This window comes from Seriola dumerili, unplaced genomic scaffold (genome assembly GCF_002260705.1).
Source record: "Seriola dumerili isolate Sdu_G_001 unplaced genomic scaffold, Sdu_1.0 BDQW01000044.1, whole genome shotgun sequence".
NCBI lineage: Eukaryota > Metazoa > Chordata > Actinopteri > Carangiformes > Carangidae > Seriola > Seriola dumerili.
Window position 1 is genome coordinate 371,603 of NW_019174299.1, and position 119,084 is coordinate 490,686.

At 41.0% G+C, this 119,084-nt stretch overlaps 5 protein-coding genes across 12 annotated transcripts in view; 1 reads left to right on the forward strand and 4 right to left on the reverse strand.

Annotated features, from left to right (window-relative positions):
• LOC111217568 (inactive phospholipase C-like protein 2) overlaps window positions 1-1,535 on the reverse strand; it is a 78,178-nt gene extending 76,643 nt beyond the window's left edge. For all 4 annotated transcript variants that reach the window (XR_002664959.1, XR_002664958.1, XR_002664960.1 and 1 more), the window contains exon 1: window positions 812-1,535. Coding sequence is in view for 1 of the 4 variants with exons in the window: in XM_022739502.1 (XP_022595223.1) it covers window positions 812-1,099 (288 nt within the window). In the remaining 3 variants the exon portion in view is untranslated. The remainder of the gene's footprint in view (window positions 1-811) is intronic.
• Window positions 1,536-7,877: 6,342 nt separating this feature from the next.
• On the reverse strand, window positions 7,878-58,637 carry LOC111217479 (signal transducer and activator of transcription 5B-like). 2 transcript variants are annotated; one of them, XM_022739367.1, is made up of 20 exons: window positions 58,500-58,637; window positions 28,454-28,517; window positions 24,206-24,343; window positions 23,766-23,922; window positions 22,262-22,351; window positions 21,073-21,247; window positions 20,110-20,240; window positions 19,773-19,924; window positions 19,292-19,447; window positions 16,392-16,571; window positions 15,273-15,360; window positions 14,400-14,522; window positions 13,916-14,008; window positions 13,437-13,643; window positions 12,622-12,716; window positions 12,155-12,297; window positions 11,157-11,312; window positions 10,992-11,043; window positions 10,405-10,515; window positions 7,878-10,266 (listed from the first exon to the last, which is right to left on the reverse strand). In XM_022739367.1, exons 3-20 carry the CDS (start codon window positions 24,331-24,333, stop codon window positions 10,143-10,145), a joined length of 2,361 nt encoding a protein of 786 aa, XP_022595088.1. In that variant the 5' UTR covers window positions 24,334-24,343; window positions 28,454-28,517; window positions 58,500-58,637; the 3' UTR covers window positions 7,878-10,142. The 2 variants fall into 2 exon arrangements, with proteins under 2 accessions (XP_022595088.1, XP_022595089.1); XM_022739368.1 differs by lacking the exon at window positions 28,454-28,517.
• A 3,300-nt stretch (window positions 58,638-61,937) lies between these two features.
• On the reverse strand, window positions 61,938-74,782 carry stat3 (signal transducer and activator of transcription 3). 2 transcript variants are annotated; one of them, XM_022739369.1, is made up of 24 exons: window positions 74,578-74,782; window positions 71,440-71,589; window positions 70,732-70,975; window positions 70,518-70,610; window positions 70,304-70,385; window positions 70,038-70,138; window positions 69,722-69,873; window positions 69,306-69,464; window positions 68,837-68,929; window positions 68,658-68,717; window positions 68,512-68,541; window positions 68,324-68,417; window positions 68,183-68,230; window positions 67,937-68,020; window positions 66,900-66,998; window positions 66,629-66,764; window positions 66,486-66,538; window positions 66,302-66,396; window positions 65,990-66,129; window positions 65,679-65,897; window positions 65,514-65,556; window positions 64,475-64,534; window positions 63,299-63,396; window positions 61,938-63,110 (listed from the first exon to the last, which is right to left on the reverse strand). In XM_022739369.1, exons 2-24 carry the CDS (start codon window positions 71,565-71,567, stop codon window positions 63,070-63,072), a joined length of 2,352 nt encoding a protein of 783 aa, XP_022595090.1. In that variant the 5' UTR covers window positions 71,568-71,589; window positions 74,578-74,782; the 3' UTR covers window positions 61,938-63,069. The 2 variants fall into 2 exon arrangements, with proteins under 2 accessions (XP_022595090.1, XP_022595091.1); XM_022739370.1 differs by lacking the exon at window positions 64,475-64,534.
• Window positions 74,783-75,307: 525 nt separating this feature from the next.
• cavin1 (caveolae associated protein 1) lies at window positions 75,308-96,061 on the reverse strand. Its single transcript, XM_022739760.1, has 3 exons — window positions 95,973-96,061; window positions 94,258-94,773; window positions 75,308-78,403 (listed from the first exon to the last, which is right to left on the reverse strand). Exons 2-3 carry the CDS (start codon window positions 94,762-94,764, stop codon window positions 77,645-77,647), a joined length of 1,266 nt encoding a protein of 421 aa, XP_022595481.1. The 5' UTR covers window positions 94,765-94,773; window positions 95,973-96,061; the 3' UTR covers window positions 75,308-77,644.
• An 872-nt stretch (window positions 96,062-96,933) lies between these two features.
• On the forward strand, window positions 96,934-111,421 carry atp6v0a1 (ATPase H+ transporting V0 subunit a1). 3 transcript variants are annotated; one of them, XM_022739466.1, is made up of 22 exons: window positions 96,934-97,141; window positions 98,335-98,499; window positions 99,167-99,245; window positions 99,451-99,548; window positions 99,689-99,817; window positions 100,629-100,711; window positions 101,319-101,445; window positions 101,546-101,628; window positions 101,713-101,806; window positions 103,287-103,499; window positions 104,923-105,073; window positions 105,358-105,497; window positions 105,664-105,830; window positions 105,935-106,025; window positions 106,171-106,289; window positions 106,395-106,611; window positions 106,719-106,826; window positions 106,943-107,050; window positions 107,718-107,762; window positions 108,286-108,403; window positions 108,570-108,741; window positions 110,250-111,421. In XM_022739466.1, the coding sequence occupies exons 2-22, from the start codon at window positions 98,383-98,385 to the stop codon at window positions 110,341-110,343; spliced, it is 2,553 nt and encodes an 850-aa protein (XP_022595187.1). In that variant the 5' UTR covers window positions 96,934-97,141; window positions 98,335-98,382; the 3' UTR covers window positions 110,344-111,421. The 3 variants fall into 3 exon arrangements, with proteins under 3 accessions (XP_022595187.1, XP_022595188.1, XP_022595189.1); XM_022739467.1 differs by having other exon boundaries at window positions 107,745-107,762; XM_022739468.1 differs by lacking the exon at window positions 107,718-107,762 and having other exon boundaries at window positions 96,935-97,141.
• Window positions 111,422-119,084: the final 7,663 nt, after the last annotated feature.

Consider the following 119,084-nt stretch of genomic DNA (forward strand, 5'->3'; position numbering starts at 1 on the left):
TACATTAAGTGTTAAAAATTTAACTCTAGCTGCACTGCAGCTCATCCCATGAAAACTTTATTATCTTTGCAATAAAGACTCAACACATAACGCAGCAGATGATGAGCAATGTGATGTTAAATCTAGAACTAAAAATACCACAACTCATGACATGGTCACTGTAAACTCCCACACAGAACAAACAACTACTCTCTGGTGTGTTACTCTGCTGTTCTATTATATGGTATGCTGTGTTGGAGGAGTAATAGGATAAGTGCAGTAATAGCAACTGACTCCAAAGAATGCAAACTGTAAAGCTCCTGTTAACCATGCTGCTGTTAAAACTGGCATCAAAGGTGCTAACCGCATGTCTGCACAGTTTAGGAACTTTAATAATATCAATAGTTTTCAAGATGATAACTGCGGCACAGTGTGTCTGTTTGACACACATATGTTGGGTTTGTCAAAGACACAAGGACGTCCAGATGCGAAGCCAAAATACAGAAGATGCACTGGGGAACCCTGAAATTAACACTTCTGTTTAAGTTGTCGCTACAAATGAAGGTATTAAGTCTAACTCAGGGTTATTCCTTTATAACTTCTATGGAGAGTTGCTAGAATAAAAGCGGCTTAATTCTCATGTCTACCCAGTGGAACTCTGAGGACCCCTCAAAGTCTCTGGACCACGGTTTAGGTAACTGGGCTTACCACGCATTTTATAGTTTATTCCTGCTTTGTTGGGTTATACAGTGGCACAGTCATTTCATAAATTCCCCCTTGTGTCACCTTGAGAATCGTTGACAAGGAGAATTAAGTGTTTCAGTCAACCAACCTTCATAATGCCGCAAGGCGTGTTTCCAGCTCCCTGACATCTCTCGGCGGAATTATCACGGCTGACACTCCCGATCCTTGGACTGCCGTGCTCCCTGTACCGTCCATTGGTGTAAACTCCCTCGGCCCCGTAGCCCTGGGCAGCGGCCGACACCTCCAAGTACGCCCGGGTACCGGCCGCATCGCCGGTGATTCCCGCTGCGTTGGTCGCGCCCTGGGCTGTCGGGGCGCCGACTGCAGGATCCAGAAATTGTCCCGACACAGCATCTGAAGTGTGTACCCCTGCCATGATCCACCGGTGTTACAGCAAAGCCCACCCCTCCACAATGTAAAAACAGCCCATTTTTCTCACGGCACAGTGGACTTGTTGACGTCCAGGTCGGCTGGTCTTTCAACCGATCACCACTGCCTGTCCATCACTTGGGGCGCACGGAAACGTATGAAGCCGGATGGTCACACTGAACCGTCCTGGTGAATTAATGAGCAGACGCCGTACCCCGCACGCGACCTTCTCCGAACAGCTTTCTGGAGGCGTGTGCTCCAAAAACACTGGAAATGCTGACTTATGTTGAGGGTTTGCCGCTACACGTTGTGTTTACAGCTTGCTCTGGCGTCTCCTTGTCCTCAGAAAATCTGTTTCGCTCACCACGTCCGCTTCTGAACACACTCTCCGCCGTGCGCATTGCCTCGCGTCTTCTACACTTTTGCAGTGCTTGCAAACGGGATAGCTTCCACCCTCTCAAATGCATCCGCGGGACAATTTCAAGACTTGAGAGGGCGCAATCGCAATAAGCCCGCAAACGCGTGCACACACCGGCGCGTGCACGTACAATAAAATCCAGGGTCCAGCGCGCGCAATCACAGTTCAATTCTTCTGGCGTGCGCGCGCACCATCTCCCCAGCAAACCGGCTACACTGGAAGTTTCAGAGAGTTTAAGCCAAACATTTCACATTTCACACACTGCCATTCAGCAGGCCGCAGGCTCTCCACAAGAGGGCGCTCAAGAGAGGATGTTTAAAAATAAGTAAAAATTTAAATTTAAAAACATAATTTTGTGTGAAAATCTGATTCTAAAAATTATGATAACATTTAAAAAATCTGTTGTTTTATTCATTTTAAACTAATTTTACTGTTAAGATGGGATATAGTATAGTGCCCTGTTGGAAAGAAAACAAGCATTTTTGGTCAAAATTCTGGTAAAAATCTGTTTAAATAACACAAACTATTGGCAAAAAATTAAATCAGTGAATTCAGTATTAAAAAAAAGTAATAACAGCAGCAGTAGTTTAGTCCTGCAGCCACCTACAGGCAAGTAAAGTGATTGCTGCTGTAATTTTAATGCGCTGCTTGCAGATAGGCTAATGTGTGTTACAGATAAAGATGTGTAAATTAATCTAGCTTTAATTTCACTTTCTAAACATCTGTGACACAACACTAAGCATTTCACTCATACAGGGAAGCTTAAGAGGTAATAGTAGTCTTGACAGAAGGTCCCATGTCCAGACTGAACAAGAAACCGATAAACAACAGATGTGTAGGCCTATATGTTTTCAGTAACATACAAGTTTGTATTGTATTCAGTTGTAACATTATCTATGTCTGACCTAGAAGAGCACAGAAGAAGACAAATAATAATAACGGTTATAATTTAGCATACATGAAACACCCTTTCAGAAGAGTGAATATGTTTTTAAACTGTTGTTAAATGTGCGAAGAAGAGCAGTAGCAACTAAAACAGAGAGGAGACTGTGAATATTTACAATCACATTAGGGGTAAATTGGAAAGACTGCAGATGTGCAATATCACTGCATGCCATCTAACCTAGGCACCAGTGTTTCACACACCATAAAACCAAGCGTCTGCCTCTGAGAACAGGCTAAAATAAACTAAAACAATGGAGGGTGTAACTCACAACTCACATCATCAGACGAGACATGGCCAATAAGCTGGGATAATGCAACCCCATTCATAACCCAATGAGGGGACAAATCAAATCACAGCCAATTTGTATGAAAGGAGTCATGTGCAGTAGAGAGAGTGAGCTCAGCATCTGATCATGATTTTTGAAAATATGACCAGACGCATCAGAGCCGAAGCAATGTCTTCACATCACAGACCTGGGATTGTTGTCCTTCATCTAAACTTCCTGGTAAATAGCAACACTCACATGAAACACACAACAATTTACTTACTACAAAGAGTCTCATTGAAGGGTGTCTCTATGTGGACATTCTCACAGACCTTGGTGGTGGCAAGTGGCTTAATCTGCAGCCAAAACATAGCCTCTCTAATCGCATTCAGTCTTATGAATGAAAATGACTTACAAACATGTGAATACTGCTGGAGGAGCACAGCTACTTCTCAAGGACGGGCAGAACGGTGAGAGGGAGAAGTGAATGAAATCTGTCACCGCATGAAGTGACAGAGGAAGAGAGTGAAAAGGCGATTGAAGGAATGGATTACTTGTTGTTAGACTGAGACAGTAAAATGTCCAGGAAGAGGAGGCTGGAGAGATTACATGCCCCCCTTCTTTTCCTCACATACACTCTCATTGCCCCCCCCCCCCCCCCTTCACTCTCTCTCTCTCTCTCTCAGGGTCATGTATTATGCATTCTCAGAAATAATTTAACAAAAGTTCTGCTTTTAAAAGCCTCCACTGCCTGGCCAAGCTGTCTCACTTCAATGTAAAAAGGCCTCTGACGACCAACCAGTCTCTGAACTGAACTCTCTGAAATATCAGCTCCACGTGGACTTCAGGGGGGGGGGGGGGGGGGGGGGGGTGGCAGGATCAGAGTTGTTCGCATAACTCCACAAGATGTTACCACAGCTGGCCTTGTTAAAGATGCCTCTCAATGATCCACCCACAAACATGTATGTATGTTGCTTTGCGCATTGAAGAAAAAAAGAACCAGGAATGATGTAAGGATATAAACATAAGTTGTGTTCAACTGGGGGGGTAAAAAAAAAAAAAAAAAACAAGCTAAGATAAAACAGCATGCAAGAGAGAAAGTGAAATCAAGAGAACGCTGTGTCAGCATTCTTGAACGCTGAAAAGGCAATGTCACTTTAAAATAACAACCTTGTTGTTTTTCATTGAGGTTTGCAATAGTTTCCTGTGGCAGGATGTAAGCCATGGCTCTGGTGCCGCTCCCTCCTGCTGCAGTTGTCGCTGTCAGGCTCAGACCAATGGATCTGCATCGCCATACTTTAAGGCCTCTAACGGCTCCCTCCTCCCACCTGAGCCCATCAACAGAGGCCAGGCCATCGTATTGAAGACAGCTGGCTATTGATCAAGTCTCCTAATCCCAGTTGGCTACGGGGGAAAAGAGGAGAGGGTCACCCGGTCAAACATTCAGGATTTATGACCACACAAGATTCTTGTAGAGAGCCACGTGTTTGTCGACCTGTTCCCTCACACCTTTAATTATTTTCTCATTTACTGTGTCTACAGCATCAGTGACAGTTACCTTCACCTACGTCAAACAAAGATACTGAGATAACAATAAAACCACAAGAACCATAATCCACTTCTGACAAACACATGATACTGTGTAAACTGTACATTTAAATGATCATATCTATAAAGGAAGTTCCCACTGCTCACAGCTGGGGAGCAGAGGGTGCGTCTTCCTGAGCTGTGCCACCGCACTTCCTGTGCCGGCCCACGTTCTCGTTCGCCCAACAGGAACAGAAACTGTGTATGAAATCCTCCCGACAAACACTTTTTTAATGTACAGTCTAATTCTGCATTTATTGTCGCTCTTTAAAGTCACAATCCACGATCTAAACAAAAAGGACACCTCCACCACCACCACCAAAAATGAAAACACAAGACTGGAATCTTCTATTGACTGACAGGCCTCCTGTTTAATACAAGGACCAACTACTGTCATACAAGGCCTACATTTTGAATTATAATTATTTAAGTGATTAGACTCCAATTTACAGTATTTTCAAACAGTTACTGATTGTGCCTTTAACTCCACTTCACTTTAACTGAAACTTTCCATTCTTGTTGATTTTATTGGGGCGTTTACTCTATTTTTTCAATTAGAAAATCACTCACACACTAAAGGCATATCTGAATTATTAATGCACCCCTGCAATCTATTCTGTGCATTGATGGTAACAGTATTTAACAGTAATGCATTTTATTCACTTCATTTAGAGCAACTATCACATCATATTTAGACCTTATAATAACTCACTGTATATTTTCTTCTTTTTTTTTCTCAGTCAGTTTCACATCACGCAATGTGTTCATCATTAATGAGATTTCACCCCTAAGTCTGCCCAGTCTGTCTGATCGACTGGGCTTTACTGACACCAGGTGGTGATGTGGCTCAGATGAAGCAGGATGAAGAAAGTGTAGACGTGGTTTTTTTTAAAAAGAAAAAAAAAGAAAGATAGTCTCTCTCATCTGGTTAATATCAGTTGACTGTGAATTTCTTAAACTGTTTTGCGAACTGTGTAAACATCCAATGATGGATGACATATTTTTCATACCTGTGTGTCTGCTGGCATCATTCTAGAGCTTGGTGGGTGATCTATTTTGTATTTATTAGCGCTACAAAGCAGTTTAAAAGATGGTCTCGGTATGTAATTGCAGCTACTATCCATTCAGATAATGCTTAGCAATTGTGTCCATCATTTTGTGAATTGTAACTATGACATTATGGTTGAAAAAAAAACACTTCACTTCCTTGTAAATATGTACAGAATATTTGATCAAAATTTGATCAAAAAAAGAACACTTGTCTGACACCAATGTGCACTGAGTGAAATAATGTTTATCATTGTGTAAATAAGGTTGTTAGAATTATTACATTGAGCTATTACATTCCATTTTAAATATCATTATATTAACTTTTACAGACCATTAGATTCAAACCAAGGAAAGCCAGTGACCCCCCTCAACATAATTAAAACATTGTTGCTCTTAATTGTTGAGCATTCTCCTGACAGCTGGAGAAGAGGGGCTTGGATCTTTACAACTCAAAACATAATGTTTAAATTAGGCCAATTTCTATATTTGATAAGAAGCAAAAAACATTTTTAAACTAGAGACCAGCTCCAACCATCAAAAAAGATCTGTGTTACTGACAGGAGATGGTGGGGAAGAATCCCCTCACTGAGGTGGTCATGAGGCAGCTCTGGAGCTCAAGCAGCACAAAGCCTCTACGCAGCCTTTACACAATAATAATGGATCAACCAAATTGTAGCTGAAGAAAAGGAAATGTGCGTGAATATGTAAACCATATTTACAACAAAACTCAAAAAAATCAAGCCTCTCTCACTGCACTGAGCTTTTCTATTTGAATTTTTTCGATGGCTCTCACAATTTCAATTCATTCACAATTCCTAAGTCATATTTTAAGAAATTAAAAATAGTGAAATATAATTTTCCATCTCAATTCTTATATTTTTTCATTCACTGTTACATTATGTGTATTTATGTGGAAACCATCTCAACCATTATATTTAAGTTGTAAACCTTGGCCTGTACACTGTATATATAAAAACAGGAAAGCCCTCCTGTGAGTCTGTCATCACTTTAGATGCAGACCACAGTGCTCATGCTATATCTCTGTGTTAAAGCCCTTGTAATAAATGCAGGTTTAGTATCCGAGCAACAACCCACCACTGACCTATAGGAGCCCTCTCCACTGGATTACAATCAGTGACCTACGCACCTTTGACAAAGTAGCCTATACATAAAGTATAAATAATCAAAATATGACTGGTGTGCTGTACATTACATACACAACCATAATAATTAGTTTTTTCTCTGAAGGAAGCAGCCATAGAATTTCTAAAGGTGTATTCTGATAATGAAAATCATTTAAGCAATAACTGCTCACATTTTTTTGAATTCCACACAAATTTGATTTTCTTATCACCTTTCCCAGGCATGACACCAGGGCAGATAATTGATATTTAAGCTACATCTCAAATAAACACACACAAAAAAGCCACATTTCTTTATCTCCACCAGATGGCAGATGTGAGCCTATTAAGACAATTTGTGAGCAGAGACAAGAGAGCTGCTACTGAGGGTTGTGAAGAACTATTGCTGCCAAAGGGCAGTGCAGTTGGATAATGTGGTAAAACACAGGTATGTACATACAATACCTGTATTATTATTCTTGCAGTTAGCTTCCCATACTTACCGTCTCTTATACATTTGAAGAAATATCTAGTTTTGAATATTGAGCTTGCGCCATTTACTATGTCTGGTTTAACATTGCTTCCTTTCAGTTACATCAAATATACCATGATATTGTTAATTTAGTACCACCCATGCGCAAACATTGCTTTACATTTAGTTGAATGCCATATGAAAATGAATTTCAGTCTTAGAGATTGTCACTCAAAAGCTCCACAGAGAGAAATGTCACTACTATGTGCTATTATATAGAGTGAAGTCTAAAAATGTCAGAGGTTTCCACCTGCACATTGTATACTACCTTTTTATAGCTGCAATATCAGGGAAAAATTTAGTTCATTTAGACAGCGAAATTATTTCCTACCTAATACCGGTGAATCATCTGCAGTCTGCAAGTTGATCTTCATACTGTGCAAAAATGGTAGGAAATAAGTGACAAACCTAAACAACAATGGCACGCTTTAAAAAAAAATAGACTGCAGTGGTGAAAAGACTGGTGGTATGTCCCTTTAAGGTAACCCTATTAACTCCTGTGCTATATTGGAACACATTAATTCCATGTCAAGCATTGTTGGAGAGGTCTTCAGGCGACAATCTGAGAGGTTTCTCTACAAGATGAGGGACTTTTAATCTGACACCGTAAAAGATATTTCCCTCCACCCAAAGCCCTGAGGTTTCACCAAACAGAAAGCCTCATACAGTCTATTGGATAGTGAAATAGTTTGTAATAAGTTTTAAAAAAAAAATTGTTTTGTGTTCATGTCTATTGTGAAACTCGTTTCAGATGAGGACAGTAGCTCTCTGACAAAATATGCCTTTATAATGTGTGTACATAAATTTAAAAAATATTTTATATTACTAATATTTTATATATTTAAAAGAATTTAATTGCATGGATTCCCCATTTTCTGTACATGATGCAGTTACACATTTTACTCTGCACATCCAGATGAGCTTGTGGCTGGTCGGTTAAATCAATGGTGGTGACTGCACACATAAAGAAGAAGAAAAAAAAAAAAAAGCATTTATTTTGTAGTGACATGAAAACCGTCTGTACTTCTACAGGTTGAGTTCAAATTATTTATAAAACTTTATTTTCTTCTTTTTTCAACTCAACAACTGTTTCTCTTGGAAAACCTCCAAGTGATAAAACCCAAAAGCACAAACATGGTACATACATTGAACAGCACACAGCGCCATCTACATCATCAAAAAATACACAGTCTACGGTGGAACGAAGCTCAAAAAATTATGAGAATAATGGTGATGAAGGATATATCACAAGACTGCCTGTGTAGGTTGAGATTTCAAAGACGGGAAAGAAAGAAAGAGATACAAAAGAATAAAAGAAATGAAAAGAAAGATGTGGGAATATTTTAAATACTATAAGTGTGTCGAACAAGACGCTAAAGTACATCATAAACTCTGATTTCCAGTTGCTCTGTGTCCTTTTTCAACTGGTACTTCTGGTGACACGAGACTTGAAACTTCTGCTCAGACTGGGGAGGTGTTTGTATGTAAATCCTCGACTGGGTCATGCACAGGGGTTACATTCATTGGGGGAGTGCCAGAGAAACAATAATAAAATAGAATTATGATAGAGAAAATAAATTCATATATTCTGTATACATAGATCATTTTTCTATTTGGCTTATACATCAGCTAAGCAAAGCGATTCATTCCTGAGGTGCAAGGCTGTTGTCAATGATAGATTTTCTATTAAGCGTCGTGTGTATGAATGTGTGTTTGTATGAAGTGGAGGCAGTGGGGTAATAGTCTCAACATTTTCTACTACACTTATCTGTTTTTTGTCTTTTACGTGTAGCAAAAAACAGGGGGACACACAATCTTGACCATAAAACAAAAGCCAGACAACGAAACAGACCGACATGGCTCGACATGCTTGAGGTGCTATATGTGGCCCAGCGGCCGGTGAGTCTGTGCAAACATTCAAAGCCTGCACCTATCTATCTATGCCTGGTGACTTCAGCTGCTGGCGTGGCCAGGCTGTCCCACAGAGACATGCGCATGCCCGGTTATGTCACGGTGACATGACACGACAACAGGAACAAGTGGACGGACAGGCAGGCAGAAATAAAGTCAGAGGGGAACAGCACTGCCCCCAAATATTCAGGCATACCACCAACCAGACGTGACTTTCTTCAGGTGAGCGATTTCAAGCATGAAACAGCCAACAGAGTCAGGCAGCAAGGGGATCTTCTCCACCCATATTAACACAAATTACAAGAGTGGAACCCCACGGTGGTACCTACTGGTGTGAATGTGGTGCAGAAACAACAACAGAAAGTAACAAGGACTGTCAGTAGAATAATGCGAGGTAGCATTGATGAGGGGAACAGAGGGACCTGAGAGGACAAGCAGGCAGCGCTGGGTAAATGCGTAGATTTGCATTTCTGTGTACAAACAGAAGACAAATAGCCCTGTGAGAGCGAGGGAGGTGCATAAACCCCTCTCCTGGGTTTCAGCTGGTGAACAAATCAGAACAAATACATCGTACACTTGCGCATGTGTACCGTGTGCTGATGTGTGTGCCGTCAGCTGCAGAGAGCAAAGAGAGTCACTCTGCCTTTAGGTTAGTGTATACGGATTTGAAAAAAACTGACTAACTCTGCAGAGCAATGACTCAGATTATGTTGTGTTTAGAGCAAAAAGCAAAACTCTTCAGTAAGTTTCTTTTTTTTGTCAAAGGGCAAGTTCAATGTCACTGTCAAAATACTGATAACCCATTTACAAAGAAAAAAAAATATAACAAAATAAAAACATTCAACTGTTAAAATGACTTCATACAGTAGCATAATATTTAAATCTGTTCAAAATCAACTGGAAATGCATGCACAGTGTGAATGAACATCATTTCTTCTTCTCTTTTTCACAATACTGTAACATTGTAGGTTTTGCATTATACCTAGTCTGTTTTACAAACACTTATGGACACAAATAAAACTATGAGAAGTCACTGACGTGCATGCTGTCATGCTGAAAAGAAAAAAAAAAAATCACAACCATTATTAACATTTCACATTATAGCCATCTGAAACAGAAGAGAAATGAGTGGAATTAAACCATGAGAAATGTCAATGCGAGTGGGGCATGTTGGGAGGCAGGTTTCGTTTGGTTTTGTTGCGGGTTAAAAAGGTCAAGGGTCATGATTGTTGGCCACCCCACTGGCTTTCTACAGGCCGCCGGAGGAGCTCCTCTACGTGCCTCGCCACGTCCATGGTGTCATCCAGGTCGAAGTCTCCGTCTGCGTCCAACATAGAGTCGCTCCTGCCATGGGACACAGAGAGGAGCCACCCGCACTCAGACAAGCTGGCAGCACATCACCGAGAAACAGATACTCAAAATGTACACACACATACACACTCTCACAGAGAGCAGCTCATATGTAAGGACTTGTTGACTCACATAGGCGGGTATATGCCATAGGTGTGAGGATGACTGACAGGTGCTGGGGAGGCGCCGTGATCCATATAGGTTGGGTTCCCACTTGCTGGGTCTGGATTGGCTGTAGCAAACCTACACACGCACACGCACGCACGCACACACGCACGCACACACGCACGCACACACACACACACACACACGTGTAAACCCAAGATAAAATCCTATGAGTCTATGGTCAGCAGTTGCCTAAGCAACTACCCTCAGCGTGTTTTCCAGGCCTCGCTGCATCATTATGGTGATTCTCTGTACTGCGTATGAACCAACCACAGAGACAGGCAGCGAGCAGGGCTTGCTAACTAACAAGCCTAACTCTAATGATGAGTGGAAGACAAGCTTGCTCAGGAACCCTGGCCATCCTTAATTGGCCTCCTCCAACTGTAACAGCAAACTAATAGCTGATCTGAATTCAGGGTCCAATATTTAGTGATTAACTCTAAATGTTGCCACAGAGGGAAAACTGGTGGGTGGACAGTGGAGTAGAGAGAGAGGGAAGAGAGAAACGGAGCAAAAGAACAGCAGGACAGATGAACAGGAAGCTTGATACTTACTCGGGCACCACTTGCTTTATCTGCGGCTTCACGTAGCCGTCCACTGCTTTGGCTTTAAAACAAACAAGCACAGGGAGAGAGAATGACTGATAGCTCAGTGATCGGGGGCATCGCAGCTGTGACATTCAAGTAAAAAACAGGCAGTGCAAACAGAGGGTCCCTTACAGAGTGGTGGGGTGTAATATTTGGAGAAAACCTCATCCTTGGGTCTGTCGGGGTAGAGGAAGAGGAGGTGATTGAGATCGCTGATGCGGTCAGCCAGAGAGCGAATGGAGAAGTCTTTGGTTGTGTAGGGCATGAGGTTCCAAACCATTCTCTCACCTGGAGAAACACGGCACCCAAACCACAGCATTGGCAAGAGCAGCAATATATTGTAATTTTGGCAGTACTGCAGTGTTGTTTTCATTTGAATTATCTGAAATCTATCACTCTGCAATCGCATCATATATCCTCCTCACACACTCAATGACACTGATCTAACGTATAGCTCCATTAGGTCGCTTCATTGTTTCTCTTCGCTCTTAAAGCACACAAAGAGAGATGGTGAGAGAGATGAGTTGAATGTGATGGTCCTGTTTCTACTGAGTCTCTTACATTTTTCTGTGTAAATTTTGTTTGCTAACATATTAGTAATACGTACTTGTAGTTTAGACTTTCTCCCTCTGCGCAAGGAGGGTCAAAAGTTTTTAAAAAAATGGTGCAATGCCGCTTTAATTTAGCAAAAAACATAAAAAGAATTTTGCACATAAATCCTGTCAAGCTCAACCTGGTTGAACACTTCTTGCACAGCCTGAAATCATAGAATGCTAATGAGAACTTCATTATTTTTGGCCACACAAATCAGGGCTAAAGTTGAGAAGTTATTACAGTTATCTTCATCAGGCGAAAAAAAAGACGAGTTGACTGGGATGCCCATATTACTTTGTGTCTTCCGTATGTTTGAGTACATTTGCTATCATTTTATTAATGAGAACTTACTAAGCCAAACATCTGCTATGCTCAATTTGCAGTTTATCTCTCTGCTCCCTTAGTGGCCAAAAAAAAAATGCTTGATGCAGCTTTAATTTAGCATAATTTAGATGACGGAAGCCATACATTTAACTGGCTTTCCTACTGTGTTGATTTAGTCAGAAAATGACGCTATGTGAATTTTGGTGTCATACCTGCTTTGTTAGGATTTTCTGCCACCCAGGCTATTGTTATTCCTCCGATCTCAGAGTCACTAAAGCGCAGAAGGAAAGTACCGTTGGGTTTGGACATCAGCATGTCCTGGGCCTGCTGCTTGTTCACGAAACCTAAGATGGCTCTAAAAAAAAAAAAAAAAAAGAGAAAAAGATATAGAAAAAGACATAATAACTATTATGTGCTCTCCCACACTCTAGTTTAGTGGCAAAAGCAGGTCTGACTCCCCAGGTTGCCATGGAAAATCATGAAAGTGAACCATTGCCTGAGTTGTCAAGACTCACAGAATAGGGAGAGGAAAACACATTTTACTCTCACAGAACATACAGTCCAGCTGTCAAAATGAAAAAAGAGAGGTAGTGCTTTTATTTGTCCGTTCTGATGTATTTTTCAGCCAAAGACAGAAACTGAAGAAAAAAAGACAAAAAAAACACCGCAGCTTCCTTACCCGTCATTCCAGTGTGGTTTGAGATGCTTTTTTGTGAGTTCCATCACACCATCAAACCATTGCCAAAATGTGAAGTTCCTCCCTGGCAAGCTTTCCTGTAGAGGTGAATGGTTTTTGGAGAAAACATTTTTAGAAATCACACAGCACAAGCACACACATTTTTTTTTTTTTTTTTTTTTTTTAAAAAGGTTTTCAGTGTCCATCCAGTCCATAAACACAAAGAACAACACGTCCTCATCCCAGTTGTGTGTATGACTTAACCAAGTGTAGGGCTGAATGTGTCCATGTTGTGTATCTGAGGAAGAGCAAGAAGACGACAGGGTGTCTATGTGTAGCCTACACATGGGTCTGTGAAGCGGCTGAAACTTGATGTTCCTGTAATCTAATGAGACCGATGGCGTGTGGTGAATGTGAGTGTGTTTTCCGCCAGCTGCTTTGAACCTGAAAATGAGGCCTCCAGCCTTTTACTGTGTGGACAAACAGGCCCATTAAGATGAAGGCCTGGCTTCCAATGAGGCGTTCTCACTTAAATTGTCATACAGAATAGGGCAGTAGAGACACTGCAAATGGAGCAAGAAATATTCGTATGTATGGATAACCAATAGTAAATCTCTCTGTGGCAAATAAGCATGTGGCTGATATGACTCATTGAAACCGGCCTGTGGGCATTTCAAAAATACAATGAGGAAAAAAGTGCAGCATGATAAGAAATCCATACATAAAAACTGATGATAACAGATAATCAGGACACTCTTTATAAAAGCTGTGTTCTTGTATTCACTGAAGAAGAGAGAGAGAGAGAAACTGTCACTGACCCTATTAAACTGTGACCAGGTCATAGTCATGTTGCGGTAGTCATCAGGGTTGTTGCTGGAGATGCTGAAGGCCTTTTGAGCAAGGAAGACCAGGTTTTCCTCAGACAGGCCTCGGTTACTCTGCACTTCAGCCTTGTACTTCATGTTGATGGCATCGCACAGCTGAGGCCAAAGCACTTTATCTGGCACGAGGAAAGGCACCCGTCCCTGTAGGTGCACGGGAGACAGCAGGGGATTTACATGAGCTTTATGGAAGGGAGCAAGGCAGCAGCAGAATGCAAAACACAGCCACAGATAAAATGTGCAAAGATGAGCACATAAACAAGTGCACACACAGCTATTTCCACAGCAGTAATATTTTTTTATATACCGTTTCATTGCTTCTGCAAGGATTTTTGTATACAGGCTTATGTTTAGCCATCTCTAAATAAAAGTTTGAACACAGACACACTCACAGACACACACACACAGATGCTCACCGGCTCTGCAAAAGCGTTGTCCCACAACACAGTTGCTGTGGCATTATTGTCTTGGCTACCATGAACTATAACCACTACAGGTAGAGATAACGTCTGTTTGGAGAGAGAGAGAGAGAGAGAGAGAGAGAGAGAGAGAAGGGAGGCCATCAGTGTTAGAACGCTGCAGCATCCATAAATGCTGAACTTACTGTCAAACAACACGACCTTCTACAGATTTAATAGTATAGAAGGAACCATTAAAACATCATCATAAAACCACTTGTTTTACAGAAAGACAGATGAGGAACGGGAACAAGCACTTGTGGCTGAGCGTACGAGGCGCACTGTGTGTTACAGTGTATGTAGGAGTGGACACTCAAGGTTTTAAGACTTGGGCATAAAAATAAACACATTTCTGATGTTGCAGGAGTAAGAATGGATACTATGTTTGTGTGCCAAGGCCATGTAGTGTTTTGTTCCACCCTATCTGTCTGCGCCATCTTACCTTCACTTGAAAAACAAGCTCATTGCCTCCAACACTAAACTGAGACTCGAACAAAATGGTGAACTTCTCCTCTGTGACGGACTCTGCTCCTCGCCTGTCCGATCGCTTGATCCTCTTCAAAGACTACATGAAACAAGACATGTGTAACAATGAGGAATACTGCATATACTGTATGTTTTGCCTACGCGGTTAGGCTGACAATGCACACATCATACATACAGTTCATGCATGCATAATTCACTTTGCGTATCGCTACATGTAAATAATCCATAGAGGGCTCTGGGGGATTGTTGCTAACAACATGTGTAATGTAGAGAGGGGGCTCTTCTAATGCTGCACACTGATCCTCCAAAGCATTGCTGAGGTGCCATGGGTATGTGCGGTACATGCTGTACTGTAATACCCACACTGCACAGACACTAGGCAATGACACTGGCTGGTGAAGTGCAGCTCAGCAGTTCACTTTATTCTAGAAATCCCAAAAATATTGGAACTGCATTGGTGATGCATGAAGTGATGCTTATTCAGCCAAGGAGGATATTCTTTTCATTTATTATAGGAAAAACATTATATAAAGCATAGCTATGACATTTTTGTCATAGATTTCCATAATATTGATGGACGTAATTATTGGCAGTTGCTTCAATTAAGGGCATTATATAATATATAATATTAAAGTATAAATTGAACCTGTTTCTCTATATATTTACAGTACATACAGATCAGGGACACGTGCATATGTGCATATTTATTCTTTGATATAATTTCAAATGAATTCTGCAGACAGCTTCTATATGAAGGGCATGATAGTCATTTAATTTGCTGTTGCTGCTATCATGAGTTAACTCATGTACACCACAAGGCCATACTTACCATGTTCCTGAAGTGGGCACTGAGAGTGCCTGTTGTCTGGTGGTACTCCATTACACAGTTATTGTTGAGAATTTCCCCACTGCTGTCACTGCAGGAGAGAGACCATCGAGGAGTCAATTAGCTGTATGCACTCGAGTGCTGAAAATTACATTCTTCCCAGAGCAAATTAATACAAAATGATGCTCGTTTGGACAGCAGGAGTGGAGTGAAAAGCATGCTGGGTGTAGGAATGATGTTAATACTTTTTATATATAGGCTATATATATATAACTGGAAAGTTTAACTACCACCCTCTCTATCTTCTCAGTATGCAGATTTGTCTGGGCTGCATATTGGGGTTATGGCTCTAACTGCTCACCCATTTAGCCACACTGGCTGCCTGGCTGACCTACAGTCAGAAGGTCTCTATTAGTCAGGAGGAATGTGGACTAAGGCTGTGGAACCGGCTAAATGTGGATTCTGCATCCACACCATAGATTCCTCTGAGGCATTGTTCAAGTTCCAGCCATGTCTGTGGTGAGGTCTAAAAAACACACTAGGCTAGAGTTCATCTTGGATCAAGTAATCCTTGTAGGAAAACTAAGACTCCTTGTCTTAATGGCGTCGTGGGAGCTCATTGCAGTGTCCCCACTAAAGGAAGAGGGGATACTAAAATATGTGCAAACACATTAAGGAAAACAGATGGATCACATGTTGTTGCTACAACATGTGACTACACAACAGCCGCCCCTGTGGTTCAGGAGGTAGCGCAGGTCGCCCACCAATCGAAAGGTCAGCGGTTCAATTCCCGGCTCTTCCAGTTTTCCAGTGTTTAAGTGTCCTCTGGCAAGATACTGAACCTCAAATTGATTTCCCCTGATGTGTGTGTGTGAGATAGAAAAGCATACATAGAAAAAGTGCTGTATGATTGGGTGGATGCAGCTTATAGTGTAAAGCGCTTTGATTGAGCGATAAGACTGGAAAAGTGCTATGTGTCACTTCCTGAAACATCTTTGCTGTATTAATTGAAAATAAGCCATGTTGTTATTGTCACCAAGTAGCAGAAGGCTGAAACTCCAGTGTTCTCTGTTGTTGTCAGTTTTTAAATCCACACTGACATGCTTAAAGCACTGGACTTACTTTCTTGTGTTCTCGTTCTTCAGCAGGGCCTTGGCTTGCTGCTCACTAATGATGGTGGCTTTGACCTGTGGGGGGTTCATGTGCACGTTCAACTTCCCTCCCACTAAGAGGCGCACTGTAGCGGCAAACTTGGTTTGGGTTTTTAACACCTGCGGAGGCTGTTTCTCGATGATGAAGGTGCTGTGGAAACACAAAGGAGAGTTGGACTGAATGGCAGAAGAGAGTCCTGTTGATTAGGTGCCTTGGAGGCTCATTTAGTTTAAGTCCCCTTAATGAAACAGAGATTTGCTGCATGTTAGAAAATGCTTTCAACATCAGACTTAACATATACAGTGTGTATGACTGCTTGTTGACAATGGAAATTCCACAGGGTTCCTCTAAGTTCCACTCACCTGCAGATTTAGGAACATTAGCCTTTGAAAAAGACCTTAATTGTAATAAACTGCGCACTAATGGAGGGGCACGAAAGCAATCGCTGTTCAGTAAACCAACAGGGTTAACAATTACTTTTTTCTCTGACTGTGTTGGTCTGCTTTTCTGCATAGCTGTCTGCTTATGTCCACATAACACAACCTAATAATTAAACCTGGAGGACTCAGACAGAGCTTGGAAACAAACACATACTGATGTTATGAGCCTTTTAGCCCTTTGTTCCGTAGCTGAACTACGTGGTGATAACGCTCATCACAGCTCATTTCCAGCCTGAAACCTCCTGAGGCTTCATGGGCATATATAGAGGATGTTGCTGAAGGAACATAACCAGTGTTTGTACGATGCGTGATAGCAGTGCATTACTGGCTGGTCACAGGCTTGTCTGTGGTCAGTCAGAAATCGCTGTGACAGTGACATGGCTTTTCAATGTGTTATGGGTCCCTGCAGGGAAAATCTTCTAAGAAAGTGGGAGAGGATGCTGTCAAATACTTCAGATTACTTTGTGTTCAGAGATGATGGAAGGCTAAAAGATCCTGGCAGATGTGCTGTTGGGGCAAAAACAAATGTACTGAAACAAGCTGTATGTACTCGTCCTTAGTTTTAATCTCTTTAACATTGCATGCTCTGTGTCTCTGCAGATTTCTTTAGGTGCCTTCAACTACCATACTTTGCCTCAGGGCACCTATGCATTAACCCTCCTCCTCTGTGTCAGGACTCCTCCTCAGCCCGTGTCTCAATGTCATCTCTGTTTGAGCAAGTGGGGGGAGGGGGGGTGCTTTGGCTCAACACTAGGGCTCACACTGTAACACATGGAGACTAAACTTGCTTTGTATTTTCTTTCAATACATTATTTCCCCAACCACGGATCCCATCACCACTACAATCTGCGCCTAGATAAATCCAACCCCAGTGAAATCAAACTTTAAAGTTAATGTCCTTAAAAGTGCTATATGTAAGTTTTTACTATTGCTACATTGCTATGGTCAGCATTAACAGCTGTTTACTTACCAGTCTAGAAGAAATGTTGTAACTTCAGCAGTGCTAACCAGCCAACCGGCCTGTCCGTCTACCAATACTATTTTGTGATAGTGAGTCACTGTAGTTTCCACTCTGCTCTGTCCAACATGAGAGGATGATGAAATAGCGCTGCCCAGAGGGCATGTACTAACCTCTTGTCTTGTAAACGCAATGATGGCTGAAGCTCTTGGCAAGTGACCATTAAAACCATCACCACATGCTCACACCAAGAGACCATGTTCCGCAGCAGAGAAAACTTACATATAGCACCTTTAAGATTCTCAAGGTATTTACAATATGTAATGATGTCTCTAAATAGCAGTATTCATTGTCAATGACAGTCTGAAATTGTTGTGCTGGATGAAAACTACCTTGACACGCACAAGGGGATTCATGAGAAACGATGCAGCATGTGATGCAGCGTAATTTAATCTAATTAATAACAGCCTCACTGTTCACAGTTTATTCTCTTCACACCGTATCAGAGCTGTATTAAGAGTTCAACATGACACACCAGGTGGCTTTCTTTAGGACACGTTTTTTGACATGGATCAGTTTTAAACGTTATAGGGAGTAATGAAACAAGAAAGATCAGCCACAGAGAGCTGTGAGATGAATAGCTGCAGGCAACAGGACGCACACCTCCAGCTCTGCAGCAAGGTAACCAACTTAACTGTGCTCTGCTGCTGCACGGAGAATGACTCACACCGTGAAATCAGATTGTGGTTTCCATTATTTCTGACTGACTTCTATCAAAACAACATAAGTTTGTTTGGCTGCACGGTAAACAGATACTGTACACTAGTTACTCTTCTGTTGTATTTCTGACAAATTATCTGCTCAGCTATCATTAAGCTGCACTTGCCATTACCATGGTAACCACAGGTGTCGTAAAAGTCAAAGCCGGAACTGAAATCTTAAGGAAGATAATCTTACAACTTAACTTCAACAAATCTTGAAAAAGCTAAATGTTCTCACGTTAGCAGATAATGCTCATCCAGCACGTAATGAATCAAGAGAACAAACACAAGCATGCTCCCAAACATCCGCACATTCTCTACAGTCATATGCAGTAGCTTCGCTCATGTGAATTGAATCAGTAGATGGATAAAGTGAATGCCTAAGTAATTTAATTTTAGTAAGAGATGATATCGCTGCTGTTGGCCACAAAAGCAACTGAGGTTGTGTAAGCAGGATTTGCCTCTGTGAGGGCCAACAGTGAGTTCAGGAAAGGGCAAGGCCTCAGTGTACATAACACACCCACTCACTTAACCTCATCCTTATGTTGAAGCTATGCTAACCTACATTGATGCCCTTAAAATCAGCTTTTTTCAGAGATGATCCAGTCGTTATAATTACAAATAAACTTACACACACACACACACACGCACGCACGCACACACACACACACACACACACACACACACACACACACACACACACACACACACCTGGTGACCAAAGCTGAAATGATATCTGTGATAGTACTGTTGAGTTCGTTGAGAAGCTCTTCGATGGGGCCGGGGATGGGCAGCTGCTGTCTAAGGTGCTCTGCCCTCCGGATCTGCTGCCTGTTCTGCCAGATAGTTTCTGCCAGCTTCTCACACCTACACACACACACACACACACACACACACACACAAACACACACAAGTAAGAATTAGGCCTAAACACAGACAGACATTAAAATTTGCACTGCAGAAGGTCCAGAAGACCAATATCAAAATGCTCCAAAAATGGCAAACAGAACCAAGCCAGGTGGAAAATAAGGGATGTCGACGTATGTCTGCCTATGTCTCTCTTATTAGGAGCCAATAAACTTTGGAAATAAACCCAGTGGTGGTCAATTACAAGCTTGTAAACCTGTGACCCTTTTGTTTTGCAAGGGAGTCTAGTGGCTGTGATGTTGGTGGGAGGCAGAAAAGAACTCACCAGGACTGCAGGATGTCCAGGCCTCCCTCCGGTGGGCCCCCGTTGCCTGCCAGCTGTTGCCGTCTCTTCCACTGGATCAGCTCGTCATCCAGAATGATGGTCTGCTGCTTCCTCAACAGCTGCAGTGTTTTCTGGTGCTTCTCCGCCAGGTCCTGTACACAAAAAAACAAACAAACAAACAAACACATTAAAAAAAAATATTTTTTTTTTATTTTTCCTTTATGGAGAGGTTGACTTACAATCAAAAACTTGGCACTCACACACATTAAAGAAACAAACAAAATTCATATGTTTCGTATATGAACAAGATATACATAAGTGTATGTTCATGTCTCACCAGTCTGTATTTCTGTAGTGTGTTGGCCTCTCGGGTCAGCCATGACTCCACAGTGGCTCTCTTGCTGAGAAGGGCGGGCTCCCGTAGCTGTCGGTCAGCAGGGGGCAGCGTGGCCAGGCTGGTCAGCTGAGCTGAGAGGGGTGGGGGAGGCGGGAGGGTGGAGTTTCGTGCCATCCAAAGGGGGTGGGGGGGAGGGGTATGGATGAGTTGGAGATGGAGGAAGGAAGAAAGAGAGAGGAGGCAAAAAAAAAAAAAAAATCTCTAACCTGTGCACACACATTCAACATAACGCAGATGTCATTAAAGCGAGATGTCGTTTTCTGCATGACGCAACATATACGCAGAGGTTGAAGGGTTATGGAAGCTCCAGGTACATGTTTTCCGTTGCTGATCTACAGGATCCAGTATAATATTTCAGACAGCTGTCAAATGTGGGTGGAAGGATTCTTATACAATTTCACACCTTGATTTTCCAAAGCTATGACATATACTAGACTCCAACTTTTTTCTTTTCCTGCACAAAGCAGCTACGCAACTTCACACTTCAGTTTCATCGAGCTGTACAACAAACCACTTAGGACTTCAACTAACAGGTATTTTCTTATATTCATTTCTTGATTATATTTTCTATAAATCAATTACTCAGTTAGCTTACAATAGTGAAAAATGCCCAGATGATATCTTCAGAACACTGGTATTTGTTCAACTTAAAATGAAACAAAACAATAAAAAAAAAAATCTGCACATTTGAGAAGCTTGAACCAGTAACTGCTTGGGATGTATGACAAATGACTTAATAATTAAATATGACAATTAAATATGACAGTTTTCTACTCAGTTAATAGGCTAAATGTTTCAGAACTACCATCCGCTCATCCACTCGACAGTCTAGTCAGTAAAAACACTCATTCTGGTGTTATTTTCTCGAGCAGCATTAACTAGGTGCGAGCCCTCTGGTCTCACCCTGGATGCGGAGGCTCTCCTGGTACTGGATGATGAAGTACTCCTGGTTGTGCTGGAGTTTGCGCAGATCGTTCTCAGTGTCCTGGGTCATCAGACGAAGCTCCTCAAAAGCTTGGTTGATCTGTTGGTATTTCTGAGACATGCTGTCCATCATCCCGCCCACCGGAGAGCTCGACTTTCAATTACAAATGTGATTGAGAGACAGGCGCAGAGAGAGACAGAGAGAGAGACAGAGAAAGAGACAGAGAGAGAGAGAGAGTGAGAGAGAGGGGAAATTATGGGTTTGGGAACAGTAATTGGTAAGGTTGATTTTCCATTGGATGGAGCGCGGCCTGTAAATTTTCTGAATTGTCTGTCATCGGATTGTTTATGATAGTTATTAAGGGAAATGGCTGGCCAGTGTGGAGCTGAGAGCTGAGCTATGGGGGACCATCGGTTGGGGCATCGAGCAGGGACACAAAATTAAGCGGGACATGATGCACTGACCCCTGCATGTGGGAATCAAAGTGGGATCATTGTAAATGCAGAGAGGGAGGAAATGCATTTGCTTATCATACTCAGGCAGACTGCATGGTCAGTTAAAGCTCTGAACAAGAGCACTATGGTGCCTAAAGGTTCGGGCTAAACAGGGTGGAATTCAATCAGCCCAAATATGCATTCCACTAATAGAAAAGGCATGTTGTGACTGGAAATCAATTCACCCCAGGAGCTGCTGAGAGTCAGATGTTTTATGCACTGCTGCCTTTATGGTTTTATAACTCAGTGCTTGTTATAAAGCGTGAAATATTTGACTTTCAGTTTTGACTTCCCTCCATACTGCAGTGTGCCAGTGGAGAAATACAAAGGTTTGCTTTTATGAGACCATTTCACAGCGTGATTGAAAAGCTGTCAGTGTCCGTTGGTGTCACATTTCTAATAATCCAAGGGAATCTGCAGACTTTGGAAACAGGGAGTAGTTACCCAGTTATTCAATCTTTGAATCAGTCACCATTACGTAGGTGAGCCTCTGTTTGTATTTGCAGGATTTGTACATGCTATGAAATGAATAATGCATGGAGAAGCCACAGGTGTTTGCAAAGGTTGTATTTCAGTGAGGATGTGTGGTGCGCAGGCAAATGAGCAGAGGAGCGCGTTCAAGTGTCAGACTGTGTATGTATTTCACAGCAAAAAACACATGCACCCTACTTACATTCGTAGCCTCTCTGACGAGCCTCTGCTCTGTGTAGAGGATGTGTTTGATGCATCGGACCAACTCCAGAGGACAGCGGTCATACGTGCTCTGAAAGACAAGGAGCACATGTGCTGTGTTAAGGCCTGTTAGCCCCTGACGAGTGGAGCAGCCGCTGGACACAGGACTCGCCAATTTAGTCACATCAAGGAAGCTCGCTAAGTTCTGGAGCCAACGCCACAGACACTAAAACCCATTAGATGAGCCTAATGAGACTCATCTCTGAAGCTCAGCACACTTTATATAGAGACATGACTCATTAACATACACACATATTGTCACACACACACACACTCACACACACACACACCAGAGTTGAGTGGTTTATGTGTTACAGTATTTTTTTATTTTTTTTTTTTGATGAGCAGTGTAACAAACTGCGGTTTCACTTTCAGTTTAAAAGATACTGTTGTGAGTCAGTTGGTGATATTCTTGTTGTTTCCTGCTTTAAGTGGAAGAATGAAGTTGCATTCAAAGTTTCATTGATTTCACCATCCTGAGTTTATGAGGGGAAGCTAAGATAGGATCTGAAGCATAACAGAAAAGTATGCATCACACTCAGCCACTTGTATATATGTAAGCACACACAGACAGATAAAAAAACAAAACAAACAACAAACATTCTGGTAAGTATTCGGGATTGCAGCTTGAGCCCCCTCACCCTGTTTCTCTGCCTGCTGTTGGGGAGGGGAGAAGACAAACAGAAGAACGGATCTGTGAGCAGGGAGCTCAGATCATAAATAGCAGCGCTGGCTGGCTACCAAGGCCCTCGCTTGGGCTGTCCTCTTGTTTTTCTCATGGTGGGATACAACCTGTTCTTAAAACATTTTGTGCATTGTGCGCTCCTTCTAAGAAATACGGCGAGGGAGGCGCCTGAGCTGAACAGTTGTGCCTCCCAACCGCTTGCTTATCATCTGGTCACATTGTAAACAATTTAAAACAATTGGTTGAAAACACAGCTACGGCCTGAGCAGGTGGAATTCAGAGTTTAATGTGAAAATATTCCCCTGGAGTTGTTTTTGGCTTATTTGACTGCACGAACAGGAGGCACTTCTTGTTCCAGTCTTCTGCTTAGCAATACATAAAGTATCACAGATCAAAGACATTTTTACGACAAAACAAATCAAGGTCAGACATTTTCAAGTCCCAGGGAAATTTCTCCTTCACTGATAAATCTGACAAAGAACTGAAACCACATTTATTTGGTACATACTGCCTTTTGTTCTTTGTGGGTTCTCAAACTTTGGACATACTGCCCCCAAGTTCAGTTTCCCTCTCTGACTACAAACCAAATCCAATAGGTCTCTCAATGAAACAGATTGTATGAATAAGACAAGTTGGCCTTAATTTCAGCTTGCCGGCCACAGGCAGTTGAGCCTAAAGATAAAACCAGTGAGATGCTATATATTTCTGGGTATGCAGTCCTGTTCTCGTGGCTGGTGAAGTGTATTTCCAAAAGACTTACCTTGAGCTGGCTGGCGTAGTGTCCCAGTTTGATTTTGAGGAGGAAGCCGTCTTCTCCCACCTGGTGCTCAGCCTTGTTCTGCAGCTCCTGAATCAGACTGTCCAGAAGGCGTTTGGCCTTGAACTCCTCCTGCGGGTTCTCCAGGTCTATGACATCCCTAAACACACACACACACACACAAACACACACACACACACGCACACACATAAATACATGCACATAAGAAACATACAAGCAACACGGACACATGTATAAATGCACGCACATGGTTAATGAATGAACTCTTAGGTGTTGAAAAGAACAAACAAAAACAGACAAGAGAAGAGGAGTTGTCCAAATTTGCTCTCATGTACAAATATGCAACACAAACATTTGTTCAGGCATGTGGGCATAACTGTACACACACACACTAATTCTGTTTGGCCTGAGGAGCAACTCACCAGAGCTGGCCCTCTATCCACTGGGACAGATAATGTCGCACCTCAATGGGGAAGTGCTGACCATACAGAGACTGCATCTGGTGCAGAGCATCTCCCTGGAGCTGCTGGGCCTGGATCCACACTGCCATCTTCAACACCCTGAAGATGATAAAATGGGAGAGGGGGGAGGGAGGGGGTGGGTCGGTTATGAATTATGGCGAAGGTGATAACGCTTAAAGAAAAGAGGAAAGAAATGACGCAATGTAAGGTGATAAGCAAAAGGACAATTGAGGTCACAGAACGTGAAGTAATTATGAAACTTTAACTGTCAATTGACAGTTGAAGCTAAAACTCTCCTGTTCTCCACCTATTGAGGCTGTATGCACGGAGCTGTGGTAAGAATGACACTTGGCATCACTGGTGGTGACTTTCTTAGCCTCTCCAAAAAAAAATTACAAAAGCAATTGTATAAGGAATGGTTTAAAAAAGTGAGTGGGCTAAGCAGCTCACTACCGACAGTAGAAATCGTGCATTTATTCTCAGGCCAATGATTGACTAACTACAATAACTTGTGGAATAACAGGTGACGTCAAAACTACAAATTACTGCCTCCGCCAAGTAGTGACAATGTGCGACAACGTCATTTTGTGAAGTCACGGCGACATTTGACCACCAAATTCTAATCAGTTCATCCTTGAGTCCAAGTGAACAGTTGTGGTAAATGTAATCAAATTCCTTCCAGTTCCTGATATATTGCATTCACAAGAATGGGACGGACGTGAGGTCACAGTGACCTTGACCTTTGACCACCAAATTCTAATCAGTTCATCCTTCAGTGCAAACATTTGTGCCAAATTCAGAGAAGTCCCCTCAAGGCATTGCTGAGATATCACATTCACGAGAATGGGACGGATGGACTATTGCCTCGGGCCATGGCTGTCACCACCGCAGAGGCATAAAAAAAAACCTTGATCATGACGTGCACTGTACGGAGTCCAGTCCTGGATGCTGTGAGAGTTTATGGTAACATTAGCAGCTCTGTCCTGATCTTTATTAGACTGGAGTAAGTTTACACTCCAGCAACCCCCGCCAACATTTAGGCTGCAAATGCATTGCCTTACTCACACCTTACAAAAACATTGGTTAGTCCTCACCCTACTCTTTTCACCTGTAACCCTCAAAGTCAAACATACTGTTTGAAAACGGAAACAACAAGCAACAAACATATGAATGGTAAAACACAGTTTAAATGCAGTCTATTAAAGTCTCAGCTTTTTAGAATTACATCATGTGTGTAGCCGTCACGTATATACAGTATTTAAGACCCCTTTTACAAGATTCTCCTTTAAAATGAGTCAGGTGGAAACATTGAAAAGTCCACCGAAGACAACCTTTTTTTCGAACAACTCATGGAGTGAAGGTTAGTTAGCTCGCAATACAATACAATACAATACAATACAATACAATACAATACAATACAATACAATACAATCTGTCAGCGGCAGTTTTCATTTCAGCTGGTGCCAGCTTAAAATCAAAAGACTGGTTTTGTCTTCTTCTGTGTGAAATCAAGGAGCCATCATTTAAAAAAAAATTACTAAGCATTTTAAGTGGTAAATCTGCCACCTTATGATTGCAGACTCCCTTTGCGTGAGCATGGAGAGCGGGGCTGAAGGTAATGTTATTCAGAAAAGAAATAACTGTTTACATTTTTAAGGAAATCCACTTTGTGAATTTACTTAATCCACAATTAGCTGAGCCAAACTCCCTGACAATACTTATAGTAATCATATGTTTTTGCTTTCCCTCCACGACTACAGCTCCAAGCCATAGCGGTTGAGCCTGCCGTTCGTCTTCACTCTGAACACACTGAGAACTTAAACAGAGTGAGTGTTACTGTGTCTTGGTTGAGAGGACTTTGTATTGGATCACTGCTACCTATTTCCAGTCAACACACCCACTCACCCTTCTCAAAAGTGGCACAGTCACTGTCAGTAAAAGACTGATTGGTGTGAGTACGCGGGAAGTTTGTGGTGTGTGTGTGTGTGTGTGTGTGTGTGTGTGTGTGTGTGGTTAGGGTTAGGGTTCTGCTTGACAGCGTGTGCATCATTTGTGTGTCAGTGTATACGTAATAAACAGACCAACACATCGCGTCATATCCAAAGCTATGAGGCAGAAAAGAAAGTTGCTCTACTTTATCTCTTTCTCTCACTGGCTCATTTCATTTGCTCATCATACCTCTAGCGTACAATATCCACAATACCCACAGCGTTGGAGAGGGGTTTCCTTTTCCTATTTTAAATGTTTATTTCCTCTTTAGGAACAGACGAAAGTCAGTAACTGAAGCTTACAGTAATTTGGGACTGTACACATTTTCATTGGTTAAAAAAAAAAAAAAAAAGGAGGCCACTTCCATGCACAAAAAGAAAGTGCATCAAATTGAAGACGATCCCATGACTTGCACAAATGACCTTAAGTCATCTGTCTAATGACGCCATGAGCCGGCTGGATAATAAATTAATTTAATGAAAAACTCAAAAACCTTGTCACAAATATTTCTTCTCATCTGATCACCAGGCAAAGCCATGTGCCTGCGCAAGTGTGTGCGTGTCACGGCAAAAATCACCCCTCATAGATGCGCTCACGTATGTGCATGTTCACCTACTATAGGTGTGTCTACTTGAGATGAGCTCAGAAAGATAATTCCACTCCTTATGGCATGGGCGCCTGTAGACCCTAATCCTGTTGCCCTATGCTTAATGCTTCTGTGCTTATTATCACTCTGATTATGTCCTGAACTTCAACCTTTGACCTTTCAGCTTGTTCTTATCTACTGAAGACTTCAGATTAGAGCACAGACTTTGATAGTAAATTGTTAGTAGTTCTATGAGCAGCTCATCTATCCATGGAGCAAAAGCCTTGATCCATAAATCCTGACAGACGGCTTCAGTAGAGAGTTTAAGGGACATGTAAATGTCACAGTAAAAGAGACATTGTCTGTACTGAGCAAATAAACACACAAAGGGCTTAATTCATAATATGATAAATGAAAAAGGCTTTCAAAGAGTTAGCCACAGCAATCAAAAACTAGACTTAAAGGTCCCATATTTTACACTTTTCCAGTGTTTTATTTCAAGTGTTGATCCGTGAGAAGATACATCTGTGGACCTGCTTAATGATAAAAAATAAAAAAAACATGGAAATCTACATTTATACTATATAGGACCTAATTACTCCATAGCTTTAAAGCTACAATTGTAATTTAAAAGAAATAATATATGCTTATTGTATTTATCTGTGTGGTTAAAAAGTTAAAGTGATTGGAGATGCTCTTAATCCTCTGTAACTAAGAAATGTTCATCTTGTGTTACACTTAGCCTGGTTGACAAAACCAGTTTGTGTATAATTTTATCAAATCAGTAAATTGGTTACCTAGTTGGTTGATCACGCGACTCGCATTACCACAACACACAACACGACAGCACACACACACGCACCCACTGCACACACAACACACACACACCACACACACACAGCACCACCACACACACACACTTAAACCCAAGATAAAAGCCTATGAGTTTAACACTAAATGCTCCGTTATCTTTGTTGTATCCTGAACGTGCACATTGTTTTCCGATTGTGTATGAAGGCGAATTGCAGCTGTAAGAGGGCACGTATTTTCAGAAGACAATTAAAGTGCTTTTCAAATGACTAACCTGCACATGCTTTATCTATGAGGGCATCAGCGCTCGAACTATCAGCTGATTGGAGGAGCTGAACAGGAAGGCATGAAACCTTTTCTATCACCTCTTTCTGTGTCACCAATTGTGGGCACAGGACTGTCTTTCTGTGCCATCCTCTGTTACACAGACACACACCAACATACAGCACACAGAGCATGCTGGGAGCCAAAGCCCTATAGTTTGTTGTGCTGCCAAAAGACAGAGGGAGAAACTGGTGTTTACTATAGTCTGTGTCTTTCACAGCTCTTTAAGGTGAAGGCTTCAGGCGCTGTTTGCCCACCATTAGCACCTCCATTCTCACCTCAAACAGGAGAATGAGATGCTTCCCAGCAGCTGTTTCACTCTGACTAACCGCAACATCCAAATGCCCCGGCATGAACCTGTACGCTGTGAAGACTAAAAACTCTCTTCCTTTGTCACTTTCCTCTCTTTACCATAAACTTTCAGTTGTGTAACACGTGATCCATATTACCACCAACTTTACTGCAGATTTTTTTAAAAATAAAATAAAAATCCATCTTACCTCTTGCCTTCAGCTTTGTGTTACCATGTAACAACAGGAAACTCTAAAGAGGAGCACCACAAACCTGAAAAAGACAGAGACAGAGAGAGAGAGAGCATGAGAGAAAGCAAAAGGAGGAAGTGAGTCAACCCTAGGTGCTTCTGAGGAAGCTATCTTTTTTCAAGGACTGGTGCATTAACAAAAACCATGAGAGATTGAGGGAGAGTTGAAAGAGTGATAGGGAAAGTCCACTGAACAGATTTCCCTTTATTCCACTTGTCTTGGAAGACGTCAATGTAATAAGATTGCTATTGAAAATGGGCAAACTTCCCATTCTGCCCTCTCTGAGAAATAAACAGGCAAACCTCATTTAGTGGTGAATATGGAAGGATCTTGGAACTGCTGCAATTAAAGACATTTGTGGGCAAATGACAGAACCCTTACAGATGGTATGGACATGGCCAGAAACAGGTATTCTTCAAACTCTTTAATTACTATTTAAGAATCAAAAGGAAAACTAAGCTTTATTAAAACTTCAGTTTGATTTTCTTACCTCTGGCTGTCAGTTATAATAACATTATATTCTCCAAAGAACTTTCTCTCCAAAGATTGAAGCTGTGAGTGCGTAAAACTACAGCAAGTACAGTAGGTCAAAGGGTCTGTCCACATTTTTGTCTCATTTTCAGCCCTCTGTGCTCGCTAAGCTGGCGTTGTCCTCACCAAAATAACACAAAGCTTATCCAAAATTGTCTCCAGAGTGGATAATTCTTAAAATACTGGCTTGCTATTTTAGTGTGAATGGAAAAAACTGAAAAATCGCTGTAAAATAATGCTGCCCAGCTAGGGTCAGAGGCTGCATGGGAGTAAAGTTATAGGAGTTGTCATCTCCAACCCTCCCTGTAATCAATCACTTTAAATGTCAGTACAGCTGATCACATAGCCCAGTTGTTATCATCAACCTGTATTTATGTTGAATTCGTTGGAAACATAAAATAATGAATTTATAAACACGGCACCACATTGCAGAAATGTGGAAATTACTCATGATTAAAAGGTAGCATGCACCACTTTGATTAAACCACTGTTTCACTTTCACACCAATGCCAAAAACTGCAGTCCCTCAAACAGCAACTTGAGTCTGACTCCAAAAGCGAGTCACTCCCCATAGACTCCCATGTCAAAATGCCCAACTTTACAGCAGATATAAACATGTTTATAGCCTGGTACAAACAACGTTTTTGGTCTCTGTAGCTAATTTCCTCCTCAATGACAACTGCACAGAGAGTGAATTTTTACATAACTCAACCATTTACAATGTATTAGTTATGTATAAGTTATGCATAATTGAGAACGTGTCAACTTTGAGTGACAGGTGGGTGAGCGTATTCTTGCCACAAACCGGCATGTACCAACATCTCACCTGCACACACGCCCCAGATTAGCTGGGCATTAGGCAGAGTCAGGCACTGCCAAGATGCCACTGGCGGAGCAGCCCACTCAGAGCTTCAAAACCACTCTTATCTGAGGCTACGTCCATCTTTATATACAGTCTATGTTTCATACTTGTTTCGTTGTCTGACAACAGAAACAGAAAAATATGTCAATGCAAACAACTACATTGTGAGTTTGGCTGCATTAAAATACAGTCATTGATCATCACAGAGAGCAGAAGGGGATTTTCACACAACAAAATAGCATTTTTATGTAGACAAAACCAAAGTTGAACCAGGAAGTTGGTCGGTAAACTGAGAGGTGTTTATAACAAACATATAATAATAGTAATATTAACAGGCACTTTCATTTTCTCTTTCAAATATGTTTGACAGAAGAGTCTGATGATCTAGTTGGCCATGTTTCTTGCCCCACTTGACCTATTTTTAGGCCATGCTCAATGGTGTGTACATGGTGGGTACAGTGTTGGCACAACCAATGAACCAATGGCAACATACAGAAAAACAAAACCCTAAATAACCTTTTAATGTATGTTTTCCCTTGAGCCTTTTTTGTCTCTTCCTCAGAATGCATCTTAGAAACACCAGACTGACAAATCTATGGAGTAAAAGGAATGTCCAACTGAAAGTAGAGATCTACATAAAATATACAAATACACATAATAATAAATGGCAAATATTTGATTTGCTGTACTAATTCTTTCTGTTCTGTTCCCATGCTTGTTTTCAGGAGACAGAGATTTTTCTGGCCGGATCAAGAGGCTGTAAAGTGTCACGGCAGCTGCATTAAGGTTTGAACTACAGCCTGACAGAAGGCCGTGCCTGTCATCCTAAGGCAGACAAAGCCTGAGACCTCTGAAGTTTGGGCTTATAGTGATTGAGACAGTTCTCATTCCTGGCTGGACCCTGAAGAGGCAGAACATCAGGAACACACATGCTGGCAGAAATCTCCAGACAAATATGTGAGTATCTTTATTTTACTGTCTGGATCTGCCTTCCTTGGCTCAATCCTTCTTAGCTTCTCTGTCGTCCTGCTTGTTTGTTCAGTTTAACTCTTTCGCTACCTAGAAACTCCCTTCCAGCTGAGACTGATAAGCTTAGCATTGCTTCCTTTTCAGCAGCAATTCCCAACAGATAAACAAAGTAATCTAAAAGTTTAAAAGTTGTGTCTAGAATTTGTCAAGGTCCCATGTGTATCTCACTGCACAAAGGAAGGTAGCCTACAAACCATGTGACTCTACCTAAGAGCTGAGAGCTCTGCTCACACTGCATCTATCTAGAGCCCACATCAGCCCATGTCTCATCTCAAGCCAAAATACTGGCCGGACCATTATTTAACTAAATAAGTAGATGGAAAAGTGGCTAATGATCGTTATATATCGATATCTATGATCACTGATTAATGAACCATGTATGTTGATACCAACAGTGACAACAAGCATCTATGAATTACCCAAAGCTGTGACCTGCACAGTCAAATACCACTGAAAAAAAGGGTAAAGTGCAGTACCATACTCACTGGAGAGGTTTACTGCAGCAGTTATCACAGATGTTTATTGTGGGCCTCATATTAATGCTCACTAATGTGTTTCTCTTCCCATAACAGAAACTGTGAAGACTGTTTGGCTCGGCTTTCAGGAAATGAGAGTGATGCTACTGGAAATGAAAAGCCTCCTGACTCCACACAGGACGTTATTATTTCAGATGGACACACACTCACACATCTTCACATCATCCCACGAGACAAGGACAGGCAAAAAAAATTAAAGCAATTAAACACAAGTGGCAGTATATTTGTCCTGTATTTATGAGCATATGCCCACACATACACACACACTTTTCAAAGATGATCAGTTGTCGTTCTCTTTTATCTTTATTGCCATTCTTTCCCAAAAAGACCGAGAAAGACCTTGGCTCCATCTCCAAAGCTGTTCTCACACTCACTCATACTTTTGTTGTCCAGTTTGAATTCACTGCACTGCCAACATATTTTTCCCGTCTCTCTCCTGCTCTCTCTCTCTCTCAGACACACACAAACACTGAATGCTGTGGCTAAACCAACTGAACACCATGGTAACAACAGACCATTTTGCTCAACTGATGAATTGTCAGTTAAATAAATTAATCCCACCGTTGGGCTGCCAGAGTTTGATTCCACTCTCTCCAATGCCAAACAACACACAGGTTAAAGCAAAATCAGTTGTCTCCCTCTTTCCCTTCACACAACGCTGGCGAAGATGCAAGTAATGAAATACGCTGGTTTTCTTTTTCACCCACTGTGCAGAATTGTGGCATATTTATGAGTTGAGAACGCCTGGATGAGAAAGCAGGAGAATGGGTTCCAGGGTAGCATTACGCAACTGCTAAAAACAAACAAACCAAAACTCTGTGTTAATGCAGCTGCGCAGGGCTCTCCATACCATCCCAGAGAGGGTGGAAGTAAAGGAGCATTGCTTCATTTTCACCTCGTATGATTATTTATCCATTTATTTATTCCATATGAAACTATTAAATGAACACAATTGCTTTTACAGCCCCCTCTTATATTTTGCCTTCAAAGCTCAGACTAATCCAGTACAGACCAATCTGTAAACTCAATTCCTACGCTGTGAATGCAGCTCAAGAAACAAACATGCAGCCTCAAAAATGCAGCATATCTATAACATGTGCAGGTTGGGGGGGGGCGTGTGTGATGACAGCCTCGCACTCTTGGGATGTGGAACTACAATATGCAACCTCCATCTGGAATGAGTGGTTAACTAGCTGTTGTTGCTGTTGCCCTAAAAAAAATTCATATTTCGCAACTGTTGAGCAACTTTGATCATTCAACGCTTGTTGCCTCAGAGGCAAATTAGCTCACAAAGTGTGATTGTACCCTGGATAAAAAATTTTTTTGACTGAAACACAGATTTACACTCCCTGTCAAAATGGTACAGATGTCACGCATCGATACCAATCACATCCTGGAGCAGACCAAATACCAAGCAGAGGAAACCTAAAAAGCTTTATCTATGAATCAAGCTATCGATCAATTTAGCCAAGCGCTCACTGATCTGTTCTGCCAAAGATACAGGGGACTCAGTAGAGTATGAGACAGGGAGAAGCTGTGTGTGTGCGTGTGTGTATGTGTGTGTGTGTGTGTGAGGAAAGACCGAACAATCTAAGTAACAGACATCCTCCTCTGCTGACTGACATGTTCCGATGATCTTCACTTGTGAGCCAGTGCTCATTATATCACAGCTATCCAGGCAGGAGGAACAACTCAGACATCCCTTTTGTTCGGGCCCTGAATCCTCATCATCGTCATCATCATCATCAGATTCTTTGTTGTCTAACTTGCAACAATCACAGCACAGTATTAGCAGCCTGTGACAAGAGTGTTTTAAACCCCAGCTGAGAGCTCTTTTTTCTTTTTTTCTTTTTTTTTAAATACCCCAGCATCTCAAAATATGCGAGCATGTTCTCCGCCACAAACAAAGCAAAATTAAACATGAACTTGTGTCACCCACTATTTCCTTTGAGGAAAAACTGCCATTCATCAACGTAAGCGCTTCCTGTTAGGAAACTCAAGTGCCACCCACCATTCAAAGCGAACTCACTGCTCCTCTGCCTGTGAACGGCAGAATCGAAAGGGCACTCACAAACAACATACCACATGATGCTGCAGCTAGTTTCTACAGCATGTACATAACATTAATCTATAGATTAGCATCTGCATTTCTAAACCGATCATAAGTGAAAATATTTTTAATCCTGTGTTTAAAAAACATTACTGATGCAAACACACCTTTAATAGAGCAACAATAAATCAAATTGTATCAAAAGATCTGTCAACCGTTTTGATAGTAAAAGCTGGTTTAAATCATGTGTTTTGAATTTTGGTAGTGGGGGTTGAATTTTACTTTAAATTCACCACAGTGGACATTTTGTTGAAAAATCTACCAACATTCACGTTAACTTAATTTTTCTGGGTTTGATTTTACATATAGGCCTACACATCTTATACAGTAGTTTGTGAATGTGATGCTGATCAGAGATTGGCTCTCAGATCTTAAGTGCAGGAACATCCCATCAACCGTCCAACCATCTGCAAGATTCAGAGCTATCAGCTTCATTTAAAAAAACAAACAAAAAAAAAACACATCGACCTCAAGTTGAATTTCATACTATACTGACATGAAATGAAACCGATGGCTGCTAGCAATTCACAGTATTAAAACATCTACATTCCACTTTAAAGTTGCAGGAGCCAGTTATTTAGTAGTTAAATCAGTTATCATTAATATATTATTTTATTGAGACACTATACCTGATAAGATCTAGCTGCATGAGTCTATTCTAGTCTGAGCCAGTTGCTGTCGACAGTCAAGATATAAAATGATATACTTAAAAGAGAGAAAATTGTATGATTGGAATTGGGACTATCAATGTCAGCTGTAGGAGACCCTGTCCAGAGCTGGCAGCCAAATGAAAAAATGATGGTGGAAGTATAGGGGAAAAACTAATTTTTCCAATTATCACATAACTTTATTTGTCTAGATAAATAAAGGACACATTAAAATAAACACTGTCTGGCCTCTCACCTGTCTCCCAGCTATACTTCCATGATCCTCTGTCCTCTCCCAGCTGCTCCATGGCAAAGGCTATGCATTACTACACCCACTCTGAGGCAGCATTTATAAATAACACCTCAGAGTAAAGCTGCCAAGTGTAAAATTAAGCCCATAACTTACTTCCGGTGTTGTGCAGAGTGCATGTGGGGGCAGCTTTTTCCACACAAACTGTGGCCCATTCAGGGATATGTTTAAAAAAGAGAGGAAGAAAAGCACCTTTAAAGGCTGCTTGAACATGTCATGTGCAGGTCCCAAATACACTTACCATCAAGGAATACTGGTTTTGGAAACAACCAATCTTTCAAATGCACTACAGTGCAAAGCAACCAACAGTTAGGATGCAACCCCTCTATTCTAGGCAGCCCAAACATCCCCATTACATCACCAGCGCAGATCTGGCCGACTGCCCTCCTACATGCAAACACTACAGGCTGGACACATCTTGTCAACTCATCAACTTTTTTTTAGCAGAGACAGCACAAACACAATCACTGCAATGAATCTGACCATTTGAATTCCACATTTTAGTTAAGTTTCAGAAAAGTTTAAGGAATATGTTCACAGCTAACTGTACGTTGATTCCAAATTAGCAGCTGGAACAGGTCAGTGAAATTGACCTTGGAGCCTTTATTGACCCGTTCCTTAGCCTCATCTGTTGACATGCTGGAGCAGAGGAGAGGCTGAGGAGACAAATGTATCAAACACATGTAAAACTTGAAACTAAAATAATTGACTAAGCGTCAAGCAAACGTGACGATCAACTCACGTTGAAGACACATAATCAAAGAATGATAGAAGAAGAAGACATGGGAGACTTGTTGTCACAGAGGAACACATGACAAGCAAATGTGCCAGGAGCTGAAAGGGAGGGACAGACGGCTACAAGAGGGTCTTTGTGCTGTCCAACCTGCCCTGAGGTCCTGTTGCTATGCTCCAACCCACATCCCATCACGCTGTCAACGTGAGGAAGATCACTCATTAGCTCAGTAATGTGCTTGTGTGTGTGTGTGTGTGTGTGTGTGTGTGTGTGTGTGTGTGTGTGTGTGTGTGTGTGTGTGTGTGTGTGTGTGTCTGTGTGTGTGTGCGGGCAGGCATGCATGCTAAGTGTGTGTGTGCACATGCACGCGTTGGCATGTGCAGGTGGTGACACGGGGCTCGTCTATTGTCTCACATTTGAATGTGGAAAAACTTTAATTAAATATGGCTCACAAGCACAAGACTGAATTAACACTAAAGAGGGAACATGTTTGATGGCTAAATCACATTGAGAGCTAAACCCTGCCCTGCAGGCCCTCTCCTATCAGACACAGCGTCAACTCCAGTTGCTATTTCTCCATGCAACAGGCTAAAGAAGGACCAGTGTGGAATATGGCTGCCACCATCTCATCGCCACATTAGAGAGATGAGTTCATTTTTGAGCTGTCACTGTCACACAAAGGCCAATATGGATCACGATTGTGCTGACAACCATCAATAATCAGACAAAATGTGCACCAGTCAGAAGCATTTAGAGGTAAATTATGTGTTTCTGTGTGTCTGCCTGTGTGTATGTGGTCATATTAGATACAGTTTGTAAGCTAATGGAGTTATTGGCCTCTTGATTTTCTCCACTCTTAAGCGAAGTGACATGACAAACATGTGACATAGTTTAAGAGTGAGATTCTTTAAAGGAAAAGTCCATCACACAACAGTTAAACATTGTTATAAGACAAATATTGTCACGTGTCACAAATGTTATAAGTTTTGATCAATTAAATCACATTTTGGACTGATTTTATACATATAAAAAGGTTTGTGATTTGTAGATGTGTCAACCTAACAGGTTCTGCACTAATATGTGGAGCAATTCTGACACATTTAAGAAATCTCTAACTGAAGCAGAACTTGACAGATCAAATTCAGGGGACGGTTGTGCACCGAAACTAAATTAGACACGCAGAGGTATTGCTAAAGTCCATTGCCCATACAGAGTTATGAAGGTGAGATGACTCGAGAGTGGGTATTATTTTCACATGAGACAAGACACCAAATGCTTGTGGAAAGCTAAAAGAATAGTGCGCATATGCACATACACACATAGGCATAGATAAATATAAATAAACCATTTAAAAAAAGTACATTTATCCTGGGAGAGTGCTGGGGAGGGTGGGCGATATGTTGGGGAGCAGGTATGGTAGTGCAAGTAGCACAGAAAACAACGGAAGTGTCTCCAGGGGACACTAAAAAGTGATGAACCTGGCTGGGACACCCTTGTTCAATGCTTAGTGACTTTTGACATTAAAAGCATTGAACAAGTGCAGATGGATGTATTACAATTCATCCATACAAGTGCATCCCAGTCGGGTTCAGCACTTTTTGAGCTGGTTGCGTTATTTGGTTGTGTTGTATTTGCAGTGCATTTGTGTATTTGGTTGTGTTGCGAGTATTTTCAGCATGTATTGGCAAATTGATGAAGATGTTTTCTCAATTTACTTGTGTTTTGTTTATTTGCATGTGTTTTTTTTTTTTTTTTTTTTTAAGTTGCAGTACATTGACCCCTCAGGGCCACCGTATTTCATATATTGATTTTGTAATTTCTAAAGAAGTTAAAGGGAAAAAATGCACATTTTAAGAGACAGAACATCTATCTACAGCTGCAGTATAATTTGTTAGTGTATTTCCTTATATTGTTAATGATGTCTGAATGCCAAACAGAGAATGTGATAAAAATTCATGGTTAAGGGCCAGAGGGGTGAGGGTGTAAATTGAGTCAGTTTAATGCAACATACATCAGTCCTGGTTCTTATGCATGATTTGATAAAGGATAAGGGCCACTGACAGCCTGAAATAAGTCACTCGCCTTACACTTAAATATGACAACTCTAATTTTCAGTGTTTGCTGCATGCATTAGGTAGCTAAATGAAAAAAAAAAAAAGCATTGGTAGCAGTCCAAATGGTAAGTGACTGAGATAAAAACAAACTCAAACGTTTGTGTTCCAAAAATTATAAACATCATCAGCAATTGTTAATGATTTGTTGACGCTTTTGTCAATGTCAGCATCTTTTTCTTTCTTTTTTTTTTTTTATAAAGAACTAAACAATTAACTGAGTAATAATCACCCATTGATTCGTGGATCAGGCTGAACAGCTCCAATCAGCCAGATCTGATGAAACAGATGGCAGAACAGCCACTGTGAACATCCTGCTGTTATTATGTTCACACAGCAGTGGATGCACTTCTGTACCAGAGCTGAAATTTAGCCGTTTGTATTGTGCTCTTAGACACACAAACAGACACACAAACACTTCAGACTGACAGACCAAATGTAAAGAGGTAAAGGCACATGCTGCCAGGTAGCCAGTTCCCCACAGTGCTGCAGCGGAGGCCTGGGGATGCACTGGCTGTGATGATGAGCCACTACAAATAAAAGAGGAAGATAGTCTCAGACAGGCATTATATAGCCGCTTTCACACAGGTGAACTATGGCCATTGGGGGGTGGTGGGGGTGTTGCGTGGATATTGTCAACACTGTCTGAGGCATCAACTCAACATCTGGAAGTCCCAATACAATCGCCAATAATTAGGGTTTCATTTGCCTTAAACGACACTCAGTGAGGGCAAACACGCTGTGAACGGTAAGTTTAAAGGGGCAGTTTGGATCTTGCTTTTTACAGGTGGTAGGTGGTGTGTTATTTACTGGTGTTGATATAGATGCATGGATATTGGCTGACGCTACGACTCCTGTGATCTCAGAAAAAAAAATGAGACAACTGCATCTACCATCTTTGGGAGATGTAAACAGGAAGTGTACTGCTGCCATAGAATCGGGTGTGTGCTAATTTTTCCGCTTTTTTTAGCCTGTAGAATATTTGTTTACATTTTATCTGAAAATATCTTTTTGACAGAGTTATGTCTCCAAATGTTGACGTACACACACGTGTATGCACATGTAAACAGATTTTCACGGACTGTAAAAGCACAGTTAGCCGTCAAAGCAAAGCTAGCAGCCCATTCCTGAGAGAAAAGTCATTATTCACAAGCTTACAGTAACTTCACTGGGGTTGTAGGCCTCACACATTATTATGGTGTGACTGTAAAAACTCTCTGAGCTAGAAGATCAGACAGGAGAAAAAACAAAACACTGAACTTTCATTTCATTTATTTTCTTACTGCAAGAAATGGATATGCGGAGAAATAATATATGCTAATATATGATATGCACACTTTTGAAAAATGGATTTGCTTTCATGCTTAACAAAAAGTAAATAAGGAGACAAGACAAATGATGATTAATATCAAAGATGATTTAAAAAATATTTTTGCCACTATTAAATTATTATTATTACTGGTTTATCTTTTGAGTGTGCAGCCCAGTATTGGTTTCGCACCAACTTCCACAATAAGAGGACTACTCTTCCCCCTGAAACGAAACCGCAGACTAACAGGCTGCTAGTCCATTAACCCCCTCACCTCTAGAGGAGAAGAGGCCATTACTAATGGAGTGTATTTGAATACTCTTATATGGTTCATATAATGATGCTGTTGATTTATTGTCATTGTGTTATGTGCTACTATGCATGTTCTATGCACTTGGTTTTCGGCTGTGGGGCCAGCCCTTTAAACACAAATGTCCATGACTGACTGAGTGATAGAATTGAGTGATGAAGTTACACCACTGATCAGCTGGCCGAGTGTTTTGCTCTTTCAAAATGAATTGGTGCAAACACTTTCTATGAGGGAGGCATTTGCATTATGCATTGTTATTTAGGTTCAATTGGAAAAAAAATGTTTTTAAACTCCAGCTGTTTCAGTCAGTGGACCCACTGCAGTGCATCTGTTTCTCTCCTACTTGTCCCTTCTCTGCTTCCCTGATGAAACACCAGACCATAGCAATCTGTTATTTCTGTGTCACTGGCTAGAGTTGTGACTGAGCAGAAAAGCCTGCAGGTTGAGTGATGGAGCAGCAGTCAGACTGAAGTGGGATCAATCAGGGAGTCATAATATACTGCAGGTGACAGCACCCTGTCGGACTCCGCTTCCCAGCCTGAAAAATAATGTATGTCATCAGCCTGCCTTAGGCCTCAATTATACCCCATGGGGGCGTGCGTACGAACACCTAAGGACACGTAGCTGTTGTTGTACCTCTTTCTAGTCCACTAGGAGGAGCGCATTTGCAGTTGGTGGGCTTGTAGCGTAATGACCACGCAGACACAACAAATTGGTGGGTACAGGGACGTCTGCACAGAGCCTAGTGTACACCCTCCGGTGATGAAATTTACATCACGTGGACTCTACAGCCCTTGCATATTACGGATGCAGGAAGTATAACACTAGCTAGACACTTACTTTACACTGACAAACAAACAAGCAAGTCAAGCATTTTAGCACATGGTTGTCCATTCATGCAGCTTTATGCAGAAGTACATTTGAGTATTATTTATGTAACAGAGAAGCCTTGCTAGTAGCAATGTAGCAATGGTGGCCTTTTGCAATCTTGTGAGAGCAACAGACTATTCAAAGGAGTTGGCCTGGTAGAGAGAGGCTGAAATATCTTTTCGTTCTGTTCAGTTTAAGCTCAGCAAGTTACTTTTTGTTAGCCCTCTTCTCCCATTTGCGTATGTCATTTTGAATAAAGCAGGAGGCTATACTATAAATATTGATAGTCAATAGTAATTATCCTAGGTGAGATGTATTTTCTCAAATGTCAGACGTCTGGTATTAGTGTGAAACTCACAAAATCACAACATGGCCGGATAAAAACATTGTGCAGTGTCTTTCAGTGCTTCACAGGGAGGGAATGAATGCCTCTTGCAGATCTCAATCGCTGTACTCTCTGTACTCGCTGAGTATCTGGCAGTGTGACCTCATTGTGCTCAGCTGGCCTGCTAGCCTCTGAAACCCCCACCCTAAACCCCTTACAGCCAGAGCCTCACCAGCCAATGATCTGCTTTGCCCTCCCACCCCCCCTCCCTGTCCCGGCTCACACTCTCGAACCATCTGGACAGACGCCTAAGAGAAAGTCAGGGTTTTTGAGGTGAGAAAGGCTGATGCCTGTATGTGAAAAGGAAACTGTGCAGTTTTGGAATACTTTCAAGTGTGGGACTGAATCTCTTGTTTGTTCAAGCGCAGTACAACCTTCATATTGTACAGTAGGTGCACCGCTTGTACCGTGGCAAAATAATATGCCGGAAAGTCCAAACATATCAAAAATCTTCATATCACAATGAGAGCTTGCACAGACCTTTATATACATGCAAAGGTACTGATATAAACCCTGAGCACATGGAAATTAGTTTGTGCACATTTGTTTACCATAAAGCAACAGATGCAGATATTATCAAAAACAGGTGAAAAAAGCTGTTGTGTTGTCACCTCTTTCTCCACTGCACTTACATTACAGGTGACACATTTTTGTCAGATAATGTCATTTTTGGTTATTCTAAAAGCTTCTTCTTTTAACAATGCAAATATAGACTGTCCTAGAATACACCTGTAACCGGCCTTACTTCTAACTTACTATAGCAGACCCTGGGTGGTACAGATGATATATCTCTACATCTATAAATCAGCAACCGCACGGACCAGCGCATCAGAGAGTGTAGGGTTGTTCACAGGAGAAATGAGTATTGAACAGGAAGCCCTGAGCAGCAAAAGCAAAGAAGACCCAGAGACCAACAGGTAAGTTTTAGAAAATTTGTCATTGTATGAACTGTTTGAATGAAGAGAATAAAAATGAATAGAGCACTCACTCACAGTGCATGACCAAACACCACTTAAGCAGACAATGGTGTGTGGCCACAGGTTATCCTAAATTAGCACTTATCCCAGGATTAGGCTAGCCCACTAGGTCAACTCATGCACACCAAATGACTTTTTAACCTCTTAAACAAAATACCTCGTAATCAATTCTCAAATGTCAATATCAGTGAGCAATGACTTAAGTAATGAATGGTCTTTTTAATATATCCTTCTTACATTTTTATACCATCGCACATTATTTTGTTTGTAATCACCTCCTAATTTGACAATAATAAATTATTGATAACTCTTACTTTACAGTTTCATAATTAAGGCCTAGTAACGACTTACACTCCACAAAAAGAGCTTTGAATCAGGCCATGTCTCCAAACGCACTACCTCATGAAGATGTGTTGACAAAATTAGGCAAAACCTGAGAAAATGTTGATTATCTACAGCATCTGCAGCAAGTTGGTTTCCTTTTTGTATTGGCCTGAATGAAAAAACAAGGCTGCCCAATGGCTTGCTTTGAAAAGTTGTTGCAATAGTATAAAGTTCACACCTTCCTCTTAGCAACAAAAAACAATACAAAAAAACACCAGCTCACCACAACTTATTCCTTCTTTTTAACAATTGGAGCTATACACATTAAAAGCTGCCTGTATCTGGTGAAATTCGGCAACATAATGTCCAATATCATGTATTTATGTGTATGTTTAATAAGATAAATAAAACATGTAAGGCCCCTTTATCATTCAATTATCAGTCACATCTCAGTATTTCATTATGACACCATATTAATATAGATTTCCTGACAAATTATAAAAGCAGTTACTTCTGTGTTTGTCTTATCTGTGTCTGCCTTGTATGCAGCAGTGATAATGCACTGAGCTTCTCTTTTCTCTCCCGGATACAGAATTTGGCCTGTGTCACATTTATGTATTTATGCATGCACGAGGACTACACTGCAAGCCACTGTGTGTCTGAGTCTCTGTGTGTATTTGTTTATGCGTGTCTGCACATGTATGTGCATCCATCCGTGTTGGTGTCAACTGCAGAGAACCAGTGGGTGACATTATATAATCTGGGGCCCAGAGGGAGCGTTAAATGTGGACATGGCCTGCAGCTCAAGAACGCGGCAGCAGGAATGCCAGCTTGTTGGAGTGGAGCCACTTTTGGAGCAAAACCCTGCAGCTAGAAAACCACTGAGCAGAGACAGCAGGGACGACCAGTCAGCCAGTTGTCACTGTCCAGCAGTCTGCTATAATGAGAGCAAGATAGTGTTAGTCCGCTTGTAAAAACAGACATCAGCTCTAAGCCCGACCTGTTACCTTTTACATCCACCTATTACCAACCTCTGAACAACAGTCACTGCTTAGTCAGGATGCATTTTCATCCTCTAAATAAAAAGGCTTATAGTTTAATTTAATGTAAATTATTCCAACCAAACTGTGATGGAAAATGATGGGAATGATGCTTTTATCCACATCAGCACTGTGTACACTACAGTAGAATGGCACTCAGTGAAGAGTATACATCCGCCAAGGCAAAATCTTGATGAAAATGTTAAAGAATGCCCTATCTTGCAACGCTGAGGAAAGTAATTTAAAGAATTCTGATCCGCACCAAAATTTAATGGGTTCGTCGCTGGCCCGTGCCCCATCCCTCCACCAAGTTTGGTGCAAATCAGTTCTGTACTTTTTGCATAATCCTGCAAAAAACAAACAAACATGGGTGACCTCCTTGGCGGAGGTGAAAATGGCTTGCTCTTAAGATATTCATATTTACATCCTGGTTGCACATTTTCACAAACTGCCATGAGCCTCTTGAGAGGATCATCAACACAAATGTATCAGCTTTACTAAGCTAGCCCTCAAATTTTCTTCTACTCATTGTGGTCTGGCAAGGTTGGAGAGGTATTTGGTAATGTGGGCTGCCCACATGACAGATGAGTAGCAGTGCGCTCCTTCACAGAAACATCATCAAGAAACCATCTGACACCTGAGTTGACGAATGCACCACTCATTTGGATGTCATCGTCCTTGTTTCCAGTTTCAACACAGGAGAAACAAGAAACAAGCTGTTCTGCCCAAGCAGTGAATTCAATTTGTTTCTGAAGAAATCACATCATCACGTCCAAACATCATCCAAATATCGCTGATTGATCTGGCTCTTGGGCTCAGTCAATTCTCAATTAATGCTTTCCAGACTAACATCTTAATATGTTGGCTTCAAATTAATGTTAGCCTTCAATTAAAAAAAGTATAAATAACCAACAGAGGAGCTCTTGCATCTGAATAACAAACTCTGTGATGACAACACGCACAGAGCAGAAGGCTTTAGGCTCACTGGTAAGAAAGAAAAACCCTTTCCAAAATAATCACCCACCAAGAAGCTTAACCTACATACAGCATGAATTGGAAACAAAAAAACATGAAACAGATCAAGACAAATAAGTTCACCAGTCCATGTGTTAGCTTAGGGCATTTGGGGTAATTGTCATAACGTTCCGTCCCCTTCTCTTCTTAACCAAACACATGCAGTTGGAACTCTAATCTGCTAACACAGACCTTTGGCAACATGTCGGTTTTAAACAACTGCTGTGTCCTCTACACAGGCATACTGCATGACTGGAGTCCGCAAATTCATTCATCATTACCTGTGGGAAACGGTTGTTAATTTTTGTCTTCATAATAGTTGAACCTACACACAGTTGACACAGGAAGACAAAACAGAAATCCTTAGCAATAACATTTATGTCAGGTCACAATTGTCTATTTCCAATTAGACTGAAATTATTTTACTGAGCTAGTGGAGCAGAGCAAAGCATTAGCAGTGAGGCTATTGTTCAGAGTCAGGCCCTGCAGCAAGGACCACATTGCCCCCTGCCACCAGGCCTGTTAAAGGGGCCCCTGAAGAGAAAATCAAGCCAAATTAGTATCTGGTGCACACACACACACACACACACACACACATCGAGACTATTATACTTCAGTTCAGCTCTCAGTTAAGTACATAGTGAAAAGGAACAACGGTTCCATGTCTAATAATTCATACAATAATACGAGGTTTGCCTGATATTTGTATTTAATTTATTTGAGTATTATCACATCTGTATGCTGTAGTATGTATTATCTACAATGTGCAGAATAGATCATCATCAATCAAATAAAAAAAATTGAAAAGCTAGATTCCAGGAACATTGTAGAATTGTTTTGCGCATAAACATCCCATTCCTTTGTAAGAGCAAATGTCCCTGCAAAACATGTCTTTCATGAGCAGCACCTGCCCTTCTGGTGCGACATCACTGCCACATGTTGCCATCTGTCAGGCGTCAGATGCTGACCGGAGAACACACAGTAGTGTCCATGAGCAACTCAGGCTCACAGTCTGTTGTTGATCTACCTGCTGGTTCATAAACTAACTACGGTATGTAAGCATAAGTATTAATATAAGCTGACATACTCTATATGTTCTTATTATTCATGCAGTTAAACAACACTTTTTCACTACTATCTATTATATGTGATATTGATCAAATAAAAAATTACAGTCTGGACAGCAGAGACATTTGTGTTTTTTTTTAAACCAACAAATCGTATAAATACTAAAAGCAAAGTCACCTTAAAGTAAAAGACTATTGACTTTCCAGGGTACCATGTTTCATTTTATTTTGAAAACATCCTCCCACCCCTACTGATCCTACCCATCACACCTCCCTGCATACCCGTCAGTCCACCCCCTTCCTCTGACATCATCTTTGTTGTCTTCCCAAACAGCGTGTTAAATTGCATCTGACAAGTGAACAAACACCATGGGGGCCCTCCACATCTCTAACTGGTGACAAGGGAGGCTGGGGAAACCCCAGGCAGAACCTGTAGGAGGGGATGTTGGGGGTCTCTGGGGACAGTCAATGAAGAGTTGTGATGAGGCCCTAGTTGAGGGTGTTGTTTACATATTCCTGTGGTGGAACAAATGAGGGGGCACAAAAAAATCCCTGGCGTTGCAGAATGCTAAAACTCAGATTTGCCTCTCCTCCTCTGTCTTCCGATCAGGCACCAGCTTTTGAAAGTCCAAAGAGGTAAATCTCTGAAAATGGAAAGTGGCATTTTATCATCACTGGACCAGGCTGGAAAGTAAACAAAAAGCCATGAACCTACATGGGTGGGCCTGGGGAATTCCAGTATTCAGTAGTACACGTGTATGTTAAAAGGGGCTATTTGTAAGTTTTCTCTGCTGCCGAATGTGGTTTCTTGCCAGGAGCAGGTGGTGGCGATTGTCGCTTGACAGGCGCTTCGGCCATTGTTCCGTTTACAATACAAGAGGTGATAATGTGCACTCTGAACAGTGACACCTCTTCAGGGCAGATTGGAGGCTACGGTGACTCACTATCGGAAAGTGACAAGACGACAAACTGCTGCTGTTTATATCAGTGGTGACTGATAGGGTGAATGAAGTCTGACTCAGTGACAATGACTCACAGATGCAAATGCAGTTTATATATAGTATATAGATATGAGCTATCTTTAAATATGGACAAAAGGGTTAATCTCACATCAAGGTTGGATTTTGTAGGTCAAGAGATGAAAATAGATCTATCAGACGGCTCTGGGTTTACCCTTTTTCTTTTCATTTTCTCATTATTTTCATTAAAATACTGCACACCTGTTTACAACACTCTCTCTCAGTATTGTGACTTGTCCAATCACAGCAGTATATTTCCTGAAGATATTTTCCAATAGTAATTCAGCATGAACAGACATGGCAGCAAACTGCCTTCAATCTTAGCTCACCAAGTTTCAAAAGGACTTGGCCGGTAGAGACAGAGGCTAAAGAAAGACTCATTCCCTGTCCTGTGGTGGAGCTAATAAACAAACAAACAAAAAAAACAGTCCCACTGCTCAAATGCGCAACTGCTAAAACATTGGCTATGTTCTCCGTCTGTGGTGTCTGTGAGGATGAAAGACAGACCATTATTGATCTGCCAGCTGACAGAATACAATATTAGCGTATTTCCACTGACACATTACTTATCAGGAGGTCAGCTGATTGCCCGTCCATTCTCTAATGCTGACAAGGTCGCTCCTTTCTAATCTCATTCACATACTTTATCTGGCAGGCCATTTCTATTCTTTCTGCTCCGCTGAATAACACTTCTATCTTACTGTCAGAGAGCAACCATCCTGACTAACTGTGAGTTACCAGCAGTCGTTGGGCTGCAGATGTATGGTAATAGGATCTTGCTGCATACCCCTGGCTGGTGTGGACGTAGCCATCCTGCTGCGTGAGGAGTTTGGAGGAGACGACTATGCACTGTGTGAGCTCACACCCATAAGGAGAATGATTACATTCAGGCAGTCAAATCAATGCTTTTCATCAGCTGGAAGAAAAAGGGATGTGCTGTTAAATTAGTTTACCAGAGCCAGGCACTTGGCATTTACATGCAATTACATTAATTAGCCTAACTTTAACAAAGTTATCCTGAGAGACTCCATTCAAAGTTACATCTAATTTGTCTGTATTAGAATGCCCCAACTCTATCAACCCTTATCTAAAGGGCTCATGCTCTTGTCTGTCTCCTCCTTCAGTCATGCAGACTCAATCTTTGTGTCGTCTGTGCTAGCTCCGAGAGGCGCATCATGCTGGGAGAATCAAGGAGAGGGTGTGAGTGCATGCATGTACAGTCCGCGTGTTTATGTTTCGTATGAGACAAGGGGAGAGAGAGCGGTAAGGCAAATATGGGTTATGTATTGTTTCAACATCTTCAAACTGGTCTAATGACATTAGTGACAAGCAGCACCCTAATGAAGGAGCACTGGATTTTTTTCTTGAATATTTAATTTTAGATTTATTTCTCCACTGTTGTTTATTTATATTTAATATTACTGTGCTTCTTCTCTAAGTTCAAGTCTCTGCTTTCACTTTGGTATTGCCTGTCTCTCCTTTCCTCTCTCCTCCATCAGTACTCCTGTAAACACCAATGCAGGCAGCTTTGGAGAGATATGCCCTTTGATCTTCCCAGCTTGTCATGTGTCAGAGGTCAGAAAGCTGCAGTTTCTCACACACGGTATCTAACCCAGTCACCAGAGCTCTGGAGCCCCCCACACACACACACACACACACACACACACACACCCAACTTCCTCCCACCCCGCGCTCTTGCTCCTCTTACCATGTCTCCCCTCCTGTCATGGCAAGCCGAGTGCTTTCATTAAAGGTCAACTCCACCTTTACCCCACCGAGGTCTTTACCCAACAGCGAAAACAGCACCAGTACCACTTCATGACAGATGGGGCTGATTTCGTTAACAGTATCCAGAGCTGAGCACTGACAACCTGAGTAGCATAACAGGTAGGTCTGTAAACTGCAGCAATTTCTCATTTTATTTGGTTACAGTGGGGGAATAACTATTTTAGACTCAAAGAAGTCTCAAAGTTAGAATAGGCCTATAATATCATCATAGTTTGACAGTGATTGGCGTAACACTGAACTATCTGACTATTTTTAGTCATTTCTTTGGCTTAAAAATGAGATCGTCCATGCAGCTGCTGCCCCACAAGTAAGTTTCTCTTTCATTTCCTTCACAGGAATTTCAGAAAATCCCCATTTTAGCTTTAAGCCTACAAAACAAGAACCATCTACATGATATAACCAGTTGCTTCAGAGAGAAAAATTATTCAAAAAAGGTAAACAGCCTTAAGGAACCTGCCTATGGCTCGCTCACCAGTCTACATTCCCACTTTAGCTCTCTCAAGTGAAGACAGCCACTTGTTAACATGTGATTGAATTTTCATTTACCTCTTAGGAAATACAGAGGCTTCTAGACGGCTACTTGATTGCTTCAATAAACCTTATTGTGCCAATGTGTTTCGGAGAAAACCGTCTCCTTCCCCAGGGGGAAACAAAACGTGCATTTATTTCTCTTCATCTTTACTTAAAACTTGACAGGACAACTTGTGTCAAGTCACTGCTCATCCACTGTGCAGATTAAATAACAATAATATTACTTTTAGACACAAAGCATGGCACAGGGGCTATTTCCTGCACAGTGGCCCACACACATGGTCCTCACAAACTGAAAACTGATTAACCAATAATCCAAATGTGTCATTTGCGCACATGCGTTGGCGTTGTGTTTGACCGCCAGAAACCAACTGAAGAATTTTAGAGAGAGATTTATGATAGCATTTCCTCAGTTCATGTTATTATTGTCTTATTGTTATTGTTTTTATTTATAACTTAGTCATTTATTGTTCTGTGTGTGGATATGGGTGGTATTGTGTGTATCTGGAGTGGGGTGGGGGTTGTTTTGTTGCTTTTATCCTTAAAATAATATGCTTTTATGCTTTTAGCTCACATTGTATGAAAATTGCTGTACAAACTAAGTCTGATTGAATGATTGAAATGTCATACTGTTGCCATGTTGCCATGCTAACCTGGTGCTGGTGCTGGGCCTGAAGCTATCACGGCTCACGGGTGAAGGGCTATCCTTGAAACAGAAAAACGGGACAGAGCGCTCATCTCTCTCACATTAAACAAGGAAAACAAAGGCATCAACCTTATGATGCTGTATGCATGGTAGCGTCTGAGTGATTATGGTAGTGGCACAGGGATAATCTGGATAAGCTGAGCATGAACACTGAAGTAACACACACGAGTGCCACAGCCACGTCCCTCACCCCCATTCCCCTGCATGAGATGATTTTCTAATTCACTGTGTATTCGTGTGAAATCTATGCGTCGTTACTGTGGTTGAAGGTCAGGTAACGCATAATGAAAGTCACGCTCCTGAATTTGCCTGACCTCCTAAATGCCTTCTCGCTCACAACCTAATCCCATATTACGTTTCATGAGAAGTCTTAAGGACTTTTTCTGGCATCCTTCCTGAAAGCATGTATCCTCACCAAAAATGAGGAGAAACCAAACGTCCACTGCACTATCACAGCAATAAAATCCAGGTGATGTGTGTGAAGCAGGTGAGAGCCTGTTCTTTTTAGCAAAATCATTCCCCCATTCTTTATTGCTGTAATGAATTACTGTACTTTAGAAGTACTTGACCTGTAAATGCAGATAATGTAATATTATCCACAAGAATAGAATAGAATAGAATAGAATAGAAAGCAGGACATTCAATTATATGTAACCAAGAGATAGGAATGGGACTAAAATAAAAATAGAAATCCTAGGGAATAAAGGTATCTTTTTTGTTGCAAATGAAGCTTTTCATTTTTCTCTCATTGTTAAAAATGCCTATTCAGTGAATATAGAGGCCATTTCTGTGGTTCACTCGTCTTAATGGGGGAACTTAATTCCATTTTATAATTGTAAGAGAACTTTTCTTCCTATTAAAGATGTTCTACAGTTTAAAAGCAGCCAGTCTCTCTCAAAAAGGGGGATACAGAAAATGACAACACAAACCCTCCTTTCGCCATTTGTATTATTTCTATTCCATTCTAATTATAATTCATAATTCTATACACATGCTGCCTCATGCCTTGCTGTGTGCAAAACAAAGAGCAGGGGTATCGTATCTTGCGAGAATGGAAAATGTGTTTAATGAGGTTTGATGGTAATCCCAAACACCATGAGCCATGGTGATGCTCCACCATGTATTGACACAACATGCACACAACGTCTTGTTCCACCCCCCAACCCCACCCCACCCCAACTCTCAGCATACATTTAACAGCACATGTGATCACATGGCCGAGTGCCTCAAAGAGGTAGCGGTGAAGAGAGCAACAGATGGGATCGAATTGTCGAAGTGTGGAGCAGATTGGTTTCTTTGATGTTTCTTTAAATGTGCAAGTGAAGATTAGTCATGTAAGTCATAAACAGTTCACAAGCACAGACAGAAAAAACTAGCACTGATGCTTCGTCTGAGAAACTATGACCTCATTACAGGCCTCTTTTAGCCCTTTATCTTACCAGTAACATGCTTCATTACACAGACTGAAACTAGACACTAAACAAACACACATACTGTATGCCGCAAGTGCACAAGAACAGGGTAAAAGGGGAAGTGAACCTGTCAAATTAAGTTCTAGCATCAGCAAGACCACATACCGTCTACAATATGACTGTGGATTCCTTAAAAAACTTTTTTTTTTTTTTGCAAGCATTTTTCTATAAAGCAAATAAAAACTGTTGTTGTGGGAGTGGCAGGCTGGCTGAAGATGTCGTGCAGAGCTCATCTGCAAGCCCTGTTAGGCAGACGCTGCCGTGGGCACAGATGAGCTCACAGGATCAATACGGGATAACAGCCCCACAAATCCAAACACTGACTTTGCATTATATTGCGCCAGGGCCTCTACAAGTGAGGAAGAGACCGATAGAGAGCATTTACGTCCCAGTGGTGTTGATTTAGAAAAGAAATGAGGTGTACATGTGGAAAAAAAAAAAAAAAAAAGAGGAGAAAATGAAGCCGGAGTCACACACTTCTGAAATAACAATACAGAAGACACATACTTACCAACAATAGTATTTGTTTGATCATTCAGCCCTATGTCCTCTCTAATCCAGCACACTTTAGTCCAGCGTACAAGTAAACATAAATGAGACATAAGCATCAATAATTGAGAACTTTTTTTTTTTCTATGGTGAGTCATCGTAATCATTTTTTGATCAAATGCTCCTTTCATTAATCTTACACAGATGTTAGCTCCCTCCTCAGACACAAAGGAGCATCCATGACCTAAATCTCTCTGAACAAAACAAATTCATACATGCCACACTCAACACACTCTCTCACTCACACACACACACACACACACACGCACACACACACACACACACACACGCACACACACACACACACACACACGCACACACACACACACACACACACGCACACACACACACACACACACACACACACACTTTTCATTCCAACAAGGGTCATGAATAATGGCAGCACAGACAAATAGAGCTAAATTGTTTATGTCGTCCCTCTCGTGTGCATACATGGGCCACTTGTGTGATGTTAGTGTAGGTACATTTGGTGACATTATTTCATTTACTGACAGCATGTTTTCTGTTTTCAGAGTCTCTATCTTTTACCCACTATCTCTGTCTACAAAGATAGGTATTTATCCATTGGTTTCCCAGTCTGTCTCATTTACTGTAAGCCTGTAATAGGCTTGAACATAGCAGTGGCAGCGGCAGCAGCAGCAGCTACCTCTCATCCTGCTCAATTAAAACACAAGCATCTCTGAACATACCCCACAGCAAACCTGCATGCTTTAAGTTGCAATACTGTTGTGCAAAAATAAGAGCAGAACTAGTCTTTCTAAAAAAAGCTTGGCACACTGAACTTATATCTACATTCAGTGTATTGAAACCTTTTCCCATGTAAATACCAATAAATAGAGCCTATTAAGCATGATTAGCTTATGAGTCCGTGCCCCTTAATGACCTCAGAGCTGATTGTATTCGGCTTTAGCAAGGCTGATATTATTTACGATTTTAGCTAATATATCAGCCTCGGTGTATGTGTCAGCCAACAGGTTATAAGAAACCGCAGTGCTGTAATGCCAAAGATATGTTTGGAGTAATATCAGATTTTCGTAATATTAAAATGTGGCTTGATGGACTCGTCAATACTCTTGTGGTGGAGAGGATTAGATATATTAAAAGTGATCAGTTTAAGTTATTTGAGGCCATCTGGCAACCTCTTACTCACTATTTGGACAAGACAACATGCTAATGCTACCTGCTGATTTTTTGTTAGCATCATCATTTGGGATCCTGCAGTACTGAAACAAAGATACAGAGACAGTGCCACTCATTTTTTCAGTTGTAAGCTTACATCACGATGGCAATTCTTTTGCCGCTCCTCTGATCACCTGATTGCCTTTGTGATGTTTCACCTTCCTGCACACCTGCTTCTCATTCCGTTATTCAGTTTCCCCATCTAATTTGCCAGGTTGTTTACGCTATCTACCTGTGTGCCGCTAAAGCATTAAAGCTATTCCTGGTTGCCTGCCAGTTGCATGTTTCCCTGGTCTGATAACCTGTTTGCCTGATTCTACCCACCTGTCCGTTGTTGACTCTTAAATCTGAATCCTGACCTTGTGAATTGTCTTAACCCTTCCTGCTGAGTCTTGGGACTCAACAATTTGGGTCGGAAAAAATATATGAAAGGTTATAAAAAATGATGAGCTGGAGTTATAGGGAACATTATGATCAAAAAGTGTGACCAAAAAAACAGAAATGTCATTAAAAAAAAAAATCATTTTTGGCAGCAGAGGGAGAGCTCTCATTTTTGCAGACTTCTTTCCTGTCTGCTTCTTCTGGACCTGTGGTGACAGATATGGATGGAGACCTCATTAAAGTGACAAGTGTTGGTGTGTGAAAATGGCCGCCGATGAGATGCGGAAGGCTCCACTTTTCACCTCAAATGTGCAAAGTTGTACATTGCAGCGTTAAAATTGACTGCAACTAAACTGAAATGGTGACAGGAAGATAAGACAGGTGGAATGTCAAACAGATGGAGAATAAAGCATTGGGTTCCCCTGTCTACCTGCTGCTGATTCCTCTTTATCTGGGTTGCCAAGACACAATGTGTCAGTCATGCTGGGTCAAGCCTGGTACGGACCCAGAGCCTTATTTTCTCAAAAATCAGGCGAACCTTCCCTACCTGTGCACCATGCACAACAGCAATGCCGATAGGGCAAAACACAAAGAGGAAATGATCACTTTTGTTGTTTACTGCATCTTGAATAATTACATCTTCGCTTTGTTTTGCAAATTATTTTTGCAAACACTGATCACACAAAGAGCCATGTGGTAAATTACTGAGTGAGGTTCAGTCAAATCATAGTAAATATATAACCAAATGCACATTTGCACCGTACATACTTGACTATAATACACAGTAATATCTTTGCTTCAAATATCAGAACTGCAAACCTTACATATGGGAATGTAAAGAAGTTTACAGTGGTTTTATCCAGGTAATGTTGGCATGAGCAGTATCACATTCCTTAACTCATTATAAGAGCTTATGTTGGTTCCAAGGGAGCATTTAAGGACAAGTGAAAAGTGTTTTGTTCCTGTCACGAAGCCTGAGACTTTGCTGCTTTAAGATTAGATATAAGATAAAAGAATTGCTGTGAAATGAACTGTATGATCCTGTTGATTCAAATTGGGCTAATTTCATAGTGTCACTGTAAATACCGCTGTGTCTATAGACATTTTAATGTACACCTCTTGCCAGAACTAATGTAAGGTTGAACATATAATTATAATGAATGATTAAGCATACTTCTGATGTGGTCATTCAGTTTCAGCAAACAGATGACTTCTTTGGAAATCACTGCATCACCATACCACAACTGATATGCCCCCCACATGTTCTGTGTTTAAACAAACAAAACATGTTTCCCACATTTTAAGATTCGACTTCACATGATACGATTTCCTTTAGGGCCTAGAACAAGCCATTCGTTCACATAATTAATGCATGAGAGATCAAGCATGACTCAGGGCCCAAGGCATGAATAAAACACAAAAGAGGTTGTGCAGTGTAACTTTCAAACACAACTATGAAAAACGTCAGAGATCGATAACTCACCGAAGAAAAAATCTACAGATTCTGCAGTGAACTCTCCATTTAATGAAACAATTGCACTCAAATCCTTGTTTAGCAGCACCCTGGGGAGATTCTGCAATGCACAACTACATATTGCCATATTCCTGAGTTTTAAGGCACAGCCGAAGTTGGTGTGCCGTCGGTCACTGAGCTACACTTGGAGTAATTCTGGGGCTAAGATTCTTGCTGAAAGAGCAAACTGACGCTGGAGGAAGAAAAACTGCTTCTCTTTTCTCACTCAGATTCCCTAGCTACTCTGGGGATTCAAAAGAAAAGGCAACTTGCCAGTTGTTCACAAGCTTGGCTTTCACTAACCTTCCAGCTACCAACCCTCAGCTGGGTGTGTGTGTGTGTGTGTGTGTGTGTGTGTGTGTGTGTGTGTGTGTGTGTGTGTGTGTGTGTGTGTGTGTGTGTGTGCGTCCCTAACAGAGCGAAACAACCTCGATCAAGCAACAGGGTGAGAGCTCAAGCTGAAGAGTTGCATTATAATTTGCTGTAAAGTGAATAACAAAGTGTGTTCCTTTAATCATTTTTTTAATAAACAAGATAGTGATCTGCAGATTATTCATACCAGTGAACCTTAGCCAGTATTTGGAATCATGCATCTTTGTTAATTAATGCAAAGTAGCCCCTAGACAGAAAAGAAACTATGGTATTCGGAGCCTTATGGGCCAGGCTTGGTGCTATGGTCCCACAGCAGTAAATTGCAACAGTATTTTTGCTCCTGTGTGTTTAGGCTTGCAGAGGAGCATTGTGTAAACAAGAGAAAATGATTAATCCGGACCACGTATATCCATTCTAAGTCTATTCTGGGCTGACCTCTGTCCAATGTCTTCTTACACAATTTAAAATCACAGCAACGAGAAAAGGGAAGCACCCGTAGCGACATTCATGGGATCTCAAGCGAACACTTTCTCTCTCTTGATTTGTGACTTCCTTCATATGGCTCAGCGCAAACTTGCCTTCGAGTGTTCTGGCTATTCTTGTTGTGTCACTAAGATAATAACCCAAGGCCTTATCATGCTTCTCAGTGTCCACAAGGGTGTCCCCCTCCCCCCCCCAAAAAAAAACCCACCCACCCACGCCCCCCTCCCATTTACTCACAGTGCTGAAGAGAGGAGAAATTCGATGGAAGTCAGACAAAGAGAAAGTGGAATAAAGGATAATGGGAAAGACGCTGTCACAGAGAGGGCAAATCCCATGAAGCTGCTGATAAAAATCCTGCAGAAGTAACTAGCTGATGGCAATCAAATTTGAGTCTTGTGTGGAGCAGGCAGTGATCATGGGACAGGAGTACACGCTGTGGATGCCAACAATCAGCAACGCTATTTGACAGATGGATCAGAGCACTCCTGGCCTAGACCAGGCTAAAAGCTCATGGTCACGTGACCAGTGGATTAGCGTTAGCCCAACTGAAAGGGGGAGGAGGTTAGGGTGCATGTCACCACATGCTTCCTGATCACTTCCCTTCGAATTTGTTTCCCTTTTTCTGTCACTCTGAATCTCTCCTCACCACCAACACACCCCCACCCCCACCCCCGTTTGCCTTTCGCTGTTTTATGAATGTGAGATTCTTCACATGACCGATCATTTGCACCAAAAAAGTATCATCAGAGAACAGGATCACAAGCAACGGAAATTCTTCTTCCATGTAACTGGTTCATCCATCCATCTTCTTCTCCTCTGTTGACACTGACAGGAAGCCCTGTGCTAAGCATAGTCATTAGTGCTTAGATGATTCTCACACCTTTGACTCATAGCTCAACCACATCAAAAACCACTGCTCTAATCGGCTCACTTCCAGCTACTCATGATGTCAATGCTGAGAACATGCCTCCTGTATTGTCCTTCCTAACTAACACTAACCCCCCACCCCATCCCTACTTACTGTACTCAAATTTTCTCATCAGCATCTCCAGGCTCGCTGAACCCTTCACTCATCTGGCAGTGGAGAGTGAAAAAGTGAGAAGCATAGACAGGATTAAGGACAAGTGCCATGCTGTGAGCACATGGCACAGTGGGCTCGTAGGATAAAACACTGGTTTCCCCTGTCTCCCCTGCTGCTGCTCCTGCTGCATCTGGGTCTTTCTGTCAGGGACACAATGTGCCAGCCAATTCATGCCTGGCCAGCATGCCATGTTCCCGTGCCAGTCCAAAACACCCTCCTTTTCACAGAAACCTGGGGAAACCCTCCCTTCCCGTGCACCATGCACAGCAATGACAGAGGGAGCATGCAGGGTAACGCTGTGCTTGCCAACAGGGTTAAATGCTGAAAGTCACAGGCCATTATTTTCTCTCTGAAATGTTTTATAGATTGAGAGAGCAAACATGCAGGGATTACTGACAATAAAAGACAAGTGATAAGGGAGAATCTGGAGTAATAAAACAGAGAAATGCAGCAACCGTAAATGACAAAATGATGAATCAATTATCAAAATCGCTGTCGATTTTTGACTCACTTCAGCACTGCTAAAAGCCAAACATGAAGGTGTCACCCTCTAACATTTCTATTGCTGCGTTGAGAGTAGAGGACTCCTAGAGTAGTCATAGACCTCATCCAAACTTTTGACACAGCAGCCTCAAGGGGAGACATTATCACAGCGGGCAGAGGGCATTATTATCACAACATGTAATTCTCAATTACCAAGAGCAACAGGGGACAAAGTCAATTTCAGCTTGACGGCAGGCATCTAGAAGAAATCTTTCTGTAAGTCCAAAGGAAAACACCCAAAGTCTTATCAGAGCAACTAGGCATTCAGCCAATAACAGAATGACAAAGGATGCATATCTGGAGGGTGCAGTTAGTGCAGGTAAGCTCATCTGCACACTCACAAATACACAGGGACAAATGCATACTCACACACACACACACACACACACACACACACACACACACACACACAATATTCTTGGAAATGACAGAGTCTTCAAAGTGTCTGTGACATTTTACTTCTGTTTGTAAGCAAGCACAAACACCAGGGTCTCAATTCTGGAGTCGCGCGTTCCAATTTTGACAGTCAGCTTTGTATTGACCTTTACGAACCATCCTTTCATGTTTTTTCATACCACACGTCAACAGGCAAATGCAAAGAAACAATGAGTCCTCTGATTCATAGCAATGCATGATTAGAGGGAGTGCTATAAGATACTCCTGTTGTATTAAAACTCAACACCTTTCAAATTTATGGTTCACCTTTTGGGAGAACATGACAATGGCTATGAGAAGAGAGTTGACACAGACCAGTTATGGTTATGGCAGCATACAAGCCTCATATTGTCCAGAGCTTCTTCTCTAGCCATTTTCTTAGAGTGTAAAAAAAAACTGTTGTATTTATACAGTATAAAGGCTTTTACCATGTGCTGGTGTGGAGTTGTAACAGTTGCCATACTGTAATAGGGCCAACAACTGAGTGACTTTAAGGTGGTTTTTAGTTTTATTTGAATATATCATGTTATCACTACAGCCTTTTTCTTTCTTTCTTTTTTTTTACAGCTTACACTAAAGCTTTTACTTGAATAAAACTAAACTGGTACTAGCAGAAGTTCAAGAAGTATCAACAGTAAATTGTAATTCAAATACCAAAAGTGAAAGTGCTCATTCTAAAGAGTTTTTAATTATTGATATAAGCAGTATTTTAGGTTGTAGCTGGTGTAACTGCTGTTACTTCATGAACTGGGTTTAATTTAGAAAACTGCATCAATTTTGTGTTTTGCATGTAATGTCTTTATCTTCAAAGTAACGTCAGCAGTCAGACAAATGTCATGGAGGACAAAGTACAAGACTTCTTACTGTAAGTGTGAAGCGAAAACCTATTCCCACAAAATGGAACTCCCCAGTTATTGAAGCAGCTCCAAATTGCATTAAATTACAGCAGGTCAGAGGCTATACGTACTGAGCATGGTGCCAAAGGAGTGTGACTAAGACAGTCTCTCGGTCAGGCTTTCACCTGTCAAACTTTTGAAGCTTAGTGCTGCACTACAGCCAAAGCCTGTGCAAACTGTGCGTGTGCGTGTGTGTGTTGCAGGTTATCTTTATGGTCCTATTTCACCTCAGCCGAGAATCATTGCCTCATACAGGTTCGCCAGTAAATGGAGGCTGGTAGGAAGGTTTAACCCTATAGCAAAACTTCACATTGTAGAGAGATGCCGTTATAACAGTGAGTCCTTGTGGCACCATTACAGCAGTGAGAATGTCACAGTCACATGCCATAAAGCTTGGTTAAATATATACATGTTGTTTCTATAGCAGTAATGGAACGAAGAGACCACACAGGAGATTAAAACGCCAACAAGTAGCCTTCGACCGGGTGACAGTAAATTCAATGGCACCGAAACGCTGTCAGTTCGTGAGGATTATTACAGAAATACCAAAGGGATTCCTTCGTCTGCGCAGGGAGACCTGCCTGTTGATTCAGCGGCGTTAATAATGATAATAATAATAATAAAGAGAACAGAGAAGAGAAGTAAGAAAAAGTATCACACACGCAAAACCCGACAGAAAGTGACATTATATGCATCCAAACATGTCTGTGTGAGCAGCGTCTGCCGAACGCTGCCTCCTCCACTCGCAGTTTGTTTACAAAGCGCTGTGAGAATATTCTTTCGCAACGGGGACAGTCAGCGGGACGAGCCGAGGACGTTTCACCTTCTACAGGCGAAACATGTTAGAAGACGTTAAACTGTCACACTTACCTCTGTGGAGCGACTGGAGCTGCTGGACTTTTTTCATAAAATGCGTGGAGAGGCTGCAGCGACGATAGCAACCTACGTCGGGGATCTCTCAATCAGTCAGTCAGTCAGTCGGCTAGTTTCCAGCAGTTCGCTTCACAGTTCACCGATCTCTCTCTCTCTGTGGGTGTGTGTGTGTGTGTGTGTGTGTGTGTGTGTGTCTCTCTCTCTCTCTCTCTCTCTCTCTCTCTCTCTGTCTCTGACAAACCGCCCACTTCCGGCGGTTCTTGCACTCTGTCAGGAGTAACAGTTTCTACTGATTTCTCTCCTGGGGATGATTGATTTGGACTCATGTTCAACACAGGCTTAAGGAACCGAAAGCCTTCTTTCATGCAGCAACAAGACACAACAACATGATCGTCTTTGTGTGTGTGTTGAGAATGATATATTCAATGTTATTTAATTTTTATTTTATTTTATGGTCTTTATGCTGTGGTCTATGGTATCTGCAATGTTTCGAATTTGAAGGACTTGAGCAATACTATATTACCGTTCAGCAAAACCACTAAAAATAACTATCACTGCTACAATAAATAAATAAATTAATTAATTAATAAATACCAATAATACTAATAAAACTAATAATAATAATAATGCCAATAATAATAACAATTGTGAATGATAACTAATTAAATAAAAATAAATAAATTAGAGATCGCACTTAAATTGTTCCCTTGTTGCTGCAGGTCATTAAATTCACACTCACTCTTCTCTGACTTGCTCTGATCAAAGCTGTTCACTGCTGCACACAGTTATTAGATTAGATGATTAGACTTAATCTATTCTACTGTGCAGTAAATCTTCCATTCAACTCAGTGTAAAACTCGCTTCCTTATCTGTCGCCCTGGAGTGCTGGAGAACAGCGACACCTACTGGTGAAAAACAAAAAGAATAATCGATTCAGGAAAGGGTTATTTTTTTCATAACTGTGTGCCTTTATGAAATACACAATACACAATAGAGTTGTAATTAATGATTTTTTTCCCCCTTTATCTCACTTTTATCAGTGGAATGAAAAGGGAAGAAAGAGAGAGAGAGAGAGGGAGAGAGAGAGGGATGAGGTGGCAGGCACCAAAGATAAACCTGCCAAAATTAATTAAATTAATTAGAGGACAATGTGGGCCTGAGGCACATCCAGCATATAGGGAGCCACATATTGCTGCCTGAAACAAAACTAAATAGGCTCCACATAAAAGGGCAACAGCCAGCATGTGAACACTTGTTGATTGTTGAGGAAAAGATGCCTGTTTATTCTGTTTTGCTGCATCTGTGCTGCCTTATTTATCCCAAAGAACCACATAGAGGGAATCCACAGAATCCACATACTCTTATGTGTCCTATGTGCCAGTGGTGGCATCTTACATGTTACTGTGTTCAAGCAATTTTACACAAAAAACATATAATTCACAACATGGGCAGACACATTGTTACCTCTCTCACCTGTGGCTATACAGTAAGTTAGTTGTGTCACAATCAACAAGAAACAAAAGGGTAAAAGTCCAGAGTTTGTTTTGAATGTTGCTGCTGACTGTGATCTGAAAAGTCCCCTGTCATGCTGCAGAAATAAATGACTTCATTTTCCCACTCCCATGTCAAAAAGTCATCATTTATCTTAGTACACACACACACACACACAAACACACACAAATACGCACACGCACGCACACAGTTTCATCAATTCTCTAGATCGATTGGCCACAGGCTAGAGGTGAAAGGTGACTGTTGCTTCCTCAGACAGCTGAATCAGCAGCTGCTGACGGTAATAGATGTACATCTCCTCACCCCCTCATCTCCTCTAACCAGTCTGTGTTCATTTCCTATCACCGAGACAAAACACACACACACACACACACACACACACACACACACACACACACACACGAGACAGAGTGTGAGCAAGCAGAGCAAGCAGACCAGTGATGCAGAAACTGCTTCCTTACTGTTCCTCTTTGTTTAGCTGTTTCATTTCAGCTGTCACATATTCTCTAAATGAACTCATGGGAATCCCAGCAGTCACGCTATTGCCGATCACATCAGTGCTACATTACAGCTGAGGATGTAGTGGAGCTGCACACACTCAATACGGGGTTTCCAGGCAGGAAAGTCCAGTGAGTGTGTCAAGAAAATAGAAAGTGTAATCTCTTAGGTCATCTCTTATCTATGTGCAGTATTCAAATCCCAGAAACTACAACACAATACTTCCACAGGCTGCTGTGTATTTAACTTCTGTCCTCAACCTCTAACAGCAGTTTGTTAGAAATAATTAATGTTATTCTGCCTCACTTGCCTATGATTTCATCATATTTGACACACTTTTTTTCTCGATAATTTATTTATTAATTTTGTTAAAATATCAATACAAAGGTTGCTTTTCTGTGGCAATGAATTGGTGTTTCTACCCACAATAGTTAGAAGTAGGACATCTCTGATTAATTTATATTTCATTTTTGCAGTGGGCGGGTCAGATGGAATCAATTCCACAATGTAAATGTGAAAAATATGTCATCCCATATATCATCATATGAACTCAGTTTTTTTTTATGTGTGTGTTACAGTGGATATAAAACATGTTTCCTGCATTATTTTTTACCAATCATTTTAGACGTCCTCTGGCTTGATCAGAGGAGTACTGTGGTGTCTGTTCATCTTTTCGAGCTGGGTGTGACTACTTCAGCTTGCCACTTCTCATCCAGTTTAGCAGCATCACAGTGTCCAGATTCTGAATCAGAAACAGAGCTGTCCTCATCCAGCATCATTTGATCTGTTACTGTATATTCTTTATTCATCTCTCTCTCCTTTATATCTGGAACATCAGGACCAGCTTTAACTGCGCATCAATTGATGCATACGCAAATTACTAAATGATGCATAAATGATAAACAGCCAATCACAGGAGTAATAAGTCTGAAACATGTTGAATGCTAAAAGCCCTTTAAATAGGCCTTTTCACAGCAGACAATTTGACTTGAAAAATATCAAGAATGGCTGTATTCAAGTGTCCTAGATGGTGAGCCAACATGTTCAATACCAAGACCCTGAAACTGAGTCAGCTAAATGGGATTCTTGTCAAAGCTCTACATCCTCTCGCACAAACATTAGGCCGAGTCATTTTTTGAACCTAGTTACAAATCAAAAGGAAACTTTTGTGCTTCGCTGGATTCACGTTCTTCTATCACATTGAATCTTACTTTGTCATTCACACGACTGTGGAGCATAAAGGGTAGGGTAAGCTGTATATAGTGTGGACATGAATCGCTTCCATCTCAAGTGAAAACTAATCTGATTCGTTTTGGTCAGATACTGTTAAACAATTTCAATTTTCTGGGGAGTCTTGAGCACATTCGACATGTTTACATTTTATACTTGCAAGTCAATAATTAAACCAAGAGATCACTAGACTGCTTTTAGTGCCAACTTATTTTTATTGCCTTCTGTCAAATCAGGAATAGTTACAGCATATCTTACAGAAAACCTCTTGACATTTCTTGGCTTGACAGACAAATGTGTGGCTTGCATTAAACCCAACTAGCATGGTTTACTCTGTATGAAAGGTTAAAAGTCACCTGCTACACACATCTTTCTGAAACATCCATGATTATTTTGATAACAAGTTTGCCCGAAAATAATTGTTCTTCAAATGATTTACATCACATATCTGATGTAATGTGTAATGTGAATTCAGGCAAAACTAAGTCAAAACCTAAGTGCAATTCACATGATCACAAATTACAGTATTTAAGTGGGAGTGACACAAAACTGTTTTCAGAGCACCGCTTCTACAAGTTATATCATGTAATTTCTCACAATATTATAAGGGGAAAGAAAGCTTATGGGAAAATAAACCGAGAGGTGTCTGAAACTCCTTGTCTTTCCATCTCTGTACAATTTTAAAATGCTTCAAATGGCTGTGAGAAATATAAGAAATATTCCATTTTGTGTAAAAACCATCACGAAACAATCCATTTTAAATGCAACCAAGGTATTTTGGAACACCTGTGACAATACATTTGGCAGGGATTAAAAATGCAACAAAACACACTGAAAAAGACCATTCAGTGCATGGAAATAAAATAGTCAAAAATACTTTTCCGAAAGCGATATAGCTTATACAACAATTATTCTCATTACACTTTCTTATTCAAAGAAAATAACATATGAATTATTAATTCATCATAAGAGTCAATAACACAAAAAAATACAATGTTCTCAAAAAATACAATTCCTGATACTAATAGGTACTTGAAGACATATATGAAGTTGGGGAAGTACTGAATGGAGGGTCAGTAAGTAGGTCAGTATCAATCAACAGATTCACACACTAAGTACAGGTGTAGAGTCAAAGGCTAAATAAGTGGCTATGCCTTTTCAAAAGAACATCTTTCAAAAATCATTTAAACAGGAACAAGAAAGAGAAACTGTACAGGCTGGATGAGAGTACAGAGGCCATGAGAAGTCATCATTAAATCCTCTATTACAACATAACATCAAATCCCAACACAAAAAGAAAGAAACTGAAGAAACTTTACAAATCTCTTCACATTGGTGATGCTACATCCATGTCCAAAGTGAGTGAATCTGTGGAAGAAATACAAATACTAGTTATTAATACTAGTTATAAATCAAGATCTCCAGCGCGCTCTTTGTGAGGATCAATTTGAGGTAACAATGACAGCAATTTTGAACACAAGGCACATCTTCAAAGGGCTATTTGGTTTTAGTGTTAAAGTGTGTCTTTATGTAGAGAATGTGTGTTACTGACTCACCCAAATGCCCTGGATTAGCTTCAGCTTCGTTGTGCATCAGAGAGTCAAGGGTGCGAGGCGACATGGGGAACAGGTCACTGGTGTTTCCAGAGTTTGTGCTGTGAAAAAAAATACAAACAAAAATAGAGGACTTATTGTATATTACAAACTGAAATGCCCATGATCACACACACACTTACACATGGATTCTTGCCATAGTATTTGCGTTAGTCAAAATACTTTCAAGATTACCTGCTGTGAAAATATCTTTGTCATTCCACTTTAACACAAGCAAACAGCCACCTACTACCTTGTGCATGTTAGTATTTGTCTTCATCACCCTGACCGCAGGGCTGCCACAAGTAAAACGGCTGTTTTTTGTTTAATATACATGTCAGTGGTTAATTGGTGAGAAAGAAAAAAAAAAATCACTCCATCAGTCTCATCATAATTCAGCATTCAGCGTCAGTATGCAAAGTCATGACCAAAGAAGGAGGTTGATGAAAGCTTGGCTGGTTTTCTGGTACCATACTGAAATATTTAGCTGTAAATGCCAAAATACATGTGAAATGAAACCACAAAAGACTGGGCAGGTGTTAAGGATACCATATGCTGTTTCCTGCTTGTATTTTAGGCAATGCTAAGCACACTGACACAAAAGGCTTTTATGTTTAACATTGCATTGATGTTAATGACAGTTACTCTACAGTCACTGTCACAACAGTTGTTGATTAGCACAGTGGGTTGGGTGGATCGAACAGGCCACTACTCAAGTCTTCAGTAAAATTTCCTTTTTTTGTTTCCGCCTTCTGTCAAACTGACATGGCTTTCACCTTGCCTATCCTGTTTTGGAATTTTATTCATCTAAGATACGAGTATTATCTGAATATCTGACAATCATAGCAAAATAGTTTGGTCTGTTTTATCCATACAAGTGGATTTGGTTTGGTGGAGGAAGTATGACAATGATGTCTGGGAAACAAGAGTGTGACCTGAAGCAAATGAAAAATTGATGAATGGTAGGGAGATGCTCTTGAATTAGAACCAGGAAAAGTGGCTGTGAGACAAAAACAGCAATTATAAAAGGTGGGGGTACTGGTCCATCATCCCTGAAACCCACCCATGAAACACACAGACAAAGTGAGGAGATGCACACACAGCCCTACATGCCATCCCCCCGCCCCCCCAAGTGCCTACCCTGGGAATCCGTTCCCAAGCAGCTCACTGTCCGGCAAGTCCATGAACACGGAGGGACACCTACGGAGACAGGTCAGGATCTCACTGAGCAAACCTCACAACCCACCAGCACGCCATCAAACCCACTACCAACCAATGCACACAGAGCTGACTGGCCTGTGTATACACTCCTCCGATCTCAGTCAACCTTACAATATCGCACTCACCTGCAGCCAACTTTGACCCTCCTCTATTCCTTCCATCTCATTTATTTTTCAGTTAATCTCAGATATTCGATGCAAATACATTTGAAGATGCTCTATAAGAAATATTTGGTGCTAAGAAAAGCAACACAAAGTTTTATTAACTCTTACATTGCAATGTTCTAAACGTCTGCATTTCTTAACAAATATTTGTTAAAAATATCTAATATTGCAATTTCATTCGTTTTTTTCTCTGCTCATGGGTATGTTTACTAAATTCAGAAGTTAGGTCCGTTGCTTTTTCTTGTTTTTGCCATATTGGCCCTGATCATCTAAAAAGTATTTAAATATAAGTGTGATTACAACCAAAACAAACAATAAAGCACACAGTAAACTAAGAATAGGCTGCAGGCCGGATCCACAGATATGCAACTTTGTGCACGGTTATTTGCATACTGAGCATGGAAATGAATTCCCATCATAAGCCCTCAACGAAGACACCACCTGATGCCAGGTGTGAATTGCAGTCTGTCTTAACTGAACCTATAGAGAATCTGCACATATCTGGGCACACAAATCTTGGTCTGAACAGGGTGATGGTTCCTCAAATGACAGTGGTGACTCAAAGTGAGAGTGAAAACTGCTTTGTTCTCTTTTCTTTGAACGTTTGGCAACCCTTGCATTTTGGAAAAGAAGTTTAAGAAAAGGAAATGCGGATCTTCAGCAGGAACATTCAGATTCAATTCTTTATAAAAGGAAACATCAACAGCAAATAATAAGGGCTAACATAAGTACATAAGTGGAGGTCACTGGGTGGCATGAGATATTTCCATAAAAATTGTATTGTATATACTTACGGTGTGACGCAGATGAACTTTGTCTTCAAGTACGGCTGAGTAACTGTGAGGGAAAAGACAATGTAAAAATTCCACACGATAGAAATTAAGGAATAACATGCATACGAAGCAGTGCAGTGTGTATTGTTCCTCTTAGACACCATAGAGGACAAGGCAGTGACTTACTGCTCGTAGAGTCTCCCAACTCAGTTTCAGGAGCCGCTTCTGGCCTGCAGTATTTCCCGAAAGCTTCCTCTTTGGGGATATCAGGGTAGAGGTAGACGAGAGGCGAAACCAGGATGTTTGTGGCATCCATAATCTTGTAGCCCATGATGATGTCGGCAAAAGACATACTGTTGAGCTGCTGCTTGGTGTAGGGCTCCACTGACTGGATCTGGGTCTTTCCTGAAGTCAAACCACACCACGACAGTGTCACGATTAAAAAAAAAAGTCGAGACAATATTATAAAATAGTATAAGAAGGGCTAAAATACTCACCACTGATGTCTTTCTCTACCCAGGTAAATGTTATGCCCCCCTCCTTGCTGCTCTCACTGAAGCGCAGCAGAAAAGTGCCGGGAGGTTTTGGACTCAAAATGGCCCTCTCCCTCTCCTTACTGATAAAGCCCATGATATACCTGTAGAGAGGCAACAGGAAGTCATTTAAATACACACTGAATTTTAAAATAGAAAATCTATTTTAAATCTGTTGACTGCGTCAAAACACTTTCTATAATACGAAAAGCAGCTAATAGTCAATTCTAGCGAGTGCTCAGGGGACTTGACAGTAAACAAAGGACGACCTCTCACCCTTCATTCCACAGTGCCAGGATATACTTTTTCACCAGGTCAATAATGTTGTCCAGCCACACCCAGAAGGAGAAGCCCTTACCAGCCATGTTTTCCTGAGAAGAGGAAGGGAAAAAATAACTCACTGGCTCAATGCAATGGCAACATCGTGGACTGAAACACATGTGGTCGGTAGGTGAATTACCTTACAGAACTTGGCCCAGGTGATCTGACAGCCAGAGTAGTTGACACAAGGCCCTAGATAGACAAATTCAAAATAACATTACATATATATATATATATATGAGAGTGGAAAGTTTTTGTAGAGTTTCAGGCATGTTAACTCACCTAGTAATTTCTCAGCCAGTGTGGTGAGCTGTTCAATGGTCAGGCCTCTCTTGGTAGTGGAGGAGAATTGCCAGCTTAGCACCTCAGCCACCTGGTCCCATGTCCCCACTGGAGGCTTGGTAAAGAAGTTTACATTCTGTGCAGAGACATTCAGGCCAACATATTTAAAAACATATCATTTTTTTTCTACTTCAAACTGACCTACAACTGTAATGTGTAAACATTCTCCTCCAAGAGTTCAGCCCCTTTCCACCAGAGGGTGCTGTCTTACCTTTGGGTGGTTAGTGAGCATATTGTACCACAGGATGGAAGCCCAGGCGTTGGGCATCTGGCAGATGTTCGAAATGACTACCACAGGCAGGGAATGAGTCTGCACAAATGAAGGAATACATTTATTTCAGTATGTTTTTGTCTTCTCTTCTAAAAAGTCTTGTTATTTGCTTGCCAACATTTACTCCTGCTGCACAAGAATCCTTCAGGATATCCTCTCATTAATACTGCCCTTAGATGTATAAGGCATGCAGCAAGACATTTTCGTGTAAAAGGGCTGTCCTTTGTTCTGCGACCCACACAGATGCTGCATCCCAAGATCTGGGATCGGATCTGAGAGGGTCACTCAAGAAAGAACAGAAATATAATAACATAATGCACTGAAATTCAATGCTAATAATACAATGACAACTTCATTATGTGAGGGCCACACAAGATGCACAATTTAATGTTTAGCCTGTCTTCACAACAAATACCATCTGTCAGTGGGAGACTTTTGTTTTGCCATGAAGACAAAACAGATGTGTTACAGATGCTGTGGATGTTGCACTGAGCTGTCACATGGCTTGTTGTAGTTTTACTTTGGATGGAAGCGCCGTAGTGCATCAGAGGTTTGAGGAAACACATGATACATTAGACATGAAAGTTAACCTAGTCATAACATAATATTATGACTGTGACTACTATTGCATTAGCCACAGAGGATAGGGGAAAGCTGTAAAAATCCAACTTTGCTCCAGCATGAATATTCAGTCCTAGTTACTCTGCCCCCAGTACGACCACTGGGAGCAGGTCAATATTTGGATTGATGGAAGATGTTTAACTTAAAGTATGAGCTCATTTAGAAACTTGGCAGGAGACATTGTTGATGACTCATTTGTCTGGTTACTTATTTTGTATGGGCTGTCAAAGAAAACCACTGCATTATGTCGTGAGAGTTTTTCGAGTTTAATTTTGTTGCCGGCTGGTGTTGTGTGAAAGTCAAACTGAGAAAACAGAGAAGTCACCCAGTTCATGAACGAAAGTGGTGGTACTCACCTCCAGATCTATCTTCAGGCCTTGGTGATATACTTCTGTCTCGAAAGTGATAAGATGCAGCTCCTCTGTGACAATCAGAGAGGCCTAGAGAAAACAGATCATTTAAAACTCTATTGTTGAAAAAAGTTTATATGTATCACAGGTTAAAATAAAGCCTATCATCCTTATGCAGACAATACAGCAGTCTAAACTAAACAATCTTTGCATCAAATTACACTACCCCACAAAGTGTTGAGGAGTACTTACATCACTGTTGGTCCGGCCACCATTTCCACACCTCTGTTCTCTCAGGGTCTGTAACAAACAGGAAGTGAGTGCACCATAGTGGGCTTTTATGGGAGAACATCATCACCGTCAAATGTTAAGAGCTTTGCCTCTGTAACTCACCAAGTGTTTAAACTCTGCTGACAGGCTGCCATTGTTGGATTCCTCCATGTTCATAACTTTTGTGTTTGTGCCGAGGATGTTAAACTTCCGTGACCTATGAAAATCCAAGTACAGCAGAAGGTGAGACTTGTAAAATAATATAAAGTAAATACTCAGACTTAAAAAAAAAAGTGTTCTTAAAGTCTTACCCTCGAATTGCAGCCACATCACCAGATTCCCTGGAAAATAAACAGTGAAAATCAGCAAAACAGTGATTTCTCTTCTTCAATCAAAATAGAAATCAATCTCTTTCTGATCAAGACTTAATATAAATAATAATAATAATAAAACTCACTTGTCAATGCAAACTTTAATTTTCAGCTGGTAATTGAGTTCAGGAAACTTTACCAGTAACCTGCAAAATGAGAGGAGAAGATTTAGTCACAAAATTCAGTAGGATATGAAATGTCACAATTGCAGTCTCCATTATATGGGACAGATAAAATGTTGCTATTAAAACATATGCATCTTTACCTGACTTTATTTGTGAACTGCACTCCTGTTTTGATAACCAGAGGTCTGTCTGGATGCATGGGCATACAAGGCTGTCTTTCCACCACAAAAGCACTACAAGACAGAGTGGATCATGTTTCAGACAAAATTTCCAGAAAACTTTAGAACATATGGTAAAGAGAATCTAAGGTCAAAGGTCCACTTACTAATGATTCTGAGCTTTCAACTGAATCTCACTATCAGTGAAAAGAGCTGCCTCAGATGTTATCACGTGACAACAATGTAAACTTACTCTGAACCAGTCCATTTGCAGAATGCAGACTGCGAGATGTTGCTGAAAGCTCTGTATCATTAGTAGGTAGAACCTTGAACTTAGATTCTCTTCATAGATTGTACCCAAAGGTCAAGAAGGAACATCTATGCAGTTCATAGTAACACTAGTAAAAATTGTCTGGGCAGATGTACAGTGAAGATTCATCATATGCAGTACCTCTTCATCAGGTTTCTGAACAAGTCCACAATCTTCTCTTCCAGGGCGGGCCGGTGCTGAATGATGGGGTCTCCTTTGTAGGACACCTTCTGCTGAAGCTCCTCCAACTTTTTGATCTGCTGACGAATCTGGAGCTGTGACTCAGCCAAGGATGTGATCCTGTTTAGAAAATGAATTATTATTCTGTCTGCTCTCATGTTTTCAGACACTGGTCAAGCAAAGCAGGAGCAGACATGTAAATGGCAGCTTTTTATTTAATCTGATTCAAATAATTAACTTAAACTTTTTATTTAATTTATGACTCCAATACCTAATTAATCCAAATTCTGCAAAAGCCACCCATGTAAGATGTTAAAATTAAGCTTTCAATATGAATTGATCGCTGATAATTAACATGACTTAACCCTAACCCTTACCATGTTTCGAGGCGATCCAGGCAGATGTTAGGTGGACCTCCAATGCAGGCAATTTGCTGTCTTCTCTTCCAGTCAGCTAGTTCTTCATCTGTCAGGTTCTTCTGCACGTAATCCATGGCTGTCAGCAAGCCTCCCATCTCTGTCACGATTTGCTACAGGACAGGAAGCACAGCATATGTCAAGCATGGACATAATCTGTTAACACCTATATGATCCGTGTATCTAGCATCTAAAACGCAGTGGCACATGTGGTTTCACAGCAGTAACTGCAGACAACCCTTTAATAGATCTTCAGCCATTTGTTTCAGACACTCACCCTTCTGAGCTGGTCCAAGGCGCTCAGCATCTGTTCAAGCTGAGCCATCTTCTGTCTTGTAGCAGCTGCCTGGCTATTTCCATTAAGGTCCTGGGACAACTCTAGATAGAGAGCAGACATGTCATAGGTCAGGTGACAAATTAAGATGTATTTAATCTATACTAGAAAGCTGATAAAAGCATTTTAAGAAATGTTGGTTTAAGGCATTGCTAATACATTAACAGATCAATGTCATTCTCCAAAAGCTAAGAAAATATCAAACATACCTCCTTGGCTTTTCAATGTCTTATAATTGAAATCAAAGTCATCCTGCAAGTTCTCAAGCATTTTCATCTTCTGTTCCATATCCTGTCAAAAAAAGATGATGATTTATATACATATTTATAACAAGACTAATCGTGCGAAGGCAAGAGAGTGTTCAGTATTCTTTATATTGCATATTAAAATATTTAAATCAGTGAGTCTCTGAGGGAAACTAACCTGCACCCGCTTCCTGATGTCTTGAAGGTTGTGCTCCAGGATCTGCTGCTTCTCTGTCACTACCGTCCCAGTGGGATGGGCTGCCTGGCCATCCTGCAATAATTAAGGGGGAAACTGATGTGTAAAACCATTGCGCCAACCCATAGCCATTAATGACTTTATTACTGAATAATAACATTCAAATCTAAAGCTAAGTTTGTGTTGCTTTCTCAACCTGTGCAGCAGATGTGGCAGTCTGCAGGAGCCTTTGCTCCTCCCATAAGCAGCGGGCAACAATGCGGGCAATATCCATCGGCTTCTCCAAGTACTTGCTCTGCAGATGCTGTTTAATCCTGCGCAGGTTATGCTGGTAGAGTACATTGTTCTCCTGCAGGAAACGGCTATACTGCTGATCTATCTCTCCCAAAAGGTTGTGGAACACCAGTGTGGCATGGGACTCCTTATTGGCAGCATAAGCCCTAGTAAAGGAGAGAGGAGAAAGAATAACAGGGTATGATCATTTCTAGTTCCCTCTGGGAACTGGTAAAAGAAGCACTGAAATCCCATCCACTGTTCATGGATCGCTTCAAAAAATGAAATAGACAAATGGGACAGAAAATATAATATCTTTGGTAGATACTAGGTTATATTAATTTAGCCCTGAAAAGAAGAAAAACCTCAGAAGAAAGCTTTGTCACTCAACATGGAATCATTTAGGTGCACTGATATATGATATGCATGAGATTCCTATAATAAATGGAGGAAGAAGAAAGCATGATAAGGAAGAGGGATGAATTCTAAAACACAATAGCTTTTCATGTGGCAAACTATTAGCAAGTCATGGTGAGTGGCCACGTGCCAGTTTAGAAGGAGTGGAGGATAAAAAGCAGGAGGAATAAAATGTCCTTGCATCACAGAGCCTAGGAATTCAATTATTTCTCACCAGTCTTGGCTCTCAATCCAGGGGGCAAGAAACTGCCGTAGCTCCATTGGGAAGCTGTCACTGTACAAGTGGTAGAGCTGCTCCAGATACCTGGTCTCCAGCTGCTGTAACTGGTTCCACTGGGCCATCCTGACGTACACCTCCTCAAACCTACGTAAAAAAAGATAGCAGTAACAACATAAGCAAGATACCCAGAGAACTTCTCTGATAAATATATGTCCTCACATATAAACACACACACACACACACACACACACACACACACATATATGTATATATATATATATCTATAACCGAGTATCACTTAAACTGATCAGAGAGAAATAGCTAAATGTCAGGTTTTCTCTGAAAATGATGACATGCACTCAGGAGGCCTCCTTTTCAGCAGTCACTTCCTGTTCAGTGAAATGCTACGCCTCCACAGAGAAATATAGGCCGACATGAACAGCTGTCAACTCCCTTAGCAGATAGGAGTTAATGATCTTAGGTCGAAGTGCCCAAGTCGTACTCGCTAGAAAGAATGAAAACCACATTTCCCTCTCTAAGCTGTCGAAACCAGAAAAACATATATTCTTCGACAATATAAAGGCTGGCTTTTTATCGTTTCCTTCATATCAATTTTCCGATGAGCACAATGCAATTTGAACAACATACTGTCAGTAATCCTAACTCAGCTGCTTGCATAGACCACTATTATCCATCAGATTCACATGGCAGGTTCTGCTAACCATCTCATCTTACCAACAGCAGGCTATACTGTCCCCCGGAGGACTCTAGACTGTGCACTAACATTAACCAGACAGTCAGTGGATCCAACAGAAAGTTGTCTCCTCTGCCATCCATACTGTTTTAAATGACAGACTGCAGCCTTTGTTTAAGTCCCTTACATAGCTTTTGGATACTGTTTCACTATCATACATGGTCTGAGTAGTCAATAGTCAGTTGCACAGTGTCATTGCACAATACTGAATTGTGCAGTGCACTAGGGAGAATTTAAATATAGGCTCAGAATTTCACCAAAGCTCTCATCCTTGGTAAATGATGACTCAAATGTTCTTGACAAGAAACAAGACTATGCTTTCTGTTTCCAGGAGGTAAGATGACAGAAAGCACAGATAACACAGATAGTACTGCTAACATTTGAAACACTTTAAATATCTAAATTAGTATTCTATATATGTCCATGTTTCTGCATCGCTCACACTGTAATTGATAAACCTCTTCATTACTCAGTTTGCACACTTGATCTTTTTCCCAATCCCATTCATATACATAAGGGGGTCAAAGTAATAGAAACTCCTCAGTATGATGTAATCCTCTATTACACCACTATTAACCACAGCCTCAATGATTAATACAGTACTACTACTACTACTACTACTACTACTACGAGTACTACTAGAGTAGTACTACAGTTAATCAAGTCTTATCTGACACAGTGTCAACAAAAACTGAACGTTATAGGCTCTACAAATACTGCATTTATTGCAAGGTTGTATAATGCATTTCCTTCCTTTCACTCACTGCAGACATTTCGACAAACTGTAGAATAAAAAGCACAGGTGTAACTTATAATATTAATAATGGCTTTGTGCCTCCACCTAAATTAAAAGAAGCTATGATTAACCTTATTAGTTACACCTGTGTTTGACAACTAAATGTCTTTCATAATGGACTGTACAAGATTGTGAACTGGTAAGTCAGTGTAAGGTTCCAACTCATTGTTTAATTACTTTAGGGCAACCTGAAACATAACTATATGGCTTCAAAGTTTCATTTAAATGAAGTCAGTGTCCCAGGGAAGCCACAAGAATTCAGTTAACGGTTCAGTTAACAATTATTCTCACTGACATCACATAGGTAAGAGTTTTTTTTAGCATGTAAGACCCGTAACTGTTCCACAAATGTCACAGTTTTCTAATGAAATATGTTCCTCTTTTTCTAATGTGAAAACAGTGCATCTGCATGGTGAGACTTTCTGGGCATGTGAAAACCCTCAGAGGATCACATCAAAGGGTAGCTGAGTCATCGTCAACTCTGTGAGGATTCCTTTAGTTTTTAGACCATCTGAATTAGGGTCTACTACTTCCTGTTGTTGGTGAATTTGGGTTAGAAATAAAATGACGGCCCTGGGCCCTATTCACAAATATTGATCCATGTGCCAAGGTAAGGGTTTTGACCAAACACCACATCTTAAATGTATCTGTCATAAGTATCTGAGTTTGAAAATCAATTTGATGCTATGCAAGCAGACATAGTCAGTATCATTACAATTGTACAGCACAATGACTGACTCCTCAAATCATGTCACTGATATTCCAGGAAATACTTCCTGGAACAAACAAAGGAAGCCGTTACCATTATGGTTTCTGTAAACACAGGTGAGAATGAAAGTACTTATATGTGTGTCATTAGGTTGTACAGCCATACTTTCAACTTAAAAACAGTGATCATTGTCAATAGAGTAGTAGCTTACCTGATAAACAATATCACTATGACAGCTGTACTGGCTGCACTAAACATGGTAAATGACAAATCAAACCCTGCCATACACCCCACAAATTAAGATTCTGGGCATGCACAGCAGTATGATCCCTAAAATCTAATTGGTGGATTGGAGGAAATGAATCCTATTGTAGGAGTCAGTCATGTTGGCCTGAAGCTGGGAGGGAGATGGGCGTGACAATTCAAGGCAAACACAAAACAATGACCTAAATTCCATTGAGACTAAATAAAATAAATATGCACCTCGATAAAGGTATGTATGGCCATTATTACTAGTAAATGATCCAGACCACATGTGGAAAACAGAAAACAAAAATTCACGAGACCCATACTGAGAGCTTTGGTTGTAAGATTACCAGTTTCATGAGGGGCAAGCAGGACCGACTAGCTTCAGTTAAAACATAGTAACACTTGTATTATTACTTATAAAACAAAATGGTTTCTACAGCATGAATAACTTATGACGTGGTCACAACGATGCAAATGTAGTTTAGTTGTGTTATGGATAACAGAGCTAGCCATGCAATTAATGTGATCTGCTATGACATAATAATGAAGACGAAATCTGACCTCGGAACTGAGAAAAATGTTTAATAAATGCCAAAAGCAGAAGTCGTTGTTGTAGTCGCTTACCTAGCTCGTTGTCACTCCCTTGGAAAGTTTCTCCGTAGAAAAATGTAACCCTTTCTACTAAAAAACACTGACAATAACAGTCAGTGACAACTTTTCTAGAACTGAACACACAAAATCGAGCTAAGAGACACGGAAAAACGTCGCAACTCAATGTTTCTTCTAGCAGGCTCGGGAAACACTTCTCTCACACACGCATAAACCTCATTACCCAACCCATCACCTACATTGCAGTCTTTCCAGCCAGACAAACTCCATAAACTCCATTATTGACACCTCTAACAACCAATAGTAGTCGGGAATCCTGATATAGCCAATCAGATTGCAGTTTGCTTGCAAGAGAGGTGGGACTTTACTGTGGGGTTGGTTGAGAACGCCGTGTTTACTGCTGTCGCAACTGCGCTGTTCCCATCGCAACACCCTCCCTACATGGGGAACGTAAAGTAGGCCCACGCGCTTATTTGCTTCGGAGGGAGGACGAGCACTTCGACAGAACAGCCAGCCTGGAAGTCATCTGAGTTACTGGCAGTGCCGACGTCATCAAGAGTTTAATAACACCAGCGATGTTCATTATTGCCCTCTTCTAATCACAAGTCAATACCTTATTTACCTAAGCCTCTTCTCTCTGTTGGAGAACAAATGTAATAAAATAAATAAGACGACAAACAAGTAGTGTAATCAGGTGTTTAAAAGGTTCATAAAATAAAAATAGTAGGCAGTATATATTATTCAGTAAGATTTTATTTATATTGAAGTGGTTAGGCAAAAGAGGCCTTAAACACAACAGAAAAGGCAAGCTTCATTATTTGAGTATTAATTAATAACACCTACCTACAGTAATCGTGTGACATCGTCTGTCTTGTCAAAATGCAAGTGTTTCTATATAAATTGTGCATAACCTACGCCACGCTTATTGCAGGCTGGTTCAGTTTTGTAATAACCAGTAGCTTAAAACAAGGCAAAAATATACATGGTGGCAAAAACACAATTTTTTGTAATGGGATCCATATCTTACAAGTGTTTCAATGTTCAATGTGCAAGATAATGTACATATTTTTGCCCAAAAAAATCTATCAAAAAAAGATTTATCGTGATCATCCTATGTAATGTCACAGGCCTGCAATTGATTTATTTGAGCCCTTATGAAATTTCCACTTAATGCTGACAAAATTGAGTCTCATGAAAATATCACTGTGGGTATATGGTATGCACATATTCTTCACAATCACAATCACACACACACATACACACACACACACTCACTCACACACACATACACACATATACACATCCTTTCTCTCTGTCCTCCTCCCTGTTCTCTACCCTGCTCAGTGCTCAGAGGGAGCACTCTCCTTAATTGCATTCCCTAGCCCATTGATTATTTTAATGGTGTTGCATGCTACACAGTGGGCTTTCTGGATGACTAGACCACATCAAGGTCATATACAGTCGCTAGACTTTGTTTTACATCTCTAGTCGTGTGCACTTGTCTTACATGATAAAAAGTAGCAATAATTGAGCATCGCCATTGTCTGTTTACATCAGGTTGAGAATCATTACAATTTAATTATCACAGCTTCCTCTAATCCTCCACCACCATCTTCTCTACAATCTCATTCAAGGACTCATGGTCACCTAGTTTTCCTTCTATCATAGTGGACATTCCTTTCATAATGCAGAGGAAGTACACAAGATTGCACCTGGTCTCTGTAAAAATATTTGTCGATCATTCATAATACCTGGCAGTGTGCTGTCTCACTCTAACCACATTTAGGATGACATTTGTATCTCCGTGTGTTACGTAGTCAGTCATTAAGCTGTCATCTTGCTCTTTAGACCATCATTTTTCTGCCAGCAATTACCTTGGGAAAATTTAATAGGGATGTCCAAATGTGAGCCGTGACCATGGTGATACAGTTGTTTTTCTTCTCCTCTGTGTAGCAGTGTGCTATGTGAAACTTGGTGAGCACAATATGTCCAGATGACATGGTGAATTAAAACATCACAGTAAATGATGATGAGACAGTGTTTTCAAGCATGCATTGTAAAGATACATTGCCGCAAAGGTTACATTCTAAATGTATAGTATTTCATTAAATTATAGCTGAAATGTGAGTGACCAGGATGAAGAGATATTTCCCTACATAAATAATATAGTATACCTTATGATAAGTTGTCACAATCTTTTTTTTTTATGTTTTACATAAAACTTAAGGTCTTACAATGACTGTCACAAGTTCACAACAGTTTCTGAACTTTAGACATTTACTTAGGGGTTACCAGTAAGTGTTTTAATATTTTGATAAAATTTTCTCAGTGTTTCAGTATTCCAGATATAATATAACAGACATCCCGCTTCTATTTTCAGTACTTCACATCTGTAATTTACATTAAAAATGATTGCGTTGTCACATTTGACACAATGCCTGAGTGACTGGCAGTAAATTAGCAATGCCCTAAGGCATTTTGCATATTAAGGATATTGTTTTTGTAAACTCTTCAAGTCCGTTCCCACCTCCTCCTGCCTCCTCCATCTTTATTTCTTATTTCTTTGGCCTTATCCTTGCCTTTGTGTTCAGTTTTTTTTGGTTTCACATGTGCACATTACATCACTAAAACCATCAACCAATGGAACATAAATCTTGCCAACAACTTCCTGTTACCATACCAATTAATATGCATATCATACATGGTAAATATTATATTATACAGTACATTTCAATAGCAAAGACTATTTATACCTTTTCCCACTCAATTTATCAAACCAACAACAAACAGCAAATATCCTAAACATACAAGTCTAGGATAACCAGTCAGCCTGCAGCATGTTTCAAAAGCTAGCTTTGTTTTTATTTCGTTTTTCTTATTTGTATGCTAAAGAGGAGCAAATATGAAAGTCATCCCTATTGGGTATAATAAAAAGAGAACAGAAAACAAAGAAGATGTCATAGATTGTGATCACATCTAGAAAGTCCCTACGACTAATATTGTGTCCTTGTGATTTGACTTATTCGTCAAGACTTCGTTCCCTTCTTCATCCTTTCATCTTTCTCTGCGGAGCTTGGACGCTCTACTCGCTTTGGGCCTTCTTTAGGTGGTCTGGCTCCACCATGACCAGCTGAGTGTCCTCAGTCACCTCCAACAGAGCCGCCATCTCTGGGCTATCTACACTCACCAGCTCCCCTTCCTCCACCTCCACATGCACATCAAGCCCGTTCTCCTCTCCCCCTGGCTGGCCCTCGGCCTCGGTCACCTCCACCATCTCTGTGTTCTGCATCATCTCCTCCTCCCCTTCTCTGATCTTCTTAACATGGAAGGTGAAGGGGGGCACACGGTACACAGTGGACTTGGAGCGGGCATAGACCGTGTGGTCAGGGGTTAGGGACTTTTTCATCTTATCTTTGGAGCTCTTCATCTTCGCCCTGCGCTCCTGGTTGGGGGTCATGCGGGTCCCAAGCTTGCCAATCTTCTTCTCCAGGCTGTGCTTAGTTTTCTCCAGATTGTCACGGGTTCTTTGTCTTGTCTTCTCCAGGTTCTCGCGGGTTCTCTGCTTGGTTTTCTCCAAGTTCTCCCTGGTCTTTATTTTGGTCTTCTCCATCTTCTCTTTGGAGAAGGCTTTCTTTATGTTGTCCACTTGCTGCTTGGTGCTGCGTTGGAGGCGTTTGGTACGAGACTCTTCAATAATCTCCTCAATTTCTACCTCCTCATCTGAATTGAGATTAGCTGGGAGTCCCTCTTGTCCCTCCTCAGGTATCTGCTCGAGGCCTTCCACTGCTTTACCTTCAGCTACTGTCTCGGCTTTGGATGCCTTTGGTGCCTTCACATGATCCTGAGGGAGTAAAATAGAATGAGAAAAGAAAAACAGAAGACTGTTTAGCCTCAGCCTCATTATATTAAGGAATCACAATTTGTGAAATGAATAACATTTTCACTATGACATTTACTACAAAATTAGCAGACATGGTGCTACACGGATTGCATTCTATGATTAATGTAAATCATAGCATTTCGTTTAATATGTCAGCCTGAGAGTTAATAGCCTTTGGGTGAGAAATGAAATTGAAAATATGAGCATGATACTTCAGAGATTTGTCATCTGCACAGCTGGTGCATACAGCAGTTCAGTGCCTGTAGCTAGTGTAGAGTGCCATCTAGTGGTCTTAGTCATATGCCAAAAATCATGCACCAACAAGGCTACATCCAGTTATTTTACACTTCCAAGTCTTAGAAATGTAAGAACTTGTGCTGACGTGTATTGTATGACACACCTCCTGAATGATAATAAAACTACAGAGAAAACAAAGAAAACCTATACTATCTGCAGCTCTACAGTCATATTGAAAGTAAAGCCAACAGGCATTGACATCTAACCACAGCCTGATTTCCTGATACTGTACTATCATTTTTTCTATAAAATCTTAAATTCACACACATTCTTTGTTGTGATTTAAAGGCCTTTATTTTTGCATGTCTCTAACAGTAAACAAATAAGACTTTACAGATAAAAATGTTTGGATAAAACATATATTATCTAAAGCTTACACATGCTCTATAATTCTAATGCTGCTTTCATTTTACAGGAAAGACTTTGTGGTTAGTTCAGCAATAAAGCAGTTTCACACCTGGTCAACAGTATTTATATGTATAAACCCGGAAGGAGTGACAGATTGTGTGTTCTACATACAGCAATACAGAAAAGCTGGCCTAAATTTACATTTGCATTCCTTCCCAGTCTTTTACTTTACGACTAGGGCAAAAAATATACAATTCAATAATGTACACAGAGTTATTACAAGGTTTTCCATGACATTTCCATGTATTTACTACATAACATTACTTGTTCAAGCAACAAACTATACTGCTGTAGTGCTGACAGCTGCCAATCACTGCAGCAACCATATTTCTGTGTTGTTTGGCAGGACACTGTCAATTAGGTACCAGATATTCACACACGGAGAAGCAGTACTACGTAAAGAATGTGATCGTCCTAACAGGATATCTGTGACCCCCTAGAGGGATTAGTGGTCCCACCCTGCTGCACCTCAGTGACACATCTCACTACTTCTCTTTGGATTTCATCCTTGCACCAACACCATCTTCACTGACTATGTAGATACACTCTTTGTACACTGTCAACCATAAATATTTTAATAGAAATATGAGGTTAAATTACCGTGGTGATTACTAATTAATGCTATTGATCAATGCTCTCTGCTGGAGAGATGAGGTCAAAGAATGTGGTTACTGTCAGCCTGTTGCCTCACACACACTGATTCCCCTGCAGAACACGGGCATAGCAGATGTCTGTTTGTCTCAACACCTATTCATTGGGAACCATTTAAAAACAAACAGTTTAAGATAAAGGCAACAATAACCTGTCAAATTAATCACCATCTCCATGTCAACGGCTTAAATTAATGCATCATCCCTGATGCAAAGGAGGATCTTCATCATCTGATCTCATTTGAAGTGTAACCACTCTTCCTTCCCCCCGCCTAGCTGTCACTTTAAAATTTAATCGCTTCTTCTGGTTCTACTTCCATAGGCTGTATTTCTTTTTCTGTATTTTTTTTCCCAGCCTGCCCCTCACCTCCCCTCATCTGGACTATATCCCCTTTAGCCTACATGTATCGCATTTTAATGATACAAGAAAACATGGTCCCTGAAATAGCACATCCCAACGTATTTTAACATGCAGGACAGTGGGGACAGATTAGACGCACATTACTCATAGACAGTGTAGCGCACAGGAAACAAGAGCTAACACATAGCGGTAGTCTGTGTAAGTCTGAATACCAAAACTTATAAAACTACAAATTTAAAGAAAATATAGATGTCCTCAATTAATTTAAAAATAGTTTCCAATGTAATTTCACCAATTATGACATCTTCTGTAACATAAAAGATAGAGACAGTCTTGGTTTGTCAATGACAATATCCATGTTTTCAGGAAAAATAAGACTGAAAAAAAATTAAACTGTAATAAAAAACTTGCAAGGGTGTGTTTTGTAATGTAAAATCAATAGTAACTTGCAGTATTTATGAAAAAAAGATTTTAATCCTGATAACTGACTTGTGAAGATAGATAGATAGATAGATAGATAGATAGATAGATACTTTATTTATCCCCTAGGGGAAATTCATGAAAGACAGACACCTGTCAGATCACATGAGCGGCACATCTCCCTGGCCAGTTCAAATATTGTCATATAATCCTATCAAAAAGAAAAAAAGGACCCTGCCTCCTTAACTGGTGCTGCATATGGTGTGGGCCTGTCCGACACGCTCAGTATAGGTTTATTTTGGGCTGGCCTTTCCCTCTCTCTGGATTCCATTTACCGTTCTCTGGCAACCAGCCACTGCAGCGTTCAGCCTTACTGACCCACCCCACCACCGCCGCACAACACCCTCCACTCCCCTCCTGCACAGCAACAGATAAACACACGCTCTCTCACCATGGCAACCACCTCCTCATGTTGTCTCTGGTGGGCAGCGAAGTTTAGCTGGATAAACAGCTGACATCTCTACAACAATATACCAACATGAGGTTCTCAGTTGATGTGAGCCTGTTACAATTAAACTTAAATTAAACACTGCACCTGCTTTGCAGACACTCACACCGAGGAAAGTGAGGCCGATCTGTAATAATAACATTAATGAGAGATATTTTTGAATCCATGAGCACATAACCCCACCGTGACAGTTTTCCACAGGTTTCATCAGAGCATTGTAATATCATAAAAAAAACACTGAATAGGACGAACACACAAAGCCCTGAAGAGTGACCAGATATTTTACTAGAACTTGATGATGGATTTTAAAGATAAACCTACGCACAGTAAACATGTACTCACAGAGACATTAAGTACATAAAAACACTGTGAATACCTGTGTAAGAATTGACTTCATACATTCCTGGCAAAACATGTTTGCTGCTGTGGGGTAAATTTGGCTGCTGGGCTAAAACTGAAAGCCAGTATGCTAAGCTTTCGTTTTAAAAATATATCTCTATATTTATATTTATACAAGTGCATCTCTTGTGTTCCCGTAGAAAGTAAGCCTTAGGAAAACAACCTACGTGTAAAAATACGCATGTACAAATGCATGAGTGTGAGTATTCATGCTAACACGTGTACGGCCACCCTCACACACAGAGACACAGACAGTTTTTTCCATGAAGCCAAACTGTGAACAACTTTCATAAGAAGTAGCAGCTCTAAACTCTGAGCAGGAAGGTTCCACAGCCAATGGAAAAACAGCAGTGAAGTCATACAAAACAGGTTAAACATTACGACATGGACAAGGATCATGTCAATTTCATACTGTGCCTCACTAAAGCTATGTAATCAAGATCATGTTTTTCTGGTAACAGGCAAATACTTATAACTTATACCTTAATGGAAATCAAAGCACAGTACATATGGTGAAGGATTTCCATATGTACTCAAGGAGTTTTCTAATGACTTTCTTTTTTGGTGGATTAGTATGGTTACACATGATTTTGGTCAAATCCTAAAATTATTCCATGTCTTTCGCTCACGAATGTGTCAAACTGCAACCTTGCGCTCCAGTCATGTATTGTAAAAGCAGCTGTTACATCAGTGCATGATCATTCATTGTAATGCAAAGTAATAGAGTAAGGATGTAAAGTAAATAATGTTCGATAAATAATTTGAAACCAATATCAATATCAATATCAATATTGATATAATAGCGAAAACTGTTTCTAAATTACCTCAAACCTTGTTTGTCATTTCTCTACTGCAATTTCTTGTAATGCCAACATACACTGATGCCAATATGTGCAGTGAGCTTATACTGAAATGTATCATTTTTATGAACATTTTCAAAAAGTTTCAATCTTTTATTAGGCTTTCATGACTCGTGGGAACCTATAATCGAAGAATGCAACATTGCTCGTTGGAACATTTTGTTGTTTACATTCTTAAAACCTGACTCAGTCCACTGTATCTGTGGAAATGGTGATTATATCAGCAAACCTTGTTTGGGTTTTACTGCATGATTACAAACCAAGAGAAGCTTGAGGAAGGAGATGGTAAGTCCATTAGTGTCCCTGTGTTACCTTCCTCTCTCCGCCCACCTACCCGCAGTGGAAAAGTCAGAACTGTGTGTGTGTATGTGTGTGTGTACTGACAGATGCTGGGGGAAAGGTAACTGAGGGTATGTGTGCTCTCCTCAGTGAGAAGGAGGTCTGTTGCTGATGTTTCTTTCCTCCAAGTAGAGTGAATCATACCTCATGGAAAAGTGGGCTCAATTTTTTGGGAACTCTCTCTCTCTCTCTCTCTCTCTCTCTCTCTCTCTCTCTCTCCCATTTTATTTTCTCAGACAAGCCAACAACTGTCTGAGCTGTCTCTCAGAAGGAGACACAACACAGGAGATGCAATAAAAAAAAGTCCCAGCAGACTGAGCTAAAAGACTCTGGTCAACAGCTATGATTACAATGTATGGAGGAAAAGCAACAGGACAAGAAGACAATTGACTATTACTATATTTATAGTGAAAAACAATCCTTAAATACCTTGAATTCAAAGTCTTCATGTAACAAGAGCAATGCTTTTTCACTGTCTAAATATTAACAGCGGCAAAATGTTCTCTCCCTGACTCATACAAGGGCCCAGGGGGTAATTTAACTCACTGACTGTTACCATGGACAACAGAGCAAACAGTGTTCTCTACCAGCACTATATAGAGAGCACAGCAGCTTTGACTAGAGCCACTGGCATTTATCTTTCTCGGTCTGTATAGCTGCTGTTACAAGGCCTTCACTAATCCACCTGTTCCAATATTCTTGCTTAGTTAAATATCATAATCCAGAGTGATCGCAGCTATTGGTTCATACATGTACAAAAATGACCATGTTTTCTGCTCTGGATGTTTTTTCATCACTATTGACTGTAAGCCGGTTGTGTGGGTCACACTTTGTTGTATGTGCAATCATGAAAATAAATATGGATAATTATTAGTGCATTAAAATAAAATTCTGTTCACCTAATACTGTTCAAACTAAAAACACATGCTATATATGAATGTTATAATGTATTAGATATAAAAAATAAATATTATTATAAAAGATATTTGGTGTATTACATAAGTGTGTTAAGTATTAATATTATGTTAAATAAACTATAACTATTTATTACAATGGTGATCTTATTGCATAATGTTTTGATGAGATTCAGCTTTGACTGATTGCAAACATTTAGAAGTTTTCTTTAAGATAACATTACTTTCCTTTTTTGTATTTATAATATCCAGAAGACTATTCCAAACATTACTGTTTATTCAAAACTGATGTTGCCAGCAATTAGGAAATGTAGCAAGATTGATTATTATTTAGATAACAAATCCATGCACAATAACATTCACAATCCCAACATGCATGCAGACCAGTCACACACCACTCCTTTTGAGGTAGTGTGATGAAAGGCCTCTCTGGTGAATCACAGGAGCAGCTGTCTGATCCTGTCCAGCCCTTGCAGCTGTGCACTTAGCTTTCACAATGAGTGATATCACTGACCCATGTGCCTGTCCAGGGTGGGCCAAACGAGAGATTGACATGAAGCAGAGGTGGAGGTTCGCGTGTAAGAGCCTTGTGTGGGCCAGAATCGTGATGCTTTGATCCTTAAAGAGTGGTCGGGGGCTAAAATAAGTACACTAATGTGCTCTGGTCATTAATATTGATGCCTCCCACACTCGCATTCATCAGGCTCAAACAATTCACAGAGAACTGCACCAGCTGCCCACTACCTCAAGCATATTGGGGTTTACACAATGCAAACTCTGTTTCATGACGCTCTCTTATCCCTTTTAGAACAACCTACTCTGGTGGCAGAATGTGTGGGTAATGGAAATATTAACTACCAATCCTGCACTGTCTATGGATAGATTCATTCAAAGAGAGGGCCTCTGTATACACCCCATAGCCACCATGGCGACGTCATGTTTAGTGCACACCATAGGAAGGGAGTTCTTTGGGTTTTCTGTTACGGTGATTTGTGATTTCACACACAGAAACCTGAAAGGGGAAGCCCTTTTCCACAGCTCAGCCTTGCCACATCCATGACTCTGAAACCACTGGAATCCCAGGGTCAGTCCCATGCAAAGGCAGAAAATTTACTTTTCCAATTACGTCTCTGTGTGAACTGGCAGCCACAGTGCTGGAATATATTATATAACTGTCCGTGTCTTTCTAATGGTGCCATTCATATTGACACTGAAGCGGGACAGTAAGTTTCAGCCAAATCAAACTCTAAAATCTTCCATTTATGTACTTGAAAGATTGACACTAGTTAAGGCCTAGTGCTCTGAGCATGAAGATTTGAAAAAAAATCAATATGATTATTATTATTATTATTATTATATGATTATTTTCAGTGCAGAACATAGAAAACCACTCTGCTGATAATGCGATGTGTGGATCAAATGAGAGCATGAAAAACTTGCCAACGTGAATATAGTACTGGGCTCAGCTTAATGAAACTACTGAATTACATTAGGCCAATATAATGATTAATGACCAATTACTCCTCCCAAATAACACCTGGAAGGAAGGCATCCAGCCAATCACCCACAGTGCTTTGCTTGGTTCTCAATTGAGCTATTGTTTGTGTGAGACTCAATAATGTGGCTGGGCCATTTTAGAGGGAAAAACTGACAGGTTGTACAGATCTTTTTTTCTGTCTTTGTTGACCTGGTGTTCAGCTATTTCTAATCTACCGTAACACATCAGCCTTGGTTAAAAAAAATCCTTTTTAATTTAACAAATCTGTTGTGGAATCGATCAAATATTGTGTTTAACTTAAATGCTGAAAAGCCTTGAATAAATTATTTCCTTCCCAGAGAAAATGTGTATTGTACCTTAAACAAAACTGAATACTTAGTATTAGTAAAACCTAAAAAAAAACTCTAAGTAGACCTATATAAGAATAAAATGAGAATATTATTATTAGAATTTTGAAATATAGTCAGACATTTGACCTTCAAAGTTTGCCTCTTGCACTGATAACATCATTAAAGTACTATTTGTATTATTTATAGATTAATCATCCTAAACATCCATGTGCATGCAAAATCTAATCCCAAGGGTACCCAAAACCCACAGAGTGGCACGCCTCTCTCTGACAGCCTATAACTCACATACCAGTGACAATAACAGCAAACCGCCACAGCAGCAGTGGGAACTAGAGACCATCTTGCGATGGGATCACACCAGCTGCGATGCCCGTCAACATGTTGTCGTTGCGACCCTTGAGTACTCAGCAGCCATTACTACATCATTACTACATTATTACATCAGTATTCGGTACTTAAGGGTCAGACCACACCCATCTTCAAACTCAGCCTTCATTTCATTTCGATCTCAACTACACACCTGTAAAGTTTCGTGATTGTAACTTGCACGGTTGTGAGACTCTTGCGTTGACAAAATCTGTCCACAGACAGACAGACATATAAACACCTGACAAAGGACTCAAAGCCACCTCTGTGATAGTTTCCGCTACAGTAGGTGTCTACAGGACCACATGATGACGCACACACACACACACACACACACACACACACACACACACACACACACACACACACTGACTCACAAGGTGAAAACAATATCAGTCACACATCGTCACGGCTGGTAAATATACCACCGGGGTAACCTGACTGTAGTACTTCAGACTCAAGGTTTGCACAGACCAGACTTTACCTTCACACGCAATGTGTTAGGTTACAGGAATAACAGTTACTTATATTAATAATAAATGAACAGATAAAATAAACAAATGCTTTACAAGACATGCCCACTGGTACCTGGATATGCAGGCAGTTTCAGTTTTATTGGCAGAAAATATATCCAACTCTAGTACTGGTGTTCAATCTGTCTGTTGTCCAAAGACTGAGCTGTGAACAGCTATCCTTGAGAAATCTTCTTCAATTAAAAAAATAAATAAATAAAACTTTCAGTTCACCCGTAGCATTTAACATACAGTACGTACCCCTGCAACTGAGACTACATGGACAAACACACACCTGTCTCATTTGGAAATACATCCACACAAACATATGCATAACGCAATTAATCAATCAATTGGTGCTTGTGATTTCTAAATCCAAACCCACTCAATGAAACAGGACACTACACCATTCCATTGCATTGCTACTGGTGTATTTATAATCAAAAGCAACATAGTGGTTTCTTTTAATATACCGACTCAGATAATTTAGCCAACTTTTAATTTTGGCAATGGTCTCGTAGATGACGGGTATGCCTACAAATCTTGGAATAAACAGCACGGAGGGTATCAGCCGCCTACACGGAGTAGTGATGTGGTATGAGGACACATTTCTGTTTGCCAGCCAAGAAGCTGGATGACAACTACAACTGTTCAGATCGAGGGGTGACCTGATCGGTGTCCCAGCTGGTAAATCCTGTCTGCTACTATGGGATGGGGATGTTCAGTGAGATGGGAAGGCAGCTGCGGCCTGAGATCAGGCATCAGGGAAGATAAAATCAGTTATTTTGATAGGGAAGACTGTGAGTATCTTCTTGCGGACCTTGAGAAACTGGTCACAGCAAAACAACTGGACTGCAAGACGTACTCATGCAGATTTGCTGACTGGAAGCTATTTTTTGGTGATTAAGTGCAACACAAACTAATAAACCAAAGTCAATTAAATACACTAGCAGGGTTTCTACAGGGTTTGCCAAGTTAAATTAAAGACTTTTTAAGACCTTTTTAATACCACATAAAATGGAATTTAATATCTGTTTCACAGTCATACCACCCAAAGTATGAACTATGATGGAAAACCGGTAGGAATGACATTACATGATGATGAGATCAAAAAGTGACCGTTTTTGCTACAGGTCCAACGGTTTCCCAGCAACACAAAGTAAATCGCACATTGTAAGTGCTGTGGTAGACTATAGCTCACAGCTAACTCATAGCACTCTAGCACTGCAGAACCAAGAAACAAACAAATGTATTAGACGTGTATATCTATTAATAGCCGATAATAATTATATACATACATGTGCAGTATTTCCACGTGTTGGATTGGCAGGGATCCTCTTTCTGCTGTACACATTCTATATCCTAATGACAAGAGCACAGGATAGGCTACAGTAACACTATCAGCAAATCCACCTCCTATATTTCAGACACAGTCTTGTACACTCCATCTGCATGGCATACAGCAAATGAAGTGCACATGAGGATAGTCCAGTTACGCCACACCAACCTGTTGTCCTCACTGAGTCTTAACTGTTTGAAATGGTTGCTGGCCGGTGCACAAGTGACATGAATGACAAAATGGTTTTTCAAGCAAGAACAATGGTTTTGATCTTTTCAAAAACTCACTTGTGTTTATGAGAGAGAGAGAGAGAGGATCAGAGCGTTACAACACGCAGCTTTGGTCAGACACGCCAAAAGAAACGTAGTTCTGGCGCCATGATGTCGCTGATTGCTGCTAAAACAAATGAGATGAGAGGAAGAGACAAGCAGGGGACTTTGACTTTAAAAAGATTAGTTCAACATTTTACAAAATACACTTATTTGCTTTCTTGTTGAGAGCTAGATAAGAAGATTGAAGAAAGCGAATAAGCGTATTTCCCAAATGGTTGTAACAGGCCATACTCTATCTCATTACTGTTTTTTCTGATCCCTGGTCCTCAGAAATGATTGCTGTAATAGTGCATTATGGGCTATCTTTAGTTCCAACAAAAGTTTTTCATTATAATAGAAGATACTTTATATTTGAAATATTTTTCTTTATCATTTGTGCCATAGTATAAGCAACCTACATGCACTACTGGACAACCTTTTACATGCAGTTGCTCACATGCCACTGAGCACTGGAACTCAGTACTGGCTCAACATAGTAGCTGACATGCAATAGTGAAATGTGGAGCCTTCCAGATATCTTTCCACTTGCCCGGTAAGAGAGGAGCAGAGCAGGAGAGAAAGACAGAGAGGAGAGACAGGAAGAGGACAACATATTCTATGGTAGCAAATAGTGAATGAGCTGTGCCCTTAGTTCAGGATTCGAATTCTGAGTGGGTGTAAAAGGGGCTAAGTCGATAGTGGGAGTGACAGGGGAAAGAACTGAGAAGAGGGGAGGAGAACAAGTGGGGATGTTGGCAGGAGAAGCACAGAGATGCCAGCAGGATGAATCACAACACTAACTTGGTGCTGCTGGTTGAGTGCTTTTGGTCCTCCTCAGTTGCTTACTCTTGCCTGCAAGAGGTTGGCTAAGTGCTTCATGACTACCCTGTGATGAGGCTGAGGTGTGATTTAGGTCTTGAAACAAAGATTCAGAGAGCTGAAGAGGCCAAAAGCTTTTGGCTGAATCATTGTGTCTGCAGTAAGTGGAATTGAGTTATTACATAGTCTGAGCTGAGTTAAAGGCTATTAAAGAAAAGTGGGCTGGGCCAGTGGGGTGGCAAGGCTTGTTGGCTGGGATCTGAGCACTGGAAGGTCTGTGAAGTTGGCATGGAATAAGTAGACTGTAACTGAGAAGTCTTGCATCGCCCTAATAGAGTTGACCACATGGCTATCACTGTCCTTGAACTGCAGCCAAACACCCTGATTCGAGACACACAGCAGTACCACCTCACACTCCGATAGATACACACTATCACGTTGCATAGACTTGGATTAATTCACATAATCAAACAGATAATGTGCATTATGAAGCACACACACGCGACCTCTAGTTCTGATGGCTGAGTCACAGTTTAAATTAAAGCAAACATTTCCTCTTATAAAATTAACTGAAATGAGAACTCACACTGGTATTTGTGTTTCATGGGACTATGTTGTTAGTACTTATTAACAACAGATCAATTATGGCTGCGATTACAATTATTTTCATAATCGATTAATCTGCAGATTATAATCTCAATCAGTCATTAACTCTATAATACATCAGAAAACAGTGAAGAACGCAGATCATTATTTCTCATTGCCTAAGATGATGTCATCAAATGTCTTGGTTTGTCTGGAGTACCTGGAGAGAAGCCACGCAGGCACAGGGAGAACATGCAAACTCCACACAGAGAGGCTCCAACCGGTGAGGTGACAGTGTTAACCACTGCTCTACTGTGCCGCTACCCAGAGACAGTCAATTTACTTAAATAAGAATTTTAAGATGAGGAAAAGCAGCAAATTGTCACTTCTTAGAAACTGGAAGCTTTTTTTTTTTTTTTACTCAAAAAAAGAACTTAAATGATTCATCAGTTAGTAAAATAGTTAATTAATTTTCTGCAGATCAACTAATCGATTAACTGACTAATCTTTGCAGCTGACAAATTCCATGTTCCAGCTGGTGTTTGTAATGCTTTTTAGACGATGAGGCCGAAGACTCGAACTATGTGCTAATGACTTCCTCCTCCTCCTTTCCTAACTGTGTGTTGAGCAATTGTAACAAAGCAATTCCCCTGCCGGGATGAATAAAGTTTTTCTGATTCTGATTCTTAGCTGAAGCAAATCTTACTAGATAATTTGTTAATGGTTTCATGGTTTCAGAGTGAGCTTGATCGTCCCAGTTGGATTTTGGAGAATTGTAGTACATTAGTAGCCTCTACTGCTGGGACAGCACTGGTTTTCATGTATGATTGGTTTCCAGGGAATAATTACTTCATTCCTGATCAGCTGGTTCTCTCTAGGTATGATAATAGAACTAAAGCCATCTGCCTAGAAACAGGCACACGCTGTTGTCATTTGTAATATTGGTGGAAAGAAATGTTGGGGCACCTCTACCATACAAGTCTCCTACTGGTTCCTGGGCAGACCATATGGAACATCATATGGAGGGCTGTGCTAACATTTCATAGGCCTACCAATTGATCGATTAATTAAGAAAATAATCCACAGAAGCATGGAAATAATCTTTAGTTACTTTTATCTGTTCAAAAAGACAAGCACAACATCCTTATTAGTGGAAAATGGAGCTGCTGCAGAAACAGAAAAGCCCCCAGACTGACATTTACAAATTCACAATTATTATATTACCATCATCATGCATCATAAAAGCCACATCATCTATAAACCATTTCATCAGACTTGTATTGCTGTTAACAGCTTCCATCTAGGTTTATTTCCTGACAGTTTGCTGTTAGCAAACACTACGACAGGAAATTAGGCCTGCAAGGCTGGACTAAAATGCTAAATCTATGGCAATTTGAGACTAATAGGAAATAAGGAAATAAACTTGGACTCAATGAGAATGATTAAGCTTCTCTTGAATTCTGGGGAAGAAACATGCAGGGAGGGTGTGAAAGCAGGGCTCGACTAGATCACTGGCCATTTGCACTCCACAGAGCTCTGATGACAGGCTGGTTGCGCCTTGTGCAGCAGGAAGACCCTCAGCTGCTGCAAGGACACTCTCAGTCAGGGGTTTGTTATTCTAAAAGCCCAGCTTCACAACTCCAGAGAGACACCGACCAGGAGTAGGGGAAAAGGTTCGACAGTTGTACCTAACATACCCCCCAAAATGTAAGTGCAATCCTTTAACTAGAACGAAGATGCAGGATTAGAGACGCACCACACTGGTTCATATTTCAGTCTCATGAGAAACCACAGGAACACCATTGTTGCAGTGTTACTCAAATGTATAAAGATAGACTGAATATTTTTATGCACATCAGATTTGTACTGGTGGAATGCAACTAAGTACATTTACTCAATTACTGTAATTAAGTCAAATTTTGAGGTATTTTATTTGAGTATTCTTATTTTATGCTTCTTCATACTTTTATACTCCATGGAATTTTGGAGGCAAATATTGTAGATTTCTCTCCACTACATTTATTTGACAGCATTAGTCACTTTGAAGATTAATTTTATTGATACAAAATATAATCAACTAATAAATTATGTTGTATTATTGAATTAAGCTACCCAATAGTACATCAAGTTGTTCAAATTCGCCTAATCTTTTCCATCTGCAACACATGTGATGCAGTGGACAAAATCAAAAGTTATAACTCAATATGATTCAGAAATGGGGTATTTGGAATAATGAGTACTTTTACTTTTTGTACTAATGTGCTAATATTTCAGCAAGTAAAATTTTGAATTGAGAACTTTTACTTAAGTAAAAGTAGCAACAGCACAGTGGAGAAATACTCTGTTACAAGTACAAGAATCTGAATACTTCCTCCACCGCTGGTGATACGACTTCACTGCCACACCCTGCTGTTGCCGGGGGATCCTGCGTGCCACCATCATTGCAGGTTTAATTATAAAGCATCACTGTCAAAGCCTTTCCGGCTAGAAATCCTGAAGTATGTGGCTATTCTCAGAGTGCACAGACAGAATGACAGCAGGGAAAAATACAGCACCTGCAGTTAAGAGTCAGTATCAGCTTCACAAAGCAGAGTGTGAGGTCCAACACAGCAAAAGTAACGCTATGAAAATGTTTCACTTGTCTTACTCAAATTCTAGCCCCACTTGACATTGGCACTGTAGGTGAAAGCCAATATTGGTGAGGAATGGCCACACACACGCACGCACCTACACACACATGCTGGGATCACTATACTTGTGAGGACTCTGGACTACCTTACATTAATTCCACGGACATTTACCGTAACCTTAACCACAACCTCTACATGCCTAAGCCTGACCCTGATCTCATCCTTCAATTAATTCTAATTCTAATGTATCCCGCTCTAATACATTAACACACAAACAGACAGTGGAAAGTGGTGAAACCTGACTGAGAGCCAGTGTTGATTTGCAATGCTGCCAATATCTGACCAGCCAGTCTGTCAGTCAGATAAACCAGACACGGTGCAGCCATCCTTTGGCAGTTAATAGACCGTGGGAGCCCAAAACAGCCACTGCAACATGGAAGCTACAGCTCTTACAACTGCTTTGTTAACGTGACAGTCATCAAGTTTAGAAAGTGATAAGAGCATTACTTTTGCTATAATACCAACAGGAAGTGGTTTGTGCTGTCTGTTGAAGCACACGCCAGACTAGAAACTCAGAATAGAAACATTAAATTGTCAAACTCTATTAAACAGTGCAAGATCTTGAAATGAGTTTCACATTTGCAAACTGTCGACCCCTTTTATGTACAGTATCCTTGACTGGCAATTGCAATTGCAAAAGGCTAGTAGACTACACAGTGACACAAACAGCGAGAGGCACCTGCTTTGCAGAGTAATTTATTAAGGCCTAGTGTCTATGATTGGATTTCTGCTAGATGCCGATAGTGTAACCTGCTCCCACAGTGGACATCCCGGGAGGGGGACGTGAAAAAGTCTGTGCCTGCCAGTGGAGATCCTGAAGTAAGCTCCACTCACGAGAGGCCCACAACTCTCAAATTCACTGTTACTAATGTTTTTTAAAGACAATCTTCTCTCTGTACCAGCTTTGAAGTGATGTGCATGAGGTGACTACCACTTACAGTTTCTCATGCGGCCGTGTGATTTGTGGTGTAATGACAAATTCCAGATGAAAAGCTGCTGCTGTGCATGCTGTAAACTGCAAGCTGCAGGGTCACCAGCCAGACATGACAGCACGTCCTGCTAAAAAAAGAGTTGCTCAACAAGTCTCAAATGCACAACGGTAGTTGTGAAGGAGAAGAAACCATGCTCCCTAAGAAAACTGACCATGCCCTAATATGAACACTTCTGAATCCCACTTCTGAGAAATCTTCATAATAAAAACTACATCTTCATCTTACAGCAGCCTGCCAACTTTCTGTCCTCTGAGCACTCGGAGGCTGGGCGTTGGTTTTGTCTCAAGTAGCTCCTCATGCCAGTGTTTATAGGGCTTATATTTTTATTTACACCCACTAGTCTTTATATAGTTTCGTTGGGTAATCATGAAGTCCTGTGGAGTGGGAGAGGTCACTACCTGCCTTCATTTTTCCATTGGAAGCTACTGGTATTCCCTTCACTGGTGAGAGAGGAGGAGCCCACCTCTCACTGAGCATGGTCACAAATTGTACAACAGCTTCTAAACAGAGGAGTGCAGTGTCTGATACTTCGTAAACATTACAGCCTTGTGTACGTTTAAGGAAAAAGTGATACTGAAATTTATGTCATGGAAACCACAGAAGTTAAACCATGCAATCAGCTGGCAGTTTATTAGGAACACCTAGTGAATACTGGTGCAGTCTAATCCAGCAGTCCTGCCATAAATCCTACCTCCATGGCAGTTTTAATGTTCAGTTTGTGTTGAAACAGTTTTATAGAGGTGCTAATTCTACTTTATGGCCATTTATACGGACAATACGTTTCTAGTATTTTTACCCACCCCCAACAGAAACACCTCTCTGAATAATGCAATACAGTTCAATTACATGAAGGTAGGGTTTATTTCAGGGCCCCTTTTCATTTGCACTAACAAGGGTGATCTTGTGCCGCAGTGTGACTCTAACTCTCTCTGATGAGATGATGTCAAACACTTGTAGCTTTTCAGGTGCATTTCACACTTCCTCCCAACTTTCCTTTGTGATATGGGGAATGCAACACACCCCTTTTCTGGGCCAACATGTCATTTTAGCGTATTCACATTAATTGTCACATGTGAACTATTAATCATGTTATTTTTTTTTTAAATGATTTTCTGATCAACACATTCTCAAATATTTCTTTCTATTACATGATGAAAATAACAAAAGAACAAGCTCATATAGCCCCCACCCCATCACCTGGTAGATGAGGACTTTGAAGTTGCGTCTCTTGAGCAGCTCGTTCTCGTTGCTCTCCAGCTTTTTGATCTGGCCCGCCTGCTTCTCCAGGTTGCTGCGCACCGTCTTGACGTTGACACTGACTTTGCGTACCTTGTCCAGCATTTTGTTGACAGTGTTGGCAGTGCCGATGTGGTTCTTGGACAACTTAGCCAGCTCCCCTTGGATGGTCGACACTGACTTCTCCATGGCCTCCTGCCGGGCCTCGAGACCATTCTGGGTCTGCTGGATCTGGTCTACCACCCCGATAATCTTGTCTAGCAGGGACAGAACCATGACCCCGTTCATCTGGGCTTCACTCTTGCCTCCAGAGCCAGCAGCCAGCACCAGGTCCACCTCCTCAGCAGGGTCATCATCATCATCATCTACTGCCGGCTCGGTGGCAGCACCTACCAGAGCGACCTCTTCATCATCGCAAGGCACCTCTGCCAGGGCTTTGTGCTCCTTCTTGACACCTGTATCCGCCATGGCTGTCAACTCCAAATACAAACCGCTTGCTCACTCACTACAGATAAAAATACACGACTGAAAAACAACCTACAGGAGCTACACTGCACAGAATTCAGTCCCTGATCCTTTTTCCTTTTCTTTCGAACAACTTTCTCTACCACTTGTTTGCCTCTTACTAAACTACTTTACACTTTAACTTTCTCTTCACCCTCGGTCTCTCACACTCTACCCTCTCTGTGTCTCTCTGCCTCTGCTCTGGGATGCCAGCCAGCCAAGGGGAGTAGGGCCTCTCACAGCTGAGGCATGTGTGCCCTGACTCAAATGCCTCTGCTCCCTGTGAAACCACCCCATCAAACTTTTCCCTTCCTACAAACCCCCCCATTCCCCCACCCCTGGCTTCCCCTGCCGCTGGGGCTCCACCCCATTCTGTCCCCAAGCACAGAGCAGCATATCTCCAGACTCCACCTCTAATGGTGACATGACACTCCTCCCTAACAGGGAGAGGTGAGGGCCACCGGAGGCGAGATCCAGTCCCACAAAAAACATCAGTTTATGATGAAACAGGCATTAAAGTTTTCCATGGAAATAGCACATTGGACAGTGTGTGTAACAGCTGAGCTCTCTGTGTACAATTCTGAAGTTTTAGCTACTAATTCATTATAATTCATCTTTCAGCCTGCTGTTATTTTTAACAAAAACACTCAGCAAGAGCTATATATATTTATATTATACTTATTTATATTCTATTGGTATATATGGGGGTGATAGTTGATCGCAATGTATTTACGATCATTGTTACACAAAAACCTTCAAAATACCAAATTATGCAACCAAAAATAAACTACTATAATTCATTATAGTAATTCTCATCACTGTCATATTTTTGGTTAAATTGACTAGATTGCACAACTCCATGAATCACACCAAATTGTGAATGAATTTTGGACAACATCTACACACTACTGTGATTTGACATTTGTCATTTGCAATATTATATTGCAAACCAAAAATTGTTGGTTACAATAGGAATTCAGACAATGAATAATTTCATGAAGAATCTTTATCTGCCACACTTATGAGCAAAAAAATTGTAAATAAAAAAATAATTACAGTGAGAGATATTGTTAATGTGATTAATTTCATAGTTTGTTGCTTTGCCTTACCGGTCCGAACCGCTCTGCAATAAATACTACGTTTTTGAAAACATTTAGCCTACCTCCATTTACCTTCTCAGCGGTGAAGGTTGTAGTGAGGGGCCTTGAGGGAACTCTCCATTGACGCCACGACGAGTAAGTCAAGGTTCACTCACCGAGCTAACGTTATCACGATACCTTGCGAGCTTCACCAATACGTAACTTTTCCTACAGCACAAAGTTAGTGACCGAAGGAATTACGATGTACGTTACGACAATTAGCTAAATACGCAGAAGTTGTCATGCCCTCTAGTGGCCACGGCGAGCAACTACAGCTGAATTCAACTGGTATCAAGGCAGACACAATAGCATAGCAGTACTTCCGGTTTCAGCATTCAAAATTAAAGTTAAAACAGATATATTAACACCGACCACTACAGAACAACGTAAACTCATTTTCTTTTATTGACTTTTGCTTATTCTTGCATTTTGTGTATTGTGCTGGTGTTATGTAACTTGTTGCTCTATGCACACCAAGCTTATCTTTAATGAAATAATTATGAAAATTATGCAGTATAAATAAACCAAACGTTTTTGAGACATCACGTCAAACTTAACAAGCGGATGATCGATTCCATTCCTTCCTTGCTCCATTCTATTTTCATTATGGACTGAATTTAACAACCATGTATTATAGTGTTACTGAATATATACTGTTGAGTGTATGAATGTTATAAGTTTTGTTGTTTCATTCTTTCTTTGGGGTGCCATTTAAAACAATAATGCGCATTATTCTTGTCAAAACAACTAAAATTTAAAAATAAATAAATAAATACATACATACTGTATATATTGTACATACATACTTTTACAACATGTTGGGTTGTGTTTACGTGTTGTATCCACTGGGAGGCACTGAACATTCATGATTACAAATCAACCTCAGGTGCATCAAGGGGGACGACAGAAACACAACAACACTTCCGGTGAAGACATTCAAAATAAAACGTATTAATTAGGCAGAAGTAAAGGCTAGCGCTGCGACTTCACAGCGCCCCCCGAAGCTTACGAGGGTTGGTGACGTTCATGTGATTTTGGCCTCATAGAGGGAGGCATCCACTCTTCTTGCCGCAACACTTCCTCTTTGAAAGGTCGATACTGGTTGAGTTGTCGGCTTCAAACCAACGATCAGTCCACAACAAACAACGAACAGGAAACCAAGACGGAAAACTAAGAGGAGAAACAGGGTATCCACCTATACAGTAAGGACACAGTTAGGCTATATTGCTTGATTACAGTTATATTAAGATTACTGAGACTAGAAACGATTGAGCGTTAATGTTATTATAATGGGCTAAGTTAAAATATTGAACAGCAGGTGCGCTAATATAGCATTAGCTATCTTGTTAGCCCCCCACACTCATTTAACTGCAAACTGAGCTATTAACTGTCATCTGAGTTAGCTAACTAACATTCTGATATCGTGAAAAGTTCATATTAATAACACAACAGTTAATATCCTGTTGTATGACGTTATATTGTTCTTAATAATGAAGTTTAACTTGCTAACGCTTGCTAATCTGACTAGCACCCGTCAACTAATAATTGTTCTGCTACGGTTAAATAACGTTAACGCTGAATTAGCTTTGAGTGTCTGACTTTGCTGCATTATTTATATTATACGATGTTAATAGTTTTGTTTGATCTGCGTCCAAGTAGCTACAACAGTTACAGTTTGATGTATTTGTAACTGTTAGCTCTCCAACATTTCCAGCTTTGACAGGTGAAGCTGCAGTGGTCAGGGAGCTAAGCTAGTTACTAGAAGCTGTCTGATGTGTTGGCTTATCGATGAACTAAATACAACATATTCAAGCTCTGTAGTTTTGTCAGATTTCGTGGTGTAACTATACAAACCTGTTAAGGCAGTAAATGTGCACTCAGCGTTGATGTATTGAGGCTTACTAGAGCTACAGGTCACATGCTACCTTGTAATCCACAGATAAGCCCTGTGTGGTCGTTTTACAGTAGGAGGTTGTGCTGCTTAGCTGCAAGATATTCTGAGAAAGTCTTCACCTTTTTAGCTTTAGACGTGAAAAACTGCATTCTACCCACATAGACCATTAACCTGTGCTTTACTTCCTCAGTTAAAATACAGCCCATTTAACAGTGTTGTTGTTATATTGCGTTATTACAGATCAAACCCTTCAGCATAACATTCCTGTACTGATCATGGGATCAGCATGGGGCAAACTGATTTTTTTTTCTTTTCTCTTTGTGTCACATGTCAACTTCTCACACTTGTGCTAAACTAACACTGAACTGATATAGCCCTCCTTCATTAGTTATTCTTTACACTAGCGTGTCAAGTGTTGATTGTATAACTACAGCTGAAAGCCAAATTTGTTTATATTTGACTGTCACTAATGGGCACTATCTTTATTTATTCCATTTCTAGAGGTTCTGATTGATTTAAGGCTGCAAAGAGCTCACCTTCTTGAGCAACATGGGGGAACTCTTCAGGAGTGAAGAGATGACGCTGGCTCAGCTCTTCCTCCAGTCAGAAGCTGCCTACTGTTGTGTTAGTGAACTGGGAGAGATTGGGATGGTGCAGTTTCGCGACGTAAGTCCACCTGTGTCTCATCCTGTTGCTCTCCGGATCAAATCATGACTCATTCATTATTTACTACAGGTTCTGCTTTGATTTGCCATTTTCTGACAACTAAATCTTGCTTTCCAAAAGTGGTACCTACAGTGTAAAGGCTCAGTCATCAGTACCATCTTTCATAGTGATAAAAAAAAAAAAAAACAATCCCATCAGTAAAAAACTGTTGAGAAAGTGCATGCCTTCTGCATCATGTTCATCATGTGCTCACAGCTGACCCCTCATTCCACGCATGAGAAAGCCCGTTGCTGCCGGGCCCAGAGGGAAGCTTTGTGCTAGAGTATTGGATGGGCTGTAACAGAGTGGGTCTGTGCATCAACAGTGCTATCTTATTCATTTGATCAAATTACACTCTGACATCCTCCATTAGTTTAAAAAGTATAATCATTTCTATAATGATAATAATTTCTATAAAGATGATAAGAAATTCATGTTTTTTTTACAATTCTGAAGAGTTATTGATAGACTCTCAAAAAAAACATTAATGGAAGGTTTGTCAATGGATAGCAATGCAGAATTTGAGCATATCATTAAATTATAAGTATTGCAGCCATAGGTATACATATCGCAGTCCACGTTGTTTAGCTTGACCCTCAATTATGTTTTTTTTTTTTTTTTGCTGCAGCTAAATCCTGATGTGAACGTGTTCCAACGAAAGTTTGTCAATGAAGTACGAAGATGTGAAGAGATGGATCGCAAACTGAGTAAGTGAGCTTTAGGTATAGCTTGCCAGAGCTGCCCCTGCCCTGGCTGGAAATTAACAATGCTGCAACTCATGTTTCCTAACCCACAACAAATGCTGTTCATTTAATATCCACAGGAGAGGCACTTCTTTGTCCAGCATAAAACAAGTACATGTACACCAGCTAAATGTACCCTGATTTTTACCTTGTCACTTCTCACTTGCAGGGTTCGTGGAGAAAGAAATAAAGAAGGCGAACATCCCAATAGTTGATACAGGAGAAAACCCTGAAGTCCCCTTCCCAAGGGACATGATCGACCTGGAGGTGACTGCTCTCTCTCTCGCTCTCTCTCTCTCTCTCTCTCTCTCTCTCTCTCTCTCTCTCTCTTTCTCTCTGACAGATAAACATTGAGCTCTATCACCTGCCACTTCCCTCGGCTGACGTCTCTGTATGTCTCCCCACAGGCCACATTTGAGAAGCTTGAGAATGAGCTGAAGGAAATAAACACTAACCAAGAAGCCCTAAAGAAGAACTTCCTGGAACTCACTGAGCTCAAGCACATTCTGCGTCGCACACAACAGTTTTTTGATGAGGTCAGCTTCACTGCGCACCCACACACGCATTGCAAAACGGTGTGCTAGGTCTTTCGTTGAAGTAACACTGTGGTGACCTGAAAGAGAAGTGAGACTTTTACTCTTGTAGGTAGTTGCTTATGGTTTCGAGTTTAAACAGTTGCAGCCTGAACTCAGTCATCTCAGCTTTGCATTGGTGTGATACAGATTCTGCTGATAAGATGCTCTGATTTCACACACACACACACACACACACACACGCACACACACACACACACACACACACACACACACATACACAAAGGACCACTTATTGCTGCTTGATTTGGCAAAGGGGGTTTGCACTCATGGTCTTTTATAGTTGCTCACATGACCTTAGTCTATTCACATCATTTATTCACACCATTTAATTCGCTGTAATCCCACTGCTGTACAGTACTTTGCTTCACTTTAGTTCTGTGTACTTTGTTTATTTGCCAGAGCAAAATCCTCGCCTTTCCACCTTTGCCCAACATCAGTTCCCCTTGACAGCCCTCACAAGCGTTGAGTGATCTTTTACAATGTTATGAGCTTTGATTGAGGTGAATCATTTAGCCAAACACGTAGGTGTTCAGCCATTAACTGGTTCAAGTTCTCAGTCTGTGCTGGAAGCAAACTCTGGCCCTGGTTCCTTATCTCTCTTCTGCTCAAATCTCATAACGTTCATTTAAATAAAATGTCCTGCAGGTTTTGTAACAGCACTGCTCACAAGTGCATGTGTCTGCTAATGCTGTGGCAGCAATGTATGTGTTGCCGTTATAACTGATGATTTTGTTAATGGACTCTCATCCAGATGGAGGACCCCAGTTTACTGGAGGATTCGTCCGCCCCGCTGGACCCCAATGAGGTCAGCAGAGGAGCTCCTCTCAGACTGGGGTGAGTCGGTTTTTGTGGTCTTTTCCTAATATTAAAAGGATAAAGCTTTTCTCGGAGATCTCCGGTTCCGTCTGTGCGGTTCGAGCCATCTGTGCCTGAAACTGTAGAGTTACAACTAGCCAATCATCTCCCACACACCAGCTCAGGCTGCCAAGCTTAAACAGGTGACAAAGGTCACCGCAAATCCATTCAGAACTCGCATTCACTAACACAGTCCCTACTAGTGTAGACATTGCACTAAATGTTGTTACCCTGATCAGCTCTTCTTAATTACACAAAAAAGTGTAAGTTGTTTTTTTGTTTTTTTTTAATTATGGAGTGTACATGACTAATAAAGGTTTTTTGAAGTTGTCAAGGCCCGTCCCAGTTGTTCAGACAGCAGTAATGACATGGGCTTTACATACTAAATATTTAAACAGGAGTAACTGGTCTGTTGTTAAGGCTGTGCAGTGAGTATCTGAGAATTACAACTGTTTTGAAAGTTACTTTTAGCTTCTATATAGTGCTTTTTTTTCTCCAAATGTTAAAAGCATTTGTTAGAAGTTTTTATCTGTACGAGTGTAGGTAACTAGTAACAATAGTGACAGAGTAATTCCATTTGTTATAGATTTGTAGCTGGAGTCATTGGCAGAGAACGTATCCCCACATTTGAGAGGATGCTGTGGAGAGTTTGCAGAGGAAATGTGTTTCTGAGGCAGGCAGACATTGAAGATCCTCTGGAGGACCCGACCACGGTCAGTACTGTTGATATGCTAAAATGTGTTGTAGTCTTTTAAGTCTGGTCAGATATAATGCATGCTTCAGTGTTCTCCTAACTATACGACATTTCCACAGGGCGACCAGGTGCACAAGTCTGTCTTCATCATCTTCTTCCAGGGAGACCAGCTGAAGAATAGAGTCAAGAAGATCTGTGAGGGGTAAGCGAATCAGCAACATATGTACAATTACTCAAGTGTTATTGGCCAACAGGTCCTTATCTGCACTTCCTCATCTGTCCTCAGGTTCAGAGCAACTTTGTACCCGTGTCCAGAAACACCACAGGAGAGGAAGGAGATGCTAGCAGGAGTGAATGCTCGCATTGAGGACCTGCAAATGGTAAATTCACTGGCAGGGAAAACACCCATGCACCATTGACTCATAAACACCAACTTGCACAAAAAGACAGAACTGGTTAGTTCTCTCTTTTTTTTTGTTTTTTTTTTTTTGCTTCTGTCTGGTCAGCAAGTTTTTCTTCATTGGAAAGTGACCATAAAGGAAATTTCATAAGGCATGAAGACAGGAAGACATCTGCTCTTTGCAGTTTCTTCTCAGCCCAGCTTCTGAGACTGGTAGGCTTCTCATAAGCAGTAAATTAATGTGATTCAGGTTGCGCAAATGAAATAGAAAATAAGATTTGTGGGCCTTTTAAGTGTAATAAGTTCACTTCCTTTCCATTTTTTCTTTTTTCATACTGTTATGGCTTTGGAAATCACCACATCCTCCATGACAAATGCACCTATCAACACCACCAACAGATACCGCCTCGCAGCCCTCTCTTGTTGCCACCCTGCCCTTGTTTGTGAGGGAAATAATGGCTCAGTAAACCTTTACAGCTGTTGATCAACATGTCAGCTGTCCAGCTCCAACCCACGCAGGATACAGAGTTTAGTTTAATTGCAGTTGGATATTTACAGAGAGAAATGTCCTCAGGCAGGATCTCGCCACAGAAACTACACTTAGTATTGCCTGCAGTGTTGAATTCCTTCCCATTTGTTGTACTCACTGCAGCCTGGGGTACAGTCCCACATGCTATTTGACTCAGTGAGCCAGCTGTGTCGGTTTTGTGTGACTCAAATATTGTAAGATGACTGACCGTTGCAGCCACGGTAACGGCTCATATTAGACAGATACCTGATACTTGTATGTATCGGGGGAATGTGTGTCTTGGTCTTTGTGGATGCAGTGTTATGCCTGTCGCTACGAGGGCGTGAGAGCTGAATGACCGAACAGCGTGGATGATGAAGAATGTCAAGCTATTTGGCCAGCAATCAGCTATGTGTGGGCCATTAAGCCCCTCGACAGCAGGCGAGACTGTGCCTGTAGGCAGAGTTTAAATATCCTGCCATTTGCTGATCATGGGACTTGGCTTACAATGTGAGTCATACAGCAGCATACCTGGGAACATCCTATATCTCACATGGGAAAAACCTAATGGATTAGACAGCCTGCTTTAACATACACCAGTCAGCCACTACACGTATGAGTTAGTGCCAGTAAATGTAAACCCTTTCTATGAATATGAAGGAGTATGTGATTCATTGCTGCTGTTGTTAGTTTTCTTGTTATGATAGCCTTTTCTGGTTGTAGTACACATTATATACCACACAGCTGCGACTTTATTTTGATAGATTTATTGGTATTGATGTTTTGTAATAATTCAAAATCTCTTTTCTTGTCCTGGCCAAGATGGAACCACATTAGACGGATAACAAAATGTGCCACAAAATCAGAAAAAGCCTGAATACCACTTATAATACAATCGTGTAAAAGATTTCGTCCTGACCTCAACCACCTCCACTCTCGTCTGCCCCAAAAGGTGCTGAACCAGACAGAGGATCACAGACAGAGGGTCCTGCAGGCTGCAGCCAAGACAGTCAGAGTGTGGTTCATCAAGGTGAGGAAGATGAAGGCCATCTACCACACCCTCAACCTCTGCAACATTGATGTCACCCAGAAGTGTCTGATCGCTGAGGTGTGGTGTCCCGTCTCTGACCTGGATTCCATCCAGTTTGCCCTGCGCAGGGGGACGGTGAGTAACTGAGACACAGGCATTTTACCTTTTAATAAAAACCTATCCACCATTTAGTAGGTTTAGTTCATATTTTCTAGACACAGTCACGCAAAGACCTGCTTTTTTTTCTTGGAAAAGTAGAGTCTGGTTCATGTTTACCTGATCATATGTTGAATGTAGCAGAACCGGTCTGAAAACAGCAGGTCTAAACTACGTCAGTACAAACAGGTTTTTCAGCCAGCAGTCCACTCCAGCTTCTGTGTGCACTCAAATATCAGTTTATCCACTACAAATGAAGGTTTATTAATCTCCACCAACTGGAGGAGATTGCAAGTCAAGTGAGAGCAGACACAACTTGCATTTTCCCTTAAGACAAGAAGTAAACAGAGCTTGGAAAAAAAATGTATAGATGTGCTTAAATAAGCCAAAATGATGTTGGCTGCGGCAAATTTCCATTGTGACCAGTTGCTGATAGCTGTAGCTGGTGGACGGGGAGGTGTGAATGGCCCCGTTCATGTCGGGCATCTCAGGTGATCCGATCACAGGTGAACAGCACTAAGCACATGAGTTCACACCTGGTATTAGAATGTATCCCCACATGTGGAGATACTTCCCTGTTCTATATGCAGATAAACACAGACATCAGTTCCGTTTGCAAAGACCAAATTCATTGTTGTTTTTAACATAATCTGCCAAAAATTAAAATAAGAAGAAATATCTTATAAACAGTACAGACTGGGTCTATTCCCTGGTGTGTTACAGGCAAACCAAATCCCACCTGTAAAGGATCACTCATAATATATACAGGCTTATCGAGAAATTCAGACGTCGTGGACAAAGGACGCTTACATGATTTGTGCGACTTGTATTTGTTGAAGTACATCTGCTTATGCAGATGTACTTCAACAAATACATCTCATCGTGTCCTCACTGCGTCTTGGGAGCATTCACATCTGTACTTAGAGCTGTCCACTTGTGATTGGATCATCTAAAACACATGTTAATGTCGGGTAGGAGCAGGACTAACGAGGCAGTGCAAAAGCTCTGCTGCAGTGAGCAAAGCTAAATGCTACAGTCACGTCCTCATCATCTTCCACCTCTCTCCAAAGCTGTCCTGGCGGGCTGTGTAGCCTCAGCCAAGATAGATACATTTCATAATCTTTAATCAGTTTATTGAAATGAAATTTTAAAGCAGTAAGTAGTGTCTTTTCAGAGAAATGATGGAGTATCATATAAACTGAGACAGCAGCAGGATACCTCTGTTTTCTGTACAGTTAGCTTTCAGCATCCTCAGAACATGATCCAATTTTCGGAAAGATTAGAAAGTTAGAAAGAAGGAAAGAAGTTCATCTCTGAAATGCTCTAGTAGTTCATGTCTGTGAAAATAAAGCTAATGTCTGACATTATCATGCCATGCATGACATTGTTTTCTGCGTTGTAGGAAAAGAGCGGCTCCACTGTGCCTTCCATCCTCAATAGGATGCAGACCAAGCAGACCCCACCCACCTATAACAAGACAAACAAGTTCACCTCAGGCTTTCAAAACATTGTGGATGCCTATGGAATTGGCAGCTACCGTGAGATTAACCCTGGTAAGAATGTGCCAAACCTTTCTGTGTTCATTCCTAGATCTCTGTCCGTCTTTACTCAGACAATCAGTCTTATCCTTCATCTTTTAAGACAGTTGAGCTTTTTGTTTATCAGAAAGTCTGTTTACCCAGCTGACTGTAGTATTGAACCACAGTCACTGCCGCATCACCCATTATCACCTTGTTGGGACATGCTGCGTTTCATGACGCGTCACTCATTTGTTGTTTCACTTGCCCCGCCACCTTCCTCTCATGTGATGCCTGCCTCCCTACCTTCTTGTCTCCAGCACCATACACCATCATCACCTTCCCTTTCCTATTTGCGGTCATGTTTGGCGACCTGGGCCACGGCGTTCTCATGACCTGTGCTGCCCTGTACCTTGTATTGAGAGAGAGCAGGCTGATGGCCCAGAAGAACGATAATGAGGTATTGATCCCATCATTGCCATCTCATCAGTCCTACGCCATCCTTACTGGTGATAAAACCAGCCCCTGATCTGAGAGATGAAGCTTTTTAAAAACCCATTTGATTTCAGTTTATCCTGCTCAGAGATTCTGCCTGAGATCTAAATGTATTAATTATTCTGCGGCAGATGTTCAGCATGGTGTTTGCGGGGCGCTACATCATTCTGCTGATGGGAATCTTCTCGGTCTACACGGGCATCATTTACAACGACTGCTTCTCAAAGTCCCTCAACGTGTTTGGCTCTGCCTGGAGTGTCAGGCCGATGTTCGACTCTCGAGCAGGAGGCAACTGGACGTGAGTGTCACTGTTGGTAATGACTGCTGGAGCCTTAACCTTGGCCTGTTGGAGCTGTGCAGTAATTCAAGTCAGAAAACTGATTTGTGTGGTCATCTGTTCAGGTTTGAAACACTTGAAGGCAATAAAGTTTTGCAGTTGGACCCAGCAATAGATGGAGTGTTTAAAGGGCCATACCCCATCGGCATCGATCCGGTGAATATTTTTCTTTGTGATCTGTATTCCATTTATTCTAATGATACAGTTATATAATGTCATGTGTGCAAATGAGTATATATTAGTTAAACATCAGTTAAGGTGTTAAGGTTTGTTGCATAAACTTGCCCTTATTGTCTCTCAGATATGGAACATTGCGACCAACAAGCTGACATTTCTGAACTCCTTCAAGATGAAGATGTCTGTTGTCCTGGGAGTCATCCACATGCTGTTCGGAGTCACTCTCAGTCTCTTCAACCACCTGTGAGATTTTCATCCCCATTTATACTTCGTCATTGCTTTTCCTTCCTCTTTGAATTTGTGCATTATTGCTCTGGAGACAAATGGGCTGTTTGTGGTTCTCTGCAGGTATTTCCAGAAGCCACTGAATATCTACTTGGGATTTATCCCAGAGATTGTCTTCATGGCCAGTTTGTTTGGCTACCTCGTCATCCTGGTCTTCTATAAGTGGGTCGCGTATGATGCGCGCACCTCCAGGGATGCTCCCAGTCTCCTCATCGCCTTTATCAACATGTTCCTCTTCAACTACAACGACCCCAGTAACAAACCTCTCTACAGAGGACAGGTCAAATACACTTCATCGGTTACATCCATCCATCCTTTGGTCCTCAAGTCAACCACAGGAAGATAAATTGTCCTTTTTGTGCTTTTATCTTTCCCCTGGATATGTAGGCGGCTGTACAATCACTCTTGGTGGTCATCGCCTTGGCATGTGTTCCCTGTATGTTAATAGTGAAAACTCTGGTTCTGCGGAGACAGTACTTGTGGCGGAAACATTTGGTAAGCAGCCTGCTAACACTCTATGGAATAAAGTATTCTAATACAGTTATAAACATAGCACTTGATAATAAATCCTTTTCTAATTTTGTTATTTCTTTACCTGTTTCGTGTGACAGGGTACACAGAACTTTGGAGGGATCAGGGTGGGCAACGGGCCCACTGAGGATGAGGCTGAAATCATCCAGCATGACCAGCTCTCGCAGCACTCGGAGGAAGAACCCGAGGTAAAAGAGACACGTCCTCACCAAGCAACGCCGTCTTCTAGTCGACGGCATTCGCTCCCGCTTGCCCACAAAGCTGGAGTAACGGCAGGCCAGCGGTTACACAGGTTATAGGATCTACTTACAACTTTGAATAATTCAGTCGCTCAGACACAGTTGGAAAGAGAAACGGATACCTCATGTTTCCACTTCCACTGTGATAATGAAAAACATCAATTATGGATTAAGGTCCGGTTTGGCAAAAAGCTCCACTGTGTGTCAGTTTTTTTTTTTAGTTATTATTTAAGGCTTAGCCATTAAACTGTAAATGCTATTGAGAGATTAAATTGATTGAATTTATGTTGTTTACACACTTTTATAATTATGTGTTCCCTCCATCCATCCACTTTTGTGTACAATTTTGTAATTATAAACTTAACTTCTTGGGAAGTGCTGAGCAGTCCGGTTTATGTTGTACATGCTGCAGAGCTTTAACACTAGCGTGAAACAGATGATGAGTTTTATGTGAACCTCTGATACAGTTTCATTTCATTCTAAACTGCAGTGACAGTACATGTGAGCAGAGTGTTGTCATTTTCTAATGTTGGATTCCTCTTGTTTCTCATTACTTTCCTGTTTACTGTTTACCGTCTGTCTGTCCGTCTGTGTGTGCGTGCTGTCAATAACCAAGCATTGCCTTTTGTCACCTGCTCTCAAGGCCCGCGAGGAAGAAGAGGTAGGACAGGAGCTCATGCTACACCTCCACCCTCTAACCTGCCCCCCCTGTCAAACTGCATGTCTAGCTTTTCTGTCTCTTTCCGCCCCTCGCTTTGTTGTCTACGTATGCTGTCAACCATTGCCTGCTGCTCTTAGCCGTGTCCGTGTTAGTCGGTGTGTGTGGTCAGCGTGTTCCAGGAGTTTCTTGTCAGAAAACATGGGTTAGCAGGGATTCCTCAAGCGGTGTGCGCCAGAAGGCCGGTGCTTCCCTTACAGTCTTGGTGGTGTGCATGAAGCATCAGCAGAGAGCGGTTGATACTATGGGTTCACAAGGTCCTAAGATGATGTTGCCTCTTCTAATTTGGGGGGGTGGGGGGGGGGCTTGCTGATCTACAGGGGCAAATGGCTTTCCTGTCACTTACCTGAATAAATATGCACACACAATGAATCTTCTATCCAGACCTCGGGACCTGTCGTAGAGATGTTGTGATGTTTTCTAGAGTGTCACGCTGACGTGTGTTTTGATGTTATGTGTCCCATAGTTTAACTTTGCGGATGTGGCAGTGCATCAGGCAATCCATACCATAGAGTACTGCCTGGGCTGTATCTCAAACACTGCTTCCTATCTGAGGCTTTGGGCCCTCAGTCTGGCTCATGCACGTAAGTCTCACCTCTTATCCTCCAAGTTTGACATCAGTACATTAAAGCAGCGACACACACATTTATTAAAGAGAAATGAACTCCATCTACATTCAGATGAAATACATACATGCTCAGGTTCATCTCGGCAGTGAAATATGTGTGCTTTTCTTTTTCCCATACACAGAGCTGTCGGAGGTGCTGTGGTCCATGGTGATGCACATTGGCCTTTCTAGCAGCAGTCTGGGAGGCTTCGTCCTTCTGGCCATAGTCTTTTATTTCTTTGCTGTTCTCACAGTTGCCATTCTCCTTATTATGGAGGGCCTGTCTGCCTTCCTGCACGCACTGCGACTGCACTGGTAAGATGAGTATTGCATTTGTTTGTTGCAATAGTTTTTATTTATGTGTATATTGCATTTAATTTAGTTTTTTTCTTCCTTTTAAATTGATGCTGGTTAATATTGATGTTAAAGCGTTTTAAATTGCGTTAAAACTGTGAGGACTCTACAGTCAAATGACTGTAAGCACTGCAAACCAAAGAGCTATAGCTCCATCTGCAGGCTAGAGGTTTATTTAACTTTACTGGTTCTCAGTGGGCGCACAGAAGAGGATGAACAGATGAGAGGCAACTGATTCTGTTTGTGAGTGAGTTAATACAGTAGTTCAGTCTATTTCTCTCAATTTAAGGAAGAGGAACCAAAACAGATTATGTAACAGTTACCATCAGTCTCACATTGTGTCTAGGCTGTGTCCCAATTAAAATCAACAAATTGTGATTCCCCATCACTCACTCACTTTCCTGGCTCGTGACCTGGAACATGTCCAGCTCTCGTCAGTGTTGTGTTTTTCCATTTTATGCTGCGTGTGTGTGGTGTGCAGAGCAGTCTGCAGACTCCTTGGTATGGCACAGACGAGCCTTTATTGTCCCCTCATCACTGTCTTTGTCTGGCTTTGCTGAATGTCATCCTGGTTTCATAATCCACTGGCACATTTACAGAGCACGCCTGTGCTGCAGCCACTCTTCTCTATAATCGTCCTTTATGCAGTAATGCAGGGTGACTTTCACTCAAAGGCCTTCAGGGACAATCGGGCAATTTTGCACACACGGAAGCCTATAATAAAACAACAATCATAATATTTTATTTCCACGGACTCTTGGTCTGTTTGCCAAAGTTGAGGTGGACAGCACTTTACTTTTCGGGAGTCAAAGGACGTGCTTGTTGACCTCTCCTAACTCTCTCTAGAGATTCTTGCAGTTGCTGAGATATCATGGAGACCTTAACCATCAAATGTACTATCTTGCAGTATATGCATCAGTTATGCACAGTAGTAAGCTGGAGTTTATCATTTTAAAAGGATACAAGTATGTCTATGGGATTAAAAAGTAAATGAGGCCCAGAAATTTTAGGAATGACTCAGTCTAAATATCTACCTTTCTGATTTCTTTCTTAACACTGGCACCGTCTCAGCATTTTTGCAAGGACAAGCGTAGGAAGTTATGTCCAGTACAGACAGACTTATGGAATGGCAGGTATCTGTGGGTCGTCAGTTAAAAGGTCATCCAGCCGTCACTTAGCATTGGCCTTTTTAAAAATAGAGCCTGATCATTTTCCAGACGGGAAGAGGCTTAGGTAACTGGCCCTCAGGGCCGGGGTGCAGGAGCAGAGACATGAGCGGGTGCAGGTGGGTGCAGACTGTGAAATGAAGAGCAGAGGTCATCAGCCACGACTGCTCTGCTCAGCATTACCCCCACCCACCCCCCACCCTACCCCCTGACAGCCATCATCACCATTTGCCCAACTGTGTTATCGTGTACCAGGCTTCCTGGTCATTGTTTCTCTGATTGGATCTTTATTTTCTTTTGCAGGGTGGAGTTCCAAAACAAGTTTTACTCAGGCCAGGGCTTCAAGTTCCTCCCCTTCACCTTCGAAAGCATCTTGGATGGGAGGTTTGAAGACTGAGTTCTGACTCCTCCTCTTCTATTAATGTCACTCATCTCTTGAGAGTCTGTGTGGTTGTTGAGTAGAGATTTTTTTTTTTTTTTTTAGTGATGTAGTTTCCAATATCCTGGGAGTTATCACACCTTCATGAGATTATCTGTCAGACTCCATATGGTTCAAACTTCTCATCATTTTCAGAATCAGTATCTAAATTTGGAACATTGACTCAGAAAAGATTTAATTATTAATTCATTCATTCATTCCAGAGAAAATAGCATTAACTGTAATCTGTTATGTGTGTTGTCTTGGTGAAGTCCTTTTGTTTTACCTGTGTTTTATTTAGTTTAATATTATTTATGCAAAAATTCTTTATAAAACCTGCATTTTTCCTATATGGGAGTGTTGCAATACAGATCATTGTGTGCAAATTTCTTGACTGATGACGTTGACAAATGCTTAGTCAGCGTAAAATGACAGAAAGTCTTTTCCACATTGCTGTATCTGGATTGTCTCTTTCTCTTTGTTATTGGCATTATTCTTCAGCAGCAATCAACATCTTATGCACAGAGCTCATCTGTTTTATTTAAAAAAAAAACAAAAAAAAACACACAGACCCACTTTGCACACGCAGACACCTCCTTTTACATTGCATACTGACCTCGCACATAGAGCTATAAAGGTCTAAAGGGAATACAGTTGAACCTCCATCAGGACTTCGGTCCGTTCTCTGAAAATCAAAATAAACTGACTGATCTCGCGTTGTGCTCTGATGCCCTTTGTGTTGAGTGAGCCGTTCTCTCTGTCGATCCACATGGAGAGAACGGAGAGAATCTGTGGGTGGATAGTAGGTGGATGTTGTATAACAAACGAACACGCTAAAATGATTTGACACTGTCAGTATTGCTCTTTTTTTCTTTTTTTGTTCCTTATACTGATTTCATTTGTATGTGAAAAGTTTCGAATGTTTTCCTCACACTTAGAAGGGAGTAAGAGCGGCATACAGCAGACATGTTCAAATAGAACAAATTCCGCGGAAATGGTTGAGCACTCGCATTAAATGTGCTTCTCTTTGTCAATAAAGTGGAAAGAGGTGGTTTAAGTTGTGGTTTTGGTTTTATTTTTTTCTGCAGCAGTGGTAAAGGAAGCTTTAAGTTTTAAAGTAAAGAAGTCTTTATTTTAGTTAGAGGTAGCACCACACTCTAAACGACCAAATAAAAGTACTGCTTTCAAAAGTTAAAGAACAGAAGCAGCATCAGCAAAACGTACTTTAAGTATCAAAAGTAGAAGCAAAAATTAAACTTAAACCTAAAAAAAAGGTTGGAATATCCTTACAATGCTGGCAGTTTACTTTTTTTTAACAAATTAAAGTAAATACTCAATTAAGGACTGAGGTTATTTGAAAAGCAGATTTATTATTTGATGTATCATATTTTCTGATCATACATTTTGTGCCGTATCTAAACTCTTAGTCTGTAAAATAACTAGTAACTTCGGGAGTCAAATAAATGTGGTAAAAGTACAATAATTCCCTCCTAAATGTGGAGAAGAATTAACAAGAGGATAAATGTCATATTGTATATACAGTGGTATTTATTCTTTAGCTAACAGTCATTATATCAAGCAACAAAATAAAATTAAAAATACTCCCAGTTTAATCAACACCTCTCTTACACGGTCCATCAAAAATACTACAGGTGTTAATGACAGTGAGACAGCTGCTGTATCTCTGTATGCTGGGTTCAGGACCAGTTCTGTTACTGCTCCTCTTGGTGGTGCTGTTGAATAGGCTGTGTGCGGCAGTGGTCCATTAGAAATGAGAGTTCCCCCTGCGTGTTGGAAGTTGTAATAAAAGCACCTACAGTCGTCTTTGACAGCTGGATTGTTTTGATTACCTGCTCTGCAGCTGAACCTTGTGCCTGAAATGGGATATTGGAAATTTATTTGGCAAACTAAAAGGAAATTGCCCATAAGCACACTGACTAAATTGGAAATACATGTACAGTTATGTATTTTGCGCATAATGGTCCTTTTCTTTGACATGTCACTTATTGTGTAATTGCCTCCGTCCAGCCGTCTCCAGGCAATTATGTTATAATGTCCAAACAGAAGTGTACATTTGCATCCCCACACATTTTGAAGGGGTTTGTTTGATTTTCTCAGTCCTGTCAAACCCAGCAGGAAACAATCATCTTTACACAGTATCACATTTTTATAATTAAGCAGTGATGGAAGAATTACTCAAAAGCTGCTGCAGAGAAATACTCAGTTTCAAGGAAAAGTCATTGGCGTTAGTATCAAAAGTACTCTTTATGTAGAGAGGCCTATTTCCGAATAATGTATATTATGTTATTGAACTATCGAATTACTGATGCATTGTTTGTTTCTTTGTTGATTTTATATATATGTATATATATGTTTTTTAATAAATAATCTGAATCTACAAAGTAACAGGTAAAGTTATGAAATAAATGTAGTGGAGTAGAAGTCTAAAGTAGCAGAAAATATACATACACAAGTTAAGAACCTCAAAATTGTACAGTAGTTCAGTAAATGTACTTTTAGTTAACATCCGCCATTGTTATTCCCCTCATGAAAAAAAATATGTTTGACATGTAAGGGGAGGTGTTATTTAGGCATCACTGCCAACACAAAGTCTAAAACAGTGTCTGTCCTACTGGCACCATGGGAGGCTGAAAACCTTCAGCCACTCTACGCTGAGGAACATCATGTTCTCTATCCTGTGTATTTTTTTGAGGAGGGGGGGGTGTCCTGCTGTTAGTCACAACATCCCAGAGTAATAATAGAACTCTTTATTTATCTTACAATTTTTTTTTATTTTTTTTTTGAAAAAGCTCATTTAATTTGATATTTCCCAGCGTGTCATGTATAACCGGGGGTGAGTGCGAGCTTGCATAAGAGCCCCAGAAATCCTGCTGTGTTTACACTCGCATGGACTTTTACTAAGCAGTTTCAAAGCGCAAACCCCAATGAGATTGGATTTATTATTTTGCTCCTTTATCTAAGTTAAACATTAAGTGCACTTTACTTTGGCAGAAACACGTCTCGAGGAATGTTGTGTTTCTCGTAAGGTTACAGTAGATTTTTCTTTGGGATAACAGAGATGCTTTTGCAGCTGTTCTGGTGCTGCAGGCCTCAGTGTTTTCTCGATCCAGCCACAGAAAACAGGCTTCATGATGTTGTATAAGCCGAAACAGCTACACCAGTGGCAACTAAAGATCATGCTGTACAAAAGTCAATGATCTGTATCATGGTCTGCAAAGAGAAATCCATACCTTACTGTATGTGAAATAGCAATGCTGTGTATATATCACTGTGTCAGACCAGAGCTCAAACTGCAGTGTGTTTTGTGAGTCTGCATAAAATATGGGTTTGCTGTATTCTTGCTGGCTCTATTTTAACATCTTGTGCATCTTTGTGGGATGACATAGCCATGAAAAGGATTTTTTCCTTTCTAAGGTACTGTGCACTCCGCAGCTGTGGAATAATATTGGTGTTCTCTTTTCTTCTCCTGTTTTCCACCCACAGACACACTTTCACACTCAGTGTGAGACTTCCAGACAAACAAATGATAAAAATGTAAAAGTAAGCTATCTCACATAGCTCATGAATGTTATGGAAGAAATCATGAATACTGCATCTTTTGGACATTATTGCCACATCTTTAGTGAAAACTAAACAAAATTGATTTTGGATCAGAATCTTAGAACACAAGGAACATCATTTCTGTCCAGTGAGTGTGAATACCTGAAAGTATATATGGAAAGTGTATCGAATGGATTATAGGAGGACCCATTTTTCCCTGGGTTGGACCAGAGAGGAAAAACTATAGGACTCATCCTCTAGAGATGATTAATGTCTGTACAAAGTTTCATGTGAACCCTGCCAACAGTTTTTCAGATATTTCAGTCCAGTCCAGAAGTCGGGGGCCGACCATTGCCTTAAGAATTAGACTTTCTAACCTGCACTTTCTTTGCTTTTCAGGGTAAGAAAAATAGGCATGAGACATGATCTATCCTCGCTGATATTTCCAGGTCTTGATCCCTCATGACATCCACCTGCAACGCAGCAGAAATAAAACCTGTCACACTGTCAAGAGATTGCCACAAATTGTCACATCAGGGAATATCATGGCTGACAGATGGCAAAGGTAAAATTGTTCATGCAGACATGAGTGACAAGCTGGTCCATTCTTCTAATAGAAAGCCCAGGTGAGTCTGGGATAGCGGAAGCCTCTCTTTACTCAAAGGGCTTGTACCTTTCCACACCACTGGGATTTTATTACCAAGTCTCCCGATAACATTGTTCTTCAAACAGTTTACCACGACCAGTTTGACCCCCAGCTATTGTTTCCAGGCTCTTTTTTCACACAACGATTTGGCCGATTACATCAGGAAGCTTCAGACAATATGAAAATCTGACAGCAATGACAATGTTGAACACACACGGACACACACACACACACACACACACACACACACTCTCTCACACATACACACACACACGCACAAAAACATGCACACATCTCCATACCTCTGAGAAGGAAAGTTGCATAACACAGAAAGCCAGGAGAGATAGAACAGGAGGAGAAAGAGAAAAACAAGCGACAGTCACATAAAAAGATGTGACAGCTGACTTTTTGGCTAATTAATTGTTCCAGGCTCCAGGAAACCCTGGAAAATATTCCTGGAGGCAACGAGTTCCACTGAAAAGTCAGCAAGTTCCAAAAAAAGATATTTGCCTCTCTCTTCATTCAAAATCCTCAGTCTTTCCCACAGAACTCATAATACTGACAAATTAAAGTGTCAGCTCGCACTGCCAATACTTAAAAAAAAAAAAAAAAAAGCAGGGTCTGCCAGACAAAGCCTTTATCACAAATACGAATACCTCGCCAGTGGGAGTGATGCTTCAGTCCAGACTGAAATATCTCAACAACTGTGGGATGAATTGCTAGAAAATGTAGACAAATTGAGAGGATGAATCCTACTGACTTTGGTGCCACCATGGGGTATTGTGTGATTTCTCGGCAGCTATTTGATGGATTGGCCATGGCCGTGAAATTTGGTACTGACGGTCATGTTTTCCTCAAGATGCATTTAATAACCTTGGTGATCCTCTGATGTTCCACGTAGCACCTTCATAAGGTCAGAATTTCAATATGTCCAATATTTTGATTTATGACCAAATTCCTTCCAACACTTATGAGCCTTATCTGTAAGCTAAGCTAAGCTGATATATGTATATATATGTATTATACATTATATATACATATATTTATAGGGGAAAATAAGGTAGACTAAATTCTATTCCTAGAATTGAATATGTCTGAATTGATTGTGTGTGTGTGTGTGTGTGTGTGTGTGTGTGTGTGTGTGTGTGTGTGCGTGTGTGTGCGCTCTAAATAATTGCCTAATCCAGCACCATAGTAAACAAGGAGAGTGCTGTGGGTTGAAAATCAAGAGCTCGAGAAGATCCAGACCACCACAATCTGTTCCCTGTCAGTCTGAAAAGCTGGACTCCCTCCCAAGCTTGTAGCGAGTCAGCGGACAGAGTTCACTGTGGGTACTCTGGCAAGTGTGTGTGTGTGTGTGTGTGTGTGTCTATAAAGTACAGTTTAAGTACATGTGAGTGGGCATTCGTGTGCACTGCGTCCTGCAAATCCAAACAACAGAACTGGCAGTGTTTTTGTTTCTTTCCATGAGCTTACCCACAGTGAAATTGAAACTTTAAAGGATTAACTTAGCTGTGTCCCTTGTTTTGGTTGGGTTTCTTACACAGCGTTTGAGTTGAAAAGTTCTCCCTGGGCTGAGTGTGCCTATTGTGTGGCTCTTTGAGTACGATGTGTGCCAGTAGTGCCCCCATGTTGAGGGAGGATATGGTCGCCGCAGACAGAGGAAAATAGGCAGCAGCATCAGGTCGCGCTACTCTTTGTTGAGAAGGCTTTTGTTGTTCTTCAGCCGTTTCCAGGGACAGAATAAATAGCTCTGCTTAACCAAAGGCATTTGCCTCTCTCACTGCCATGAATGCACTACCATGAGAAACATATTACCTGTGGTTGCGAGTGTTTTGCCTCCTCTGGAAATTTGTCTCTCTCTCTCTCTCTCTTTGTTTTTCTTTTTGCAAGCATTTCTGGGACACATGAAAGAAATGTTCTCCATCGTTGTCCCGGTCAACATTTAGTGAGCATGAAACATGGGGGATTTCTTCCAGCTTCGATTTCTCATGGTAGGTTTTGTCTGTATGAAATACTACAGCATGTTGGGACTAAGAGACAGAATCCAATGTACTGTAACTGTGAGGATTTTTTCATCCTTTTAAGGTCCACTTCAATACTAGACACCAATATCCATCAGCATCAACAGGCTCTTAAAGATCCTTGCAAAGGTTTGCAGGTTAACCCTAACCCGGACCCTAACCCTGGAATGCAGCAGGGGTGGGTGAACTCATTTGGAGGGAGTGACTGAGAGGTCGGAGTGTTGCGGACGTCAATTGAGCACATTCCTAAAAGGATGAAGTGAAAATCATTTGGTTAGCCATACACTGTATAATCAACGAGCTCTTCGGCCTGTGTGGTTATGATGTAAAGGTGAGCTGAGGTTACGTTCATGACAGAGAAACGAGTTGAAAATGGATGTTGAAGAGGCAGGCTGCCGGAGGTTGCGGATTTTCCAACCCCTGAGGAGATTAGATTTTGTTTTTCTGATTCCCCCCACCCCCACCCCTTACGCTGTCTTGAGGTCTCTGACATTAGTGTACTCTCTCCATAACGGCAGTATAATCAGGAACATGAGCGTAAAGGAATTTCCCCATTATGTAAGGTGCGAGTGGAACCATACTTCTGAGAAAACTGGTGCATTGAGAGAGATCTAGAGATAGTGAGATTGAGAGAGACAGGGGGAGAGAAAAACACGACAGTTAGAGGAGACAGAGGGAGACAACTGGAGCAGGAGGTCAGGCGGATGGAGAGAGAGAGAGAGACAGAGAGAGAGAGTGGAACGCTATGAGGAGCTGGGAGCGCTCCCTTCATGTCTCACTCGTGATGGAAATAGGCCATTTGTGGAGGCAGCGGGTTGGCCTAGAAAATTAGCTTCTAATTGATATCCATTGGTCTAACCAAGAAGACTGTATGCTCTCTAGAAGTGCTTTTGAGCAAGACCCCAAACTGCCTTTTTGCCTGTCTTTGCAGTATCATATCTTATCATATACATATGTGTAACTGGTGAGGATACAAAGAAACTTTTCCAGGTCAGGTAAATAAAGAAGAACAGGGCACAAAATATCTCAGAGCACGACAAAGCACCATACATTTAACAAATTGTACCCAACATGCTTTGAACCAGTAGATTAACAAAAAAGGATTTTAAAAAGTTGTTGGAAGTTCTCTTACTAATAGGGTTAGGGTTAGACAAAATCCTCATTTGTAGCTCTTTGCGCTGCTGCTGTTATACTTTCTGTTTGTTAGTGGTATTTTTTAGTACTATCTGGCTCTGTGTGGTACTTTATGTGACTTAAAGGCCTTAGATAATCTTGAAATTTGGATGAGCTATTTTAGGGAGCTCCATTGGATGTTCTCCTCGTCCACCCAAATAACAACAAATATTTGACTGTGGTGAAGAAAATATCTTTACATAAACAAATATATCAGTACATGTCATGGCACAGCTCCTAAGCCGTCACCGGCACATAGATGGAAAAGCCGCAGTCAAAATATCACCCTGCTGTCAAACAATCTTAGGTTATATAACTGATAGTCTTGACCTTTTACGGTTCAGAATGTAGCCTTTCCAGCTTCCCAAGAGGTTTACATTTTGAAATCCAAGGTCTGGATTTTCACGAACCTCAAGGGATCAAAGTGTGGCAGCTGGAAGCGATGACGGACTTGGCTTTAGGATGTGCGGCTGGTTAGCGTGAGATGAAACAACTGCTGAGTGCCTACAGCAAAAAAATTTTTTTATAGAGCAAAGAAAATCAGTGTTTGTAATACTGTTATCTTTTTTCTTTTATTGTTGTTACACAGACTCAAGAGAGACAGATGGGTTTTGCAACATAATACGCCTCATTGTGGTTTGTCAAAGTAATATTTGTTGCCTTCAAAAACCATTTAGCCAGACCTTAGTTCCAATCCACATGGATTGTTGAGAGCAGGTTATCTGGATGTCACGATAAGCTTCGGTGGGCTCTTTGTGTTTATTTGGATCTGGAGGAGTCAAGTGCTCTTTTTGCTACAAAGCCAGATTTTGCAGCGCACTCACCGTTCAGGAGAGAGCGTAAACTGTCTCCACATCTGTCTTAAATCATCCTCTAATGGTCACCTTAAATATGAACTGATCCAGAGAGTCCTTTTAAGAAACAACCACGTAATCAACCACTTCAATAACCGCATATGTTTATATGTGACTATGTGTGTGTGCTGCAGTGTGGAAACAATACCACCTCCCACTGAGGAAAAAAAAAAAACATAAGGAGGATAAGAGGGAAGAGAGGCATAAAGGACAAGGTTTGAAGAAAGGAAGGAGGCCAGTTATGAACATTTCTGGCATTCCTTGGCTCCAGGATTTTTCTTTAGGGGAAACGGTAAGTCCAGCCAAGAGCCACCAGAGCAGGACCCTGCGGGGAGCCCCGCTCTCTCCTCACTGGCTCGCTGCCGACCTCAAGAGGAAGAGCACATTAAAGCAAGAATTCAGGATATTGGCAGGCAGGGATGTTGTTTAACCTGACACAAGCAAACAAGCACAAGAGTGTGA

What these genes read in the sequence shown, in the direction of transcription:
- LOC111217479 (XM_022739368.1), bottom strand. Translation starts at nt 24,333, where the DNA reads ATGGCAGTGTGGATCCAGGCCCAGCAGCTCCAGGGAGATGCTCTGCAC. An exon ending in ATTTCAGCTTTGGTCACCAG is followed by an intron (nt 16,572 to 19,291) that starts GTGTGTGTGTGT and finishes GTGTTTCCACAG; the next exon opens with CACCTTCATCATCGAGAAAC. An exon ending in GTGCCCACTTCAGGAACATG is followed by an intron (nt 14,523 to 15,272) that starts GTAAGTATGGCC and finishes TGTTTCATGTAG; the next exon opens with TCTTTGAAGAGGATCAAGCG.
- stat3 (XM_022739369.1), bottom strand. Translation starts at nt 71,567, where the DNA reads ATGGCCCAGTGGAACCAGTTACAGCAGCTGGAGACCAGGTATCTGGAG. An exon ending in GTTGGGAGACTCTACGAGCA is followed by an intron (nt 65,557 to 65,678) that starts GTAAGTCACTGC and finishes TTTCCCTCACAG; the next exon opens with TTACTCAGCCGTACTTGAAG. An exon ending in CTTGGGAACGGATTCCCAGG is followed by an intron (nt 63,397 to 64,474) that starts GTAGGCACTTGG and finishes TTTTTTTCACAG; the next exon opens with CACAAACTCTGGAAACACCA.
- cavin1 (XM_022739760.1), bottom strand. Translation starts at nt 94,764, where the DNA reads ATGGCGGATACAGGTGTCAAGAAGGAGCACAAAGCCCTGGCAGAGGTG. An exon ending in TCAAAGTCCTCATCTACCAG is followed by an intron (nt 78,404 to 94,257) that starts GTGATGGGGTGG and finishes TTACTCCCTCAG; the next exon opens with GATCATGTGAAGGCACCAAA.
- atp6v0a1 (XM_022739466.1), top strand. Translation starts at nt 98,383, where the DNA reads ATGGGGGAACTCTTCAGGAGTGAAGAGATGACGCTGGCTCAGCTCTTC. An exon ending in GCATTGAGGACCTGCAAATG is followed by an intron (nt 101,807 to 103,286) that starts GTAAATTCACTG and finishes CTGCCCCAAAAG; the next exon opens with GTGCTGAACCAGACAGAGGA. An exon ending in AACCTCTCTACAGAGGACAG is followed by an intron (nt 106,612 to 106,718) that starts GTCAAATACACT and finishes CTGGATATGTAG; the next exon opens with GCGGCTGTACAATCACTCTT.